The 141297-nt window shown below is 42.1% G+C and overlaps 11 protein-coding genes and 1 long non-coding RNA gene across 14 annotated transcripts in view; 4 read left to right on the top strand and 8 right to left on the bottom strand.

The window, feature by feature from the left end:
* The window catches only part of polr2k (RNA polymerase II, I and III subunit K), a 1611-nt gene extending 1403 nt beyond the window's left edge, over window positions 1–208 (bottom strand). The window contains exon 1 of the mRNA XM_086193234.1: window positions 70–208. The gene's annotated coding sequence lies outside the window, so the exon portion shown is untranslated. The remainder of the gene's footprint in view (window positions 1–69) is intronic.
* Window positions 209–284: 76 nt separating this feature from the next.
* Window positions 285–7366, top strand: stk3 (serine/threonine kinase 3 (STE20 homolog, yeast)). The gene is made up of 11 exons (XM_086193233.1): window positions 285–539; window positions 1214–1294; window positions 1505–1633; window positions 1754–1868; window positions 2143–2307; window positions 2498–2665; window positions 2752–2889; window positions 3483–3608; window positions 3688–3889; window positions 4004–4197; window positions 4359–7366. Exons 1-11 carry the CDS (start codon window positions 517–519, stop codon window positions 4515–4517), a joined length of 1500 nt encoding a protein of 499 aa, XP_086049359.1. The 5' UTR covers window positions 285–516; the 3' UTR covers window positions 4518–7366.
* Window positions 7367–8443: 1077 nt separating this feature from the next.
* Window positions 8444–16268, top strand: rida (reactive intermediate imine deaminase A). 2 transcript variants are annotated; one of them, XM_086193592.1, is made up of 6 exons: window positions 8444–8569; window positions 9296–9401; window positions 9643–9697; window positions 9800–9868; window positions 11898–11953; window positions 12263–16268. In XM_086193592.1, exons 1-6 carry the CDS (start codon window positions 8505–8507, stop codon window positions 12317–12319), a joined length of 408 nt encoding a protein of 135 aa, XP_086049718.1. In that variant the 5' UTR covers window positions 8444–8504; the 3' UTR covers window positions 12320–16268. The 2 variants fall into 2 exon arrangements, with proteins under 2 accessions (XP_086049718.1, XP_086049717.1); XM_086193591.1 differs by lacking the exon at window positions 8444–8569 and adding an exon at window positions 8621–8825 and having other exon boundaries at window positions 12263–16263.
* Window positions 12890–18003, bottom strand: LOC147240573 (uncharacterized). The gene is made up of 4 exons (XM_086193590.1): window positions 17848–18003; window positions 15640–16113; window positions 13406–13459; window positions 12890–13317 (listed from the first exon to the last, which is right to left on the bottom strand). The coding sequence occupies exons 1-4, from the start codon at window positions 17936–17938 to the stop codon at window positions 13304–13306; spliced, it is 633 nt and encodes a 210-aa protein (XP_086049716.1). The 5' UTR covers window positions 17939–18003; the 3' UTR covers window positions 12890–13303.
* A 784-nt stretch (window positions 18004–18787) lies between these two features.
* Window positions 18788–21162, top strand: rpl30 (ribosomal protein L30). The gene is made up of 5 exons (XM_086193593.1): window positions 18788–18902; window positions 19018–19068; window positions 19546–19691; window positions 20326–20456; window positions 21062–21162. The coding sequence occupies exons 2-5, from the start codon at window positions 19048–19050 to the stop codon at window positions 21112–21114; spliced, it is 351 nt and encodes a 116-aa protein (XP_086049719.1). The 5' UTR covers window positions 18788–18902; window positions 19018–19047; the 3' UTR covers window positions 21115–21162.
* A 5002-nt stretch (window positions 21163–26164) lies between these two features.
* Window positions 26165–39218, bottom strand: laptm4b (lysosomal protein transmembrane 4 beta). Its single transcript, XM_086193281.1, has 7 exons — window positions 38923–39218; window positions 37081–37198; window positions 34845–34918; window positions 34640–34762; window positions 33533–33631; window positions 30595–30690; window positions 26165–28119 (listed from the first exon to the last, which is right to left on the bottom strand). Exons 1-7 carry the CDS (start codon window positions 39013–39015, stop codon window positions 28045–28047), a joined length of 678 nt encoding a protein of 225 aa, XP_086049407.1. The 5' UTR covers window positions 39016–39218; the 3' UTR covers window positions 26165–28044.
* Window positions 39219–41373: 2155 nt separating this feature from the next.
* Window positions 41374–49020, bottom strand: mtdha (metadherin a). The gene is made up of 11 exons (XM_086192553.1): window positions 48520–49020; window positions 47798–47887; window positions 47546–47657; window positions 47144–47311; window positions 46474–46647; window positions 45505–45582; window positions 45314–45385; window positions 44986–45113; window positions 44392–44502; window positions 44208–44283; window positions 41374–44018 (listed from the first exon to the last, which is right to left on the bottom strand). The coding sequence occupies exons 1-11, from the start codon at window positions 48865–48867 to the stop codon at window positions 43939–43941; spliced, it is 1437 nt and encodes a 478-aa protein (XP_086048679.1). The 5' UTR covers window positions 48868–49020; the 3' UTR covers window positions 41374–43938.
* A 220-nt stretch (window positions 49021–49240) lies between these two features.
* Window positions 49241–54293, bottom strand: rrm2b (ribonucleotide reductase M2 b). The gene is made up of 9 exons (XM_086192554.1): window positions 54117–54293; window positions 53411–53563; window positions 52790–52906; window positions 52357–52490; window positions 51250–51344; window positions 51017–51150; window positions 50204–50308; window positions 49995–50108; window positions 49241–49775 (listed from the first exon to the last, which is right to left on the bottom strand). Exons 1-9 carry the CDS (start codon window positions 54162–54164, stop codon window positions 49623–49625), a joined length of 1053 nt encoding a protein of 350 aa, XP_086048680.1. The 5' UTR covers window positions 54165–54293; the 3' UTR covers window positions 49241–49622.
* A 136-nt stretch (window positions 54294–54429) lies between these two features.
* Window positions 54430–57039, bottom strand: LOC147240568 (nuclear transport factor 2-like). Of its 2 annotated transcripts, none has more exons than XM_086192555.1 (5): window positions 56901–57039; window positions 55716–55834; window positions 55437–55508; window positions 55251–55349; window positions 54430–54732 (listed from the first exon to the last, which is right to left on the bottom strand). In XM_086192555.1, exons 2-5 carry the CDS (start codon window positions 55818–55820, stop codon window positions 54616–54618), a joined length of 393 nt encoding a protein of 130 aa, XP_086048681.1. In that variant the 5' UTR covers window positions 55821–55834; window positions 56901–57039; the 3' UTR covers window positions 54430–54615. The 2 variants fall into 2 exon arrangements, with proteins under 2 accessions (XP_086048681.1, XP_086048682.1); XM_086192556.1 differs by having other exon boundaries at window positions 56923–57029.
* Window positions 57040–57815: 776 nt separating this feature from the next.
* On the bottom strand, window positions 57816–62200 carry bloc1s4 (biogenesis of lysosomal organelles complex-1, subunit 4, cappuccino). The gene is made up of 5 exons (XM_086193147.1): window positions 61838–62200; window positions 60651–60722; window positions 60463–60564; window positions 59731–59865; window positions 57816–58806 (listed from the first exon to the last, which is right to left on the bottom strand). The coding sequence occupies exons 1-5, from the start codon at window positions 62153–62155 to the stop codon at window positions 58708–58710; spliced, it is 726 nt and encodes a 241-aa protein (XP_086049273.1). The 5' UTR covers window positions 62156–62200; the 3' UTR covers window positions 57816–58707.
* Window positions 62201–64889: 2689 nt separating this feature from the next.
* pard6gb (par-6 family cell polarity regulator gamma b) lies at window positions 64890–98900 on the bottom strand. The gene is made up of 3 exons (XM_086193146.1): window positions 98519–98900; window positions 93492–93714; window positions 64890–66490 (listed from the first exon to the last, which is right to left on the bottom strand). Exons 1-3 carry the CDS (start codon window positions 98588–98590, stop codon window positions 65406–65408), a joined length of 1380 nt encoding a protein of 459 aa, XP_086049272.1. The 5' UTR covers window positions 98591–98900; the 3' UTR covers window positions 64890–65405.
* Window positions 98901–111516: 12616 nt separating this feature from the next.
* On the top strand, window positions 111517–134572 carry LOC147240565 (uncharacterized). Its single transcript, XR_015111292.1, has 4 exons — window positions 111517–111719; window positions 112171–112255; window positions 128910–128976; window positions 134164–134572. It is a non-coding gene; the product is annotated as an uncharacterized LOC147240565 (long non-coding RNA).
* The last annotated feature ends 6725 nt before the right edge of the window (window positions 134573–141297 follow it).

Here is a 141297-nt window from a genome sequence, read left to right as displayed (position 1 = left end):
TACGTTATGAATGACGTGCATAAGGAAAAAAAAAACAGAAATGCTGAGGGAATAAAGCAGTGAACTCACAGGATTTTGGAGTTAACGTTGATGTTCAGTCGTCGTTTCATCGAACACAACTTCCTGCGCACATGCGCGAAGTCTTCCTCCACCTCATAGCAACATGTCTTGTGATTGGTCAGAAGATTCTCCTTTATATTCATCGGTGAAAACATAGAATGTGAATATATAATATGCTTAGATAAAGTTCAGATCAGTTTTCATTACGGGAGTTATTTGAGGTGATGTGTTTTATTTTGGGACACCGTGTTTTGTTTTTGTTTTCCTTTTTTTTTCCTTCCAACCGACAGGGGACGCTGTGGTGAAACTGCGCCCATTGACAGGCAGACGAAGTCTCAGCTGGTTTGCCATTAGTTTCGACAACAACGAGTCTCTCGACAATGTTCACATCGTGACTCTTTGACCAAACCCACCACTGCTATTAATCTGCCTTTTTATTCATTGACGTTGTAAACAATGGAACCATCTGCGCCCAAAAGGTTTGTGCTCATCTAAATGGTGTTAAGCGTGATTGTAGGCTCTTAACTAGCTAGCCTAGCTAACGTAGGCGGTAGCCGTCGTACGACTAGCTGATTGCGGCTAACAGATAGTTCTGCTTGTCTTCTCTTTTGCCGTTATGTTGGTAACTTTGGACTTTGCGTAGATGTCTTGTCAGTGGCGTCTTGGTCGAAATAACAGTTGTGAAAAGCTCGACTACCTTCCTGTTCTGGTTCGTTTTGAGTCTTGCTTGTTGTCTAAATTAATACCTCAGAACGTCAGGGGACATTTAGGTCTGCGGTATCATGACAGCATGAGCTACAAATGAATTAACGAATCAGTGACGCCCCCGTTGGACAAAATAGTTTCCTTTTTATAAGCGTTTTGTCCATTGTTTTGATCACATCGCCAACAATAAGAATATTGTCCAAATTAATAATCTAAGGATTTTATTTATTTATTTATTTATTTATTTGGTCAAAGAACATATTGAAGTAAAGCTGACCGGTATGTTATCCATGTTGTGTTTTCCTGGTCTGGAGGCTTGAATATTCAGTAGAAATGAAGTAATATCATTCCCAACGCTTAGAACAGTTGCTTCATCAGTAGAATGTCAGCCAAAGTTTAAAATTCTTTATTTATTTATTTATTATTGATTTCCACTTTTTTCCCCCAGCAAGCTGAAAAAGCTTAGTGAAGACAGTTTGACCAAGCAACCAGAAGAAGTGTTTGATGTTCTGGAGAAACTCGGTGAAGGGTAAGAAGTTCTTGTTTTTCCTATGGTGACTAACTTTTATTTCCAGGACTGACGGTGACTAGGTTGCCTGTGAGGACTCTTTTCCCTCCATCAGTGGATGCAAACACAACAATAAGATACTTTTTATATTGCACAGTTTTATGTTAACAAAGTAAAGCTTTTTGATATAAAACTGACTTGGATTCTTTTTTCTTTTAATGTGGTTTTTAGTTCTTATGGCAGCGTGTTCAAGGCCATCCATAAGGAGTCAGGACAGGTTGTTGCCATCAAGCAGGTTCCTGTGGAGTCGGATCTGCAGGAGATCATCAAGGAGATTTCCATCATGCAGCAGTGTGACAGGTTAGCGGAGACCGCACCTTTCCCCTCGCTTTTATTTACTACAGACGTTTTTTTGTTTTTCCGTTTGCCGCTACGACTCTGTCTGTCTTATACGTTGCCTGTCTTTGGTTTTCTTTCAAGTCCTTATGTAGTGAAGTACTACGGCAGCTACTTCAAGAACACGGACCTGTGGATCGTCATGGAGTACTGTGGAGCCGGCTCTGTCTCAGACATCATCAGACTGCGTAACAAAACGGTAGGAGCTTACTTAGATTTCCAGCTGTCTGCTGAATCAAATGGGGATTAGAAAAATTGCATTTGGCTTTTGATTTTTCCAAAAGTTTAATTGGCTCGTGCTCCTCCAAATTTACAAAAAAACAAAACAAAAAACAGCCAGGTAATTTTTGTGTTATTCTGCTAAAAGCAATTCAACAAACAGCAATGCCAATGTTTACCCTTTGGCTATGATGATTATATTTTCATGTTCTTACTTCTTGGTTCTTTGCCCACACACAAACACACCCTCTCAGCTGACTGAGGATGAGATTGCCACCATCCTAAAGTCGACGCTGAAAGGTCTTGAATACCTTCACTTCATGAGAAAGATTCACCGGGACATCAAGGCTGGTAACATCCTCCTGAACACCGAGGGACACGCCAAACTGGCCGACTTCGGAGTTGCGGGACAACTAACGGTAACATCCTAATAAAGGAGATGGGGACAACAGCAGGACAGCTAGTAGAAGTAGTTGCTGACAGTAGTTTATTATTTGTGTACTACAACTACAAAATGTAATTTTTTATTATTATTATTTTTTGTGAGTCTATACATTTATTTGGAAGCGTGGTTAGGAGTGATTATGATGAGCTATATTTCCTCTGAAGGACACCATGGCGAAGAGAAACACTGTGATAGGCACTCCTTTCTGGATGGCCCCGGAGGTGATCCAGGAGATCGGCTACAACTGTGTGGCTGACATCTGGTCGCTGGGTATCACGTCCATAGAGATGGCCGAGGGCAAGCCTCCCTACGCAGACATCCACCCAATGAGAGTGAGTGTAAATGTATTTTAAGAAGAGTCAGTCGACTTGCTTTAAACAGACTTGTGGTACTAAGAAAACCTTCTGTGACCCTCCAGGCTATCTTCATGATCCCCACCAACCCTCCTCCAACGTTCAGAAAGCCGGAGCTTTGGTCAGATGATTTCACAGACTTTGTCAAGAAGTGTTTGGTCAAGAATCCAGAGCAGAGGGCGACAGCCACACAGCTCCTACAGGTAATAGGACAGAATGAGACATACACCTGTCATAATAGAACTTCAAGGAGGAAGCAAAACTCTACCAATACTTTAGTTTATGTGTAAAACACCTTGTGTAGACTGCCAGCCCAAATCAGATTTCTGGCATACGATATTCAGATGACTAAAAAGAAAAAAACCATAACACGTTTTCTTCGAATCTCATACAGACCGCACTGATGTTTTAAAGTGGAGGTACGACTGACTCGTCTTGGTCTGGATGCTCTGAGTGCACCAGTAGGATTTCAAAGTGTCTTTTGCATCACTCACTAGAAGCTCAGCATCAAAACTTGGATGGGAGAAGTTACTCAAAGCCCTAAATGTGATTTAATGTAGCCAAGCTTACTAAGCCAAGCATGAACATGGTGGTCAGCTGAGATAGTGTCTGTATGCACGTTGGCTGGAGGTTTCCATGCAGCCAAAGTCTCACAGCATGCAATGAGGTTTCAGTGCAAAAGAGAAAGAAAGGAAACCTATCAGATATTTTCCCTGACGCACACGTCTGCAATCCATGTAGACATGCTGGCATTACCTGGAAATTGGTGAATACTTTTTTCCCTGTCAATGTCCAGCATCCGTTCATCAGCCAGGCCAAGCCGGTCACCATCCTGAGAGACTTGATTACTGAGGCCATGGAGATGAAAGCCAAGAGGCAGCAGGAGCAGCAGCGAGAGCTGGAGGAGGAAGACGACAACTCTGTATGCACTGGACTCCAACACACACACAGTAGCTTCATTTGGCGACTGCAAGACTAATTAAGTGTCCCGTGTCTGTCAGGAGGAGGAGACAGAGGTGGACTCTCACACCATGGTGAAGTCAGGCTCGGAGGGTGCAGGCACCATGCGGGCCACCAGCACCATGAGTGACGGGGCACAGACGATGATCGAACACGGCAGCACCATGCTGGAGTCCGACCTGGGCACCATGGTTATAAACAGTGACGAGGAAGAGGAGGAAGAAGATCGGGGATCGATGAGGAGTGAGTGCACACACTAATTTTATTCTAAAGATGGAATGATGTTTCTGTGTGCAAAAAGGATAACAACCTGAGAAGTTAAACTGTTAAACCCGGGTCCTCCCTCCTGGCCTGCAGGGCACGCCACCCCCCAGCAGCCCATTAGACCGTCCTTCATGGACTATTTTGACAAGCAGGACTCCAACAAGGCAGCGCAGCAGCAGGAGAACTATAACCACAACCAGCCTCAGGAACAGCCCAGCTACCACCTGCAGTCCAAGAACATCTTCCCCGACAACTGGAAGGTGCCTCAGGATGGAGACTTTGACTTTGTGAGTAATGTTCTCCATGAGTTTGCTGTGCTGGAGTAAATGGAAATTATTATACTTAGAATAAATGGACGCCAGTTCTGTCAAAGTTAGCAACGAGACAACACTAAATATGACTCATCCATTTTCCACTCCTGTCTCTCTGTGTTTTTTTCGCTGCCTAGTTGAAAAACCTGGATTTTGAGGAACTGCAGATGCGTCTGAGTGCCCTGGATCCCATGATGGAGCGGGAGATCGAAGAGCTCAGACAGCGCTACACTGCTAAGAGGCAGCCCATCCTGGATGCCATGGACGCCAAGAAGCGACGGCAACAGAACTTCTAAATCCAGACTCTAGTCTGGATTTTCCCAAAAGACAGCATTAAGACAAAACAGGTTTAAGTGACTCAGAAGAGCTGAGACATCACTCTTGTTGGAGGCCTGCTGCTGGTCTGCTATTTGGTCTGCAGACAAGGATGGACCAGTTGGATTCAGTGGTTTTCTGTGAAATTGGATGGTTCTACCTGAGTGACTTCAGCTCCTGGATTCCACACTCACCTGTGTTGTTTCCATGCTTTTATCTGGATGCTGTTCCTCAATGTTCTCATGTTTGCTCCTGCAGTTCTTGTTTCCATGAATGGCGCTGCGAGAACCAAGCCTTGGCAACCAGAAAGTTAAAAAAATGAATCTCCCCTTTATCACGTCACACAGATAATCCCCTGGAGAGCCTCCAGAGGTCAAGAAGGATCTGTTCTACGTCATCCTCCGGCAGCAGAGAGGTTACAAGCAGTGCGGTCACTGACTTTTTACTTTGACTGTAAATATGAGATAGAAACTAGTTTGGAAATAGCTGCGACAAAAGCTGTGGAGGTTCGTCCATGACCAAAGACAATCAAAATTTAAGTTGCAAATGCCTTAAAATAGTTGGCTTTCATAAACAACAACAAACAGCAATATAAAAAGTCATCACTTGGTTTCCTTTTCACGAGGAAATATCTGTCAGGACGGCTGAACTCATTCAGAAAGTTTAGAAATGATTGTGCATGGTTTTTATTTGTGGAGCAGAAGGTTAGTTCATTTGTCTTTATGATCATTAGTCATTTTTCTCTTCCGTTCTGATATGGAAGGACTTCCTGTATTTTAGTGCCTCATGACAGTTGTTCGTCCCTCTCAGGCTTCTCCCACTGACATGGAACTGGTTCAGTGCCTGTTAATGATCCTCATTTTGAACGGTCCCGAGCGTTCTCACCTAGAAGAACCCCTAGATCAGGTTTGTGTCAGGAACCGAAAAACGCTTTGTTTTTCTGGTGAACTGTAACATGTCCAGTACCCCCCCCCCCACACACACACACACACACACACACACACCCTGCAGTCCAGCAGATGTGAGGTGTGGTCAGAGGTCCGCCAATCAGGGTTGCATCACTGGATGTGAGCCAAAGAAATGAATGAATCCTGGTTTTGATTGAGTCTCGGTTGTTTAGCTCATCTCGCCTGTCGTCACTGGTTGAGATGCAGGTGCAGACGCGGCTCCGCCAGGCATGTGACTGCCGTCATGCACAACCTCCACTGATGATGCAATAGTTCCACTCAAACGGATGAGAACACACCAGACTGAAAAACGGAACCAAGGCTCACAAACCCTTGAATGGCACCGCTTCAAGGACCAATATCAGTTTGTTGGGAAATCGGCAACTGATCACTGCTCCCAATTGAAGCCTTTCACTTGCCTGGTGACCTGAATGGAAACTTAAATTAAATTCATTCCAAAGTATAAATCTGTATAATTTCCATAGAAGCGAAACCATTCCATAAATTATCTCGCTCTCTAGTCTTAAAATATTCCACTCATATACTTCCTGCCATTTTCTCTGATTGTTCCACACCGATCGAGATTGATCTCTAAAATGTTTCACGCAGATGTGAAGAACCATGAAAGTGAGGATGAAAACGGCACTTAGGATGTCAGAGACGAAAGTTGTCCACCTCAGCAGAACTTCAGAGTCACGATGGTACTCGGACAGATGTGACTTTCAGCAGCGTTCAGAATTCATTTTCAGGCTTCTCTCCTGCCTCAGCAAATATAAGTGAGAATGTTACAGTGACGTCTGATCGGTGAAGGATTTGTGCTTTTGTTGCTCGTTCACAACCGTCGACTCGTCTCAGGTCGGCGTCGTGGGCGAGGTTTGAGGTGCAGAGTTGTGCTGGCGGTAAACCGCGGCGATGGTTGAATAACCTGGTATTACGTGAAGGAAGCAAATTCCTCTGCTGGGACTTTTTTTTTTTTTTTCCCCCCACACGTGCTTCTAACGACCCTTTGAATGCATTCTGTCCTACTACACGCATGTACATCTGCAGGTTGCTGTTACATATGAATGTTGATATGCAGTCTTGTTGGCGTGGATCAGACCGTACATACACTCTGCATATTAAGTGTTTTTTTTTTAATTTTAATTATTGGATTAACACACGTAATCTTCTACACACTTGTTTAACTATCTTACATCCCATCTGATGAGCAGTGTAGCCAGAAGGAGCTCACTTTTAACATCCCGAGTCCAAATTTTAAATCGGTGTTTTCTCTCCCTTTGACTGGTCATGCCTATAAGTTGTTGTTGTTTTTTTTTTTCTTCTTCAGGACACTCGTTTGTAACTACGCAAAATTCATTCACGGTCTCTCGCTAATCTTCACGCTGAGCTGCGTTGGCAACGTACAAGCATTCAGATTTTATTTATTAAATGTGTTTGAAGCTCCTTTATAAGACTGGATTATATATCAAAGCTAATGCGGCTGTTTATGTTTTTGCCCCTTGTCAACTACATGTAACTTAATTTTCTGTGCATTTTTCAATGGAGCATGTTTATTATTTTGCTGTAGTGAAACACCATTGTTTTACCTGCACAATTAAAAGTACTGTTAATATGATAGTTTTTTTTTTTGTTTTTTTGAAAGAGAAACTATTTACTCTGTAAAGGTTCTGCTTGGAATCTGCTATATAGTTATCTGATATCACTTTTTGATATATATATATATATATATAAATATATATCGTTTATATGATTTTGTTTTCATTTATTTGATGGAATAATGACAAGGGCGTAGAGTCGACTTTGAGCATTTTATGTTTGAACCAGTTTAATTTATTTCCTGTTTTGTTTGTAATACCTTTATAAAGTTTTAAACTGCAAGAAACAATAAAAGTTACTTTTAGTCAACCGTCAACTCTGTGCCATTGTGTTTTATCTTATCTTTGACCTCATAAATGGAGACTTGAACCTGCGGTTGAGCAAATGACCAAATGACCACATGGCAGGACGCCTGTTTTACCGTAACGGTTTCACTACGGGTGCAGTTGTTTTTCATTGGGAGGCGGTTTCGGAAAAGCCTCCACTAAAAATTCAGCCATAAATTTTACGGCAGCAAATTCCTATGTCTTTTATTTGGGAGAATTTTGCTCCCGATGATTTCTGTCAGGCGGTCTTCCACGTGGTTAAAGCTTTACATTGGTTCGACTGTAATCTTCTTCTTTTGCTAAACCTTTGTAATGGATTGCGTTGTCTAAATGTAAACAGACTGAGATAAAACCTAAAAATTAGCAGTAAATAAATCTGAAAATCACCATAAATTTGATAGAGGTGTCAAATTTTGGTGGAAGTTTTATGTCCGCCTTGGTTAATGACCATGACCTGGACTTAGTCTCTGTTTGTCCGTCATCACCTGACCTCCAAAACACCTCAGTGACCTGCAGTGTGAGGGAGAAGTTTGACCTTAAAATTTTCTGACAGAAAACAACAAAAAAGGCCTACATTTCACAACTTGATTCAACATTTTTAATTCAATTTCTCACCAAATCTTAACTAAATCAATGTGATATCTAAAATTAACCAATGACTTGTCTTCTAACAAGGTAAGTGTCTGTCTAAAAATCTGAAAACAAGACAAGAAGAAGACTTCCAATGGACTTTGCTTTATAGACTGTACTTCTTCATGTGATTTCCTCCGTTCTCTTTGGCAAAGATTTGTTCTCTGTGAGAAGGATAAGCTCTGCTGAAAGAAAAAAAAAAAAGCACAACTTGGTGGTTTCCCTTGGAGGCCAGTATTCTATCAGCAAACCTTTAGAAAGGTTCTATTCTGACCTGAACCAAACCACAACCACAACCTCCTCCGATTTGTCATCGGAGGCCAGAAAACGATCAGGGCCAACTTGTCCCTGATGAGAAAAATCCCGTCTGAAAGAACGTCTTCAGGGCAAACTTGTCCCATTGTTTTCCATCTGCATTCAGGGCCAGTCCGCGGCTTACAGAGGTCGGAGTGAACTTTCTTGAGGAACCATGTCTACTCTCAGCAGAAAGATCGTCCACACCGCAGCAGCCCCCGCTGCTATCGGCCCCTACAGGTGAGAAATCTCCGATCTGGCAACACGGGACCAGGTGCTGTGACGTTTCAACGGTACACACGAGGACCGTTGAACATCTGTTCGGGGGCGGGTCGTAGGTGGACGGTGAGCTCAAAGCTGCTTGACTCGACCTCACAATGACTTGAACCTTCAGCACAGCAGCCGCAAAGAGGAAATCTCCTTAAAACAAAATGGCAACAATTCGTCGGCAGATCACTTACACGCCAAAAGCTCCCGTCAGGCAGGGAATATACAGGTAAAGTCCTGCAAGTCCTGCTCTTTAGCATTTATTTATTTATTCAAAAAAAGATAACACTTAATCAGTTGCAACTGCAGTGGCAACACACAAATGGTGGGTGTTCCTGTACCGGCCAATTGGGTGTCTGTGGGCGGAGTTAACTCAGGAACGTCCAGGAAGTCAAAGGGCAGTTATTCCTGAATTTAACTACGTATGTTCTCTTTAATGATGCATGCAAATGTGTGCAATCACGACGTTTTTCTATGCAAACTTCAGTTGAAATAAATAATGACACAATTGTTAATGTTTTTTTAAGAATTGTGTAAGGATTGACTCAGAGTTCACAATCGTATGTAGAGAAATGCACCTTTAATGAAGCGTGTGTGTGTGTGTGTGTGTGTGTGTGTGTGTGTGTGTGTGTGTGTGTGTGTGTGTGTGTGTGTGCGCGTGTGTGTGTGCGTGTGTGTGCGCACGCGCTTTGGCCTCAGTCAGGCGGTGGTTGTGGACAGAACCATGTACATCTCGGGTCAGCTGGGATTGGATGTGGCGTCCGGACAGCTGGTTGATGGAGGCGTTCAGGCTCAGGCCAAGCAGGTGATGACCACCGACCACGTTTGAACACTTCCTCAAAGCACTTTTGCCTTTATTCTCTTTGAAGAGCCTCTCAGAAATACCACACAACACAGAATCTACCAAAATTCAAATTCACCTCAATAAATGTTGCATTCACAGGGGAAAGAAACCTGTGACAGTTCTCATCTTCATGTTATTAAGTCACAATAAATTAAATATATTGACATGAAAGGTCAGGTTAAAAATGGTCATCATTTTCCAGGCTCTCATCAACATGGGGGAGATCCTCAAAGCTGCTGGCTGTAACTATGGCAACGGTGAGCGATCACAACTCTTCGTATGGTGTTTTTTTTTTTTTTTTTTTTGATGTTCCATGAAGTGGAACAAACAGTCCGCCTGACGCGTCGTTTCCATTTCAGTGGTGAAGACGACTGTGCTTCTCGCAGACATTAAAGACTTCAACAGCGTCAATGAAGTTTACAAGACATGTAAGTCAACACTTCCCCGCCCAGAGGTGTACATGCATGCAGTGATATTGCTTTTATTATTAATATGAATATTATTCTCAACAAAATCAAGATCACTTGTTCCATCTGTGGTCCACCCCAACGAGTTACCCTCTCTATTTAAAGTCAGAAACATCACATTTCAAGTGGAGGCGCTGCAGCAACTAGCGCAACGTTAGCTTTGCATCTCTAACCATTTCATTAACATTTTAAATGTCATAAAAGTGGTGTTCATTTGTGTAGATTATCATGCAAAACAAAACTTCAAATTTTCATAAACTTTTGTTCACTACGGATCTTATTTTTTGGGGGGGGGGGGGCTGCAGTAAACCAAAATAAAGTAAAAGAAAAAAAATCCCATTAGCTTTCATCTGAGGGAACCCGCGGTGATGCTAAGAGTTAGCTGTTAACCTGCAGTTAACCTCACACAGTTCAGCCGTGAAAGATCCTCACAATGTGTCTTTAAAGAATGAAAAGTAAGTAAACATTTGAGTCACTGTGGGTGAAGGAAGCGAGCAAATGGTCTTGCAGCACAAGAACATGTTGGTTTTGGACTTTCGTGGTAATTAAAAAAAAAAAAAAGAAATCTCCAATGACTGCTGTATGGCCTCTGTCCCTGTGTCCTGATGGGATTGATCAAATGTGCTTGTCATAATAAGAGCAGCCACATGGGGGCAGTGTTTAACCTGCTGGTTAAAGTCAGTGTTGGAGCCATCAAATCACCTGTATACCAACAATTGTATTTAATAGGTCACTACAGCACAGTGAGCCTCCTTGCCGGTTGTGTTTGAATGGAGGACTGATCTGTGGTCAGTTCCTCTTTCTTATTAAGCGCTATTAGTGGATTGAAACAGTTGTAACAGCATTTCTGCAGCATGTTAAGGAGCGATCAAGCAAGATTGAGCACCCTCCTGATGGGAGGAAGCAGAAATGTCTCTTTCTACGTTCAGTCACTTTAACCCAGGTCCTAAATATCGCCCTGCGTGATGGCGACGGTTCCTCTACAAACCTGCGGAGGTCATGCAGGACAAAGCGCCTCAGGTTTCACCGACATGCTCTTCACTTGCTCAGCTCTTCTGCTCGAGCGTCCTCTCACAGGCTGCTCAGCCGGGGCATTTCCTCTCCTAGCGCAGCAGGCAGGTGTAATGGAAGCTGCAGTGACTTGTAACTGGAAACCGCCGCCATGCAGGTGTAACACAACCCCACCTCCTCGACTCAGGTACAAGCCTGAACTCCAAAGTCGGCTTGAGACTAAACCGCAGACAGGGAAAAATTTCTGTCCCTGATGAGACGAAGGAGAGGACACGCAGAATGGTCATCCAATTAACTTCCAGCTCATTAGATTAGTTGCCGGGTAAATTACACAATGAATCACTCCTCAACGAACCAGGGGGACAACTTGAGACTGGAAATTCACTTTCGTAAAATCTACATCTGTGGATCAGTAGCTTGATTAAAAAAACAACTCCTTAATAATTATGCATAATTATAACTTCTGTCTTGATTATTATAAAATTCATTCATAAGTTTTGAATAAGATTTTCACTTGTAATAAGTAAAATAATATACCAATAGAAGTGTTTTTTTTAAAGATATATGAAAACAATTCAGTATTTCCCTGAGATGCTGCTTGTTAAGCGATTGTGTCGTATATTATTGATTAAAGAATACTTTTGGAAAGTAGAAAAATATTCTTTTAGTCGATTTTAGTTTTAGTCTTAGCAGCAAAAATTCAAAATTAAAAGAAAGCCAAGAGGTAAACTCAGAATTATTCTATCAGAATTGTTTGTCACTGACATTTGTTTCGACTGCAGAAGATTCCCATATTTCAGACTGGCCCAGGGGCTTTCTACCATTTAGGAATAGCTGCATGAGAGTCTGATGTGTACTTATTATGGCCTTTTACTGCTTAAGGCTTTAATGTAATCATTCATGCACAGAAGATTTCACCTCATAACCTCTGAGCTTTGCTTTCCTTAAAATCTGAGCATGTCTGTTTATCTCCCTCCAGTTTTCAGCTGCAACTTCCCGGCCAGAGCTGCCTACCAGGTTGCTGCCCTGCCCAGAGTGAGTACAAATACGACGTGATTCATATAAATACTGCATGTGGGGAAGGTTTAGAGTTCATGGTAGTGTGGTACAAGTTCACTCATGTGTGCAGCTGACTTTGCTGTGACTGGCATCTGAAATGGTGCTAATCCATATTGTTGCAATGCTGACAGGAAACAGGCTTGAGGCAATGTTAGTAGTAAAGCTCCTGGGTGTGTGTGTGTGTGTGTGTGTGTGTGTGTGTGTGTGTGTGTGTGTGTGTGTGTGTTTGTGTGGTCCTTTGTTGGACTATTGTGTTCGCCCTAAATATGGTCTTTCTCTCCTCAGGGCGGCCTGGTGGAAATCGAGGCGGTCGCAGTCGTCGGTCCTCTCTCAGACTCCTGACTAACCGACCATGTTGCAAACAAGTTGTAGTCCAACCATCACGGGACCTGATCCAACTGGAAGCCATATCTCTTACAACACACACCAGACCAAACTCGGGTCGTGATGAGGCTCTGACCTCTGCAGGGGACCGACTGCACTGCTGAACCATTTCCAGTAAATCCCAACCCTAAATATCAGTCCAGCACTTCATCTAACCAGCTTGCTCGTTACAGTGACCAGCTTCATGTCACTGGAACTTCCTCTTTTTTCTGTTTTCATAACATAGATATTTCACATACATTCGGAAAAGGTAGGTCTCACTAACACATGAATAAATGAGTGAAAACCCAAGAACTTTGAACGCTTATTCAGTTAAAAAATGTCAAATATATTCTCTCGTTACCCTCAGTCAAAGAAGTAAAGAAAGTACCTGGGTTGAACATGAATTTTAAAGTGGCCTTTTGAATTTTGCTAGCATTTCACAGCATGTTGCAGCTGCCAGAGCGCAATCCTAACACACAGACTCGGACAATCTTCATAAGTGTGGGTCCTACTGTGGAGCAGCGCGTCCTATTTATTACAGACACGGTGATAAAGTCAAAGCCAGCCGCCGAAACACAACTTCATTCCATAAATCAAATATTTTGGCTTTGGTTTACATAGTAATGTGGATTTGTAGAAAAGAAAGTTTGTGGATTCATGCAGAATATGTTCCAAAATAATCTATTATAAAATTTTATACAGACAATAAATAGATAATTTGATGAGATTCTCTGAAAACACACCCCTAAGTGTTGTAAAATACAGTTTGCTAGTAGAAATTTAAGCCTTGATGAAGGGAAGAAGGCACAGTGATGACGAGAAACCCTGACTGACGGGAGATATGACGGGTTCTGCATCTTGGCAACAAGGCAACATATTACTTACACCCGCCTACACACACACACGCGCACTCTCACTCATGCATGCAGACGGTCACTTCCAAAGCTCTTGTACGAGGATTCATTCCCTCGGAGCTAAAAACAGAAACAGGAGAAAGTGTGTCAGAATGGAGCGAATATTGTTGTGTGCTTAACGTGACGTTCAGTTGAAACGGACACTCACCTGTTGCCTCCTCTGGTTGACACTCTGAGTCCGTCGCTGTGGCTTCTGCATTTTCTGCTAGAACAGATGCAAACAGCTGTAATCGGATTTCCCAAATTATGTAAAAAAACAAAATGCACTTTCTGGTCAAGGCAAGTGGTATTAAGCTTTCTTGAGGGATCGCTTTCATTAGATTCGCCCACATTTTGACAAATTGTGAACAGATTGTTGTCTCTTCCAATCTTTTTTCAGAGAATTTTACAAAAATGACTTTTTCTGAACTCCTGCAACAGTGATGGTGTTTCTCATAGATAATTGTGAACCGTTCTCACGTGGATTTGTTGTTTTGTACCTCTTATAAAACTGTTTACAGCCACATTATTGATCATCCCTGCAACCAAATACTTCATTTTCTTAAAGTCAATTCTATGTTGTTGACTTCTACTCCACCATGAATCTCTGCATCGCTCAGTACCACAAGTTAAGAATATGTTCTGTTTAAAACCTTTTAAATGGCTAAAAACACTTGACTGCTTCAGAACTGGATGAGCTGCCATGCCCTCTCTTTCTCTCTCCGTCCCTCTCTTTCTCTCTCTCTCTCTCCCCCCCCCCTCTCTTTCTCTCTCTCCCTCCCTCTCTCCCAGCAGGCCTGAAGACATCTTTCACCACCAGTGGAAGTCCTATCTGTGTTGACGTGCTCTAGTTTCTCTCTGGAATCAGATTGCACCTTAATAAGACAGTATTGATGGTGACAGTGTTAGTGACACACACACACACACACACACACACACACACACACACATTGGTACTTAAGGTGTCCAAAGAGGTCTGTGGTCAACCTGAATGCGGGTCAGGTTCAACACCAAAGGGGGTTCAGATCAGGAGTAGCCACTGTGACATCACACTGTACAGTGGTGTTGCAACATTCACCCACACATCAGGTGCATTGACAAGGATGTTAGGAAAGGTTGCACTTTTTCTAAAAATGTAATACTTAAAAAGGAAAATGTACACTTTTCTTTAATGGTGATCACAGGAACCATCTTTCTGCAGCCCTGCAGCCACTCTGAAGTGTCGGGGAAAGTCATGACGGGATCGTATGTTCCACCCACTAATGCTACAGGGGTCCTGTTTAGTTTTTCCTTCCAAGAATGACAGAAGCCATGTGCTTCAAAGTTCAGATGTGTCCTGGGTGTTTGAGAAGGCCGGCGTGGCGTTTTCAGTGTTTGTTCCCTAACAACAGAGCTAAAACAAACGAGCACTAACAATAATCAGCTTTGCAAAGTTTGCTCATGACCCTGAAGCGTCCTGGTTGACAATGCTGAATCCCACTTAGTTACTGTGATTTGTAGTTTTTCAGTCATTTGCAGGTAATAACTGATCAGCTGTTGAGCTGGACTCGGTTCTACAACAAGACATGTAACGTACCCTTCATGTGTACACAAGCCTCACACAGTGGAAGAGCATCCACATCGATCCCTGCTGTGGATCCGTCTCAGCAGAGATGCACCTCTGTCAGTGGGGGAGATGGTAACCTGAGATTCAGTCCACACCAAAAGCCACTTCCATAAATGCTAATAACTAACTAGATGTGACTTATGAGTACATTCCTGCGGCCTCCACTGGTGTGTTCATTAGAAGCTGATGTAATGTGTTGTTGGATACCACCTGGTTACTATTGCAGAGGGACTGTGGAGGGTCTAGGGAGGACAGAGGGGACAGTTTGTACCTGCGCAGCTGCTGGTTGGAGGAGGCGATTGACTGCTTAGATTCTTGCTACAGAAACGACTGCACTCTGAAACGTGTTTGGACTAACAGAGCGATGCAAGAGAAAAAAACACCTAAACTTCATGTGGTAAACTTTGGGGGAAAGACACAATTAGCCATCATTGCAAACAGCAAGTTTGATGAGAGGTGAGCACTTGTAAGCACACAAAGGTTAGCATCTTTATGAGCTTCATAACTTGAAAGTGTTCGGTCTAAAATGCGTTCACCTCAAGGTGTCATTTACATGAAAAAATGTCACACTGGTTCTGGTGATAACTTGAATCATTCATAGAAATAAAGTTGGACTAATCATCAAAAGATGTTCATAAAAATCAGAGGAAAATCATGTTTTTTCTGGGGCTCGGATTTTATAAACATTTTGAGGTTCCAAAAATTGGATTAAAACTGCAACTTAATTTCTATTTATGTAAATGCAAACTAGCATAGTGGGTAAAAATCTTGTGTCCACTCTTTTAGCTTCAACTGACCTTGCTGTGGAGCTGCAGGCTCAGAGGAGCTGGATGTTGTCTCAGTGGTGCTGCTTGTTGCTGCCAGAGCTTCTACAAGTGCTTCTGGGGGTGCTTCTGTTCCTGCAGGCGCTCCTGGGGGTGCTTCTGTTCCTGCAGGTGCTCCTGGGGGTGCTTCTGTTCCTGCAGGTGCTTCTGGGGGTGCTTCTGTTCCTGCAGGTGCTTCTGGGGGTGCTTCTGTTCCTGTAGGTGCTCCTGGGGGTGCTTCTGTTCCTGCAGGTGCTCCTGGGGGTGTTTGTGTTTCTGTAGGTGAAGCAGCATCTGTAGGTGCATTGACCTCAGCAGGCTGGAGCTCCTCCCCTGCTGGTGGCGCCACTTCAGTCTTGTCTACAGATGTTGCAGCAGATTCCACTGCAGGTTTTGCATCATCAGCAGACGACTGGTCTGGGATAGTCTCGCTATCCTCAGCTACGTTGCCATTCTCATTGGCTGCCCCTTAAAGGAACAGAAGGTGTTTTATTGTATTACAATTGAAGATCAAAACCACTAATTGAGGGCAATAATGCTGCTGCTGATGAGACAGTGAATAACGTAGGGAAAAAACATGTTCCAGATTATTTCTAACTTAAGGCAGTGAACCACCAGTCAATGAATCTGTGACAGCAATCACTTCACTTATTTTTGTAGACAAAATGACTGATTTACTGTATCTGCATCTGAATCTGAAAAAAATAAATTATTAGAGAATAGAAGAAGATGATGAAGATCAAAACTGAAAAGTGAAAATCATTGGCACCACACGAAGTTAATAATTGCTTGTGCATTTCCTTGTAGAACTTTCTGTTTCTGAAGATTTGCATTTGAAGTATTTGCGTGGATCACAGAAGTCTTAACTTTTGATGTTAGTTGCTCCTGATGTGTTTTGGTTTGCAGCCAATGAGCGTTGACACACACTCAAGATGTCACTGAGCTCATTTGAAATCAACACTAAGTGAAAGATTTCACTGGATTCCATTCGGAACAGCTTCATGATGTTCTTCTACCTTCATTTACCTTTGAGACTGTCAAAAACATGTAAAAGGTTATTTTGCAGTTAAATAATTGGTGAGACAGAAGATGCCGACTAAAGTCTGACTCTCTCCGGAGCGTTTAATGCATTCATCTCAGGTCAATAAGGTCATTTCTCTTTCTTGGCGGTGACAAACAGCATCTGTTAGAGCAAGCAGGTGTGATATGCAAAGATAAGAAAATATCCAGATTTCCATCTGACCTCTAAGTTGAAGATAATAGGAACCCGGCTGTCTCCAGCTCACTGTGATGTGATGCTATTTAAAGAAGAGTGCAGGAAACTAGTTTTCTGCTTGCCAGAGGTCAGGGTGAGTCCACCTTGAGCTCACCCCTTCAGCACAACCCTGAGTGTCAGCTGATGTGTGTTTATGCGTTGCTATGTGAGTTCTTGTGCGTTTCCGTGTTTTCACTTTGTTACTCAGCACTTATATCTCTTCAATGATTGCAAAGATTGAGCAGACACTTGCCAGGAGGTGGTGCCTCCTAGTCAATCCTTTACCAGTCTGATTTTTTGAGATGTGTGAAATAAGGCCTAATGCTCCGGGAAGGAAGTCAAATGTTGCTTATTCGCTCATAAAGAGAAAATGCCACTCTCAGACAGGACAGTTGGTTAAGTTCCCATGTTCATCCTGGACTGACAGTTATTTCACACCATAGCCTGAGCTTCAACAGAGGAGCATCCAAAGTAGCTTCTCTATTTCCTCCTGAAACCGTAGACCCTCATCAAATCTGCTTTCATGCCTGCGTCTCTCTCACGGGACAGCCAGGAAACAAAAGCTAAATAATGTCAATTGACACGGTGCTCAGGGAAGCTCTGGCTTTAAATGTAAAAACACAAAATACCCAGACAAGCACACTGACGGTAATAAGTAAGTAAGTCTATATAGAGAGGGACAACCACTATGATAACACCATATTTAACACGTAGATATTCTAGGCCTACCTGACAGACATTTCTCAGAGAAAATCCCAGGATGATTCACTCACTGAAACATTACTTTAAGAGAAGAAACTATTTTCATTCCATACAGAAATATGAGTTTAGCATATTGCACTTGCCGTGAACGCCACCTTACTCACCATACCAAGCCATTTGTCTGTATTTCCCACATATTTTTTACAGATGTTCATCAATGAGAGGTCAAGTTTCCTCTGCTTCACCTGTGGTGCTGGCTCCATTGCTCTCCCCGGGTTTATCACTGGGTCTGGTCGTATCCACCGCTGAAGTTTGGGAACTAGTCGAGCATCCCATCCTGACCTCTGCGCGCAGGAGACTGAACGGACTTCAGAGTTGACAAGTGATAAGTGAGTTGAGCTGCAATGAAGAAGTCGGACATAAATATCTTTGGAAATGTCGAGAAGTCAAAATTATGACCAGCAGAACTTCCAAAGAAGAAGAAAATAAGACGTGGCCGGTTAAATTCCTCTATATCGTGCGTAATTGCGCATCATTCTCGTCCAAAAGTGAGTGCAGGTCCCGGTGTTTTGTGTCTTGTAGTTTCTACGGAGTTTGACACGCAGGTGAAATGTAGTCTTTTGTTGTTTACTGTAACTCAGGCTGTTTCCAAGTGTCTGACGCGGGAACATAAATATATCACTCAGTCGGGGTGCAGAGGCCACCTACCGGGGTGGAGAAAGTGAGCAAGTGCAGGTAGGTGAAGTGTGCACAAATAAAAACCGCTCACGCGATAACAGCCTGTTGTCTATTATAATATTCATCTCATTTAAAAGTGTTGCATCTTTTATTTTATTCCAATACCACTGATGCTATTACCTACTGATATCTTAATATGCAATGTCATGTTTTAATCAACAGTTGGCCTGTATGAACCCTACATTTCAGAAACTACAAAAGACACAATCACGTCTGAATCTTCAACCCATTTAAGAGAGAAAGATCATGTTTATGGTCCTGGTTTTAAGCTCTGATCTCTTCTTTTATCGTACTCCATTTGTTCAGGCTGTTTAATGTTTTTTAAGCCTTACATTATTTTATACTTTTCCCTAATGTTTTTGGACGTGTGTGTGTACTTCGTGGATTAGTTCTATCAATTTATATCTTAACAAAGAGCTGACGTCTAAATGAGATGTACTCTGTGAATTTAAGCTTAAACCGTCCTGCGCAGTAGACCTTTGCGCAGCTCCAGCGTGACATAGCAGCGCAGTGCACGCCGGGACTTCCTTTCACTCCGAGGCCATATTGGTGTTAACCCACAGTAAGATGAGCTCCGAGTTTTCTGATTAAAAAACTACCATGATTACTTCATTTACCATCACGTTTGTACCCAGAGCTTAACGACCGTGTTCTCTTCTCCCTCGTCTCGTCCGCAGGTTGGCCTGGTCCGGACTTAAACCGCAAACATGGTGGCCGCAAAGAAAACGGTGAGTGGCGTCGCTTCGGCCCCGGCGTGCACGCGCTGCCGCGGTTGCTCCTGCTGCTGCTGCTTCACGTGGGGACGTGTTCCTCCCGGGGCCTACTCGCTAAATCGGCAGCTAAAATATACACAATAACTCCTAATCCGTCATACAAGTATATTTTTAAGCAGTGGCAGGCCCTGCTTTTTTAGCAAACTTGTTTATACTATTCTAATTCGCGGTCCTCTTGCCGAGGTTGGCTAATATTTGTTGCCGGCCCTGTCGTTACATTTTCAGGCGCTTATGCTAAAGTTACGTGAGAAGCAGTTTGTCAGTAATATGACAACACCTTCCTCGATACTCAGACGACTTGGTATGCCAGTGCTAACTAAGCATCCCGAAGTCCCAGCATTCCATGATTTTATTTTTTTTTGACGGTATGTGTAACGCTAGCAGCTTAGCAACGTAGCTCGCCTGTTGACTTTTCTCGTTCTTGCTTTTCAGAAAAAGTCCATGGAGTCCATCAACTCCCGTCTCCAGCTGGTGATGAAGAGTGGCAAATACGTCCTGGGTTACAAGCAGTCTCAGAAGATGATCCGCCAGGGGAAAGCCAAGCTGGTCATTTTGGCTAACAACTGCCCTGCTCTCAGGTACGTGAAGATGATGAACACCACAATTTTTTATTTGTGGTCAGAAGGAGCACTAATAGAGTTATGATGCCATGTAACTGATCTGCAACATTGAGGCTGTATCAGAAAAGTTCGATCAGATTTAAATGACTAGCAGGTCCTGATATCAGTATGTTTATATCGACACTCCTATAAAAGATTTTGCATTATTACCATAACTAAGATTAACTCTTTGAGGGAATTGTTGGTGTCATCAGAAGGGTTTGTGGATACACACTGGTAATGATGGCATGAAGTTAGTCATTACAAAGACATTCAGCCATGCTGGTCAGAAAGAATAACTTAGTAGTTTGATGGAGATGAAATGCAAAATCAATGATGATGCCCTTTTTTGGAGTGTGTTGATACCACTGAAGGTTTATTATTCTATTTCATTGTGTGTTCATCTGTTGCAACGTCAGCACTCAGAAGTGGTGTTCTGCTTCCACACTAATTGGGACTGTAGTTCTGTTAGCAAACAGCAGTCACACTATTGTTCTTGACATTTCTGCTGCACCTTGAGTCATGACCTATGTCATTCTAGTCTTCGTCTAAATGTGTAGCACAGAGAACCTGCTCCTTTGACTCACATTATGCTCTGTCTTTTGTTGTCCAGGAAATCTGAGATTGAGTACTATGCCATGCTGGCTAAGACTGGTGTCCACCACTACAGTGGGAACAACATTGAGCTTGGGACTGCTTGTGGCAAATACTACAGGGTGTGCACGCTGGCTATCATTGACCCTGGTGAGTCCACCGTGGAATTACCACACTTTGTAATGCAGTTGATCTCCAAGTTTTTGCTGTTAAGCCACAAGCATCGAGTCGGTTCTGGCGCCTCAGAGTTAAATCACACGTCACCGTGGATCAGGGCCACACTAGAACACTTGAGGTCATGGCTGCACTGGCCATGCCTCAGCTCATTTACCCAGTCAGAACGAGGCAGCGTGCTACCGTTCGCACTGTGGACAGTGGCCTGATAGGGTTAACCCAAACGTGCAAGTGAGCACACTCTCACAAATGATGCGGGAAAGTTTGTCCAGACATGAGCAACATTGAGGATATTTCATTGAGTTAAAAAAAAATATTAAAGTGCTTAATTCAACTGTAATTTCTATGAGAGCAATTGAATTATAACACCATTTAAAATAGTCACTATTGTGTGTGTGCATCATTTACATTCTCAAACCAGGGGGGGGCGAGGGGCTGCAGGTAACCACGTGCTTTAGCGTGGTACAGGGGAATTAGACCGATCGAACTTGTCCTTTGAATGTCGGACCTGCTCACCTGGATCTTTCTCTCTCATCAGTTCTTGAATAATTTCAGTTTTAATTGTGATCCCCTCTCCTCAGGCGATTCTGACATCATCAGGAGCATGCCGGACCAGCAGCAGCCCCCTCAGTAGAGCTGTACCCCCACCCCCTTGTTATAAATAAAGTTGGTGTTGACAGTATGGTCTGCCTCTTTGTTTGAATCAGCCAGGTGTTGCTACAGCGAGTGTCCAGGAGGGAGCAGCACCGTCCTGGTGGGTTTTCGTGAGGTTACCGCTCCTCTTTAGCGGGCTCGGGTCTGTGAGGGATTTCCTCTGCTCTCTTTGTATTATCACCCAACAGAATCAAGTCTAGAGATAAAATCCTAAACAATTTGTTCTTCGGAGTCTTGTGAAACAAAGCATGACAACAGGATTATCAGTTTGACTCCAAACCGCCAGGATCCACCTCAACTCACCGCCAAATGTCCAAATTATGCAACGACAGATCTTTGAGAACGTGTTTTTTCTCACTTACGTAAAGCTCCGATGAGCGTCTGCTGTATTAGCTGTTGGCTGTGACGGCGTGAGGACGGGCTGATCGCAGAGATATTAGAGGCTTTACGGGTGATGTTACACCACTCTTGTATATGACCTTGTATGCTGATGAATTTCTAAGACGACACGGATGAAGTGGGCGGCCTGTTGATTGATTTCCATCCGTGAAACCAAGAAAAAAAATATTGAATTCACTTCAGAAACCAGAACTGAGCCGTTGCTTCACTCCTTCCCAGTTGAACTGGATGTCATCCCTGTTATTAATATAGGAAAAGTAGATCAAAATGTCCCCCTGCTGCCTACTCTTGTCAACATTGACTTCTGATAGGAGATAAACATTTTCACTGCTGCATTTCATCTTGGATCAATATATTTGTAGCAGGGGAAGAAATATCAGTGCTTGTGGGTGTGTCGAACACGTCCCGCCGTTTTTGTCGAGTCAAGTAACTGTTATACATTCAGTTATGTAACTGAAGAAGCGGATAAACAGTTGCATTCACCCCCGCAAGGCAGAATGTTGTTTTCACTCGGCTCTGCATCATGTCTGCCGAGGTCACAGGGTTGCCACGATTCTGCTGTCCTGTCACTGGTGGGGGCTGGGGTGCAGCGTGGTTGTGTGTTGGGGGGGGGGGGGGGGTAAAGAAGATCCAAGGCTCTTGTCTGCTACTGCTGCCAGATGTGTGATGATAGTAGGACACCCCCCCCCCCCCCCAGTCCAACATTTCCCTGGTACAGACGTGATCCCTGCAATTACATGAATATGTGAAAAAGCAACCATGTTTATTTGAACTCTGTGGGTCTGTGCAACAAGAATTTCCCCACTAATTATGTGTTATGTTAGCGGGTGGTGCAGTGGTCAGCACTGTTGCCTCACAGCAAGAAGGTTCTGGGTTCGTGTCCCACCTCCATCACGGGATCTTTCTGTGTGGAGTCTCCATGTTCTCCCTGTTCCTGTGTGGGTTCTCTCTGGTACTCCAGCTTCCTCCCACAGTCCAAAGACATCAAGAGGGGACGAGGCTGATTGATACTCTAAATTGACCGTAGGTGTGACTGTGAGTGTGAATGGTTGTCTGTCTGTCTCTATGTGTTTGCCCTGCGATGGACTGGTGACCTGTCCAGGCCCTAACCCAGTTGCTGAGAAACAATATTCAATCTCATTCTTTATGATGAAACAATATGTTAAAACAGCAACGCAAGTCAAAGTAGAAGTGAAGCTGACAGACATCCGAGATATCAACTGAAATGCTTAGAAGTCAGATGTTGCCATGGTAACAGCTCCGGCTCTGGTGAATGGGACAAAGATGCAGCTGTGAGGTGCTTCTTGAACTCCGGCTTGTTAGTCAAATTAGACAAAAACTCAATATTTCTTTTTGAACGTTCCCTCTTGGTTCCCCCAATGACCTCACTTCTATCATCTGTACATGGAGCAAGCGTTCAAACCTCTTCTGAGCAAGACTCGCAGATCTCAGGCTGCGCACAGCCGGCCAACAGTAATTCTTATGTCCGACATGAGAAGCTTTACAAGTAACCAATAAAATCAGAGCGCTGATGTGCAGCCAGTCTAAGGTCGTTCTGCTCCCCCAAATTCAGCTGTCGATTGAGGTCAAGTGATTTGTTTAGCAGGTTCTTCAAGGGTCACACGTGAAGCTTCTAAAATAATGAACCCGCATATACTGTAAGTACATCATTTCCCCTGACAGCACACTCCTTATACTAGAAATTCAGAGTCATTTATAAATCATATATATATATATACACATACATACATACATATATATATAGTTGTTGCAAAACTCATGTATTAACTCCCTTCCAGCTGACTGCGTCTATAGAATATATGCAGTAGAATACATTGCTCCTCTATCCCAGGATGGATCCTGAGCATCCACAGCTACCAGGGGTCATCCAGTCAAATGTAGGAATCATGAAGCGGCATGATGTGATGTTAAACTTTAATCCTACGTGTCATTCTTTTTGGCTCTGTGTGTGTGTGTGTGTGCGTGTGCGCGTGTGTGTGTGTGTGTGTTGTTCTACAGAGACATAAACCACCCACCATCCATCACATGATTTGGCCCAGTTTTTCCAGTCACTGCATCCCTAAGCCGTTGTCTTGATTCCCAATCAGATCGAGGGAAATCATCCCAGATGAGCCGATCGTGTGCAGCAGATGCCCCCCCCCCCAACACACACACACACACACACACACACACACGCATGCACGCATGCTAATACAGGACAATATTTCATATGAATAGACTTGTATTATCACGTGAGCACAACCTGCAGCCTGTTGAGAGCCTCCGTTCCTGTCTGGTTTTTACTTCTGTTCGCAGTGATGATGAAACTCTTAACCACACGACTTAAAGCCAGCTGGTCTATGAAGTACATTTGATGTGGAATGTTTCTAACGTGAACAAACAAACCAAATAATGAGTTCACGCTGATTAACCCTCGGTGGATGAACTCTCACACATGACATGATTGATCCTGCACATCTCTCAGGGACGCCATACTAGAAAGAAAGAAATTTATCATTTACTGTTTTGTACCTTAACAGATTTGGTACATGGGTTTGTTGCATGCTCTGCTAGCTATAAAACATTTTGAACTCTGGAAAATGATGTTGAAAAAGGTAAAAATCCTCTTTTACGGAATAATTTCATCGCTTTTAACGAGTTTCAGCTTCTGATCTGTTGAATGTCTAATGCTATTTAGCTTTTTTTAAGCTGTCCTTGAAAAATATGGACGTGTTTATTATTTAAGATGTTAGCCGTCCTTGTATTCATTTTTCATACGGAGTTCTTTTAGGATTATTTGTTTTTTGTTCAGCTGCCATCTTGACCTGACTCCTGGCTGAAGAAATACTGTATCTCATTTGGACTTTCCTGGATGCATGAATAGATAAATAGCATGTGGTTGGCTATTGTACCCAGTATGTTGTTTCTGATAAAACTGTGGGGCCAAATGTCCGAGGAGACTAACAGTTCTATCTAGGTCAAATAATGTCTGCTTATTTAGCAAAACTACCCTTTGGCTCTCGTGTCCTCTTTTATAAATATCTCTTTTTCCCCCACATCTGATGTCATTGTACTGCCCTCACGCTGCATCCAACAAACATTTTGGTAAGAAAAGAGGAAAAGAGACAGATTGTGACCCACTTGTCCCTCCCCGTCCCGTCCCAGCAGCAGAAAGTAGGTGAACGTTTGTGTCTGCTCGCCAGTCAGACCCAAGGTAATGCCAGCCTCCATTTTGAGGCAGACGGGTAAATCCTGGCTGATCTGCCAGTTTGTTTGTCCCAAGTGGGTGACAGAGGGATGCTAAAGCTCAAAGGGCTGCAGGATGCATGCACATCAATCCTGACTCACTTTTTTTTCCGAACTGTCATACTTTTAAAAGTTTCTGGAAATTGTCCAACGTCAACTCAGGATGTTCTATTTGCAGGAAGTTGGCACCATATTTCTCAGACTGTTCTAGTTTATTCTTAGTGTTTTCAACACTAGAGACAATAATATATCTGAATTTAAATGAAGGGAATTCACACCAACTTGGCTTTGAGTCAATCCAGCCTTCAAAAGGCCACTGGGCTGAATTTCAGCTGATGATGCTTTTAATCTGTGCCGCTTCCCAAGATGCCTACTCACAAAACTCAGGCTGGCTGTAATTTGAAAAGCATGAACACGATGTGAGTTTCAGCTCCAAAAATCAGATTATCTACATGAGGAAGGCTGTGAAGCCTCCAAAGAGGCCTTCATCATGGAAGAGGAGTCAAAGTAGGAAAAAAACAAACAAAACAAAACCCACCCGATACAAATCAGTCAATTACTTGATCGTTTGACTACTTTCAGTATCCTCATAGGGATGAATCATTTATGGCTGGTATCTGACGTGCTGACACCATGAGTGTACTTCAGCGTGTTTATACCTGTGCATGTCCATATCTCTTCTTCAATCTGTAAAAAGTTAAAGATGTCTATAATGTACAGATCTTTTATGCCTAGTTTTGGGCTTATTTTATATTCTACATTTTTGGTCCTTTATATCGTAATCCATTCTCACAGTTTCCATGTATCACTCACTCTTTTTTCCTATCTGTATTGTTAAGCTGCTGCGAGTGAGTGTGAGTTTTTCCCAGTTGTGGGATCAGTCAATTTTTTTTCTTATTTTATAACTAATTTGGCTGATAGGTGATAGTTATCAATGTCTAATAAGGTTTATATGATATTCACATTCTCTACAGATAAAAAAAAAACACGTCAAAATAGTGAATTTGAAACAGTAACTTTTTAAATTTTATTAACATTTAGAAAAGCTCATAAATCATTGAAGGAAATAGTTGAGTAAAACAAGTACCACCACCACCACCACCACAGGAAATGACCTACTGACATCAACGTCGTGGTGGTACTGCGGCGCATCTCTGGGTTACAGTGCTGTGCAGCTGGCGGGCTACTACATGGTCACGTGAGCAAAAGCCTCAACATTTGTGCTGTTTGCAAGGACTGCGCTGAAGAAATTTTGGAAATGATACAGTAATTATCAATAAAGAGGTTATGTTAGAGCTTGCTCGCTTATATTGTCAAGCATAATTTATTTGTGCTAAATTTCAAGAATGCAACACACAAAAACAGTCTAAACAAAAAAAGGACAAGCGGCGGACACGATTTGATTTTGTTTTTTTATTATTCAGAATTGAAGACATGAGCTCATGAAGATCCAACAAGAGGATGTGATGATGTCAAGTAGCAAAGAACAGTCTTGAGTGATTTGAAGAAACTGAGGCGATGGACATCCGTGCTTCAGATACAAACCTCCCCTCTGACCCCAACTGAAAACCCCTCCACGAGTTTCATGGCCTCACAGACATTTAGACGTTTGTTTCTTAGCTCAGAAGCTTGAGTCATCCAGACGAGAGCTGGCTGCAGCTCGCCGCCGTAAAAATGAATAAAACAATCGGTTTGCAGTGAGCTCACGCTGACTTTAAAGTGCAATTTCATTTTGCGGCTTTGTTGGATTTGCAAAAGCATCTGGTCATAATTCACACGAGGACAACAATGACGGGGGCCCACGAATGGCTACATGAGGAACTACAGTTAGTATCAAGTGGGTAACTAGCTTCATAAATCTAATGGGTCGTCGAAGCACATGTTGCATAGTCTGAACGATAAAATGGAACACTAAGGAATCACTGGATAGAATGGAATTATTAGCATTATTATTTCTAAAAATGTTCAACCGGTGACCTAAACAGTTCCAGGCAGGAGAAGCTTCTGCTCAACTAGCTCCATATAGTGATTTTATGCTATTATGCTAAGCTAAAATGATGCTTTGATTCCCATTCATAGCCGATTTGAAAAAGGACACCAGCACAGGAAACATCTAAACATGATATCACTGCATGTGCAAAAAGAAATATGGATAAAAAGGATCTAGGAGTTACATCATCATGTCACAAAAGATGCTCAGGCAAGCAAACACACACACACACACACACACACTGTTTGCATGTACAGCAGCATGTCACGCAGTCTTTACAGGAAAATGCCCTCAGTCCAGCTAAGTCAGCTCAACTAAACCGCCATGATCCACATGAAAGAAACAAAAAAGACACAGTCGATGCTACTGCAGCTTCACAGGGAACGCGAGACCAACAGAACTCACTCCTTTCCTCGCGTTGTGTGTAATGGATGTGCACGGTGAACCTGCTAATGTCTAAGTGCTTCACTGGAAGATCACATGAATGTCTTGTCTTTTCTTAACTTTTGAGGCAGGAAGGCAAGCCAGAATAGACCGATTCAATTCAGTGGTGAACACTGGCAGTCGATGGGTTAAAAAGGTGTACAGACATGTCGTTACACAGAGGAAGACTTTATCGGTCAGGTACACAAATCAGAACAACAGATGATATTTTATCATAACAGGTCACGCTTTCCCTTGTCAATTCTTTTTTTTTTTTCTCTCTCTCCGTTTTCACTATTATACAAAAAAAGTCATACAAAAATACCCCGACGTTACATTCAAAGAGGGAATTTTCTGAAAAGTGCTCTTGCATAACTGACCACGTATGTCACTTTTCCTGCTCTCTCTCTCCCTCTCTCTCTATTTATCTTCAGGTAGTTTGTTTCTACACACAGACCACGAGGGAGATTCACAGTATTGGGGGTTAACAGTTGGTGGCCAACTCAAAGAAAAGTGCACATTGAGAGGGGACAGAGTGTTCAGGGCGTGCAAGAGTTTCGATGCTGCCAGGGGGACAGCAGCTGCCAAGAGGGAGGATTGGGGGGCCGATTGAGTCCTTTGAGGAGAAGGGAGGGAAGGAAGATACATCACAATAACAGAGGGAGGTGTGAAGGAGTTGATACTGGTTCAAGGTCGCTCTAATCTAACGTCGGCAGAGTCACGAATCCAAGCTGAAACCAGCGTCTAGGACATTGTTTCATCTTGCTTTCCAACAAGCTCCAGCTAACATTGGTAGGAAGGATGGGTGGGTGGAGTGTGTGGGGGTAGAGGATCCAGCACAGAGGACTTCTCTCATGCTTCCATATACTGGGGAGGGGGCTCCTTGGGTGGGATGGCAACCACTTCCTCATAGGGTGGCAGCAGAACCTGAAACCCAGCAGAAAAGCAAAGTGAGACTAGTATTTCTACTGCATTTCAAGAACATTCAAAGTACTTCAATCAAACCTTTCCAGACTCCCCAAGCCACCTAGATTCTTGCTCTTCATGCATTCATGAAGTCCTTCATACCCTCAGCAATCAATGTAAATAGAGAGCTCACACTCCTGCTCTAATTCTTCCATTCAGCTTCACAATGTTTTGCAGCTTTTTAAAATAGGTTTGATACTTCAGTTACGTAAGACAACTTTAATATTTATTTCTACATAGACGAGAACTCTCAGAATAGTGGACCACACACTGTAGTAAATGGCGTGATTGGCGACGCTCTGGATTGTGTCCCTGAAGAGGACATGCCTGGCTGCAAGGAAAACATCCACCAACATGCCTGCTCTTAAGCCAGATTGCCTTCTCTCTATCAGAGGTCTACTGTTGTAAATGGTGTTATAAAACCAGTGCTGCTGCTGCTAATTCGGGGAGATTGAGAGAGAGAGAAAGAGAGAGAGAGAGAGAGGGAATATGCTCCAAGGGGATGGAATTGTGAAACAGCCAGGGAGGCCCGGCGAACACATCACAGCGAGGATTTGAAATGAAGCGGACAAGCAGACAATTATGTAACGTGTCCAGAAGAAGAGAGGGGGACGGACGGATGGAGGGGGGGCTTTTAATGGCATTCGTATAAACGCACGCGGATAAGCAGCTGGGTACTCGATGTTTGAAGCTGTAAAAAGCCATTTAGATACACTGAAGGCTTTTCAATAGTAAAAATAGATGTAGGACTATTCATTCACTGTGTGTGGAGCCAGAGAATGCACTGCTAAAACCATGTGGGCTCTATTCAGGCCAACAGTTTAGCCTGTTATAACCACGAGCTATAAATATTTGTTGGAATTAAATAATAACCTCTCTACCCTTGAGGTCTGCACGTTACTTTGACCTACTTGTCTTTTTATTAAGTTTCTTTTATGACTCTGGTCTCATATTTGATTGCTTAGTTTGATTTCTTTAGTTTGTATATATATAAATATATATATATATATATATATATATATATATATATATATATATATATTTATATATACACACACACACACACACACATATATATATATATATATACAAACACACACACACACACACATATATATTATTTGCTCATGAAAAAGGCATGTTATCTATTATTATATGAAATACTGTCTTATGTCTTTGTTTTATATGTATAAACAACAAACAAACAAAACATCTACATCACCTACATGTACTTTACTGCCGATCCATCAATTTCTTATTTACTTTAATGTATTCTTTTTACCTTTCATACTTCTATCTATACTTCTATCAAGTTTTATTTTTCTTCAACTTGTTTGAAAACTTCAATGGAAAATTAAACCTGAAGCTAAAATAAGTTTGAAAAGTTCTTTATTAATTACGTTTTCATGCTAAATATGTTAGTTTATCTCAAAACTTGTATCTTGTGAAAAAAACATGATTTTTTTTTTTCCCTGGCAGAAAATTCACGTATCTTTAGCAGATATTGGCTATTTTGTGACCAGTTACACAGTATGAGACGGACTGGATTTCTTCTCCCAGCCTGGAGAATCTATTTCGCGAGGTGAAAAACCTGAGCTGTAAGTCACAGCCTTGACAACAAAATGGCAGACGAAGGTCTACGTACTGTGACGACAGTGGCTGGAAGACAGATTAATGTCTTATGTATCAGTGTTGAGGATTACAGCGATCAGACAGATGGAAACTGTGACTACACTAAAGCCTCTCAGAATTCCCATGAGTCAACACTGAGTGGACGAGCACGATGGACAAACGTTACTGCCAATCACACCTCAGGACGACTTGTAGTACCTGTACTTCTACCAGCAGCATCAACGCATTTGTAGGCCCTTCATCTCTACATATGTGATAACAATGTCAGAGCCAGCTGTTATTCGTGAGTTTCAAATGTTGGCTGGATGTCTTTAAATGGTGTGTGTGTGTGTGTGTGTGTTTGTGTGTGTGTGTGTGTGTGTGTGTGTGTGTGCTTCCCCTCAACAGGCTTCTGGAAGTTACCCAGTCAGAAGAGAGTGAATTTTAAAGTAAGGGGGCAGGAACAAGGTACCAGTCTATTCAGATGGAGGGTGATCTGCAGAGCCGTATCAAGGACCAGTGAAAGATAATAATAGAGTGATTTCTTTAAAACTATGACTCATATAAAGCTACTACAGTGGAGTCCCTGAAAATCATGAATAAAGAGCTGGAAATGAGCACAAGAAGTCCCCTTTCAGAAAAACCTGTATTTTCTGTTCCAGGTTTTAACTAGACCTTTAAATTCAACCTAATGTTAAACCTGGCAAACTGTCACTCACGTTTAACAGCACAGACATGGGAGCTGATGTGGTACGTTCCTAGTGTTACTGTATATAATCTAGGATGTCCTTGAGGTGAGGAGCAGCAGGGTGGGGGGGGACTCACCGTAGTGTCGTTGGTGGTGACATAAACCAGGACCTCTGTGGTGCCTCTGCCGCTCACATATCTGTAGCAGTTCCACACACAGCCAATCAGGTAGGCCTGAAACGGGGGGAAGAACACACTTTATTACTATTACTGAAGGTGATCTCCTCCATCCATCAAGGTGAGGACAGCTACACATCATAATGTGATTAATTCTCTGGCGGACATTTTCCAGGACAAGGTTACCCCTCTGGTTCTTAAACCGGCACGGTAGCCATGGCAACTCATCAGCCTCAAGTCTCTTGCCTCAGAATGCGTGTACTGAGGTTTACATTTGTCTGACTTGGCCAGGGAACAGGAGGTTCATTGAGAATGTGTGAGAGTGGCATGCTGAGTCCATTTCCCTGCCAGCACTAAGAGCAGCGGACCAACCAGCAAACCAGTCAACCTGCAAGCCAATCACTGCACCATCTGCCGAGGTGACCTACACACCCCACACTCAGGTTGGCCTAACCAGTACCAACCAGTCACAACTGGGCACTGACATCACTGTGTTACTGTGGTTACTAATTCAAATCATTTGTTCTCAAACCCAACTGAATGACTTGCTTTTAGAATGCAAACAAGTTGAGTTGAGGCTAAGAAGACGACTGCAGGGTCATCTGACCAACCATGCCAATAAAGCCCCGCCCAGCTGTGTACAAGTACAAAATGTTTGACACTTTTCCACTGGTTTGACCAGAAGGATGGATGAAGTATTTCTGCCGGCCAACTCAGAGGTCAGCATACATTCATTTGCTGTGTGACAAACAAAAGTTTATGTTCAGCCAAATGATGCATGAGCCTCTCACCACTACCTTTTCACTTTGCTTATCCATGATGAGATTTATTGCCTGCAAAAACTGTTGTAGTATTGTTTAGCCCCACGTTAGCAACTGCTATTTTAAAGACACATCAACCTTCAAAATTCACAAGTCTTAATATTTACCAATGTATTTTATGCCATGAAACAAATGATAAAAATTTCTTAAGCTAGAGAGAATGGGAGGCACTTATTTCAGGCATTTAACTGAAAACCAATTCAAAAATCCCACTGACTTTGGGATCAACAATGCTAAGTTATTCCTTGGTTTAGACATGCATTCATGTGCCAGTCAAGTCAATTTTATTTGTCTAGCCCCAAATCACAACATGTTACCTCATGACTAGGGTTGAACAATTTTGCCAGTGCTATGATTGGCTGCATAGTCTAAGTGAACCAATCGTATCATTGGCTGGACACCTGTCACTCACAGAGTCTTTGAGCTGCATAGATTTTCTTGTGCGCTGACAATGTCCAAGCTTACTCAAGTTTTCTGTTTAATAAAGTTCTTAAAAAGAGAGAATGTGCAAGCTGTGCGCGATTGCGAGTATGGCGGTTTGCAAACTGTGTCACACGAACGTTCAGTAATCTGGAAATACCACCAACCTGCGAGCCCACCTAAAACGTCATCACCCGGACAAGGGAATGCTAACTGAGACCGAGCCCAAGCAGCTGCTGCCCGACCCGGAACAAACCACGCTGGACAGTGACGGTGGTGGTTGCCACAAGTTCCATCTTCTTCACAGAGGTCGCAGAAAATTACAGTCCATTGCCTACTTTGTTAGGATTTGAGATCTTATTCGGTGGTGGAAAACACAGGCTTTAGGCGCATGGTGAACGTGATGGAGCCCCGCTATGCAATAGTCACCCGCGAATTGAATTATTGGCTACCATGGTTTATTTTTAGTTAACCTGGTGGCTAGACTGGCTAGCAGCTACCTCATATGTTCAGTATCAAGCTAAAAAAGCTGCCAAAGAACACTTGCTGCACTTAAACTCTCCATTGTTCACTTTGCTTTTCAAAAGCTTGCAAGCTACAATTTGCACTCAGTTTTAATAAATTAAACTAATTTTCTAACCAGATATTTGATTTGTTTTGTCCAGCATTTGCAAGCTGCCAGTCAGAGCCATATACTGTGTAATTGATGCTTTCAGTTCAATTCAATCCAAGTCAATGGAACACTCACAAGATGTCACCAAAATGACTTTGTCCCTTTAAAATCTTTCAGAGAAGGATGGAAGTGTATCGAATTATACCGTGAGCTGAATATCGTGATATGTATCGTATCATGAGCCGAATATCGTGTATTGTATCGTATCGCGAGATTAGTGTAGATAATGGAGGAAGACAGATGCAGAAGGAAAGAGAGAGGCAGAGATGAAGAGAGAAAGGGGAAGAGAATGATGGACAGACAGGGATGTGAACAGGTGATGCTAAGGGAGGCAGCTTGAGCCAAGAGTGTCTTTTTACACCAATTAGCAGTTAGACAACTGTGCGTAACAAAGCTGCGTGTTAGGACTCCTCTGCTCATGTCCTCCAGTGGCTGCCTTACATCATAAAACCGGATCTACCCAGAAGTTTCCAATTTGAGCTTGGAGGAGAAACAACTTGATCTGATTGTACAGATGACTGCAGCTTCATGTCCCATGACATCTCCCAGCCCCAGAGTATCGCTGCGTCTGGAGAATCAGCCATGCATTAAGGTGGAATTAGCTTGACAGGAGTTGGTTTCCTGTTGTTACGCTGCTCTCTGACTGTGTCATAATCTCACCAAGAACAGTGAAAAGTTCATTACACGTGCCACATGGATTATAATGAGATGTGCTCAGCGTGACATTTAATTAGCTTCATCACATTGCTACATGATGAACAAATGTATAAAAAGGCTGAATGTACAGTTCGGCGTGAGCAATGTTCACTGAGTGTGTGTTACCTGACACAACGTGCGATAGTATAATGGTAATATATAATGGTACAGAACGGCTAAAACGCCTATGCTTAGACACCATTTAGCACATTTTGCTGTTTACGTATCATTGCTAATCATTTACAACAGATTAGGAGACTTTGGAGTGTTCAGAAAACTCTAATCTCACCTTGAAGGAGAGGATGCAGCCAATGAAGAGGAGGACTGCAAAGACTAGGCACAAGTTGTTGGTGGACATTATGTCCTCTTTGTACGGGAATGTCCCCGGCTGCAAGGGAGGGGGAAAAAAAAGCAAAAGAGACACACATGGAGTAAAAGACATTTCAGGTGTGAAACAAGTATCAGTGAGGGCCAATGTAAGACTGAAAATAAGAAAGTGGCTTTTTTCAAATCAGAAAACGTGGCCTTTGTGTGCTTTAACACGCATGAGGTCTGAAACGGAAAGCTAATCTACATAACTAAGACTGGTCTTCATGCCTGGGTGGCCTGTTCTCACTGAAAGCCTCTTGTTCAGCAGTGTTACTCAACAGATGCTCTGGTGAAGCCCTCACACCCAACGGTTTAGCACCAATAACAACCTTAGCTTGAAAAGTCTTTTCCTGAATTAAATGATTTGTGCTTTAAATGCTGTGATTTCATTTAAGGCTCTGTAAAAAGAACGTCAGACAGCTATCAAGGTGTCTGCATGTCCAAGTTTCTGGTAGAAACAAGAGGCGATGGGGAGTTTTTTCAGAGACAGCACTGGTCTTTACATTAGCTGATAGAGGTGACTGTGATCACTTGCACTAGCTGAACTGGCTGCCTTCGTTTGCACTCCGCTAACTTGAATGTGAATAAATAATTTAATCACACGGCACTTCCAGACCTTCCAAAAGATAACAGACCAAATGGGTCGAGTTCTGACAGTCATTCAATTTCCCCAGGGTTGTGTGAGAGTCTGAACAATTCATCAACCGTCTACAGGAAGTAGTAATCTGGGGCTGCAGTTTATCCAGCACTGATGGATGGGGGAGGGACACAGAAGTCCAAGAAAGCATTTTCAATCGACACAAAAACATTTTTTTTTTTCAAGAAGAGAAAAGACAGTGATTTTGGTGCTACAATACGAAATAGAAAAACAAACAAACATGTTGAGTAAATAAAGAATAACTGCAACATTAACACAAGATTAAAACTGGTAACATTCATTTTTCCTTTCATGGGGCCTTCAAGAACAAAAAAAAGGAAGTGTAATAAAAAGAAGTATGTGTTGGAGATGAAGGGCAACAGTCCTCACCAGCTGCTGGAGGTAGTCCTGCACCGTGTTGGGGTAAACCACCACACTTATGGCTACCAGTGTGTTAAGGGCAAAGTCAAAGATTTGGTAGCAGAAGAATGGAATGATCCATGCAGCATGTTGCTATTTGGGAGAGATCAAAAATCCTTGAGAAATCATGGTTTCATGTAGATAGCTTTGTCATTGCTATTGCTTGTTCCTTTACCTTGTAAGCACCGTATGTTGCCATGCCACATATAAGAATCATGAGTAGGGATATGGCAGTGGCTATGCAGATATCTGCAGGGAGAAAACAGAGCAATATGAAGAAGAGATATTGCAGCAGCAAATATATAATTTCACTGGAATCTACTGATGTAATCCCAACATGTTTATGGGGACATGGATTTTGCAAAACACCTTAAGTAATCTTACTATTTTTAGCGCTTAATCTGCCTTGGACAAAACATGATCAGCACGTGGGCAATTGTTATGCAAGAGGTGCCAACTGTGATAGAACCCAACACCCCTCTTCTATCAAAACATAGGGGTCAGAAGTGACGGATGAGACAGTGTGCTGTTAGGAAAAAGTTACCTGGTGTTCCACATGAGACCGACTGGCAAACCGGAATCACCTGATTGTGGACATTTGGTCTCATTCATGAGATGTTCTTTTACACTGATTTTTTTTCCTTACACTCTTATAGAACTTTTTTTTAGCCCCTGATTTAGTCTGACCCACAGGGAGCAAATCCATCAACTCCTGGAACTGGTAATTGCTCAGGTTTGTCAAAAATTTACTGGTATGAGAGGTGCACAAAATATGCCAGATGTTTGATATATTTGATTGAAAAAAAATCACTCAGTTCGTTCATTCATCATCAATTGGAGCAGCTCCTCTCAAAACAAACTGAATGAAACCTCAATATGACCGTTGGTGTTTCCTTCCACTCAGCAGCAGTATTATGTCAGCACTGATACTGTGTTAAGATCCAGGGAGTGATGATACCCCGCCATCTTAATCTCTCACCACACACACAAAGGCATGCATGATAACACACTATAAATAAACAATTCATGCACTCACCTTGACCCCCCAGCACACATCATCCATAGATGTGAATTTTAAATGTTATATCTATAGATATGAATGTTGCCGCTATTGACACCTGACGATAGAATAAATAAATAAATAAACAAACCACCAGTGAGGCCCCACCCCCTTTCCAAATGCTTTGACTGGCATGTTGCATACGTGCAACAACTGTCTGAGCTGATGGAAACCTGGGAGCCAGTCAAGACAGCGTTTTAATCTGATGGAGAAGAAGAGCATTCGTTTTCCATCCGAGCAGCCAGTGGGCTGTGTTGTTCTAGAGGCGACTGTGATGATGATGATGATGATGATGATGATGATGATGATGATGACGACGATAGCTGCTAGAGGGGATGCACTGACTCTGACTTGTTCTCTATGTAGCTGAGCCTACTCAGCTATGTCTGTGCTGAGAGCAGCATTCTGGGGGGAAAAAAAGTGAAGGGCAGAAGGGAGAGGCGCTGGGGCTATATGGACATGCCGATCATTTTAATGAGCTCTCTCTGCCACAGCTCAGAGTCACATCTTTATAATACTGGTACTAGCCGAAACTGAGTTTAGTTCTTTGACATAAAGCTCAAGCTCTGTCTGTTCAAAGTCTAATAGGGTGCTCTGAAGTTATGCACTACACATTACCTTACAAGCAAAGCGACCACCACATTAAATATGTCCTTTTTATTGTCATACATCAACTGCTAACATCAAGATACAAGACAAAAATGTAGTGTTTTGAGTGGGACTCAGACAAATATTTACAACACTGTCGTATGTACCAGAACAAGAAATATTGTAAACAATTATGAGTCAAACATTATAAGAGAAATCAAATTGCTGATCTGATTATTTAAAGAATTTGGCACTATCAGTGGCCCCTTAATGTCAGTTTAATGCTCATTATCCCTGAGGAGATTCAATATAATCCAGTATAATTATTAAAAAGATAAACCTGAGGCACTCAATATGGTAAGACATTTAAAAAGCCTTTATGCCACATACATAGGCCAAGATTACTTCCTCGCAAGGCGATAAAAGCCTCTGCTGACTAGCCCGGGGTGAGATGCTAATTTTGTCTGTTTTTCAACACCTAAACATGTGGGATGTTTGTGTCCTATGCTTCAGAGACAGCTGGAGAGAAAGAAGAAGCCTGTTTTCAAGTTATTCTATGTACTTGATGCAAAATACTTAACGGAGAAAAGAGAGTGACGAGGAGCTTGGCAAACATATGAGACCATGAAGGTTTCCATGGAGGATTAATGGACTTTAAGACCATAAAGGCTTCCATCAGGGCTGTACTAGTAATGTATCATAATATTCATGCAGTTTATGGAAAGACTAACACGACAAGAATGAGTGAAGAAGCTGCACTCACTTGCATCGTCCATGACGTCGATGTCAGTTCCCAGCTCGGAGCTGGTAAGGTGGTAGCGGTACTGAACAGGGTCATTGAGAGCTGACAACAAAATGAGTAAGACCACCGCATTGATGAGCTGTGGAGGAAACAAAATCAATACGACACGTCAGCCTGAAGTCACTCCTCAGTCTATTCTCTGGTCAATAAAAATACGATACAAATTTTCAGGATAATTGACTATTCTTCAGTGTAACGTTAGAGAGACAGGTTTCATTTTACTCGCATTATAACTAACAAATTGTTTTTGGAGGACAAAATGACCTTGATCTTCCATCCATTTTCTATACAGCTTATCGTGTTAAGGGTTGCGGGGGGGGGGGGGTGGAGCCTATCCCAGCTGACATTGGGTGAGAGGTGGGATCCACCCTGGACAGGTCACCAGTCCATCGCAGGACCATCAAGTGCTATTAGGGGCTCAGTATCTTGCTCAAGGATACTTTAACATGGTCACTTGGGGAAGTGAGGATCGACCCTTCGGCTGCTAGACAGCCAATCTACCTCTGAGCCACGCCGCCCCTGACCTTGAGCTCTGACAACTAAATTTTAATCAGTTCTTTCTTGAGTTCAAAGCTTCATTCACATCCAAGTCTAAAATGCTATTTGGTAAACTGCAACAGTGGGTGAGAGGTTCTATTTTGTCTGAAAGCTTAATACAAGTACTGCAAATAAGTCACAGTAAATTATACGGTATGCCAGAAGTGGACAATACACCTGCATAAATATCCCCAAGTGCAATGCAGTAATAACAACAACCTAGCAGACAATGATGGACACAAGGGTGACTAATGCAGTCCTGACACGTTACCAGTGGCCCTACATTGGTGTAAACCGTTTCTTGTTTTAAATAGAATCATGTGCATTGCATTTTAAAAAATAACGTGTTTGCTGCAGCCTGATGAAGCCAACACCAACAACAATCATCAGTGTAGTTGAGAAAATAGGCTCAATATTGGAATAAATATCAGATGAGTATTGGATTGGAAATGGTAAAAAAAATGTGGGTTGGTGCATCTCTATTATATAGAATGACATTTAAAAAAAAAACATCTGATAATACAGAGCAAGTACAGATTTGTCATATTTTTATTGTTAAACTAATTATAAATGTCAACCAGCAGGATGAGGGAAACATACTTGAGTTCTACAAATACATAAATAACTGTTAAAAAGGTGTCTTATATAAATTACAGCCATTTCGATTTGACTGGATCTGAATACATAACGTAGACCCGCGTCGTAGTGGGGTCAAAAGGAGAATGGGGGTTTACGTTACTAAAGGTCGGGGATTTTCCAGGCTTAAGTACCGCACTATGTTTAAAACTTCAGGTTATCCCATAGGTACAAACCGAGACTAACTATATTTAACCTCACCAGTGCAAATCTAGGATGATTCAAATAGCAAAGGGCAGGATGGGGGATTACCAATCCAGCTCAATTAAAATGAAGCAGCGACGAAGGAATGTCAATATTCCGCCATTGAAAATGCTTCAAATTACATCTTTGATTTGAACGAGTAAATCAAAACAGCCCAACACAGAACACCTCCTTCTAAATATCGATTATTAATTCTCAAACTAATAATCCCCCTAATAATCAAATCATTAAAATGGCCAATCAAAAAAAAAAAAAAAGAGTGACGAAAACAAATGAAAGGCAGCAAATGTAGCTAGCTGGCTAACTTCACCATACTTGATGTTTATTCAATATTTCATGACATATTTCACATTTATAAACACATTCCTCGTCATTTGGACTTGACATTAGGCTGAATCAAATAAATAAATAAATAAACTGATTTACCATATACCATATTCCCAGAATGATGGTGCCCGTCCGTACATGGCAGCAGAGGCAGCAACTCGTCGAGTACCACCGGTCCCACGGTGAAATCATCGTTTATCCTTCTCCGAGGGTCCAGCTATAACATGAATGCTGCCAGGAATTCTTGACTCAAGACTCCGATGTTGAAACCAACAAGGTTCGGTGGGTGTCCTCAGTGTCAGAGCCGCCGCGTTCAGCTCGTGCTGTGGTGAGGGTGTTCGTCCGTTTCTGCGAGTGGACTCCTCGCCAGCACAGAGCCGTTAATCTGGCTCATCCCAGAGTCACGTGACCCGCGGAGGATTTTTTTTTCTGAGTGGGATCCGCGGAGGAGGAGGAGGAGGAAGAGGACGGCTGGTAATGACGGGGATAGACGCGAGGTGCTCGGAAATCAGTCCAAATGTTGAAGTCTGACGCGACGCCTCTTCTCTGATTTAAGTTTTAATTTGTGTCACGAACGAATGCAGAACGTAAACTGGCGCTTTCGCTTTGTTTTCCAGTGTTCTCAAGTTAAATAATCCCACACTAAATATGATTCGTGCAGGTGTAATTATAAAGGTTTCAAAATAAAGCAGATGCAAATGCCACAATCCGGGTCACAGCAGAATACCTGTTACCAGCTGGTGTACCTCGGCAGGTGGTTTGTTGCAATGTGATTCACTTTTATGGAGGGTCAAAACTGCCACAATTCCCTTCAGATAGAGGAATATTCTATCAAATGCATCAAAGATGTATTGAAAATCTGGCAGTGCTGTCAGTCGGTTAAATATTCAATCTGATTACATGTTTTCTTATGAATTCGATTTTGGTCATGACAGGCATTTAAAATATTTCAGTTCAAACAGAATTAGGTAAAAGTGTGAATAAATGAATCAGTTACTTTGCCATCCTGATTTTTTTTTGTTTTAATCTTTTTTGTTAAATTTCCTATTTGCAGATAAATTCCCCCATTTCACCACTTTTACTTTTTATGTATTTTTTTAATTCGTTATTTCCCTTTTGCATCCTTGCTCTATTTATTTCTTCAGACATACTGTACATATCTTTACATTTTCCTTCCACATTTATTGAGCGGCTGCCATTCGAACATGTTATGGAGTCAACCTACAATCATTTTTGGCTTCATTTTATCTTGGGGCTTTGTTTTTCCCATCCAACATGTAAACACACAGGACAGAGAGATGAGGGAGACCCGGGGGCCAGCAGGGGCCAAGCAATTAAAACCATTTCACGCCGCAAAATTCAGCCTCCTAAAATGCAGCGGGGTGCTCAGTTAGAATCAAGATTAAGCCTCAAAACCAAGACAGACGACTCGCAGTGTCATCATCTCATTTACGTGTGGCTCTCTCTCTCTTTCTCTGGGTGAACATCCTGACCCTAACCCTGACAGATGGGGGATTTTCTTCTCCAGCCACGACTTAATACTGACCAGACTGCATCCTCCTTAAATACTGGAACGCAATCTTCAGAGAAAAATCTCAACATGAACATCCACGTCTTTTCAACAAGCGTTGCTCGTCCTCAAAACTTTCCATTTCTCCTTCACAGTGACAACCTTATTACACAGGGTGGGCACTGACATACTGTAATGACCAGAAATACAAATCTTAAAATCCCTTTTCCCCCCCCTGATCTCTGGAGAAAAATAAATCCCGAGATGCGTGCCTGGGTGAGCGCGTCTGTTAGTTTGGAGACTTTGATTCTTCATCTCTGCAATGTGAAGCCTGTGGGTGTCACACAAAGGGAGTTAAACTTTTTTTGTTACTGTTTTGAACAGCCAGGACTTCAGGCACTTGCAGTCCCATTCTTTAGAAAGTGACCTTCACTGTGAATACATCTGCCTTCATACGCACAAACAAGAGAACTGTAGAACAACGAAACATGCGCTCTCTCTCTCTCTCTCTCTCTGGAGGGAAGGTGAATGGACAGTGAGCCAGAGATTGCGAGAGATTAAACATTGGTAAATCCTAAATGAACTGAGAGATAAGGGATGGAGGGAGATGAGGCGAAGGAGGTCAGGCTCTGTAAGCGTGCCACGCGACTGCCTCGCCACATTGACTGGGGCGGCGGTTTGGCCTCAGGAGGGTCACTGTAACCAGGGCTGGTCACGGGCTCGACGGCTGCTGACACAGTTTTCCATCGTCCAACATACTGAATCCGCAATGAATTAAAACCAGTTAGGGGATTAGTTTTACTGCAGCTTTTTGTTGCCTGTGTGGAATTCTGCTGGATAAATACTCCTCGATTAGATTATCTGGACTTCAAATAATAATTATAATCAGTTTGTCCACAATTAAATAAAGAGGCTTAAAGTCATCTTTAATTTACATTTAAAAACATTTTTTCTTAGCCAGCGTGGCAACAAGTACAAGTGACCTGTAACAACCAAACCTAAAAACAAGTTCAATTAGAGGTTAAAAACAGACTTCCAAGTGTAATATCAAGCAACTCATTTATTAATTTTCAACATAGAAATATCATTTTTATCTCCTCAATAAAGAAAATCATTTCACAAAACCGTTTTTTTTTTCTTCTAGAGACAAGTATATAAATACATTGATTGGATCATCTTAAATCATCAGTAGAAACTAAAACAAGAAAGGCATCTGCTGCCTGTCACAGCAACACTTGTTCTGTTCTGATCTATCAGGTCTACTAACAACTATGTACCACCACCATCTGATCATCAAGATGCACTCAGGCTCTTTGAATGCACTTGCCAGAAAGCTTGCCAAAAGTCTCAGTAACTCTCACTGAATTGGAGATTTCCACAGAAAAAAAAAGAAGAAAAAAAAAGAACAGCATTAAAAAAAGCTCTTAACAGTATATGTACACACCAAGTGCTGCTCCAGGACCGAGCACTAACAGTTAAAGCAAGAGTTCATTCATTTAAGTTCATGTACACAAGTACTATTATTATCAAAGTCATGCAAGATGAAATTAATTCAGACATCAAAATTTACAATTGGATGGAAACTATAAAAAAGGCTGCCAATGCACTTTATATACAACTACAGGTTAAGGCAAAGGAATTAAATTCCTGTAATATAGACTGTGTATATGTGTAGTTTCAAACCAACTTTGCTGTGGCATTAAAGCAACGCCACGTCATAGCTCTACCTACACCGCCTTCATTCTCGTTTTTATCCCGGACGTTTGTTATACAGCTCACATTCAGCAACACAAGGTAGTTAAAACAATTTGTTGACATCAAAAGGAACTGGATACAGCCTTTTGCACAGTGCAATCACAGAAATGGAAAAAGCCCTTACAATCTATACATATGGCATGGCTTTTTCTAGCACAGAAACTGAGGAAGCGCTAAAACGAACAAAAAAAATTAATATCAAACAAATCAGAGTGCAGAAAAGACCGTAAATGTCTGGAGAAAACAATGCACGGTTCAATCAGATAAAGATTAAGATATTAATAGAGGGAGAATAGTGCTACTGCATCATGGGATAATCCCACTGCTCCATTTTTTTCCCTTACATTACAGTGCCACCTGGTGGTTTAAATCAATCACTGCGCTCTCTGCACACGATTCATCCAGTGTCGATCCAAAGTCAGATTATCTCAAAAACAACCACACAAAAAACCCCCAATATAATATAAATCAAGTGCGCAGCAATATTTTGGCAAAATCATGAATGTTTGAAACCATAAAAATGTGAAACTCTGTCAACTATGTAACTGGATTTCTTGGAATATTACTGAAAAAAAAATCATGATCACCCCCCCTTGTTTATCTAATAGAGCATCCATTTCATACTCTCTCACTGTGACGATTCCTCTTATCCCCACAAACTATGGCCTGACCTGGTGAAGAGGCCAAAACATATCCTTGTGCTGTGCAAAACTGGAATTTTAATTTCAGAACACACTAATTTGATGCAATCAGATTAAGTGGATTATTGCTGGTGTTTTGTCCTGGAAAATAATCAACAACCTACGATGATTTTTGATGGAATGAAAATTGCAACAGCGCAGGAAATGTAAAACTCAGTTATTTTAAATCTTAACTGACAGACTCTTACTCTTACTTCTTCACTATGTAGAAAGCTTTCAAGAGGACAACAATCTTTTTTTTCTTCTTTTTTTTTAAATGTAGAGATTACTTGTTTGTCTGTGAAGTTCATTTGAAATGTTGTCAAATGTTGATGCAACATAGCGTTGGCTAAAACTGCAGATTCAGACACCGTACAAGGACAGTTGGGGGGTGGGGGGGGTAAGAGGAAATTCCAAAATTAGGAGAAAAAGAACATTACATAAAATAAATCTGACCTCTATTCAGAAATCGGAATGCAGTAATTGTCGAGGCGATTTCTGGCTCTCCCGACTACAATCGTAAATTAATGCAGTGAATTCATTTCGAACTCAAATTTAGCCTAACCTGCCTGATGAGGGCAAGACTTTGTGGCCAGTGCAGAGGTAACGATTACAGCGATCCTTTCAGTGTACAAGATGTGAACATTCTATTAAGATAAACTGCAAAAACCCTTCAAACCAATCCAAGACCAGTACACGGAGCTCACTCCCACACCTTCATGTAATCTATTAAAGGGAGGCAAGCATTGCAAACAAAGCCAAGTGCAACCTTTGGGGAGCAAAAATTTCTTCAAAATTAAATCTACTAACAACAAAAGGAAACCCGTTTTGTATTTTTGGGTCAATGATAAACATAAACTCTTGGAGGAAAAAAAACAAAACAAAACACTGATGCCATAAAGGACGAGAACATAAACCTGTACCTCCACTACAAGTTCCACAACTGCTGGAACGTTACTTTGTTTGCAGTGTAGTAAAATAGTGCAAATTAGGTAAGATTTGAAAGTCCATAGGACCACATTTCATCACTTTATTTAGCCAAGCAAGTGACAACCACTGCTTGTTTTCTTCTGGTTTAAGGAGTAAATGTATCTCTGTACCTGGTAATTATTGCATGAGACATATTTAACAATCATTTGCATAAGGTTTGTATGGACCTGCGATGTGACTTCATGTCTCCCTTCGGAGCTTTTTCTTCTGGGAGGCCTTGGGGGGCTCGGCGATCTGCTCAGACTTGTCTTCTCTTCTCTCTGCGAAGAGAGGGACAGAACGAGTAAGGAAGAAGACGGAGCTGATATCTGTTTTATCCTCTAATGCATAAAGATGGAAATAACACTGTATGACGACAAGAAATGCAAATGAGATTAACGGATAAACAGATATTAAGCTTTTAAATTTTTTTTTTACGTGAGTGAGGCATCAGGACAGTTGAAACCTACTCTGAGAGGAGGATATGCTGAGATTCTGTTTTCTGGAGGCTGGTACAGGAACCTGGTCAGGTACGGTGTAGACCATCTAAAACCAAGCAAATGGAACGACTGATTAATATGAAAATGAACAAACACAAATATTTTTCACTGTTGCAAAAGGCATTGATGGTTTTTTTTCTTTTTTTTCTTCAACCTGAGCCTCAGGTGTAGCCTCCTCTTCAGATTTCTTCTTCTTTTTTCTCTTCTTCTTAGATTTGGCTGCTCCACCAGTTGGATCCTCTGTGTCCTTCTCATCCGCTAATACCTGCGCTAACAAAACGGCAGTCAAATCACTGGAACATTGGGAAGACTAAGGCTGTGCTGGGAAACACCTACTGAAGCATCAATCGTCCCTGATACCTGAATCAGCAGGTCATACATTCCAGCTGTATTGTGTGGGAATTTTGTCCCAGCCAAACACAGCTGGATATGGACCAGATTAGCTAGAGTGTTTATATGAGATGGAGCTGATGGCATGAAGTCAGCAGACAGTCTTCAGACTACAACATGACAGACTTTCAGACAGACCTTAGAACTGTTCATTAGATTTGTAGAGTTTGTAAAGCATTCCAGCCACCGGGCAGACCACCATTCTGTGGCCACATTACCCGAATAAGGGAGAATATTTACCCATGGGAGAATGGACACTAGAAGATATGAGTACCAAAGCATTTAGCTGCTCTTCTCTAATATTTTGGCTACATTTGTTCTTTCACTGCTTAATAAATAATCAGAGTGGCAGTCAGACCTTGTTGGGAAAGGGCTGTTGCTTCAGCAGAGGTGCCGGTGCCATCGTCACAGGCGGCTCCTCATAGTTTCCCCAGTGTTCTACCGGGGCATTCCAGTCAGAGCTGGGGTCTGTTGCTGCTACGCCATCTTAAAAAGTAACATGGATGCATGTTAGATGACAAAGTTACACAGAGGAGGACAAATTCCATGGTGCATCTCCCATGGTGGAATTTATGCTTCCTCACCGCTATGCTCAAACCATAAAGGGTGTGTTTTGTTTTATAAAATGATGGATTACACAGAGAAAATCCTGCCCTAGTTATTAAAGGAGTTTGTGAAATACTCACTAATTCCAGACCATTCATCGTCAACATTAGGGTGACTCGCCCACTGCAGCTCAATTGACTTTGATATTGTTCCTGGGGGGGGGGGGGGGGGGGGGGGTTACACAATAAGAGGAGTAAGGCTGTTTGTTTACAGAGTCAGAATGTTATGCTGTGACTGGATAATAAAGCTGCTAGTTAATCACAGCTCCAACCTGTGGTGTTGAGTCCGAGCATGGAGAATGAGACCTGGTTGAGGTCGGCCTTCATCCGGCTGTCGATGGCGTTCCAGGCTGGTGAAAACACACAGAGAGACACAGATAAACTCAGACTCCATAACAACAAAAGGGTTTTCGAGATTTCCCAGAGTTTACACAGCGCTGACAAGAGACAACAAACATGAATTATAACACCTTCAATGAGCATAAACCAAATCGGTGCATTCGAAACCTTAATTTTCTTTTCAGAGAAATTACACTCTTATTTTCCATTGTGCTTTATTTCAGTGCCTTCATGTGAGAGCTCGACTGTGTTCTGCTTTCTGTTGATCATCCAAATAGATAACAACCAGCAATAAAAGGTATTTGCAATGCACTTTTGCAGTGACTGTTTGTCTGGTTGCTGAGGTGCAGGACGAGCTGTGTGTTGATGTTTGTTAGATAAGGAGACATTAGCAGGAAAGCTAACAACAATTTAGGTGGTTGTTGGTGTGTTGCGGCTGCTTTATTGCTCGTCTGATCTGCCAACGACGGAACGTTATTGCTTTGCTCAAGTAATCTGCTGCACCGAAATAAGGTCTCCGGCTGTGTGGATGGATCCAGTAAAAAGAAAGAAAGATGGATTCATCAAAACCAGATTATCTGAAACATAAATATCTCCCTTTCAGTTTGGGTTGCTTTTCTGCAAGTGGAACACCAGCCGAGCGATGACACACGCGTGCCAAAATGGACAGCAAATGCAATTTAATTTCAGTTGGACTCCCCAACGGAATTCTTTTTTCATTGTACTTGCAATACAATTTCTGCTCAACAGATGTCTCCGTTGAACACAGATATATTTTCATATTCTTAATTTTTTTAGCCAAACAGCATTATTTTATTGTTATTACAACTTTCTTTGATGACGGAATAAAAAAAAATTAAATTAAAAAAACAAACAAACCTAAACCTGAGTCTTGGTGTTACCTTGACTCTCTTGTGTCCAGGACTGGGGTTCAGGTTGGGTCCTGTAATGTGGAGCAGAGGGGACAGCACCCCACTTAGTCCCCTCCATCGAACCCATCTGACCTGGAATCTTCAAGGAAAAGTCAGTCCAGCCTCCACCGTTGACGGAAGGCTCATCTCTCCGGCTGGATGAGGCTGGGATGTGGACAGTGACACGTTGAGAGGAGAGAGTCAGGTGACCAACTGTGGTAATCTTAGTTGGAAGAGCAGGTAACTAACAGACATGCAAATGTTGCCTAGTAATATTTCCTGACACTACACTGGCCTAACTTAAACTGCTTTTGACACTAGATGGAATAAGAAAATGAGGAAGCATCTGAGGGGAAAAAGAACGTTTCAAGAGATTCTACAATCTCACAACATCGAGAAGTACAGGTTTAGCTCTGTCTGTGCCTGCTTCCCCTTTACCAGTTGTTCTTTACTGTAGAGACTCAAAAAGAGAGTAAAAAAAACACTGATATCACATTTATGTCAGCCCTGTGCTACACACCAACTTTTGGGGGAATTTGTTTATTTTCCACCCTCCTCAGAGCCAGGTAAATAGATAGATACCCTTCTTTAACTGATGGGCTGAAACAAGACTTCCTAGACCTTTAGCTGGTGTGACAGTCTATCATTGCTAGTTCAGTACCATGACTCCCTCTGTTCTTCTTCATGTTGGTGGGTGCTGTGGCCATGGTAGAGTCCACATGGGTCTTGCTGGGCTCCTCTCCTCCTGGGCTACCAGACGTCTCAGAACCCTTGTCCTTCCTACGCTGCTGCCTCTTTTCTCGATTACTGACTTTGGTCTCCCAAGCACCTGATGACCCCCAAAAACAATTTAAAATGATCAGGTGACTTGACCTTACATGGCTGATTAAGAATGAAATGTGTTTACTTTTTAGACACAGACAATAACAGGTCAGTCGTGTATGGTTAACAAAAAACTGGATTGGCTTAAATAAATTTAACAGTTGGAAACTGAGTGGGATGTGTGTCTGTACGTCAGTTTGAAAATTTACTTATTATGAAAGTGAAAGCAGTTGCTTCTTACCGTCATCAGGTTCCTTCCTGTCAATTGTGGTCACATACTGGACTGGTTTCATGTTTGTCTTGGCTTTCTTTTTGTCCTTTTTCACCTGAACAGGAGCCTGCACATCTGGCACCTGTGTTTATAGAGGTTATAAGAAAAGGTACAACAGAAGATTGTTTTTTTTTTTTTTTAAGAAATAGAATAATAATGGACTCCTGAAAATTTAAAAAAAAAAAAAAAAAAAGCATTTTAGGTTGACAAGTGCATTTATACCGTCTCAGGTTTAGTGTGAAGGGACAGCTTGGGAACCACGTCAACTTCATCCTGAGCCACAGCCACTGGCTGTCCGTTAGACTGAGTCTTCTGTGAGAGCACCAGAAAATAAAAGAACTCAGGAACACATGGTGAAGTCTTGTCAACTTATCTTTTACAATTAATCGTGTTGCTGACGCACAACCCCTGAGGCATCATGAACCCCATTCATGAACACAGTGCGTTTAATAGTCATATAAACCTATTTGGTGATAGACTACAAACTGAATGGTCCTAAATTTGTGTCTTAGATACAATATAGGATAGCAGCAGTTAGCATCCCCTGCTAAAGTGTGTACTTCAAACGATATCAACGGTAAATCCCAGCTATTCACATTTATCTATCCGTATTTGACTGGATTTACTGAAGATTGAACTGCTAGCGTTAGCCTCGTTAGCAGCCTTTCACTGGCTATAACGGTACTGCAGGCATCATTTTCTAAACACAGCCTCATGACGCGTTTGCTAGCTTGGGATAAATTATTTACCTTTGTCTTTTTGAAAGTGGGTCACAGGTTTGTCCATTTTATTGTTTAAAACAGAGTAGAGTATCATGCTAATGGTTGTTTAATAATTTTCCATAATGATAACTCAGTGGGCTAACTGGCGTCAAATATTCACGCTCATTGGTAAAACAATGGAGAGAACTTAGCTAAACTAACTGAGTGAAGAAGACCCTCCACCTTTTCAGGAGTTTTCTTTTTGTTCCTCTTCTTCTGCTCTTCTGGTTTGGCAGTTTTGGTAAGGTGGGCCTTGCCGAGCTCACTACTGCCTTGGTTGACGACGGATCCCCGCTTTTTCCCGACGTTCAGTCCGCCATAGACGGCGGCCCAGGACAGAGAGAGCAGGAGAAGCAAACCGGCGGCGGCCGTCGTCAGCATTACCCACGTTGGATATAGTTCGGGCTTCAGACCTAAATCCATACCGAACTGGGCCCTTACATATGCTTGTCCGGAAGACAGGAGATCCTTCAAACGGCTGGAAAGCAGTTCGGCTTTCTCCAGCGCAAAGCCTTGCCAGTCCCCAGCCATCTTTACAAACCTCGATAAACTAGCCTGCTGTAGCTATCATCATCCCAGTCGCCGTATGCTGGCGGAGGAGTGGCAATCTAATAATCTACAATCCGTCATGTACGCGACATCTTGATTTGGCTGGGTTTGAAGTCACTGGCATAAATCAGAAGTGAAAATCTGGCAGTGGCTAAATGATGTGTCGCTTTGGTGACCTCATCTTTGACGCCGCTTTTGGAATTACCGTTGTCAGCTTTGCTAAAACTGCAAAACTACTGCAAATGACTTAATCACTCAGTTTTCTCTTTCCAAAAGAAAAACATATAAATTTTTTTAATTTTGCATTACACATGAACACAAGTAAAAACATTTTTAATAGAACTATGTAACTTTCATCCATCAACCAAAATGTGTATTTTTTACTTGGATATTTTTAATCATAGTAATAAATATATAAAAGAGTTTTGGTGTTTTTTTGTAAACTTGACAGGAGATAGTGGCAAACATGTTGCCAAGATGCAAGAACGGTTGATTAAGTTACCACTAAGAAGGTACCCTGAAGACTGCCACGTCTTAATGTGAGTAACTTAATAGACCATGCCTCCACTGAGGCTACTTTTATTCAACCTTTTACGTCCATCTTGGTCAGCATCTCTCCATTACTGATGCGCTTCCCTCCTCCTCTCTCCCTTCCTGTTTGTTAATGTAAGCAACTCGGGGAACTAATTAAATACATATGACAGGTGTAACAAAGATGTAACAGTAGCATCCTTATATCAGAAATCTGCATCGAGAGTGAATTCACAGTCCATCACGTTCGACATGACGCCAAATCTCTGGTACTCCGCGACGCGTTTCTCGAAGAAATTGGTTTTCCCCTCAAGTGAAATGGACTCCATGAAGTCAAATGGATTCTCAGATTGGTAAACCTTCAGTTATGGAGGAAAAGAAGATAATGTACATCAAAATGTAACATCTATTTAAAATTTATTAAAACATTTTTTTAAATTAAATTTATGAAAATTTTACGTAACAATGCAGTCTTTATAGTCATGTTTGCAAGCTCTGAGGCTCTTTTATTAAAATATGACAGCTATTAAAGACTATTTGGCTTCTGTTATTTTTCTCATGAATTTAAATCGCGTTACCTTTGCCAGTCCGAGATCAGCCAGAAGCCGGTCGGCCACAAACTCGATGTACTGCTTCATCAGACAGCAGTTGATCCCGATGAGATCCACGGGCAAGGCCTCTGTCAAAAACTCCTGCATCAGCAAACAGGATGTTTACTTACAGGTTCATTCCAAGATTATAGTCTTAAAAGCAGACAGTTAATAGACAGAGAGAAACACTGCGTCACCTGCTCAATGCTAACAGCCTTGGTGATGATGTCCTTCGCCCGGTCATGTGATGGCTTGTTCACCAGGTAGCTGTACAGCAGGCAGGCGAAGTTACAGTGCAGACCCTTGGAGACACATTAACTCGAATGTGAAAAAAAATCAAAAGAACAGTATTCCCCAATCCGCCGACACTCCATTATTTTGCAGATAGCCATATTTTATTTTAAATATTTACTTATTTCATCATTTCACCACATGACACGATACATTTGCAAATCCTATTTACTACTAATAAATAAACCAAAGATGAATTAATAATAAGGTTTTTTTTGTATTATGATACTATTTTGAGCCAAACAGGTTGTTCGATTCATGACAGCGTGAATAATACAGTCATTACCAGCACTGGTGGCTAAGACTTTGTTATGTGACCTTAGAGGACAGGAAAAACTGGCATGGCCACACCACGGTGCAGGCGTGGTAAACAAAATCATCCGAGATTAAAAAAAAAGAAAGAAAACAAAACACAACAGAAAAATTTCCCTCAGTGTCCTGTACATGAGAAAGGAGCAACATCTCTATATCGCTTCAGAACCCCTGGATATTACCTGGATGGTTTTCATTAAGATTAAAGGAGGGGTGGGTCAAAGAAGTCAAACTGTGGTGTGAATCCTGATCCAGGAATTCTTTTTTTCACTGTTGATCACATGGTCAGATAAGGCCTTTTATGTAATCAAACTGCTTCTGTAACGCCTGCTGTGTTTACCACTCGACTGAGTGTACGGATCGTCTCTGACACCAGAAGTCCCCCATCTGAAAGAAAAACTCCTCACCTCATCCCGGCTGATTAGTTCGTTAGAATAGGTGAGGCCAGGCATGAGGCCTCTTTTCTTCAGCCAATAAATTGCAGCGAACGAGCCAGAGAAGAAGATGCCCTCCACTGCAGCAAAAGCCACAAGTCGCTCCCCTGTGGACAAAAAAAAACATTCCTCACTCTTGACTCCAGATGACCAAAAAGCTCCTCTAGGTCATGATAGGTGATTTAATAAATGATGTTTTGTCTCACCAAATGTGGATTGGCTGTCATTTATCCACTGGAGGGCCCAGTCTGCTTTTCGTCTCACACAAGGCATCGTCTGAATGGCGTTAAATAAATAGTCCCTGAAATACATAAAGAATTGATTACTTAGCCTTTAAGATGTCTGAGTTTATGAGGATTAGAAGCTATACACGTGTAGCATAACAATGAATGAAGACGCTGGACGGAGAAAATAGATAAATCTAAATTAAGAGCAATTTTAAAGCACGAACTTGAAGGGGTAGAGGATAAAATGAGTGCAGCACTTGCTTCATGTAATGGCCTTTCACACTCATAATTGGTTTGCTGTGGTCTGAATTATTTTGTGTTCACACTGAGAAAAATCCAAGTGCCACTACGTACCGTGAAAACGCCGACTTAAACGAGAGTGTAAATACAGGAAGAAGGTCCTGTGCTCTGGGCTACATTACATTCCGTTATTTTTCGGCATCACTCTTCTATTGTTTCTACTTAATCAACCAACGGTGCAAAGCACACCTGGTTACAGGAACCGCTTAGCCCAAACTTGCGGTTCACATACCAGCTACGTTGGATTTTAGATAGCATTCGTACCAAAACTGAATAGTACAGTTGTTTGTAACCAGGCCAACACCACCTCATCGACAAGATCTGGGTCTGGTTTATTTGGTTCAAATCCAAGTGTGATGTGGCAGTAACGTCATATATGGATGCAAACGTCTTTAAAAAAAAAAAAGGAACCAAAGTGTGATAGCTGGTTTCACACCTGCCAAAAAAAAAACCCTGCGCAAAGGGGAAAAAACACCAGATTTCCATTCAACAGATGTGAAAGGTAGCAGGAAATCCCATTCAAAGAATTGGTGAGACCCCGCAGGAGACAAAACCATCACATTTTTTTCTTTGACTGTCAGTGCAGCTGGCAATGTAACTGAAATTGCCACTGTGGTAAACACCTATCCTGTTGCCAACAGGTGCATGACTGACAGTTCAACTGTTGTTGTTTTTGTTTTTTGTTTTTTCCAGGCAATAGCCAAAATATTCAACCACACTACAGTATCACAGGGATTCATGCTCCTTTCCTACACACTGGGTTGAGCCAGCCTCTCAGTGACTGACCTTTCCTTCAGGTCGCGGATGTAAGTGTTGATGAGCATGCTGTACATCTCTGAGTGAACGGTTTCGATGAGGATCTGGAAGCTGTAGAAGGAGCGGGCCTCAGGGAGCTGCACCTCCTGGCAGAACCTCTGGACCTGTTGGTGGAGACAGTCGCACATGAACCCTGGCACATCCTTTTGTTTAATGAAGTCGAAGCTGACATGACAATTAGTTTTGCAGGAAAAGCCTGGAACCTGTTTCTACGTAGCTAGCATGTTGTTTGAAATACAAAGTCCAGAAATGTTTAGGAAGTTTTACAAGTGACTGCTGCAGTGATTTTTTCTGAAATTCAGTATTCAAAACATCACGATAACTTTAAAAAAAAAAAAATTAAAACCTGGGATATATTCATTCAACAAGACACAAGTCGTGTGCTCTACAGATGCACTCTCACCAGGTTCTCATTCACGATACCATCACTGGCAGCAAAGAAGGCTAAGACATGTGAGATGAAATGTTTTTCCTCAGGTTTCAAACGGTCCCAGTGCACCAAGTCTTTGGATAGATCGACCTGAAAGACACATCGATAAGACACCTGCTGCCTCACAGATCGCTTGACTTTTAGTGAATGCAAATAGTATGTCGATGAAATATGTAAATGTAATTCATAGAAGTACAATATATTTCTTCTTCACTGTGTTTCCTATCAAACTCTGTATTGTTTTAATTGCTCTTCCTTTCTGCTTCTGTATGTGTGTGTGTGTGCGTGTGTGTGTGTGAGAAAACAATTTTGTCCACATTTGCAAATGATGACAACCCTTATTAGGTTGATGTAACATATTACACAACTTTTACCCCAGGGAAAATTTTTTGGCACTTCCCTTGCATGTTCTGTTTCACTTAACCTTAGAATGTAGCAATCATTTTATTTGCCTTTCAATATGTGTATGATTAAGGAGTTGATTATGAAATCTACATAATCTCAGCTCATTGGCTTTAGAGCTACACCACACTTTTTCAGATGAGGGTGGGAATCCTAGATGGGTCAGTAAAACATTAACATTAAAACACATACCTCCTCCACTGTCCAGAAAGAGGCCTGCGCCTGCTTGTACATCTTCCAGATGTCAGGATACTGAATGGGGAAGACGACGAATCGCCTGGGGTTCTCTCGGAGCAAAGGTTCCTCATCCTCCTCTGTGTCGTTCTTGCAATCTGGATCTTTGTCCTAAAAAAAACCAAAACAAAACATGCCAGTGAATATTTTACCCAATTTATCTAATTTTTTTTTTATTTCAATAGACACACTGGATTTTCACCTATTTAAGCGATGCAACTGTAGTTTTGCCTTAGTACTTCACAGCTGTCACACGGATTGTACCTTTAAGTAGAAAAGAATCTATTGCGCCTGCGCATTCAAAAAACGACACTGTAGCAACAAAACAAAGGACTTTTGGCATATTAGTACACAGTGGGGGGTTATATAACTCACCACGATTAGTAAAAATGAGCTTCACACGTGCAAACACCATGTAGGGTATGACACTTTTAAAAAAAAATCCAGTTAGATAAAAATTATAAAACCGTCGTAACAGTCAAGCTAGCAACATTGTGGAAGGCTGCGGCTACTGTCCGGTAAAGTGCGCAGTCACCTACACTTACACAAGCGCAGACAGAACTCTGCTAAACCCGCTAACAGGTCCCTCGGTCAAAACGTAGAATGTACCGTGTCCGCTACGTATGTCCTCGTTTACATCACCATGATTGTTACGACTCCTTACCGAATCTTTGGGTCTGTCAGACTGACGGTTTACGTTTAATAGCTCCATTTCCCGAGAGGATGTTGTCTCTCCACCGTCGGACTCACGGAGTATTATATAAAACCGCACACGGCGTGCCTCTATCAAGGTGAGGGTTGTGCCATTTAAACTGACGCCAGAAACAAACGCTAGTGCGCCCCCAGTGCGTTACCGGGGCTATTGCATCGTTGCAAACCACAAAGTCTACATAGTAACATTTAAAAATTAAAAAAGGTCTCATTTAACTAGCAGGATTAGTCATACGCTCATTAAAAAAAAAAATCACAAATAGAAACAGTCTGAAAATGATTTTATTTGACAGGAATGTGACATTGTTAGCAGCCAATAAATTTATTTCAAACTTGAAGGGAAATTTGAAAACAATTCCTTGTGTCGTCCATATTGTCGGAATCACCACTGTGTATATACACACACAGAGCTGAGGGTCAGAGTGTGTGTGCGAGCCATCATATCCAGATCGCTACACTGGAATGTTGTGTATCCCCAACCGGAACACGTCATTTGTGCAAACCCATGCAGCGTTTTGGGACCTCAGCATGAACACTTGATGGAAGGCCATGGGTGGATCACTATCAGCCTGTTGCAGAGAAAGCAAAAACATTAAGGAGAACAAAGGCAAAAATGTGCTGCACACGGAACCCTGCTCAAGCGTTGGTGAGTTCCACCCAGTCAGGATCGCATGGACCTCACAGGACTGTGCACAACTTAAGTGGAAGCCATGTTTAAATACACTGAGTTCAAAGTTCTGATGTTCCACGTGCCTAGGAAGTGCATGCAGTTCTAAGCAGGTAGGCGGACCTACACGTTCCACCAGAATGACATGTAAATCTGCTCAAATCTGCTGCACTGGTCACCAATGTAGGTCACATTGCACGCCACATCTCGCCATCACTCAGCTAGTCAGAGACACAGTTACAGCACCACAAATTAAAAACAACGACTATCATTTTGCCGAGTTGACCGAGAACCGTACAGCAGAGCAAAAGATTAAAAAAAAAACAAAAATCAAACTAGTTTTTCACAATTAATACAAATTAATCTCAGGGTGTGTATCTACAAACCATGCACACAAAAACCAACAAAAACCCAGCTTACCTGTAACTGCCCAAACACCATGATGAGGATGCAACTATCTATTGTGGGCTGGAAGTCTTGCTCTGTGATAATGTGCTTAATTTGCTTGAAAGGCAAGCTCTGTGGATTGAAGACAATAGCAACAATTGACATCTAACAATGCTCTTGAACCAGGATTAATATCCATGAATGCCAACCACCACTTACCACAAGTTTGCCAGCTATGGCTGCTCTCCCTTGATAAGGTGTTCCTTCCCATGTCAAACAGGCTTGATCAGACTGAGAAGGAACGGTTGTTCATTTATTTATTTCTATACATCATACACATTTACACATTGTATTTCATAATGCACTATTTACAATGGTAACTTCAGTTGTCAATGTCATTACATTGTCTGTAGGAAACTATGCTGTCATTACAGGATGCATTCATATTTAAACTGCATCACAACAGGCAGTAGCTGCATGGACCCTAAGCAAACTTACATATAAGTTACCCAGTTCCATCCTGTTGGTATTGTCAAACTGGGCGTAATACGTCTGTACGAAGCTCTCGCCAATCTTTTGCCATATTTCTTTCTCACAAGCCATGTGTGAACCTTGATCTGTTTGAATGACAAAAAAACAAAACAAAAAATTGGGTCAAACAACTTTGAGGTGACTCGCAGATTTAAATTAAAATCAAAATAACAGAAAAACTTATTGAATGTGTCCTGAGTAGCACACCTATTACTTTTCATTGGCATTCATGTAAGGTGACCCAGTGGCTCCGAATTAATTACAAATACTGTACTGAACGGGACATGTATGACATGCATTCTGGAACATCAACTTAGTTTTTCTGCTTATTTATAATGTACCTTTAATTTCCTTCATAAGATTCCGATTTATAAGTAAATCAATAACAATTTCAAAATATCTAGCCCCCACTGATTATGGATACCATCGAGAGAATATAATAATTGAATAGAGTTCTGTGAATCGGTGCTCGATTGTTCTTCCACAGTCCTGTGCCCCCTGGGATGATCAAAGGAGCTTAGTTTCGATTTCAATCGTAAATTCATAATTGAATAAGTATGCGGCTTCATTTTTGCCAGTATCATTAGCTAGACATAAAATTATGTGATTATAATTACATTTTCAATATGGAAATTGTTACTTGTGATTGTGTGTCTGCCAGTGGCCAGCCGCTGGGTCCTGGGTGAATGTACAACATCTAAGCTAACCTCACTGCAGTCATTTCACAAATGTTAAAACGTTATAAAGACTAGAACGGGGGCAGAAATAAAAACACGTACATTTCAATTTGTGCTGCTAAGCTAGTCTATTAACTTAATCTAAATTTAGTTTAAACGGGGCAGGGTAACGCTATAGATTCAGCCTTCTGTAGGGCTATCAGTGTATTCCTGCAGGCCTATCTTAGAGTTCAGGGGTTGCGACTATAACTAGTGTTAAAAAGCCGCAATTGAAAACAAAACAAAACACTATTTCCATTGATCAAAACTAAGAGCCATCATACCAGAGAACGGCTAACTTGCTCTTTGCTACCGTTAGCTAACAGGCTGGCTCTCCTCATAGCCGCACAACTAATTTAACTTCGCAGCACTAATTTCCATACATTGGGGAAGTTACCATCCTCGAGAAGTACATAGCTCAAAACGAGTACTTTACCCTCTCGACAGTTTTATGTTACTTTATTCAATCGCCGGGGAAGCCAAAGTAGCTGTAACACAGATTCAAATCCTCGAGGGCCGAAGATGATGGTGGGGTTCCCGCTTCCTGCGTGTGACGACAAACGCGTGACGTCGCTTGCAAACGAGCCAATGAGCAGCCATTTAGTTTAGGAGTACACCCTGAATGAAGACTGTCAGGAATCTTTCATTTCCTGGCCACTTTGTGACCAGCTTAAGGATCATAAAGGGGGTGGGGGGGCTGGAGCCTATTCCAGCAGAGAGGCAGGGTTCACCCTGAAAAGATCACTTGTCCATCACAGGGCCAACACATATAGACAGACAACCATTCACACTCACACCTACGGTCAATTTAGAGTATCAATCAGCCTCAACCCCTCTTGATGTCTTTGGACTGTGGGAGGAAGCTGGAGTACCTGGAGAGAGCAACGCAAACACAAGGAGAACATGCAGACTCCACACAGAAAGATCCCGTGCTGGAGCCAGGACTCGACCCCGGAACCGTCTTGCTGTGAGACGACAGTGCTGACCACTGCACCACCGTGCCAGTGTCATGAGGATGTCTTTCTTATTTTTTTTTAATCTTATTCTTTTGTTTTTAGTTTGCTTGCTCAGTTGTGTTTTTGTTATCAGTAATCATTACTGTTTTGAATATGACAATGGCTTTGATTTGAATGTAAAAATAAAATAAAAAACAACAACAACAAAAAAGCAGGGGCACAATGTACTGTAGACCTGTTAATAAAATAAAGGCTTTGTTGGAATGAGAGCTACTAGAAAATCAGTGTGAAAGCTCTCAACTGTTAAAAGAGAGAGAGAGAAAAACAATTTAACTATTATGGGCAATATTAAGTAAAAACTAATAATGGGACATTCAACAAAAAATTATCTCAAATAAATCTTTAATAACTTTAAAAACATGACCAAAATCAACATGTAACTTAAACATCTTTATTTGTATTTTTGGCTAACGATGAATCAAATAATGAATTGTAGCTGTCAGCATTATTGATTAAACTCAAAGTGGGAGGGGCGATGGCTACATCACATCCCCTAGGTCCAGTTGTCTCTCACCGACAACGTTACAGCTCCACCATCGAGCCACACCATGAATCATCCCAGTCTCACTTGTGCAACTAACACAATTCATCTTTTGTGTGCTATTTTGTTGAAAAGTGGTGCCTTCAAATATGCAGAGAGTAGAATCAACACAGAAATACATTGAATATTTTTTAAATGGAAGACAGACTGGATGAGCTGGATATTGCTTGCGGTGACTGATTAGATATAAGAAATACACATTAATTCATAACAGCGTGCAGGTCTTTACAAACACCAGTAACAGGAATGTCATTTATATAAAAAAGCTGGGCTGATTTTTGTGTGTGTGTGTGTGTGTGTGATACGTCTGAAAGAGCTTCACCTCTTGTTGTACTGTTTCAGTGTCCTATTGGCAGGTGGGATGGTTTTTGTCCTTCTAGCTTGTTACAAATCTAACAGCTTACATTGTTTTTTTTCAATTACTGAAAAACGAGACAGAAATAACCTTTTAGGCACTTTTAAAGATGTGATATCATTTTGCTACAGCTCAGTGCTTGTTGTTGCCATGAGATCAACACAGAACGTCTTCGCGGACTTCCAGCGACTTGTTCAGAAAGGCGACTATTGCTCTGTTGAGGCCGCTGTACGAACAGGTCCTCTTGAAATGGATGGCAGTAAGAGAAGTCTCTACAGCTTCACCCGGGAGGCCTCTGAGGTTAGAATCACATCATCCGCTAATTGTTTGATCACTGTTCAGGCTGAGATGTGAAATAATCATCTGTCCGGAACACTCTGGGGGTCTCTTGGCGCTGATGTGGAGCTTGTCTCCTTGGGCTGGCTTGTTTCTAGGAGTGGGGGCAAAAACACAAACAAATTTAGTCTCAACAGCACTAAACTATATTTATGACGTCCAGGTGGAGGTGGAGGCATTTCAGTTACTTGTGTCAATTTTGGACTTTCATCTTGATTCCTGAATTTTAGCATTAGATTTTATTTACAGACTAAGAGACACGGATTACTGTGATACTCTGATTACGATCATACTGTGAATAAGACACTGCCATGTAAACAACACTTTAGGATGACCACAACTCAAATAAGGTTACAGTGGGAGTAAGCAGTACCTGGTTGAAGTATCCTGATGACATGTACACACTTTAATTGTACTCTGAAAACCTACCAGAGTTTCTGCAGCATTTTGCTACATATACAGAGTGTTCCAAACTCCGCTCAGCTCTCAGTTTTTGCATAATTATCAAGAGAACACTCAAAATGTACAGATCGAAATAAGACAGAAACGGTTTCAAGTCAAATTCCTAAAGAAAGCTCTGATGTCAGATGTAAGGGATTTTGCAGGTTAACTATGAATATGAATGACATATTCTATAAGAAACTCATGTTAACACCTTGATCGAAATATGGCCTTTTTTAGATTGCATTTAATAATCGGTTTATAGCGATCAATCACTCGCTCAGTCATGACCAACTCTGTGGATAAAAACTAGGTCCCAAGTAAATCTGCTGGCTGTGGTTGTAAATATGAAATCTTAATTAATAGAGAAAACAAGATTTCCATGAAGAAAAATGAAACTGAAAGTTTCAATGAGAGTTGAACATTTAATATAGACGTGACCAAATTTCACAAGATGGTTTAGTGCAGGATGTGTGACATTTGCTAAAGAACAAATGTGTGTCATAATACTATTATAAATGAAGTACTACCTTAATTTATACACCAGAAAATGATGAGCACTCGAGTGAACACTCACATTTAAGAAGCCAGGGACGCTCATTGTGCGGAGGATCTTCTTGAAAGCACCCGGTAGTGTTCCTAGTTCTCCTTCTGCCAGCGTCACCTGCTCCTCCATGGCACTGACATTGTCTCCCACCATCTTTACAAAGCTCTGCAGGCACAAGTCAAGTCAATTCTGGAGATATTTTAGCAATAAACGCTGAAAATGAAAATAGTCACACGTTCGCCTAAATCGGCAGATATGGCGAAAAACGGATCAAATCAATACACTTCGGCATCTGGAATGAAGCAAAGGCAGTGTATCACAAGTGTAAAAATATAGAATGAAGTGATTCGCTGAGAGCCTCAGGGGAGGCCATGCGAGGCTCCGTACTGCCCGTTTACTGTTGCTCCAAACTTAGAGATTTACTGATGCCTTATTTAATAGCAATGAACAGATCGAATTACTGACAAAGTAACTTAAATCATGATTTTTATTCGTACAAATATGCATTTATCCCGTCTTCCCATAAGATAACAGGCAAACACCTTTTAAATTGCTAGTTTTCTGAATGGGGTTTGGTTTTGGTCTTCTACAGTGAGTGGGACGCGTGGTCCCTCTTTGGTTTATTTTAACAGGCATAATATGCAAATGTGACGTTGATGAAAAATAAAATAAAAAAAATACAACTTCAATTCTATATTTCAACTAATATTGAACGCATATTGTTAAGTGTGAAATACTTAACCCCCTTCAACCATCACATACCTCTAACTTGTCAATTCGTCTGTATATTTGTCTCATTTCCTCGGACTTCTGCTGGATTTGAGGTAGATTTTCATTCACTATCTGTGACGTGTCATTGCGAATCTGGAGACGGAAGGATGTGAAGCACAAACACACGTGTCAATCAATAAAAAACAAGAGAAAACTTTTCATAGCCTGAGCAAACTCACCATATCCAGCATTCCGACAAACTCATCCACTCGTGTCAGCATTTCTTCCAAGCTCTTCTCCAAGCACAGAATCTGCCAGAGAAATTGTGTTTACAACAGATAAGTTTGCAAAACGTTACACGAGAACTGACCTGAGACTTCAGCGACAGACAAGGATTTTAAATTTCGACCCACCCACTTGGAATTCGATAAAATTAGTTTGAATTTTGTCAACAAGAACCACAGGACCCCAAACACAGAGGTCTTTGTCTTCCTGCGGAGCCTGCTCTTTGAACGCCGTCATGCATGGCCAATTAAAGTCACCATAGGAGTGACAGTAAATTGGTTGTTGGGCACGCAAGTAAGAGTCAGAACCTATGAACACAGATACGTGTCTTTCAGCATGAGGGGGAACGTCTCTGGGCTCAGATTTGTGAGATTATTACTAATCTGAATTAATCTAATAACAGAACTTTCAGTTATGGAACAAATACATGAGTGGACCCGTGTGACTCCATGGATCCATGGACACTAGCTTGGCTTGATTTAAAAAAAAACAAAAAAACAACAACCCCCCCCCCCCAAAAAAAAACCTTTAATGACAAATAACATGACTCGGATTTAAATTTTTTCCTATTCCCAAAACTATGGACAACATTAAATTATGTACAATTACATCACAGATTAAAATCCCACCCATTGCTGAAAGGATTCATTATTTTAGGGCTGTACAGCTCTATACGCACTGCTATACGTCACAATTTTTTGTTGTTGTCATGATACTTCAGTGATACTCGAGTACCTTGTATCGATTTCGTATCGCAGTACATCACGGTAAAATCCTATTGTGACCCATGTATGTTATGGCAGCTACACTCAGTGCCGTCAGTTATTGTACAACTCTGCAAATACTCTTCGTGTCATCTGGAATTAAATTGTTGAATTAAATGGGAGTAAAATCATTTTTCTGCTTAAAGTCACTTGTCCCTCTCTATTAGAAGACATCTGCACGTCACATAGCGGTGCTGCTTAGCAACTACGTGACTGTCCATCGGTCAAGACCCCCCTCGCCTTGATGAAACTGTCAGTAAACGCATTCCAGTAGTGCACGAGTTTGTTGCAGCTGTTACAGGCAGAGGTGCTAACGTTAAGCTAGCTGGTCATCAGCTATGCGTGATTTCTGAAGTCGCTCCCGGGTGAAAACCAACCTCTTCTCCAGCTGTCGCCCTGATGTAGGACGAGTAACTGAGAGCAGTGTGTCTCAGGACCTCGGTGTCCTGCTCCGGATCTTCCTGATCGGCTGTCCCGGGCTCTGCTGCTTCATTTAGGCTCGGGCTTTGTGACAGAACGTTGGCTGCTGCGCCGAAGCTGGGGCTCTGCGACACGGTCCCGCTGCTGAGGATCTCGCTGACCATGGACAAGCTGCTGGCGCTCTGGGACACGATGCCGCTGTCCCTACTGATCTCAGCGCTGGACTCTTCCAGGGGAGACAGGAGGCCCACCCTGTCCATCCGGTGAAGGTCCATATCGCCTGTCTTTCTGAGCTACTGCTGTGTGTTGTGTCCCGTCAACTGACTCAGTCACATGTGTTGTGAAGAGGATGGTGGCCCGCGAGGATCAAAATACCGCGTCACACAACATAGCGCTGAAAAACTCGAAAAAGAATAAAATATCTATGGCTCAAATGTCAGGCTTTGTTACAAATATTTAAAGAATATAATCATCAATATACAAATACTCCTCAAAGAAACAAAAGCGTGCCACGTAAAGGCAGGAAAAACACAAACTTAAGGAAAGGCAATCAGTTTTGGAGGAAGTACACAGTTCCTGAAATCAAAGTAGAAATACCAAAATATCACAGTACCCTGTTAATCGTATAAGTCTCCATTCAACTGAAGAGAACGTAAGGAAGTGTTTGATATTGTGTTTAATTAAGTATCTAAAGTACACATTGTACGTGATGTTTGCATGATTTTGGTTGTGTTTTTATTTGTATAACTAGTGGGTTCAGAGAAGTCATGACAGTAACTCTAAGTAAAAAGCAAATTCTCAAGTACAGATAACTCAACACTGTCCTAGAGAACAACAATGTAGCTAGTATCTACACCTGAAGGTTATTATTTGAGAATATGAATAGGCCTTCATAAATTATGATCCTAATAACTAAACAAAGCGAATGCTCGCGTTTGTTAAGCGTTTCACATTATGACCATGTAATTACAATCTCGGCCAGCAGATGGCAGCCGGAGTTCCTCCATAACGAATCCATCTGCACATTCCTGATGTGATGCAGAAGCATAACTGGTGTTGATCCCGTCTTTCCACGGACAAACACACCTAATCAACACTTTCACATACATTCTGACATACTGCATTACAATTTCATAGGTGTGATTAAATACTCAATTTATTTGAAATGAACACGTGCAGGAAGGTTTTCTTAAATATAAAACATTTGATCATAATTTGGATTTAAAATCCTGGGTACAATTTCATTGAAGCCCTTTGAGTATTCCATATCAATAAGTCGACATTTTCTTGTTCACGTATTTATTTTTAGCGCCGACCAGGCAAACTAATCAGTAGTCTCCCTTGCATTCCACACTGGAATGACAACATTTTCAGTTTCACGTGAGGAACATGCTTATTTCACACGTTAGAGCTAAAACAAGATCTAACAAGAGGTACTCAGCTTCACGTGCAGGCAGCCGCATGATTGAAAGTCAGTGTTACAGCTTTGATGGCAAATATTGATCATGTGACTTTCATGGTAGAAGGTCTAGACCTAAAATCTGCTGATTGATGATACAGCAGACTAAAGCCAAAGCAAACCACTTTGGTGTCAATGATTTATTAGCTGTTTGGCCAGAGTGGCATTCTGTGTAAACACAGGAGATAAACATTCATTAGCGGAGAGGTGAGAGTGGGTTCTTGATGTTGAAGAGCCCGAGGGAGCTGCCGTCTGGTTCCATCTCTCAGGCTGGACACAACTGGTTCCTGGCACCGCTGAGAGTCAGTGAACGATCACGACTGGTCGTGTCTGCAAAAGAAAAATAACCTCGAAATATTGTCGATTACATCACGACCACTACAGCTATTGATGAAACACCGTCAGAGGACTTAAGACTCCACCTCAGTGTAAAAAGACCTGTCAGCTCTTCCATTTGTCCGTATTTACACAAACCTGGGGTCAAAATGACAGCATAACAGGGAATTCAAAACTCTTTGAAGCACAGTGGCCGTCAACTTTAATCGTTTCATCAGAAGTCAGTCCGTGTGTTTTTTTTTAAAACATGTTTAGTGTAAACATAGAGGTGGAAAACGGGAAACCACAGTAAATATTCTGTAAACTATCTTTACCGTAGCTGCGGAATAGTACGAACTTGAACTGTTCTTTCCACAAAACTGGTCACACCCTCATAACTGCCATAACATTTAGCGGTTAAGCAGTCTGGTCTACAGATGCTGCTGGGATTTCAGTCTTGTTTTTTTGCCGTGTTGATAACAGTGGAATGTTTAGAGAGAAGGGGTTGAAGGGGAACACCAGCTCCTCCTCGTCAATGTTCTGAAGTCCATCAAAGCTGAGCCAGAAATATGGTGACGGGACGTCATACAGTGTTTGTTGGTCAGGTTTCTCTTTGCCACTTCCAGCAGTAAAACACGTGGACACCGAGCAAAGTCATGGACCCACACGTGCCATCTAATCAACACAAAACACAATCAATCGGTGAAAATTTTGGTTGTTTTTCAACTCATTTTGGGCAATTCTGGCCAAAAATAGTTTTACACATAAGTTTTGTCTATAAAGGGTGACAAGGAGGTAATTATTAAATGTGTAAAGCGCAAGTTGAATCCTAATACCTATGGATTCTTTGAATGATACAATATTTCTGATGTCACAAAATCTGCCAGTTTAAGATGCCTGCAAAACTATTCACATTTATTTGTGCTGGTCCACTTTTGCTTTGCATCTTTTATTGTTTGATGCAGTGAATATAAAGTTGATGACTTATTCCAAATGACTCCGAAATAGAGAAATTAAGTTTTCAAATTTACAATTCAGCGTTACAGAAAGCACATGTATAAAACTTGTTTTCGTACAAATAATATTGATATCCTATCCATCAGTTATTAGCCAAATCAGTCGTAGAAATACAGGCAGACCAGAGCTCAGCTCCAAGTCATCTGCATCCCTCGATACTACGATCCTATCCACAACTATTCAGATGATAGTTAGCAATGAAACAACACTTTGAGACTTAGAATAATTTATTGGAACAGATACAAGTATTTGATCATAATCATCAACGCATAAAAGAACTATTAAAAAAAATCATACTCTACACAGCATTTATCAGAATATAAGAAATATAGATTTACTCTTTAAAAACATCAATAAGCAACACCGATTTGGTCCCAGTAATAAGAGTGAGAAGAATCTTAATCGAAGTGGTCACTAAAAACAGATGTGGGGTTGTTACCACATTCAGAGTTACAGGATAGAATTCCTAAAAACAAGTATTTGTTCTGATGCTTATTACAGACATAAAAATCTTTCACGTAAGACAACAAAAAAAAAAGTTTAAAAATACAAGTATATACACAATAGATTTTCATTGTTTCTTGGTTTGCAACTTTCTGTTATCAATCATCTTGGAAAAGTTACAAAATTAGTATGTGGCAAACACAGTGGTGCTCGTGTGTGTGTGTCCTGGTGTTCCAGTTCAAGTCTCTGGTTAGTTGGTGTGTTTGTGTCCGTGTGTGATGGTTTTTATATTATAGGGTGATGACGGTGCCGTCCTCCTCCACCCCTCCCCTGGGCAGAGCGAGACTGTGTCGTGGGTCCGTTTTCAGGGAGCTAAGGATTTTGTGGAGGCTGCCGTTGCTGTGGCGGAGGGCCGGGTTGCTGCTGTGATGGGGAGGCTGTAAGTGGTGGTGGCTGTGTTGGGACTGTTGGTGCTGCAGGTTCAGGTCTCTGTGGAGCTGGTAGCTGAGACTGCTGTGTTGGTGGTGGTGATGGTGGTGGTGATGGTGGTGGGAGCCTCCATTGAGGCTTGGCTGGGAATGGAAGGAAGCGGTGGAGACGATCGAAGGGGGGCGAGACGGAGGGCTGGGAGGTGGCGCCGGGCCGGAGGCTGTTGTTGGTGTCTGCTGGTGTGTGCGAGACACACTCGATGCTAGCGAAGCGTTGGACCTCTGAGACGGCCGCTTGAGGCTGCTCTCGATGACAATATCTGCCTCCTCGTCACTCTCTAGGTCGTCTTGATACCCGTGGGCTCCAGGTGACATCACCCCTGCTGACGCCACGGACAGACTGGGGTAACCAGTGGAGCCGCTGCTGTCAGACGACTGGCCTGAGCTGCCAGAGATCCTGCTACTGCGGACAACATTATTGCGCTGGTTCACAGGCTTCACCGTCACAATCAGGTTATGGCTGTTGGCGATCATCATATCTGTTACTTGATCTAAAGATTTTCCTGTGACCTCAATGCCGTTCACTTCCAGCACCTCATCATTAACCGCCAGCAGCCCAGTGCTCTCCGCCAACCCTCCTGGCACCAGCCGAGATATGAAGATTCCTGGAACTTTCTCGAGCCCGTGTGGCGTCACCCGCACGCTGGTTCCATCTCGGATGTAGAAGCCCAGAGGTTTGTCTGAGCCATGACGATACAGTCGGACACGGCGGTGAGATTCAGGAAGGATGTCCACATCAATGATGGAGGAGACGGGCCGGAAGTCCTGAGGCATGCCGATGCGGATGTGTGGCCTCTTACGGTTGATGTCATTGTTGCGCAGCGCCACCACCGCCTTCTTCTTTCGCGTTATTGTGTTGGTTCCAAAGTTGGAATAGTCGACCTCTTCTGCAACGAAACAGGAAGAAAAAGAAGACTTGAGATGTCACAATTTAAATTGACAAGTGAAAAGGTTTCCATCCTGGAACAACAGAAACTGTAAAGCCTACACCTTTAAATCAAACCAGCTGCTTAACAAACTCTTGTTTAAACGACGCACAGATGTACTTGAAAAGAATTTTCCTTCGAGAGACCTGCGAATAATTTACACAGACTTCAACACAGTTCTTATTACTAAACAAAGCTGAGAGCCTCCTGCTTTAACTTACATTTTTAAAAATGAAAATCGGTCCAACCTTAACGTGAAAAATGACATGCGAGAATGTCAATTGGATTCACAAACTGATACTAATGACATGCAGTGTGTGTGTGTGTGTGTGTGTGTGTGTGTGTGTGTGTGTGTGTGTTTGGGTTGCAATGCTGAGTGTGCAGAACATTCCTGCCTGTGCTGACAGGGGTGACCCACCCTTCTGCTACCAGGCAGGAGCTGCAGGGTTTCCCAGGATTCATTTCTGCACCCGGACATGCACATGCACATGTACCATCCACATTACCAACCACAGTTACACAAATAGTCCACTATTTGGGAAGAGGCCGGAAATGAATAGGAAACAATAATGTGGAGGGAATTGGATTTTCAGCTAAAGCAGAAATGCTGAGCAACCAATTAAACAACGGCGACCTTCATGGAGTACTAGATAACTCTCACAAAGTCTTCAGGGACAAAACAATGGCTGCCAAACATGCTCATGAACTTAGACTAAATAAAGCAGGAGAGACTGAGGCGCTCCGTACACGGGGAGTCTGTCTAACAAGCACTGACTTGTGCATTTGAGAAACAGATGGTATGTGATAAGAGAGAAGGGTAATATCTTCCATCATGAAAAAAAAAAAGTGCTAGCTCTCTAATCTCCCTCTCTCAGGCAGACAGGAAATCTGGACACTGCAAAGCATGATGTGACAGGAAGTGCTGGTCCCTTAGTGGGAGCATCATCTTCCACACAAAACACAGTGAGTCATCTTTGCCCTGCTGTTTGGGACACCTGCTTCACAAAATGGCTGCGTGGAGGTGTGCATCTTCAGTTGAGCCAACCGTAACGTTTGGCCGCCTTTTCAGAATTACACAATCGAAGGAGAGCGAGCGCTCAAACAAACAGGGTGTGTGTGTGTGTGTGTGTGTGTGTGTGTGTGTGTGTGTGTGTGTGTGTGAGCAGAGCCAGCTGGTTGGTGGACCCTCCAGCCTCAGAGGACTATGGACCTCTGCCATACAGCTCCCTAGGCAGTGCTGAGTCATCATTAATATGCAACTTCCCCCTGAGCAGAATGATGACAAAGCAATGATGATACACTGCAGATTTGAATATTAAATGAGCTCGAGATGGTCTGAGGAAAATAAACGGCACCTTTATATGCTAAATATTTTGTTACTTCACCCCATAAGCAGTCAACTCTGCCAAACTGGCCGAATCTTGCTGTGTCACTGCACCTCCCACTCCACCATGAACATGGAAACAGTCGGTTTTAAGTTTGTAATTTTTTCTTTACCGAGTTGAGAAAACAGCAATAAAGGCAACATTACACAAGGCCACCACAGCTGATGAAGAGGTTGCCTACAGCCATCGACCAGTGAAAAACTGAGAACGTTCTAGAAGAATAAATGAGTTGAAAATGCACTTTCATTCCAGTTAGTATTTAAAATTTACCGTTTCACAAAAGAACCAAAAGCAAAAAAATATATACACTGTATACACACACACACACACACATATATACACACATACGTACATAAACATATACACACACACACACATATACACACACATATATACATATATACACACACACACATATATACATATACATACACATATATACATACACATATATATACATATACATACACACATATATACATATACATATACACATATATTCATATACATATACACACACACATACACACACACGCATATACATATACACACACACACATATATACACACACACATATATACACACACATACACATATACACACACAAATATTATAACATAAATATTATATAAATATTCTTTTCAATTTTTTGCATCAACTTTGTGGAATGCAATATGTTGATGGAAACACGAGCACTGAACTGACCTCAGTACACATGGGGAATGTGCAATAACCACGTTGGGCAGCATGAGGAACGAGATAAGACAAGAACGATAAATGGTGAAATCACACACTGACGTTTCTTGGCACAGCTTCTTCTTCTTTTTTTTCAAGTCTTCACAGACTCAAAAAAATCCCCCAGAACATGTCTCCCATCAACTGTGCTGCTTAAAATGCTATTTCTGCTAGAACTTCTGAGGGTCATCAAACCAAGGGAAGCGGTATTCTTAACATAATTTACTCAGTTTTCTGTGCATGTTGCGGCAGAAGCTGTTTGATTGAATCCAGACGAGGGATTTGCTGCAGGGCTGGAAATTCTGTCATAAGCGCAGGTCTCCCTGATGGGAACCAACTGCTGCAGAATCTCATTCATTACAGGTCTTCAGGTCTTCGGTGTTGCAGCCGTCCTCCTCCCCCTCACCTCACGCCACACGTCACTGATTACCTTTCAGAAATCTTATAATTAGAACTTCCTCCACGCCAAATCTCTCAGCTTTTCTGCAAATCCCTTAAGTGGCACATGTTGGTGGAATTTGTTGGACAACAAATCTACAAACACTTGAGACAAAGAGCGAGTTCGACGCATCATCGGGTTACAGATGAAGAGGAGAGGTTTGAAGACGAGAACCTCAGTCACAGGTGCCGACTTTTACCGGCACTTCACCAAAACGCATTAATTACATTCTCGAACTTAATGTACTTATGTAATTAATAACCACATATAGTTTGTGTCAAGAACAAAAGGGAGAAGGTACTGAACGAAGAAAAGAAGTCGTCCATAGACAGCAAGTTGTCAGCCACATCAATCACAGCACAGGACAGGACTCTAAGTAGACCAGAGCAGGAAGACGGACAAATATGTCTTGAATAGACAAAAAACAAAAAAACAAAACTAATAAAACAAAACAAGTCATCTGAAGAAGTCACCTTTGGGCTCAGAGAATTGGAATAATAATAGGAATCATATAATTAAACAAAACGCTCAGTAGTCGACTGTATGAAGTTAATTACAACAATCATGAAATTGAATTTCCCTGGTAAGTGAAAACCCTGAAGGCATCAGGAGGCAGCAGCCTCAGCAAAGTGACAAAAACTTGACTTGATGCCAACACAATAAATTGAACATTTAAATCTATATTTACTAGTTGGGATTAGTTTTAGTTCCATTTTTTTTAAGAATATTGAGAATATATTCCCTTTCTGATCATTCACCTATACACGCATCCATTTCCTGGTTGTTTTCCCATATCTTCTTCTTTTTTTTTTAGATAAATGTTTTATTTTTGTTTGCTTTTCTAACACCTTTCAAATGTTTTTTTTTCTCTCTTCTCAAATCTGCTGGGAATAGAGAATTAATGAAAACAATTTAAAAACAAAAAAAACCTTAAAAAGAATCATATTAATTTGTTTATTACCATGTCTTAACTCTATGATAGTAATTTGAAATACTTGCAAAAGGCAAAAATACGTCAACCAGAATTTCAGTAAGGTGCTGAAGTGGGGGTCATCTCGGGTCTTGGGGGAAGAGGAGTTTTCCAACCCCTGCATTAGCAGCGTGTGTTTCTCTGCATCTATAAAAAGCAGAGCTTTCGGGGAAGGAAACTACAATGATTTTAAATCTGCAGATTATAGAAAAAAAAAAAAAGAAGAAAATCTCATAAAAGATGAGCGCTCAAAAGAAAGGGAGTAAGGATGAACTATCAGGAACCCCAGTTTACACGTTCCAGTCGAGCACACAAAGGTTATCTTAACAACTCCTGACAAAGTTAATCCTCCACTGAGGCATGATGGGTAAGCCAGAGTGAACCCGTTGATCAAAGACTGTGGGGTCATTGCCAGGCATCTGCAGCCTCTACAGCACCTCACAGCTAAAGCCCATTAGAGAAGCTTGCTGTTTCACTTAGCTGCTACTCCGCGTTTCCATCATCAAATGTAATTTTCTGATCAAGTTACAGAGTATAAAAGGGGGGATTTAGCAGATACACAATCTATGAATGCTAATTGTGCACAGAAGTACGCACACAGCAGCTTTTTTTTTCCTCTTCTCTTTTTTTTTTTGGGTGCATTTATCCTAATCTTCAGTTTGTTCTAAACTTAAGGTCAGGGGATTCCACTAGAAATCCACTTAATAGCTATGCTGAACGCTGACACAGAGGGAAAAAAATCCATCCACTTAAACAACATTAAACATCTGTGGTAAAGAAGAGTATCAGTGAGTGTAACGTGAGAGCTGTGACAGTTTGGTGGAGAGAGAGAGAGACAGAGAGAGAGAGACAGAGAGAGAGAGACAGAGAGAGAGAGACAGAGAGCACAAAAAATAACTGTGAGAAATTCTACTTTCCACCATTTGTTGCATTTCAATTCAGTCTGCAGTAATAATGAGACAAAACTACAAATGCACATGCTGAACTCCAGGAACCACCCCCATGATGTCAGAATGCAAGGTCAGGGGAGAGAGGTCGGAGGTGAGTAGATTGCTTCTGCGTGTGTGTGTGTGTGTGTGTGTGTGTGTGTGTGTGTGTGTGTCAAGCTGGAGGAATGTGGAGGTAAATGTAGTTGCATCTCTCAGCAGGTCCTGCGTAACTTCTCAGAACAGGCAGGACCTTTGGCCCAAAGCAGCTGGCTAAATACACTGGTCAGGACACCACGAGGGTGACATCATCCATCACTGGCACATTATGGAGCTTTAACTGTTACCCCATCAATTGATAGTCATTGATAGCCAGTAATTTTGGACAGCTGGATTGAATTTTCTTGACATTTCATTTTGCAAAACTATTCACCAGTTAAATGGTGAAAATAATCGACGATGAAAATAATATTTTTCATCTTTTCTTGCAGCCTGAAGAGTGAAAACAACCAGTCATTTTTAAAATAAATCCTCAAAAAGAAGAAAGGAAACAAACGCAGCAAGAAGTCCGCTCACTCGCTTGTGTCTGGTGGATGGCCCCGTGCTGTTCTTGTACATCCAAAGCAAAAGGAAAAAAGAAAGAAAGAAGAAAAACAGTCTTTGTTCCACTCTGAAGCCCACCTCTAGTTAAGCAAAACTGTTAGGAGAAGGTCCTTAAAGTTGAACAGATTTTCCACTATTTCCCATAAAAAAAACAGGAATCTACAAGGTTTTATGATCAACCATTAAGGGCCCCTGTGTACACTTGTTCCTGGCAGCTCTTCACACACTCACTTACTTACTGACTCAACACACACGATGGAGATGAACCAAAACAAGAAAACACTTTTATTTAGAGACAAAATTTCAAACTGTGCTCTGGCAGTTTCATAATAACAGTTCATGGCGCGTGTGTGTGTGTGTGTGTGTCTACACCAGTATGAGCACTCGCCGGCTGTTACAAACACACACACAGGCTCCTGGCTAAGTGGCTGCAACACAGCGGCGACAACATGGCAGGAGTCCCTCTGGTTCCTCCAGCAAAACCGTGATCACTACACGGAAGTTCAGACTAATGATGTTTGAGGTGTGTGCGTGTGTATGGGGGGGGGGGGGGGGGCTCAGGTGTGAAATGTCACACTTGGCTTTGGGAAAGTTTGCATGCTTAGTGAATTTGTGATATGTTTGGTGGCAAAAGGAACATTGACAGCATGAAACTCAACTTTAGAAGCAGAATGGATTGTCCCGGTGGGCGTGACAGTGGGCACAGCGGCTGCATGTCACTGCACATGAACACATTAGTTTATGAGAATAGAAACAGTTCTGCTTACTGGCCTGTAAATGGGACAAAATGCTGCATTCATTTATGAAAGGCACAATGAATTTGCTAAGCGAAATGAAAAAAAAAAAAAACCCTGATAAATTCTAATTCTAGTGGTAACGGCTCTCACTCTGCACTATGAGGCAACCAGAACCTCTTCAATAACCTGCTGAAGGCCCTCTGGTGACCCCTCAGGGGTGTGAACTCCTGCTACTGGTATTTTCACTAAGATAGGACCCAGACATAGCAGCCTTGGTGAGGAATTCACAGCCACACTATCCTCTTTCATTCAGGCAGTACGGCCGACTACTGAGATACTACCACACCCTGCAAGAGCACGACAGCACAGTTGAGGTGATTCCAAAGCTTCATGCTAGTCCGGAAAGAAACACTGATGACGTAATTGAATTATGACACATTATTTTAGTTTAAAAATGTCGTCCGTTACGCAAGTTCAGAATCGCCAGGAAGGAGGAAATGTTATCCAACGTTTCTACTCAACGACGAATACCTGAAGTGCTACATTCACAGCTATTATGCTGCTAACTTCATTCTCACGGGGACTGGCGACCCGTCCAGGGTGAACCCCGCCTCTCACCCAATGTCAGCTGGGACAGGCAGCAGCCCCCCCGCCCCCACAACCTTTAACAGATAAGCAATATAGAAAGTGGATGGATGGATGGACTTCCTTCTGACAGTCGACAGCACTGCATTCCACAGAGACGTGGACAGTCACCAGTCAGCATTCTTGCATTCGTGAATGTGATGCGGCAGAAAGAAAAACAACAGGAAGGCAACTCCTCACCTAGTCACGATAGGAACTTCATCAATCAGATTTTAAACCGAGGTATGAAAACCTGTGTGTGAGTGTGCCGTGGGAAAAGGGAATAGTGAGCTTCAGGGATGCTGCTTGGTGGATTGTGTCGCCTTGAGAGCCAGCCAGGGTAGCTGCTTCCCCCGTTCCCCGTGAGCCAAACTAGCTGGCTGCAGCGTCACTTCTACTGTGCAGACATTCCGTGCAGACGGTAAGCTCCAACTACGTGACCTCTCTCTGTCTACAGCGTAACCAGCCACAGTCAGACCATGCAAGTCACATCCCTGCACCCCAACAACTCCTCCACCCCCCATCATGGTTTTCAGCTGAGCGTGACAAAGTGCTTAGTGACAGCAGAGACCATAATCACTGCTGGTGGGGGGGGAATAGATGAGGCACAGAGTAGTGAATAGTGCAAGCATTAGGTCACTGGATGCTGTGGCAGCGGGCTCCATTCCTGGGCCCCACAGAGCAGACATGCACGCACACAGCTGGAGGACCCTCACTTTTAGAACCACCGGGAATATTGACTGAAGCAGATTGTGACGAAACAGAAGGTGACAGGGCAGAGCGAAATAAAGCAGCCCGGGACAACGCCGTACAGTAAACTGCCATCAAATTCCCTCTTCACCCACATTTGCATTTTTTTTTTTTGCACAGTTTGCATTAGAAAAGACAGGATTTAATGAAATGCAGAGCGCTTTGTGTTGCTTTCTCCTCGCAGCGCAGGATCTGAAATAACTGGTTTTCCTGACTCTTCAGTGGTTTCAGACACATCCAACTACAATAAAACAAGCTGAATAGCAATTTTCTCTCCCATGCGAATGAACGGAAGCAAACTTTCCTCTTCTAAAAAGGCACATGCAGTCCCATTTAGCTCACCTTTCTCATGTGGAGCCCCCCACCTCCCCAGTGGAAGCTCCATATATAAATACCAGGAATGACCCTAAAACAATCAGTATTCTTGGACGTCTCTTCCCCATTGGAGACGGCCAGGAAGTCTATCTGTGTGTTTTGGGGCTTACTGCTGCCAGGACGTTCAGCTAACACTAACATGGAAAAAGAATCCAGACAGAATAAAAGAAGAACAAAAATTCTTTTTTTTTTTTTAAACATGCAAACATATTTCACATTCTTGCAGGGGTGGTTGAGGCAGGGCCTGGATGGAAATTTGGAGGAGCTTGATAAACGTACGCGGTTATAATCAACAGCTGCACTGGAGGTTTGAGTAGGAATTTACTGGAGGTTTTTGTGATTTTGTGAATAGAAAAGAGTGAAAGTACATGAATTCGTAGATAAATAAGTACAATCAAATGTGGGCAATTTGTATACTACTTTTTGTGCAGTAAGTGACTTCAGAAATTAAGACTTAACATATGAGCAGATTATAAAATAGGTTGCAAGAGGTCAAATGAATCCATGTTATAAAAAGATAGCTTCCTAGTCCAGCTACAACGTTAAAATGCTGCTTACATTCGCATGCATCAGGGGCAGTATGGGGTGCATCGAAACCTCCACTAACACCAGAGTAGGAAAAGGCTGCTTTTGCATTATTAAACAAATCTGTCAAAAAAAAAACAAAAAAACAAACAAAAATTAAGCGACTTTTCTTTGGCTAATTAAAAGAAAAATCCAAACCAACAGATGCGGGTGAAAACAGAACCTCCCAGGCAAAAGTTCATATTAATGAAATTAAAATCATATAAACACTCGAATGAGCAGAAATATGGTCTGAATCAGCTGTAATACGTTTGCTTTTCTTGTGATGCTCATATACTCGTGCTAAAGTTTGAAGGCAGAACTCTTTTGGTTGACTTGTAATGGAATACTTCTCATTGTGGTTAAGCTACTTTGTCCTTTTTGGAGGCCCAAACAAACCTACATTTACTTCTTTTTTTTTATATGAATTTCCTTCTCCCACAAGGAGATGGTTAAAAAAAAAGGAGCTCGGAGCCTTGAATGCAAATTTATTAACAGGCTTCAAAGACTCGGCATGCATTTGTGTCTTTGAAGCCCCCTATAGATGAAGGACAAATGACACTGAGGAGACAAGGAAACAGATAATGAGGAGAATGGGGTGAAACAGTTTTCTTCCTGTTAAAAGCTCTAAAAAGTTTGTGTGCATGTAGTTTCTTGGTAGAACTTTACATGCTGCTCACTCCCTCTGCACCCCCTCCATTCCTTTACTCCCTGCACTCATTTCACTCACTGCTGCCGCCGCATACAGAGGCTGCGCCGCACATCTGGGACAACTTAAATGGAGCTGCCTTGTCTGCTCCATTCTGGCTCGGACGGAATGGGGAGGGAGTGACAGGTTTGAGATTTCGCTGCAGGTATCACCCACCTCCATCACACACTCACACACACACACACACACGCGCACACGCACACACACACACCTGAGCCCACCACCAACCGCTAGCTTAGCTCACATGTAAGGAGACGTGCATGATCACAAAGGTTACAGAGGTTAAGATCAAGAGAAGAACGTTGTATGTGCATTTGTTTGAGTGTGTGTGTGAAAGAGACAGAGAGAGAGAGAGAGAGAGAGAGAGAGAGAGAAGAGAAGACATCAAAGGGGGAGAAAGCACAGTTCTAGCATTCCTCCAACCTTTTGGAAGGAGCAAGTTCCACTCTATCAAGTGCACCCCCCCCTCGTTAGAAGAAAGTGCTGCTGGGGGTTCACCAACCTTCCTTTCTCTTTCTTTCCCTAAAATATAACCAACGTCTGCTTCTGGTTTTAATCCAGCTGCCCCTCGGCTGATCACATACACGTTTTCAACCTCAGAAAAACACATGCTGTTGATTTAAGCTCCACAAAGGCCTCACTGCCATCTGGCCTCCAAGAACTCGGTCTGCCATCACTGCCTACTGCCGACGTGAAGTTATATATAAAAGTCACAGTGGAATATTACGTTAATGGAAATCTTGGACTTGGGGAAAGATATTACTGAGCAATAAGATGAGAAGTTTGCATTCCAAAAGAGGAAAAAAAAAAGAAAGAAGAAGATTCAAGTGTAAACATTAAGTCATAGGATATTGTATTCTCTGAGCTTTTTGGCCGAGAAGAACTCGGGGGGTACTGTACATCCTGAAGTCACCAGTCACAGCAGCCTTCTTGGGCACGGGCCCTTACCACCTGTCTGGCCTTCTGTTTGTGAGTCCATGAGTGATTAAGTGGGTGTGTGTGCGAGAGACGGCGGATCAAAATGAAACAGATCCCAGAATGATAGAATAAAACTATGAAGACATAAGCTGTGCTCCTGCTGTGTAACCTCGCCTCTCACGCTACGGCGCCGCTTCCAGTGAATGCGGGATACACAGTAGTGACTGCGTGAGTTAACATCTAGTGGAAAATGCTGTAATGTGGAGTAAACTAAAAGAGAGCAGTCAAGTTAGTGAATTATTGCAATAATATTTGTTGCAAAGTAATATGTTAACATTAGCCATCATGAGCTATCCTGCTCGTACCAGACCAAATAAGGCCGAAGGAGGAAAACAGCTGAGTGCTGAGGAGCCTGGCTGAGAGGCTACTGAGGAACCAATGTTGAACTACTGAAACTATTATGTTGACCTATTCACTGATCTGAAGACCCTCTTGATCAGATATTATGTTGGGCAACAAACATTGTTGGGTATTCGTCTGGGCACCAAAAGAATCACATCAGTGCTGCCACATACCGATTCATGTTAAATTAACTGGAATCCAAATAGTTGCACTTTTAGAACTCTAGACGATGCAATCTACAATTTTCCAATGCAAAAGGCAGAGATGTCCATTTAAAAAGTTGTCAATTTAATCAAATTCCATGACCGGTGCAGCGAATGTTAGCAGCACGCCGGGAAACTGAGAAGTTGGGATTTATTTTCCTTATGAAGATCCAGTGGTTATTAGACAATAATATAAGGTTAATGATGTAGATTTCCTTTTACTACAATTTCTGAAATTAAATTGAAATAAAATGAACTTTTATCCAAACAGGTCAAACATTCCATCCTGAAAAACCCAATTCATTAACGGATTAGAGTTGCAGCTCTACAACCTTCTCCCTCTCTCTCCTGCTAACAGACAAAAACTCAAATTTAGCAGCTTAAAGCCTTTTTCCCCCCCCTTCCAACCATCAAATAATGTTTAATGAGCCCTGGGTTGAAAAGATTTGCTCTCAATTGGATTTGTTTCACTTTGCATTAATGAAGAGAATGATGTTTACAAGCCCTTTGTGAGCTGAGGGGATTCATTCATTTGTAATAGCTTGTTGAAAATAGTTTACACTTAGGAAAATGAATCAACTCATTTAGGCTTGCGAGTGTGATGGCAATTTTCATTTAAGCTTTTGTGAACTGGCATAAAGAGAGCCAAGCATATTCAACACACGTGAAGAGGAAGCGGTGGTTGTGCAGTTGTAACCTCTCATGTATTTCAGCTCAAATACAAGCGCTGATGCAGATTGATACAGGACTTCTAGACTGATGTTTTGGCACTTCTGGTTGTTGCTGCTGCTACTTTTGTTCATAACCTCCGCCTTCAACCTTGATGCTGAGTCATTTCTAATCTTTTACGTGCTGCAGGTGACAGACAACAAGCAGACGGGAGGGATTATGGTCTCTTCATCTCTCTCGCCGTCACACACAAACATACAGGCTGAGAAACGCCGGGGGGAGATTGTAGCAGACAGATAAGGAAATGAGACGAGCACGGAAGCAGACAGATGCAGATTGAAAAAAAAAAAAGGGGGGGGGGGGGAGAAAGTTTCCTTCTATAAACAGGTGAAAAGAGTGACAACGTGCCATAAGGCCCGGCAGGCGATTGGTTAAAGTTAAGGAGGAACGCAAACAGAGAGGGAAAGAGGAGATGGTCTCACATCAGACGTCACGCTGAGAAGCTCTTGCATCAACACACAGGAAAAGTGATCCATTGTTATAAAAGTTGCCTCTGGAGACATTCATTCACACCACGGGCAAGAAAAATAACCAACCGCATTACGAATCGATTTATGAGCGGCCAGAGAAAATGTTGTCTTCAAAGCTGAATGAGATCATTTATCTTCATCTCAGCGGACAAATGTAAGAGAGGAAGTTAATACGCAGTTTTAAGCCACTTTGACACAGAGATTCTACATAACCAGCGTAAACACAGTCACGATGCTGCTTCCGGAATTAAGTTCCTGAAATCAATCAGTGTCAAATTGTGATACCTCATCTGGGTGAGAGAGTAAAATGATTCATTGGGGATACAAATGAAACGATGAGTACGGTGTGATGTCATCACTGCAACGTGTTCGCCCTAAACACGGTTGGGATGATTTAGAGCTGAAAGTCAATTCAAATGTGGTTACGCTTTTAAAGTCTTGATGCAGACGATGCTTTTGCTTCAACACGCGACTGTGAACAAAATATAGAAAAATAAAAAGGAAGAATAGTGCGGCACGTTTGATATGCTAATGCTAGCAGTGAGTCTACAAGCTTATGTTTGGACATTGAAGTACCAAAAAAAAGTATTTGGAAACTGGTACTGCTGTGAATATTAGTTCAAACAGCACTCAACCCAATGGGTCAGTAGCTGACACACAAGCTAAGGTATCAGAATAATTACCAGGAAGGGAAAGAAAACCCCAGTAACTGTCCATCTCTACTTCAGGTGCTCTGCAGCAGCCATTGACAGAGACGCTGATGTTTCAGCCTAATGTTCCATCCCCTCATTCCATCTGTGTGCAATTTTAGAACAGCACAGCAGAACAATATTCTAACATGAACAACGTAAAAGGGGCTTTAACACACCTCAGCAGTCGGTTTAAAGCAGGTTTAAATCTGTATAGATTTGATGTGACGATCTCACGTTGACCCAGAATCCAACAAAAATATCCTGACTCAGGTTGCATTTCTTTTTTGTAAGAGGGAAATACAGTGGAATATTTGTAGATAACCAGTGAAACAATGTGCTAGATGTCTTAGAGTGGGAAAAAGACTGAAGCTGAAGCTGAGATCTGTACTGGTGCATTCTGACCCTCCAGTTTTTGAACCAGCACCCTAATTGACCCCTATTCAGACATGAACAAGGGTCGATGAAAAGCCCCTTCCTGGCCTCCAGGTGTGGGCCCCCTTATTTGCTGACTGCGATTGGGTAAATCCCTCTGCAAGCTCAAACAGGCCTCACCATCATCCTCTCCAACATTTGAAACAGACCTTCTTGCACAACCACCCAGCATAACTTCACACATCCTGTGTGTGGTGACACACTTCCCAGGTTCCCTCTGCTTCGCTCTACTGACTCCATTGGTGGTTGTCTTCATCTACCTTCTAGTCCAACAACAGCGCTCGCTCTCTTTCCCTCTCAAACACACACACACACACACACACACACACACACACACCATGTCAAAACTATCTGTGGGAGTATTTCCACATGAGCTGTCAAGTGTCTATTGTTTCAGAGAGTCTCTGGGATACAATTCCTATCAGGACAAGAGTCAGGGCCCGTTCCTCCCCTCCTCCATTCCTTTTCCTTCCGCTCCCATCCTGAACTGCTGAGTTGGCCTGATTCAACCACCAACTTGTGGCTCACATGCCTTGGGGAAGGGGGGTTGTGGGTGGGATAAGGGGGTAGTGTCTTGTCACGGTGTGTCTGTCTATTCCTGCCAGACATTTGTGAGTCAGCTCAGGAGCTCATAAGATAGTGTATGTTCCCAAAGATCACGGCCTCAGGTAACGTCGTAATATGTGAGACTTTATTAAAGTTTGTGACTCACAGATAAACAACAGGGGATGTTTTTAGTACCACTATCAACTTCCTGACATGCCTCCTTTCATGTGCAGTGAAAACCAGCTTTTTAGTTACTTGCTCAGCTCAGATTTATCTCCTTTTATCTGACACAAATGAGTCTGTCTGACCCCAGAACATATTGTTTTAAAGCTAGCAGGTCTGGTTGAGTCATTCAGCTGAACTCTAATGTTATTTCTACAGCGAAGCCGAGCGGCTTTATGACCGAGAGATAATTGCAGAAACTCTTTCAGGACTAATCAATAACACAGTAGGCTAACTGGATAGAAGACATGGGCTTTAGCTCCTCTCTGACTGATGCTGAGAGCTTTGCAGTGGCTACTGGCGGGTTCAATGCCAGCTCTGGTGATTTGTGACAGCCAATCACAAACACTTCTATCTCTCTTGTAGCCAATCACAACGCTCTAGCGCACGTAATGGCTGAACAATCGCCAGACTGGTGAGGGGCACGACCGCTTGTCTCATTGTTTTAGCCTCATGACCTACATATGGCTGCACTTTATCTTTTAGCTGGCTAGTTGCTACTTTGATTCACTGAGTACACACACACACACACACACACACACACACACACACACACACGACAACAGTACACTAGTCAGCAAATTGTGCAAAGACAATATTATGAAAAAGATTAAGTTTTAATCAAAAGATGAGATTGATTTGTCAGCAGAGTGATGAGTAACTACAAGATGCAGCCCTCCATCCTTCCTTTACAAAAAAAGGAAGAGCAACATCAACAACAAACATGGCGTCTGATTCGGTCAGAGTGGCTCGGTCACTGGGGACTAAGAGTAGAGTAAACAACCCCAGTCAAGCCCCTCTCAGCGTGACCAGCAACCTCGACTAAATAAACTGCGCTGCACAGACATGCCTCTTTTCATGCTCGTCTACTGTCGGGCAATGAAGAAGCAGCTTCTCATGTTCTGCGCACGTGTGGCCTGCGACGGGGTCAAAGTCTCATTGATCAAATGAAAAACATGGATCACGTCCATGCAGGCTAAAGGACACAGTCAGAAGTTCATACAGTACACTTGCTGCATTGTGGCTTTCATGCAGAGTGGATTTAGTCCTGCTTGGTTTTTTTTCGCCTCGGGGGCTGTGAACTTCTGACCAAGGTTGTGAAACGGAGAAAATAAATGACTTCACGTGCTTGCGCTTGAGCACATCTGATTGGTTTCAGGGGATGGAGAAGGTGTTGGTTTGCAGACTTTCTAACACGTGTGCATCAGCAGTAGTATACACATCACAATCAAACCAATGTGGTCAGTTTTTTTTGATTTGACATTATTATCTAATATCCAAGATAGCGATCGGCACTTTGAATGAGGTTGTTTTCTAGCACAGGCACAGCAAACGTACAGCGTCAGGGTTTAGGGATGGTGAGTGTGTCAGTGTCTTTTGCTGTGGGTGAGCTGTCGAGGAGCAAAGTCAGTCCCTTCTTTGTAATTATGGACTCCTAAAATAACCCTTTGCATAAAAAGTTGCCTGATGTCTTGGAGGCTAGAACATGGAGGACACGTAGTCCTACATTGTTTGGGATTATCAAGATTCAAGCGGTCCTTAAAAAGTCATTTCTACTAAATTTAAAAGGAAAAAGAGACAAGAGATGTGCCCTGACTGAGTCAAACAAACAAACAAACAGAAGAGACATGATCAAATTAGTCTGATGAGCGATTCCATCTTTGATTTGACATGTTTCTTCTTTTTTTTTTTAACCACACTTTCGACAAGCGAGGTAAACAAGGATTTCCTCAAAGGACACAAATCCTCCTTATTTGTATGCATGAATAAGTGTGTGTTCCGGAGCCACACACACACACACACACACACACAAACACACACAGGCAGAGCATGCCTGGCCTTGTCTTCCAGGCAGAGCTGTAATTAAGGAAGAAGTGCAGAGAACACTCTCATGGCGAGCAGTCTCTGCACAAACCAGCAACTCCTCCCTCAAAAACCCACCGACACCCACCCCGTGTCCATATTCACCGCTCGCTTTAACCCCAAAAACTTCACCCTCTTCGTTCACTTTACTCGTGGTTTGGTTCTAAACGTGGCCTGGGAATTTTCCACTGCGTTCTCTTAGACATTGTCCAGATTGTTTCGGTCCCATTTAAACGTAATTACATGGAGAAATGGTATGAAATTTTGGGAAGATGCGCTTTGTAAATTGGAAATCTTCTCACACACACACACACACACACACACACACACAAAATTGATACCACTCAGATTACAGCCTGTAAATTTTAGCTTAGCCACACCTATGACCCTGAGTAATTAACACGTTTTGTCGCTTCACCTGTATGATAATTAAGTCAAGCTAGCTGCCTTCACTCCTCAACAAGACAGCTAACAAGCACATCCCCCCAAAATAGCAACTTATCCTCTAGAGTCTGTTTTGTTTCTACAATATATTTTACAAAAGAGTTGGAAGATTGAGCGTTTGATTTGAGTTGCCGTCAAAGTTTGACAACAAAAGTGAATCTGAAATCCAACTCTTTTAAGACCGCGTCTTGTTTTTAAAAAAAATGAAAACAACACAAACAAACAAACCCATAAAGAGCGAACTAAACCTGCACAAGGAGTGAAATTGAAAGTTGAACATGTCACAGGATCCCATTCTGCTTTCAAGTCGTAAAGCCAGGAAAAGAAACGAGGGACTCAAACATTTCAGGCTTCTTTTCCCTCTTTGAAGGCTCACGCTGCCAAGGAGTGGTCGTGGCGGTGATGGCGGCTAAGGAAGTTGTTTGTTTGTCCCAGAAGGACCGGCTATATGCATCACATCTAGCATACAATTTCCCGAGCCTGTATCGGAGGCCTTATTTAGATGCTGAATTGGGTCAATTTCAGCGAAGCCACAAGATTTTGGAGAATGGCAGTGGAAAAACAAACTCTGCAAAGGTGTGAGATGAAAGACAAACACATTTGTTAGCTTCCAGTCACACCAGGGATTTCTTTTTTATTTCCAAGTTCTGATCAAAAAAGTAGAAACTGTCAACTCGTTTTAAACTAAAAATGAATTTAAAGCTAATCAGGAGTGACAAACAGATAAGAACGGGAGGTTCAAGCACCCTGACACAGACGCTCCTGTCCCACAATGTCTGGAAATTTCATTGTGGGGGAGCGAGAGGGACACGGTTCAAAGCCTGGTCGTAAACTAAAATGAAAGCAGGGCCTAAGGAAACACAAACAGCAATATGGGTTTGCCAAATACAACAGACCCGTACAAGTTTAATTAAAAGACGGGGCCCAGCCTCCCCTCCCCCGGCTTCAAGAACAGAGAGCAGGGTTGAACACGAGTGTCGCCTGTGATTTGTGATGCGTATGAACATGTGGAAGTTAGAGAGCAAACAAGTGGATCCTGAGGAATTTTTGGTGTTAAAAGGGTAACTATAATCACAGAATCCTGCAGTGCAGACTTGCATCTTAAAAAAAAAAAAAAAAAAAAGGAAAAATTTCAATATTTTTGTGTTCCGCAACTTTTTAGATAGCCTTCTTTTCTATAAATATACTACACATCTAAATGCTAGTCTGTATTTGACTTGCCTTTCAATTGCTTAAAGTTAAATATAAATATAATAATATAATATTTGATAAGGATTCCTCCCAGTATTGTCCAGGACATTCGAATCCTCACAACCGTGTTGACTGGCACCAGAATGGTTTCCTCGTGCACACGTTTGTCCCATCTGGTGCCAAGTGACATGATTTACAGCATCATCCACGCTGGGCTGCAGCAGCGTTGCAGTCAGACACACAAAGAGAGGCAGCAGCGCATTGGACATGGCTGCTGCTGCTCCGTCCTGCTCCTGGCAGGCACCAGGCAGCTCCATCACACTTTAACTAAGGCTGGCATTGTCTGAAGACACGCTGAGTAACGGCCACACACAGATTTTATGACGAAGCCCACACACACTACCTTAAAAAAGGTTTTTTATGGCGTAGAAACTTTCCCCAGTAGTGATGTGGGGTTTATTTGGTATGGCATGGAGATGCGCAGGGGCCACATGCACACACAGCAAGTGGGGAAAATTTCCTTAAACACCTCCCTTGCCTGACATGAGGCATTTTCAAAGGCGGAGAATGTTCCCATGCTCCTGCCCTCTGAATGCGACCCAGATGTGTCATCAAAGTATCTCTCTAGAGCTCACACACAAAAAACCCTCTAATAAAAAGCCTTTTTGTCCAACACAGAACATGACATTTGCTTGCACTACCTCTGTGTGCACCCTCCTTCAGAGAGCTTCTCTGATTTCTGTTCAGTTAGATTGCAACAAAGGATACCAGCCAGACCACAGGACGGAGGTGGACTCAACCTGCCCAGCTCTCCCTCCTTCCTTCCTTCTCACCGCCTGTCTGTCTTTTTCTCTGTCAGCATGACTCCCCACTGTCTGCAGCGGTTTTCTCTCCCTTTGCCCTTGACGACCGAGTCTTGGCTGAGCTCTGCTATGAGAAGAATGAGGATCGGCCTATGTAGCAACCTACAGCCTGGCCGGTTTGGTTGCAGTGTTTAGTTGGCACCACTGTGCTCAAGATAACTGGAAGCACGGGAGACGTAGAAAAGAAAAACAAGATGGACGCAGAGTGTCTGGTACCAAGCACAGAGGCCTGAGGAGGAAGAGCTTCTGCATAAAAGAAAACACTCAAAGTCTGTTTTAGAAAACGATTTTCTGAAAAGGCAGCCAGAGCAGAAGGACACTACGGAAGGACCTTAATATATCCTATGCTATGAGAAAGAATGCCTACAGCCCACATGACAGTTAATAACCTAGAAAAAAGCTCCCACAATGCAAATGAGCAAAGCAAACAACAAAACAGAAAAACCTGCACATTGGCATGGACAAACTGAATATTCGACACTAATCAAGAGATTTGTTTTAATCCAGTGTCCGAGCACTAAATCAGCTTTGTGTGGTCTGGCTGGGATAAAAAGCCAGCGCTAATTACTGAGGTGGCTCAACCTCTCGTCCACATGGATCGAATGGTACGGGTCAAAGATTTAACCCACAGCTACCATGACTAAGCACTGGCATGTTGACACAATCCCAGCTAGTGAGGAAAGCACATGGGACAGAAGTACAAACACACACGTTGAGGAGGATGTACGATGTTGGCAGACGCAAGAGTGACAGGACAGACGAGGCAGAAGCGCTGCTGTACTACATTCTTCCACTCAAACAGTGCGTGTGCAAATGGCATGTGTTACTGGTGGGAAACATTCTCAGGATCAACCCATTCATGGTTAATTAGTCCAAAATATAGGACAAAGAGAATGGTGAAAATATTAAATGACCCCGATGTTCCAACAGAAGTAATAAACAGAAATTCCAGCATCAAGAGTACTGAATAGCAAAAGCCCTGAGGATATTACTGTCAATTGGACTTGTTTCTTATTTCTTTTATGAGAGGAAATAAAGTATTATGCCAATTTCAGCAAATGTACTTAAGCAAAACTGAAAACCAGACAAAAACAACAAGCCCACCAATCTTCTCAATTTCATTATTTGGACTGTTTCAGGCTCTAGACTGCAGCCATGGCAGCAGCAGAGTCGACTTACAGACTTTCATGTTCTCCGGGTCAAACTTACTTGATTATTTCATGTTTTAATGACGAAACAAGAGATTTAATCATTTAGAACCCAATTACAGTAAGTAATGTTAACTGGAAGAGCGTGTGTGCGGGGAAGGGTGAGGCGGGGGGCCAGACTGGAGAATTGTTAGAATTTTAGTAACTAAACAGGAAGAAAAATCCACTTTGTAAATGCAATAACGTGAAAAGGCAGAACTCAGCAGCGAGGGCAGTTTAGTGAGCACACAGGCTCAAGTTATCCTGTAATTGGTCCTCAAAAGCCAGCCAGTGGTTACAAGCATGTTTTGATGATGTGACTCCATGTCAGTGCTGAGACGAAAATCAGACACGAATGTAAGCGATGCAGGAGACTTGATCAGAAATCCTGCTGACCAACACACTTCAGCGTTAACCAACTCTGAGAAGAGGAAAACAACACGGCTACAGTCCATTTCACCTCAAACACACTGGAGACGTTCAGGGTCGTGAGCAGCGCTGGCTTTACTCCACTCTCAGGAAAAATTAGTTGCAGTATAAAAAGACGGCAGGCGATCTCATATCTGCCTGTTTTAGTGAAATTATTAGCAGAGTCAATGTGACCTTTGGGAAGTTATTCATCGATCAAAACCCGAAATGCAATGTTTATTGTTTTTGGAAAATCAGATTTGAGATATAATCTAAGGAGGGTAAAGATTCACTTTTTTATTTTTTTTTTAAAATGATCTAGTGTTAAATTTTGCATTACAATACTCGTAGACACACAGCAGCAATCAAAATACACTGAAAGGAGAATCGGTGGCGCTACTTCGTGTTTGAAAAGGTCGGGTAAAGGTCAAACAAGTCTTTTCATACTCATGACATCTCAGGATATTGTTGTGACGTTCTAAAAAACAAACAAACAAACCAAAAAAACCCCAAATAAAAACTACAGTTTAAACTTCAGTCTTGAAAGACGATGTCACACGTTTCTTTCATTGGCACTGAAACATGAAGCTGATGTTTCCAGCGAACAGAGGCAGCTTCCGGAGGCGATGACTGAAACAATTAATCAACTTTTCACTCAACATCAGCATCAGTTTTCCTTCTGGTGTAACTTTGCACTGAAAGAGCGTGAATCACACTTGTATTCGGAGCATGCCGACCTTTGTTCCGTTGAAAAAAAAGAAAAAGAAAGAAAAAAGGAACGATTATTAAACTGATAAGAAAACAAGTCAGACAGCCAAGTGAGGAAAGGAACCACAGAAGTAGAAGAGGCGAGCCCTTGATCTCCAGTCGTCTGTGCTGTCCAAGTTGTTGAGCAACGGCGCTGGTTTGGATGTCTGCACATTCGCTTCAGCTTCAGCTGGCAGAGCCGCCGTTGCATTCTGCTCTCCTTGTGTTTGTGCTGCCATGCCACATCTTCTGTTTTTAGTTTCGCTGATGTTGACATCTGCTTGTCTAGTTTTCACAGGTGTGGCGAGCAGCTGGGAGCCGGCGTGTTAGATATGAAGCCACAGAGACACAACTTCCCCGGTCTGTTCCATTTATTTAAACTTTCTGCCCCTCTTGCCAAACGGGTCCTCTTCTCCTTGCAGAAAGTTTAGTCTGTGTGCACACCACCGGCACCGTCCACAAAATCTTTATTCTCACCCTCAAATGGAGTTTTCAAAACAAGTCTCGTGTTTTGCTTGCACAAACACTGAAGTGTGAACCACTGGTGCAACTACGGGTAGAATTTCAGTTCACATGGCCCCATTTGAACTCTACCACTGTGGAAATACTTCTGTAAATGACCATGAAGATTAGTCATTACTGTAGTGAAGGAGAAAAAAGAAAAAAAAGGTTACACAACACCTGGTAGTGTGTTTGTCAGCCTCCGTGGCATATTAACGGCACATTTGACACTAAAAATAGATTTCAAGTGATATTCAAGAATTATTCTCGTTAGGTCCACTGGCAAATCTTAGTTTTCCACACAGGGATCATTTACATTTTCTCTATCTTCCTGTAGAGGGACAAACGCTGGCAAAAAGTGTAAATCCATCAGCTCAGAGGCCTGCTTCCTGTTTGCTGGGACGAATATTATCAGCAGACGCCATGTGATGTCAAAAATCGCTGCAAAAAATGCCCACAAGCAAGGTCTGTCTTTTCCTTGATGGACACTATAATCCAGATATGCACAACAGTGGCATTTTATTGCTGGTTTCTGACGTGTGATTCTAAAGACTGGAGGACTCAGCGGCAGGCCCCTCCCCCTACAAAAGCCACAAGCACAGGTGGGTTATATACATTATGCCACATTTGGTGCCACATTTTTTTGCATTAAAATATAAAAAAGTATATTCTAAGGAAAAAGAAAAAAAGCAAATTATCCCATGACACCAAATATGAGGCTGAACTGCTTAACGAGTCACATCTCAGGAGGATAAAGGGGTTTGTTTCAAAGACGGTTTATTTTTCGACAAATATGGTGAATACTGCACATGCTACTGACAGAATTCTAATTTCGCCAGCAAAAACACCAGCCAGAAAAAAACACCTTGTTAAATGAATTTTGCTCGCAGTAAGTCACATAATCTGTCTGGAAAATAAGACATTGTCTCATAATCCAGCTTCATTTTACAGTTTGTGAAGTGAGCAAGTTAACGACAACGAGATAATTTGACTAGAAATTAAGACAAAGTGGACAGTTTGCTTTAACTGGTTGTCATAAAAGATAAATCTTTCTGTCTTGTCCCTTGATGACCGTAAACCTCCGACAGTTAAATCAAATTAAAGACGAGCGCAGGATGTTACACACCTCTAAAGACCCACGAGTCAAAGTTACATTTGAGTCAAATGCAATAAACAGGAAACATCAAAACGACTGGAGAAGTTTCCTTTCTGCTGTGTTAACTCATAAAGCCGTTTCAGGGCTGAAATGTTCAAATGACCCCGATACCATCAGTTCACCACACATGACTGATCTACTACAATCACACACACACACACACCAATCAGTTCACTGCTTCCAACAGAGCCGGTTCACACACTCTTCTCTTTCACCGCAAATGTTTGAAACATCCCCTTTCCTCCCATCACTTGTTTACCCATCCCCCCACACCCATATGTGTGTGTGCATGAGAAATGCTGAAGTGTCCCAGTACAAAATTTGCCTCTGAAGTGCCCTCCCCTCTGCAAACGACTTCATGTTGACATGGCTGGCTACCTGGACCATCTTCCATACAGATGAAAGTGATTCTGCTTCCTAACTAAAACCAAAACAAGACCTGTTGCTTCATGTTGGCGATGGTGTGTGAAAGGCAAAACTAACATCCCGTTGCATAAAAGTTACCACTTCCTCTCCTACCTGGAGCGCCAACCTAAACTCGAGGGAACTCATACAGACTGAGGGGGTTGAAGGGCAGGAAGTGACATCACACTTTAGTCACCGTTCCACCATAAATCTCTCCTCCAACTTAAGCAGCAAGGACAGGTATTGACACGCATGGTTCAGACATTAATGGACGCTGCACGTGCCACTGCTCGTCATTGCGTAATTGATCTTACATAATTAAATAGACTTCACATGTTTAAAGCTCCCCTCCCAGCATGAATAAAGGCTTGCATAAATAATGTGTGTCTGTCATGATTTTTGCAGAAATGTTAAAATTGCACTTAATTTTCCTTTATTAAAATAGCATAATAAAGAAATATGCATATGCAGAGGGCCTACGTCACTGTAATGCTCAATCTCAGAGGACAGTTTTTTTAGTTTCCCGCCTGATACTGAATATTGGAGAAGTACTTTATTTTCAAACAATTGTTATTTCACAAAATGCACATAAAACATTTCATGCACACGCTGTTTCTAATAACACCAACAAACAGAGTGTTGAAGTGTTGTGCGAGACGGCGCACAGCAAAACGGCGCCACAGGCCATCTTTTCTTTGAAATTATATTCCAGTGGAGGTCACTGAACTCAAATGAAACGCGGTCAACAGACGCGTTTAATACGTGAAACTAAAACCTAAAATCTTTGCGTGGCACGACTCATACTCGCTACGTAGCAGTGGGAATATTTTCCATGGAATCATCAGCTTTGAATGTTAGAAAAAACACACACACACACACACACACACACACACACACACACACACACCAAAACAAACCCCCCCCAAAAAACCTGCTTTGTTTTTGGGGGTCAAGTTAAACCGAGGCTGGATATTTACTTTAATGGGCTCCTCTTCTCGGGCCCCTCACCAGCCAGGTAGTGCTTGTACGAGGCTGCTGACAGACGGGCCCTGCGGGGCAAAGTTGTCTGCACCGGTAATAAAAGGGCAGGTTTCTTTTATTACGTTTAAAGAATCTAACCCAATTTTAATGGGTTTTTTTATTGGCCTTCCATCAAATTTCATGTAGATTTTGCATTATTTTGCTGCCAGATAAACTCTAGAGGTGGAGGTGAAAAAAAAGAGGAAGATCTTCTTCTACAAGCCTAAAGATCTACAGTATGTGGAAGCTGTTATTGAAATGTGGAAGTTTATAATGTTCTAACTGTGATGGAAGCAAACGGCTTCTTGTTAAGACATAAAACAAGCTCTGATCCCTCGAAACCCCAAGTGATTTACTTGAATTTCAAATACACAGGTACTGTCCTGTAAATTACTGACTCTAGCCTGTGTAATTATCCAATTTGGGAGTTTAACATGTAGTCTAAACATCAACTCTTTAGGTCCCAGTCACACACGCTGCCATGAGTCCCCACGGGGATGAACAGGAACCTCCACAGGGTTGTTGCTGAGTGGCCAGACAAGTGCTGCACACGCTCCACTGATCTGACAACAGCCATCTAAGCCTGGAAGGTGAGTGTCAGGTAGATAAAAGACACAAACACCTATTGTTGCCCGGTGCTGAGGTGCACGCGGATGATTGTCTGATCCCAGGGTGGAGGGGAGGGTCTCTCGCCGCCTGAGTCATCCAATACAAAGCAAAACACTTGTGTCTGCACTTTGATGCATTATGTGATTTTTTTTTTTTTAATGGATTCCCCCCCCCCCCGGACTTTCCCACTTTCAAACATCCAGAGCAACATAGCGGCCCACTCCTTCCTCTCCTCTTTCTTTGAATTCATATTCATCCGAGATGGAAGACTTGCAAGGCTCAAGTGGTCATTTTAGAGGCCATTGTTTAATTCAGTCTTAGTACTTTGTCAAAGGAAACCGCTGTTGTAGTTTTCGTCAGGGAACATTGACCTGGGTTACTTTGTGGTTGTAGAAATAAATGTGTCTCCTGTTTTGTGTTTTTTTTTTCTTTTTCGGTGCAGCTGATTTAGATTCAGTTCATTTCATCGTCGTTCATATTAGTCAAAGAAATACGAAAAAGAAGAAGCTGTCCGACATTTGCCAGTATTGACTTTAGTTTTCATCGACAAAACTGACACGTGCAGAACGTTTCTGCGAACATGATTTTTTTTTTCTTAAATAGGAAGAGGCAAGAAATTCATCAATGTTTCACACAACTACCTCGACAGCAGGTGTGTTACTTCCCTTTTACGTGAGACCGAAGATGGGTCACAAACCTTCAGGGGAAAGGTCCAATCAAATCTGTTCAAACCAGACCAGTGTATCTGAGCCAGAAAGTCCCAACTGGAACCGATGGGTGAGTCAGACTGAAGTCTTCTGGTTCTACTGGGTGGTCTGCTGACTGAGGCAGAGGAGTGACGCTCACTGATGACCTGCGCTGGTACTGACTGATACAGACGTGATCACACATTTTCTTGTGCATGGAGCAGGCCGCTCTTCCGAGACATGAGGTACTCACTGGTATTTACACACACACACCCACCCACACACACACCTCTTTGTCTAGTGACTAACAATAGACTGTAGTGAGGCTTAAGATGCTGCAGCATCATCAGTCACAACTTTGCACTCTCTCCTGAACCACATCACCGAGTCAGTGTTGTGTTTACTGTAAATACAACATTAAATAAGGCTTCTTGGCAGCGACCACATCCGTCCTTCAACAAGAGCCACTCAGCCAGTCTACTTTTTGGATCGTCACAATGAGAAAAGTGAAGCTGGGATAAGAAGATTGATAACACATTGTTAGTGACACATAGTAGGAAGAGACAGAGAGCCAAGTGGGTACAGACAACTGGGACAATGGCTTCAAGTCTAAGGATGGGATTATGCTAAGTCAAAAATTAGACTGTAATATACTGTAATACTTCCTCTTGTGATTCGCTGGTGGCAAATATTGATATTTCTATTAAAAAAAACTCAAAACTCTGCAATCAGTATTGGCAGCTATTGGCTTTGATGACAACCACCAACAAATGAGATGTCATTATTTCACAAGCGACGGAAGCAAATCGCTGGATGTGAAAGGTGACGTTTCCTAAATGTGTGGGATGGAATTTGACATCAAGATAGTATGAGGGACTTAGGAAGTTGAAAATCCTTTTTTCGACGATATTTTTATTCTACTTTTTTGTTTCTCTGGCACAAAAAAGTAGAATAAAGATCAACAAAATCCTCAAGAACAAATCACCAGTTTTGGCAAACTTGAACACAAACGCCATGAGCTAACAGCCAAATGACTGTTTTAAACATCAGAATTGATTTTGGCCCATTTTCTCAACTGGAATGAAAAATTCCTTTCAAAAATATGTCACCAAAACACCAGTGATCAGTGATTTCTGGCACTGGAGTTTTTTTGAGCTAACAAGTTCTTGACCAAAGGCAGCAAGCAACCAGCTCAAGAAAAACTACCGCACCCAGAATGCTGGGAAAATATTTTTTGTTCTGAGCACTTCTAGACAAAAATACTGCGGTCATCACTGTTTGTAATGTGGTATTGTGAATGTTCCTGTGTTCTTGTCTGGTTCATCTCTAAAACATAAAAACCTGCCAGCTCTCTCATCATCACAAAAGGTACAAGGAATTCATCAGAACTGAAGGAATATGGGCTCTCAAGACGCAACCGAAACGTCCGCGTCTGAGTCCCTCGATCATCACAGCTGTCTTTTCCTACTGGAAATTTGCAAAGTGTAATTCAGCACGCAGCGACCGGCTTTCATAGCTGCGCCCCTGGACCACAATTAAAACAATACCCTGGAGTGTACACGTTCATTACACAAGAGAGGCGAGCGCATTCCACGAAGGATTGAAGGTATGAATAGACGGGAACGCGGATGGATTCATTTGTATTCTAGCTGGCTCGCAGTCAAGACCTGCTCCAAAGTTGGGATCAATGTGGGAAATGTGGAGAGGGAGACGACGACTGGTTCCCATTCAGTTGTCTTTAAACAAATACACACTCGCATGCAAGCACGCACACACACAAACGGAGGGAGCTCAGTGAGGAGTCTCTTTTCATGCAGATCTTTTGTCTCTCAGTAATGTCTGGTATGCCGGGATACAGGCTTTGCTCAATGACCTGATTTCTATGGGGCTGCCAAGACACCGGCCAGTGTGTATGACTGTGTGTGTGTGTGTGTGTGTGTGTGTGTGTGTGTGTGTGTGTGTGTGAGTTCATCTGCCTGCGAGCCCTTCCTTTGGATAAGACACAGGACTTAGCAAGGCAGACAGACACAGACGGAGACAGACCCAGCCAATGAGAAGGCAGTAAACACAAGTACACACATATAAGAGAAACACACACACACACACACACACACACACACACACACACACACACACAGAGCTTTGCATGAAGTAAACAAAAAGGCCTCGAGTTCCCATTGCAGGAAGAAAGATATAATTGCATAAGGAAATTTTCTACAGGGAAACAGGATTCCAATCTGCAGTAATTGCAACCTATGATGCAGTTAATGCAATAAATTACTTTTTAAAAAGGGTTCACAAGTGGTAGCGTGTTTGAAAATCAATATCCATCCAATGCTCATTTAATCTGGAGATTATCTTTTGGATTTTAATGTCTGAGGCAGAACACGTTTAGAATTGATCGGCTTTGTAATAAATATAAGAGGTGAGTCCAAAGGCTAATCGCCTACCTTGTCTCTGGATGAAGATCCTGAGAAGCGGGTGAGCCGTCGACACCGCCTTGCAGAAGTTGTCGTCGTTGTTGATTGGAAGCAGGTCGCCGTGCACGTCAGCGTAGCCGATCATCACCTCCATGTTGGCGATACGGTGAATATGCAGGATGAGCTTGTAAAACTCCTCGAACTTGCCAGGCTTGACCCGGTCCACTGAGAAACGGCGAAACTCGGCTCCATACTGAAGAGAGACCACGTCAAAAGAGAGAGAGAGGTCACTACAAAAAAGGTACAAACACCCAAGACAACAAAACAGGAAGAGGAAACTGGCACTGTTGGTCTCAGCTGAGTCACTCATGGCTTCTCAGCTGTGCTGTGCAGAGGGTTGAGGTTTTTAAGGATGTAATTGGTGCAAATGTTTTGTTTTTGGCAAAATTTTGAATGAGCCATAAGTGTTTTGATAAAATCTCACATCTTTATAGCTTTGATTATTTTTCTTGGTAATGAACAGAACACACGATTCCTTCGATGTCCACCAGAAATTTTAACATCTGACAACACTTTATATTCTTACATTTCAATCAATTGTTAATGGTGTAATTTTGCTATTTTAAAAAGGAACACAACAACCTTTGGGTTAAAGCACTTGTTCACTGTGCTCCTGAGAGCCGAGACTGATTAAAAATCCTCACTTTGTGTGGAACAGGGAGCTGGGACCTAAAGAGACCAGCTGAACCCTGGTTAGCTTAGCACAGTCTATGCTACTGAACGGGCAGGTTAGCATACCTCACCCACTCTGACTAGTCCAGCCTCTGTGTGTTCTGATTCAAAAAGATCAGGTTAAGAATCTTGTTTTTCCAGATCGTATCTTCTCCTTTTGAGGCGGCCGTGATTACTATTAGCAGTTGCTCTTCTGGTTGTAAACAAACATTTTGTTTATTTGGTCACAGTTTCCAACTGAGAAATGTTACACAGTAAACACCAAAGTTCTACAAATGCAGGCAAAGACTGATTTGGAAAAAAAAAAAAAAAAAGTATTCGATAACCTTTGACGAAGCTATGCTAACACTTCCCATGCACTACCAGTCATTGTGCTAAGCTAACCAGCGGTCAGCAGGTCTTTCTGGGTCTCAACAGCACAGAGAGGAGAGCAGGTATGAATCTTGCCTGGCTCAGGAGAGCCAATGAGTGTATTTCCCCCCCAAAACTGGCTTGGTGCTTTAAATAAACATGTTTTTTTAAACCTCCGGGTGGGTTTTGGGGTTCAAGGAGTTAAATGAAACAATTCATTGAGGGGAAAAAAAAAAAAAAGGATAACCATGATATTTTTCATCCAGTCTAACAAACAGCGGGAAATGAAGAGGAACGTCTGTTTAACAGAACAATACAGGTGGATGAGAAACCGACCGTACGTGCATCAGATGCCCCCCCCCCCCCCCCAACACCACCTCCCACCCACAGTTTATACACAAGAGCATAGGCTTTAACAATTGTGGCACAGCTTTCTTTCCCAGCTAGGTCATCAAACCACCAATGGGACCACAGCTGAAGGTCACAGGGAGGTCATCATGTGACTCATATGGAGAGGAGGGGGGTGGGGGGGTGGGGGTGTGTGAAGAGGAAAGATAGTGCTGAGACACAAAAGCATGCCTCCATAAACCCCAACAGCAGAAGACAATTGAAGCGGTACTGAATCTAATTTAAAGACTTTGGTGCTGTTGGTTACTGTAATCATCAGCTAACAGCAGAGGACGTGAGGGGGGAGATGATCAGAGAGAGGGATGATGGGGGGGGGGGTGATGGGAGGAGGAGGAGGAGGCCGGAGAAGTGTACTGTACGAGAGCAGTGGGTAGATTAACCAGAGCTGCTCTGTAATTAGATGATGACAAATTTAAAGGAGGAGTTGTGTGTGTGTGGGGACGGTGTGTGTGTGTGTGTGTGTGTGTGTGTGTGTGTGTGGGGATGGTGTGTGTGTGTGAGAGAGAGAGAGAGAGAGTAGTTTCCTGAGATACTGTAAGAACAAACGACCTGGATTCCTAATAGAACTCAACCTGCGTAGGACGATGACACAACAGGTTGACAAACAGGTTTGTCACCTGGAGCTCAATATGTGTTGTTAACCTTTAGGAAAGTGAAACTTCGCCACAAACACTAATTAACACTTTGTGATGATTAACCTGCCAAACAGCAATTACACTTGGGTTCATCAGTAAAGCTCTGTTGTCTAGGCAACGTTCATCCTGACCAGTCGGAACAGTCACAAACTGAACTTGGCCTGAGGGCACGAGCTTGTCTGAACAGGACGTGTTTAATACTGAAGCCAAACCTAAGAATACATCACTACAAATGTGACATCACTCGCCCTCCCGCCCTATCAGGGCCGGGTGATGTCAACAGGCTGAGGCATGTTGGGAGACTCCTGACTCTGACACAGCAGAGAACATGGAGGTGGCCTAACGTGTACGAGGGACCAGCAATAATGACATTTATAACCTGAACGCCTGGCGTCCGTCACAGTGGAGTGACTGGTATCTCTGCGGTCTCTGTGTCTGATAAGAGCTTTAAGTGAGAGAAGCCAGCTTCTGGCCGAGGCAGCCAGACACCTCCACTGCTCTCCCTGATAAGCTTATCATCTGAACAGTTTCCCCTGACAAAACCAAGCAAGGACCCATGAGAAAGTGGCAGGTAGCGAACATCAACCACCAGACACACCAGCATCTTTAACATTTGAGCTATGATTGTGCTCAGCCCGCACCTCACTGTCTACATGCTACCAAGCTGGGTTGGAAATTCAATTAAACCCATCTACAAGCACCAGATTAGACAGCAGAACGACAAACAACCAGGATTAAAGTCGTGCTTCACTTATGGCTCACCATTAGGTATCTTGAACTCTACCGTTTTCGGCTTCTGCGCGATTTCCTGTTGACTCCACAATTCACAGCCACGTCCTTTTGCTTGAAGCTAACGGAGACCGATGACGAACAACAGCAAAACATCCATTTACAAACGCTCAAATGCGTCATCCAGTACAATCGAACTCTTCTTAGTCCGGCCATAGCCTCCATAATCAAGAAAAAAAAAAATTTGATTTGAGCTAAAGGACAACCCCCTCAGTTCAGCAAAATTGTTCTGAAGAGTTTGTAAAGAGACGCTCTGGACGTTAACCTCTGTTAGCATTGAGCTAAAAATTGGTGGCTGGTGTTTTCTGAATTCTGGACTCTTCTCTACTAGTCTTCTTCTGGCAGAGGGAAGCATAAACTAGCCTGCTTAAAAAAAAAAAAAAAAAATCTTACAAAGAAAATATTCCATCTTTACATTTCAATTGTTTCTGAGGTTAAGAACTGATCCCTATTACTTTCTGGCAACTGACTTTTGAACAAAATTGTGTTCAAATCCATTTTAACAAAAAGAAAATTACATTACACAAGTCTCTGGTTTTAGTCTTCATCTCCTTGGCACTTTCACGCACTCGAAACAGCTTCACAACATGAAAATATGAGCCAGTTTACCAAAGCGTGGTTCAAATTAATTCGACTGTTTCAACTCTTTAGCTTAAAGTTTCAGCACGTTGGCATTTTTACACTCAAAGCAGTTTTATGTCGTTAAAAACAAAAACGGCGACTCCAGAGATTTACACATCGGGTAATGGGTTTGATATTGAAGGCATCCTTTAATAATCAACAGTACTGCAATAATTGAATTAGTACCATAAAAAGCAGCAAAGTTCAAAAGTCAGACAGGAAAATGAGAAGCAAAACCAGCACATAAACTATTAAAGCTCCTCCACTTCCATTCAGATTTAGTTAAGGGACTTGTCTTCAAACTATCTGCTTGTTTTTAGATGTTACACCCTCTAAAAGGTCGTGGTCAGGAGGGTGTGAGAGGTGGCGTGAGACGGCTCAAGAACCCTGGAGTCCGAACGAACACCGAACACTGAAGGATGTTGAGTGTGCTGCACAGTTAAAAAAGGAAATGTGACGTCGTACAGAAGTGAGTCAGCTGGACAGTAGCAGTGATGTGATGACGTTGGTAAACCTGCCTCTTCTGACCGCGCACACACACGCACACACACACACACACACGACCACTCCCGTCTCTGTGGACCAAACACATTATACTTAAATGACTTGTCTGCCTATTGATAATTGCTTGCATGAGCGCATCCCAGGTCTGCTGAACAAGCTGCCAAACTCACATCCTCGCCACTGAAACTGGCCTGAAACTCCAAGCAGCTCGGGACTGGTTGACACCTCAGTTTGACATCAGCTGTGACTCAGGACATTCTGATGTGCATTAATATACACACACACACACACACACACACACACACACACACACACACACACTCCCCTCAAGAATGTCATCACCTTGACAGAGATGATAGAAATGAAGATAACAATAGGTGCTAGTGAGACTAAATGGGTTCTTGGTATTTTGTGGTGAGGTCAGAGTGTTTTGACTGACACATCCATTATGGATTTTCATTTTTAGAACAAAAACAAACGAAAAAACAACGTCTGACGAGGTTGTTGGTGTTTTAAAATCAGGTTTAAACGAACTTCATGTGCCACTAAATGTTGCATTCATCGGTACACTCCATTACATAACCCTTAAAGCGATAGAGATGTACCTTAATTCATGCAGCTACTTGTCAGTAACTGTCCACAACAGCGAGGAAGATCAAACTTTGTTGCACAGAAACAACACGACAGAAGAGTTTGCGCCACACACAAAAAACTTTTTTTTTTTTTTTAATTTTTCCACCAGCAGAGAAAATGCCAAATCAGCAACTATTCGCAGGGTGGGAAGTCAGAGGAAGATGATCATAAAATACAGTTGTTGGTTGTTTTTTTTAAATACACAAATTAGAGAGTTTAAGTGCAGTCTGATGACCCAACATGTGCTTTCACAGCTACAAGAAGAACATATGCGGTTATTTTTCAGCGTCAGTCGGAGCTCCGTTACCGGACGACCGTGTGAACTCTTCATTTTCTCCCTAATTCTCCATCTACATCCAGTAAACCGGGACCCCCGGGACTCACCTTGCTTTTCACTTCCACCGCGTTACAATCCACGCTCCGCAGAGGCTGAGACTTATTAAAGCTCCGGTTCATCTTGACGGCTACCAAACTGGAAAAAAATGAAAAGAAAAATAAAAAGTTGAGTGGTTTTAGCCCGCAGAAAGAGGGGCTCCGGGTCCGCGGTTTCTGCTAGAAAGTCCGTCTGCTGCTTCGCCTCCTGCCGTCGGTGTTTTTCTTTCGTTTATTTCTCCTCCGAGTGGTTTAATCTAAAGTTCTCCTCCACGCATGAGGGACGAGGTTCCCGGGGAAGAAGAGGAAGAAGAAGAAGAAGAAGGAGGAGGAGGAGGAGAAGAGGCAAGCAGCTCTCCTCGCCGCGATGAGTTGGGAGTTAAGTTTTGAAATGACATCAGCCCTCCTAAAATATGGGATCCTGTGATGCCTTCGGGACTAACTCGTTTTTTGGGGCTTTCTTGAGGAATACGACAAAAATTTTCTTTATTTTTTTTTAACGACTTTAGACAGCAAACATTAAAGCAACACACAAAACACTTTTTTATTATTAATTATTGTAACCCTCTAATTAAAATACGAGAGCAAATAGCTTCATAAAACCACCAGGCCTCACTGATTTGACACATTCTTTTGAAGGATACAACAGAAAACAAATTATTCCAAAGAATATATGAGATATGTATATTGTATATGGTTTAACATAAGTGCTGAAAAGGTCAGGGATGAATAAGATTATATAAGAGTCAGTAAGAGTAGCTCGTTCAAACGTGTAGCTGGCAGAATGTGTTCCACTATTCTTGGTGGTACTCTATCATTATTATATTCTTATTATTATTATCATTATTAGTAGTAGAAGTAGTCGTTGTAATAGTATTATTAGTATTAGTGTTATTGTTATGTTGGGAATAATTAGCAATTCTTCACAAATTTGAACCTCCTCTCATTCACTCATTCACTTTGATCTTGTTTTTTTTTTGTAACTAACAAGCATTGAACTGTAACTGTCAAACACGTCTAACAGTTATTTCAGGCAGAAAGAAAGAAGCTGATATCAAATAAACACGCAAGCGATGCAACTTTTCAATGTTTGGCCCTTTACCACGTTCACTTGAGCGATTGTAATAATTCCAACAGCACCTGAAGGAGACATTACGCACACGGGTCCTCCAGTGCGCCAGAGGACGCGTTTGTTCAAAACAAAACGTTCTCAGAGCTTCGCCTCCAGATCGTGGAGGAGTGGAGAGCCGCAGCTCTGATTAGCACATTCATCTTATTTTTACGGAGTAATAATGATGCTCCTCGGAACAAGAACAAAGGACGCATTTACATTTGATTCAATCTGCGAGTTACTTTGAGTTGTCATAGTTACTGAAGTTACAGGGGGACAGAGGCACAAGCCAACACACTCACTTACTCTCACAAATTCTCCCATTAATAGGCAAGAAATTCAAACGAGACAAAAACAAACAAATGGATGCGGAAAATGGAACATGATGGAATTTGATGACCTTTGCCCTCCTCCCAAAGCAGTTCTACTAAAACGGAGTGATCAGTCACTGAAGCTCTCTCAAGTACCAAACGTGGTACCCAACATTTACCGGCATGACGTGAAGGTAAAAGCTCATTGTCAGTTTTCACGATGGACTTCCCCTGCACCCAAACCCTCGCCCCTAAATGTCACCGGAACTCCTGGCCTACAAGGTTTTTGGGAGACACGGGTTGATGAGAGCTTCTGTCCTGCTTGACCACATTCCTCGGACCCTGAAGTGGTCGGGGTGGAACAGCTGCAGATGGCAGTGGCCCCCCCCCAGTAGCTGAAACCACTGCTTGTTTACTCACTGCAGGAATGTGTTGACCAACAGAAACCCACTGGTGCTTCCACTGTGGTCCGGGAGGATATTTGAGCATCTTAATATAGTTTTATTCAAAATTCTATTTCTTTCAAAAGAAACAGTCTTTTCGATGACGCTGCTGTATGTTGGAATTTGGCTTATTTTATTGTTGTTGTTTTTTTAACAGTTAAGTATTTACAGCAATAAAACTGTGTGAGATTCCGTCAGATAATTCAGACAAATTGTAAAGCTTCCTACATCGTTAGTCTCTTTATAATACTATTGATTAAAATGACCTCACGAAATATTATGTGGCAGGTCACTAGAGTTGTTTTCTACTTTTTAAAGTCAGACGGCTCAGTCGTCATTTATTGAGATCCTGCTCTGTAATGTAATATACTTTCTTCCATTCATTTGAGGTACTAATATACATAAGAAAGAAGACAATAACCTAGAATGTGAGTGAAAATCTATTTCGCTAACATACTGAATGTATGGTGCAAGTTCCAGTTAGTCAGAGAAATATTGTGCTTAAGCTACAGCGCCCACTCAAGGCCAATATTAAGTACTGCACATTGCAGGAGTGTCCGTCCGATTTATTTAAAATGAGAATTCTGACTGATTAAAGTTATACTTATTATCATATAATTACATGGAAGAGTTCAACCGGACATAATTAATTGTTTGACCATGAAAAAACAGGGTTAGTGCTGCCTTTGATTTTCAAAAGTTACATTTGCAAACCTGCTTCAATCATCATTTTGGGGATTTCATGGGTGGGAAAACCCCAACCAGGAGGAAACATTTTATACATTATTTACCCGATGCATCATTTTGTAAATAAATGTTGATGACCCAAATCAAAACTTCCAAATTTCATACACCAAAAGTCAGGGTGACAATGTCTTCAATCCGTGGACTACAGTGCAGTCATTTTGCAATTGTGGCACCATAGTTACTGCTCGATTAAAGTTCATTTAAATGTGTTTCTCCTTTTTTGTTGTTGTTGTTGAAAAGGTTTGTTCAGTAGAAATGCAAGAATGCAACAAGAGACCGTAAGTTTATTTACATGCACAGTTTGAAACATAAACAGATGGGGGTTTTTTTTAGTTCATAATCCTTGAAACTTTTAATCTGACATTTTTTAATGCAAGAGATAAAGTCAAAAAGTAATGAAAGCTAAACGGAGCAATGCTCCAGGCATAACATCAAGTAGAAGAAGACATCTATTGTCTTTCTAAAAAGAAAGTACAATTATCTTTTTTAGTTATCTATTTATGAAAGGGTCTAAAGTTTGTGGTAAGCAGAACTGATAATGTGAAATTTGCCAGTTTCACGGTTCAAGAAAGTTGATTCTATTATTTAAAGTAATTGTCACTTTTCATCTATTCTCAAAAATAGAAGTAATCCCGTATGTGACCAGCAGAGGTCGACACATACAAACACAAGAGATGAAGCGATGACGAGGGCTTTGGCAGGGACGGAGTGCTGACGCAACAATTTCTAAGCAGGTTTCTTCCCTCCATGTGTACCTTGTTATGTATGAATTTCTATGAAAAGCATTTTGAGTTGGAATTTTTAAGATTTATACACATGTACATGTTTTTTTTTTGTTTTTTAAATTTACACTCACATGGATTCAAACAAATAACCTGAACTGTGCACAGTGAGGCTGCACGGTGGTGCAGTGGTCAGCACTGTGGCCTCACAGCAAGAAGGTTCCGGGTTTGAGTCCCGGCTCGGGCACGGGATCTTTCTGTGTGGAGTTTGCATGGTCTCCCCGTGTCTGTGTGGGTTCTCTCCGGGTACTCCGGCTTCCTCCCACCATTCAAACACATGCAATTGGGGATGAGACTGATTGGATTCTCTAAATTGACCGTAGGTATGAATGTGAGTGTGAATGGTTGTTCGTCTCTCTATGTTGGCCCTGCGATGGACTGGCGACCTGTCCAGGGTGAACCCCGCCTCTCGCCCGTTGATGCTGAGATAGGCTCCAGCCCCCCCCCCCGACCCTTAATGTGTAGGAATAAGCGGAAGATGATGATGGATGGATGTGCACAGTGAAACCCGAGGGCCAAAGGTTCAGTGTGACCTTCCAGATGTCACAAATAAAATAAAACATAAAAATTTGAATACAGTAAATAACTGTTCACAGTTTTTTTCTGATGTAAAAATATCAGTTTCAGGCAGTGGAAACAGCGGTGCGCCGATAAAAATCCTTTGAACAACACAATCTGTGTGTGCTTCAGGCCTGAAGCCCACTGTTTATTTTGAGTTTTTCCCTCTAAGGGAGAAGGTTTGGACACCCTTGATAGAGAGGAATCGCCAGCAGAAATTATTAAATGTGTTGTTCAACTATTTTTGAAAAAAATAGCAAGTGAACTGAATGGTGACAGAGTCGTTTATCCTGACATTATTTTCAGTATGAACATTGTTCCGCTCCACATTTGTTCTACATAAGCCACAATTCAGTATCATTAGGTGACATCATTGACGCTACGTTAAAAGGCAAAGATGAGACAGAGAGACGCTGAAGAAAGAGTGACTGAATAAACGAAGAAGACACTCAGGGAAAAAAAAATAAAGGTAAAAGGAAAAAATTGTTGAGTGATTCATTGCATTCAGATGGCAACCCTTCCTCTCCCCTGCTCATATGTTGTGTTTTAATAAGGAGTTTGGCAGTCACATTACGCTCCGTAGTCATGTGTGGTTTTGATCCAGCTTCATTTGTCTGATTTCAGGTGGTCCTCTGGTGGTAATGTGAGAGGAGAAGATTACCGTGAGATACTTGCCGTAATCCATCGTCTGTGTAGAGACAGGGAAACATCCGGAGCTGGTTATTTAGACGGCACTGATGCCAGCCTAAAGTCAGCCAGACGGGCAGAAAGCACTCTTATTCAACCCTCTGCTCTGTTCTGCTTCGCTCGCTCTCTGATTAAAGAGAAGGGAGGGCACACACATAAATACTGCCTTCATGTGCATCTCCGGCTGATCTCAACATTCAGGTTTTTTATTGAACAGACTTTGTGGTTGTGTGGTAACGTAAGCAGAGCCGTTTCAGCAGATCACACTGAGTCATGACACACCATCAAACTCTCCAGCCGTGCCCTCTGACTTGTGTGCTCGGTTGACAAAATGAAAGGCAGGCGTAGTTGCAAAATGGAAAAGTAATATTTCTCTGCTTCCATGACCCTATCTTTTTCCTCTTCTGTGTAGCATTGGAGACAGAAAGAGAGAGGAAGAGGGGAAAATAGGTCAAAAAAGGGAGACGGGGAAGTGTTCGACATTTATATTTGCTATTAGTGGATAAACAAAATAGACATGCATGATGCAAAGCCATTCAAGTTCTGGTAAGGCTCACATCCAGATTGTTGCTCTGTTTGAAATTCCAATCAGGCCAATTAGCATCCTGAGATTCAAAGGCGCAGTTAACTCATGGCAAGAGAGTCAAAGTAACAACAGTTATAGCAGCTGCTGTCATTTAGGCAGGCTAATGTTAGTGAGGAGCAATGGCTAAATTAGGTTTTGGTTCTTCTAAAACAAATAACGTCCTGTTTCATGTTTAAGCACTGCAAGAAACATCCAAGCTGGCAGCAAATTTTGGGATGATTTATGGAGGCGGGGCAGCACTGACCGTGGCTAGAATGCGCTGCCTCTTCTCTTGTTAGCTTGGCCTTGCCACTTGCCTGCAACTAGGTGGTTGTCACTTAACGATCTGCAGCCCAAAATAGCTTAATGTGAGCAAATCATAACGAGGTTTGCCACTGGCTTGATGCCAGTAGTGGTGTCACATGAGATGCGAGGTCCTACAGAGGGGATATTCATCTTTCTACCACTCAGTTTTCACTGGCTGACCACTTGTTAAAACCCATTTATTCAAGTGGTGTACCTCAAGGCTCTGCTTCGGGCTCACTAGTTTTTTTTATACACATATATTTATACTTACTTTATGCAATAACTGTATTGATTTTTTTCTGAATAGGTAGGTTAGTAGGTGCATTTCACAGATAAAATTTTAAGTTCCCTTCTATGAATGTTGTTATTTCTGTCCTTTGTTGGTTTTTCTTTGCTTTCAAGTGGGTCATGCTGGCAGGTCAAAGGTCTTTGATGTGCTGCTTCTTAAATGAACGGACTGCTGTTGTTTTAGTAAAGAACCTTTGCCATGAAGTGTTGACAGCTATTGGGATTTGGATTTTGCTCCTTGTATGCATATGAAAGAGCTTTATTGCAGCTCAGAAATATAACGGGTCTTCGGAATTCATTGGATTATAGAAACTGAACATTTCCAACATTCTATCGCATTCACAACATTTTAATCCTCCACGAAGGGCCGTCATGAAAATAAGTGATGGATGTCCAACAGCTTCCTACGACGACAAAGCAGTAATTCTGAGGTGATTTCTCAGTTAGAACGACCAGCACCAACCATCTGTATTAACATTATCAGTGTCAATCAAAGTAAAGACTGTAGGTTGGAACCCGTGGGTGCCATTTGATGCTCAGTTCATTTTGATGCTGTAACACCACCTGAGGGTGCCATTGTAGCTTCACAAGAACAAACGCTCAGGCACGTACACAGGCCTTTGAAACACACACACACACACACACACACACACACACAAACACATACACACACATACACACACACATTTTCATAGACCTTTTCCTTTTTACAGGAGTCTAGCCTCAATAGTTCAATGCAGTTGGAATCTTTTTGTGATTGAGGATATAATAGTTACCCCTCACTGGTTTACGGTTGTGACAGGACAGTCAAAGACCTCTCTTTCTGGGGGGGAAGGCAGGAGGTGTCATCAAGATAACCCTAATCTCCTGAACCACTGAACCAAAAGTCAGCATTTTACCAACTGGGGACATGGCTTTTGTTCCCAATTGCACATGTCGTGCCTCATTATGAGTCTTAAATCTGGTTTGTGTCCCTGAAAGTGTCTGTAGTCATAGCCACACACACACACACACACACACACACACACACACACACACACACACACACACACACACACACACACACACACACACACACAGCCCTGCACATGCTCACACACTTGCCATCCCTAACACATCACTGCCTGCTTAGTTTCAATCTCGTAGGCCTGTCACCTCGCCTGCACGCTGCCTGATTTGTGGGATCTTTTGATGTGTAAAGTGGCAAAGACCTATAGTTGGATCTGGACTTTGTCACAGGTCCTGGAGTCTGTAACGTCTTTTGGCTGGTGGAAGAACTGATTGTATTTAAGCACTTTTACACGGGCAGTTTGGAGCAAACCCAGGAACAATTCACTTATGATTAAACTCATAGAAAATTCAATCTGAAGATATTCTAATGCTTTTTACACATGAAAAAAGAAGGATAATGAACTTTTGAAGAGAGAACGTTACAGCGTTATCAGAGGAGGTAAGGTTGCAATCTTTAAAGATTACTCACTGGACTGCAGTTCGGATTCTAATGGGTTTATCCTAGATTTTCCCCGCTAAAACTTCATGGAGAATCTTCTCCTTCTCTAATATGCTAAACTGCATATTGTCACGTTGGACAAATAGACAGCAGCTCTGCCTGATTCAGCAGCAGCCGCTCTATCTGGTCCCACTGTTGGTGAGGGAAAACACTTGCCTTTCTTGTGACGCTTTGAGATGTGGAGCTACTCTTGGTTCATTTCTTCTCCCTCCAGAATGAAAACATCAGCCATCTGGTCTCGAGGTGAAAGGTCAAATCTCAGGCTGATAATGAGGATGGCGTTGCCAGGGGGATGTGGGAGGGGTTTGTGAGTGTGAGTGTGAGTGTGTGTGCATGTGCGTGCGTGCGTGTGTGTTTGTGTGTGTGTGTGTGTGTGAGAGAGAGAGAGAGAGCCTTGCTGAGTTACTCTGCTTCCTGAGTGAGCATTAAACATTAACGAGTCAGCTCTGTGAGTCTGGAGAGAGACGAGTGGAGGCGAGAAGAGATGTGAGTTGAGGGGAAGAGACATGGACAAAGTCACTTCAGTTCAGAGAGAGAATAAAGGGATATTCCGGGATATTTACTTTAGATGTTACTTGCCTTGTCTTCACTTAACCTTTCATGAGGTTGGATTCTGCCCACCGAATGCTGACTAAATAAAAAACAGTATTAACAGGCCTTTATGCTGTTTAAAATTTTTTTTTAAGGTAAAATAAGCTTAAAATAAACTGGATTATCTTTTTTTTTTCATAGTTAAAGCAGGGTGACAGCATGAGTACCTCATCTTCAGGAGCCCTGCACTGGATTTTTAAAACATAACCAGGAGGTTCCTTGGGATTGACCTCTCTTTTCAGAGGAAAATGGCTGAAATTAAAACTTCAGGCTCTGATTGTTTCAAAGAGCATCACCTAAATTTAAAAATGGATGTAAGATAATGGAAGCACCTTCCAAAATTCAAATCGACGCAGAAACATGTAATGCTATCAGTTCTATATGTAAAAACCTGGGTTCCTAGTAGTGTTTTGCATTTTTACAACACAATAATGTTTGTTTATGATCCACAACTTTTTGCCCTGTAAAGAAAAAAGTTTAGACTCTCCTGATCGCAACACCCTTAGTGGGTGTCGATATACACACTTCTTCTCTTCTAGTTTGTTGACTCCAACATTTAGTACATCAATAACTCCGGTCAATGAGAAAGAAGAAGGCACAGAGGCCAGTGCTGTGATTGAGGTGTGTGTGTGTGTGTGTGTGTGTGTGTGTGTGTGTGTGTGTGTGTGTGTGTGTGTGTGTCTCTCTCTCTCTCTCTGTGGACGTTCCACCCAAACCATTTCATCCAACACATTCCATCATTTGTTCCAGTTATTTTCCACCACGACTGTAATGATTTGGACTGGCTGTAACTACAACACTGTTAGGGAGCTGTTAGATAACAGTAACAGGTCTGATTTGGCCTCTGTACCATCGTTGCCTAATTGGTTGGAAATCACAGTGGTGAGACTCAGTCGAGTAGTCAAGTTCTTACAAATAAACTGAGTTATATTCACTTCCCTTTAAGCTCTTTAGAGACCGCGTGTATGTGTGTGTGTGTGTGTGTGTGTGTGTGTATGTGTGTGTGTGTGTGTTGGAGGAGTTGCCATGGTAACACAAAAAAATTGATGGGAATAATGGAATACTCACATCCTCTGCTGCACCTCTCATACTATACCAGTAACCTTTGGGTGAAATTGTTCTTTTCTCTGTTGCCAACCAGAACATTTAACATAATAAAAATATATGTATAGAAATGTGCGAGTACTGACCATGTGATCTGAGGACAGCAGCTCTCAGGGGGCGGGCGTGGGTGGCTAAAGGGCAAAACTTACACCTGGATCAGCCTTTTGTTTCATGCAAAGCTACTGGAGTTGTTAAAGCAATTAAAAACATGTACAGTTGAGCTGATGTGCAGAATCAGTCTCCAGGAGGCAGCAGCATGGAGCCACTGCAGGGCTGTGTGTGTGTGTGTGTGTGTGTGTGTGTGTGTGTGTGTGTGTGTGTGTGTGTGTGTGTTTGTGTGTGTGTGCGTGTGTGTGTGTGTGCGTGTGTGTGTGTGTGTAAACAGAGGGGAAATACGGAGTAAAACCAAACTGAATGAGTATGATTTATGGAGAGAAAATAAATAGACACGAGTTTGCTGATGTTATCGAGCTGACCCTTATTTATCCAAAATTCAGCTTGGGTCATGTGTCCTCTATTATTGTTGGCTGGTTAATGATGCTAGGAAGGGGACATGAACCCTTTTCCAGCTTCAGTATGGGGAGATGTGAGAGAAAATTCAGAATCACTGATATGCATTGTATTGAGTATTTTATATGAGCGCAAAATATTAAACGAGGGTATGAAGAACGTGCTGATAGGGACACAAGAATATACTGTATTTTGTCTCTGTAACCTCACAGCTGACTAAAGCGTTTTTGTTTTGTTTTTTTGGAGGAAAGTTTGGATTCTTGCTTGAGTTTTAGAAAGATTTAGCAAGGGCAGTTTTGATGGAAAGTGGTAGGATGATATAATTTAGGCGGAAGAGCAATCAATTAGGTTTTGGATTTGATCCAGAACTGCATCTGATGACATCATATCCAGATTATTGGGGAAAATGGAGAGCGAAGACAAGATGCCTTGGTTGAGGGATGTGCTCCCTGATTGTCCTTTAAATTTCATGCAAAGTCGTCAGTTACTGGAATCTGAACTGCTAAATGTGGGTTAATTGGCTCCATCGTGTTGACGTGACGTCTCAGCGTGATGTTGATACACAGAAGCAGCTGTCAATCAATCTCGTCTCATCATCCTGACTGAACTTTCAAAACTGAAACTAAAGCAGATGGAGTTACATTAATCCATTAAGATACAGAAGGCCGTCTATTCTGAAATTCTTCCTTTCACTTTATTACATTCAGATAATGACCACAAGGGGATGGTCTTAATTTACTTTCAGACATTGTGATTACCACTCAATAAAAACTCACCTCTGGATTTAATAACCTGAAAGTCAGTAAAACAAATGAATAACAGGCTTCCAAACATGACACCCGTTTAGTTACTGAAGCGTTTGTTTTTTTCAGTATCTTTTATTTATGCGGATTATGATCTTTGTTTTTTATCTTTTAAAGGTGCAAGCATTTATCTCTCGCTCATGGGAAAACACAGAGGGGTGTTTTGTGCTCCTTGCCTGCCTGGAAGGCTCAGGATATACAATTTTTCTTTCTTCTAGATTCTGAACACTAGGAAATTAAAGATATAAGTCACAATGTATTCACAGAGCGCTTGTGTTGAGAGGGATTTAAAATATCTTTTTCTGACAGATATCAAGCCATTTCATAACCTGTTGTTATCACTACTTGTGATAAACAAGTGTAAACCTTGGGGGTCTGATATTTGATGATGTGTAAACCTAAGTTCTTACACTGTTTTGAATTAATACAACCTAAATAGAACCATGTGAGAATGATTTCTTCATGTCCCAAAATGCTCTTTGTGATAAAATAACAAAAACATCCTCATAAAGTCACATTGGGAACTTTGAACTGCAGGACTTTAAAGAACATCCTCTCATGTTCTGCAAAAGTCAGGGATGTTTTTCCATCTTTAGAGAACCGAAGGAAGTTCCCTGAACGTTCCCAGAGACTGACACGGTCACATGACAAGGGGAGATGCAGACTCAGTGTCTCAGCCTGTCGTCCTCCCTACACCAGCATTAAAGAGTGTTTACCCAAGCAGTCTACAGTGAAAGCTCGTCCCATGCGGCTCCTTGATTGAAAGAAAACAGCATCAATCTAGCACAGGCCCCAAGGCCTTTAAATAACCGGCAGGCTGTTTAGAGCAGAGAACCCCCTGCCCACTTTACTCACTGCTGCTGCTGACTTTGGACATAGACAGCAACACACACACACACACACACACTCACACACACACACACGCACACACACAAAACTGTCAACTGTCACAACTGTGCGCAAAAACACACTTACTATATTTGCCTTCATGTATATAGAAATATATAGATAAACTGAAAATCTCTCTTTCGTTGCTCTGTCAGCACCCCCCACCCCCTGCCACCCCCAGTGTATTGTGGTCATTTTCATTCATCACCCCTGTGATGCCGAAATGTCAAGGTTAGAGTGTGCCAGTTCTCACACACACACCGCACACACATGGCTAGAGGATGGAGGGGAAGGGACCACTAACTCTGAATACAAGAATTAGTCAAGCGTGCATTTTCCTTCTTCTTTCTTTGCCCCTCTGGCTCCTCAGTTGCTCCCTTTCTTTGTTGGAAAGGGCCTGTATATGTGTGTGTGTGTGTGTGTGTGTGTGTGTGTGTGTGTGTGTGTGTGTGTGTGTGCGCTGAGGTCTCTAATATGGTTTGGGGGTTTGGTTATGTGCTGGTATGTATGAATGTTTTTGTTGAGTGTACACTCAAATAAAAAAAAAATCCATTCTTACACCAACACACTTATTTAGGAGTTAATCAGTGATGCAGGCCATTTAAAATACATTTAAATAACTATTTTAAAGTCATGCTTACTTTTCCTCCAAAGTGCTATTTTGTTAAAATTATTCAAATTTAAAATGTATCTGGTTCTATTGATTCAGTTGCCTGATAACCCCCCCCCCCCCCCAAAAAAAATACAAATCTCACTAATAGAGGGCAGTGGTGGACTACGCAGCTCCACAAATCTCAAATGTTTAACCCCCACTACCCCCCTCCTGTGGTCCCCCAAACTCCCCCATCCTTCCCCACCCCCTGCAAATCCCCCCAACCCTAGAGCAGTGCCCCAAGAGGACCGAGGTAAACAAGCCCCCCTTCTCAAACCTCACCTCCCTTATCTTTCTCTACTCTTTCTTTACTGGATTGCCAACTCAGTGCTTTCTGGGCTTTTTTTTGTTTTGTTTTGTGGACCGTCTCACACTCTCTCCGGGTCATCTAATTTTCAAGCTAACATAAAAGTTATAGGACTCCGTATGAAGTAAAGTGATATTTGCATCCGGAAAAACGAACCAAAAGTTATCAGAAAATAATAAAAAAAAACTACTGAAGTGTGAAGGAGTAAAAGGTAAGCATGGGAGAGAGGAGTTAGGAGGAAGGAGAGATGCTGTGGGAGTTGTGTTTGTGTGTTGATTTTAATTCCTGCAGAGCAAGGAAAAGATTCAAAAAAGTGATTAAAACAGTATGAGGAAAATTAGGCTGTAGGCCATAGTTTGTTGTTACTGTTTTGTCTGTAAAAAAGTGTGTGTGTGTGTGTGTGTGTGTGTGTGTGGGGGGGGGGGGGGGTAATTGTTTCTTCTTGTCACTGCTGCAATTCCATCCATTTAGAACATTAGGAAAGTTATTAGAGCAGCATGATTAAATTATTTATCTACATTCAGGTTAGGAGAGGGCTAACTGGAAGTCGTCCCACTGCCCAGAGTTACTGTTTTGGCTCTAAATGCAACCCTGCAAAATGACTTGTTTCACTCTTGGAATTTAATCCATTTGGTTCAATTATATTTTAGAACTACACAATTCATATTTCGAGGCAGATGGATTCGCAAAAGAATCCTCATTAGTCCGTGTTATCAAGGCTAGTTGTGCGCTTATGCGGCCACCAAATTTAATTGAGCCAATCAGCATCCTTCGAAGTGATGGGGGCGTGGTTTCGCCGTGACGACTGCATGACTGACACGTCAAAACAACGATGGCGGCACCTGTAGGAAGTTGACGTACTTGCTGCTATCAATTATATCAGAATTAGAGCTTTTCCTCTTCAAGGGATTAAAAAAAAAACAAACTGAAATTTTATCTCTTAAGAAAAGATGTTCTTGCTCCTCCGCCGACTGGCTTCGGCTTCTACGTCATCTGAAATTAGCGTGTGATGGACAAACGGTTCATCCAATCCCCTGCCAAGCATTTCTTGTAAGTGTCTGCCGTTTTCCAAAGAGTTTCTACGGCGGAAGCTTCTGTGTGACGAACTTTCTGGCGTGTCAAGTTAGTCACCGAGCCACATAATTAAATTATTTAACATATTAGTTTCTTTAACACTCAACTTAGCAGGTGGGGCTAAGCGGATATAACGAGCAATGATGATTGAGCATGCGCAACAGGCCTCCTCCCAACAGCCATATGTACAAACATGTCTGCTTTAATGAGCGTTGTGTGAACTCATTTTGGCCAGAGGGACCTATGTTTGTATTAAAATATGAGGTACTTTTGCTTTAAAGTAAATCTCAACCTGCTTCTGTTTGTATCTGTCACATGTTGACTCCTGAGTTCTGCCCTTAGCTGATTGTTCTCCAGACAGAACCAATTTTTTTTGGGGGGGGGAGTCTCCCACTAATTTGCAAAACTTTGCTTGTCTTCACTGCAGATGTAGGGATGGATGAGGCTTCGTCGTGCATCTCTGTCACCCAGTAATGCAGTCCTCTGGGTCACCTGGTAAAACAGCCCATATGGTGAGAGGCTTTGACCACCCACACACACACACACACACACACACACACACACACACACACTCACACACTCACACACAGGTGCACATGCATACACACGCTGTGCTATTGAAAGAGAGAGGCTGCAGACTCTGCAAAAAAATGTCTCCTCCTTTTTTCTTTTTTTTTTGACTTGCAACATGATGCAGACCAGGCCCCACCTCCTCCTACACATACACACACACACACACACATTAAAACACACAGTGTTATGAGGTGTCGCTGGTTGAAGACAGACGAGGCAGGTCTGTTTAGGATTAGTTCACCACAACCCTGAAGCCTTATCCTAACAGTCTGGCATGGCTTCCTTGTCTTTGTATCTTTCTTCCACACCTGTTCCAGCACTGATTTGTACAGTAGCGCTCTCATTGCTCAGCTATTACGTTTCCTTTGAAATCAGTTTTTATTTCATGTGTGGATATTTTGTGGCAGCAGATACACAGCAGGGATTCAGAGCATTAGAATTTAACACTTATCTGCTGCTGCGAAGTTACAGGAGCTTGGTGAGAACGCAGTGTGCCCTTCAAAGGTCCCTGCAGGCTGTCTGATTTTGCTTCATAGCCTTCAGGAAGCAATCTCTATTGTTCTAAAGGTTTCCCCTTGAAAGCGTCTGGGTATGGTACCTCATAAAAGATACCGTTAATGTACTCTGACCTGGGTTTGGATTATTATTCGACAGTCTCTTGGCACACAGGCAGGAGGCGGCTCAGTGCTCAGCCTGGCTGGATGGATCAAACCGAGAGGGTTGTTCAGGGTGCCACTGAAACACAGATGTAGGATCAGCTATCAAAGAAAGCCAACTAGGTGTTTTGGCTCAGTTTGTTGCACAACACATGAGCGATGGTGATGAAATGAAGGCGATAGGCTTTTCTGGAAAATAAATGCTGAAGTTTCCTCGTGCAGACAGTTTCATCAACTCAGGAAATCATGTTGTGGCTGCACTTTGGTCATAAATGTGTTTGTGGAGGAAGTCTGTCAGACACGTAGATCAACAGCAACTCATGTAGTTACAAGTACACCTTTTTTTTAATGAAGCTGATGCCAAAGCACAAAGGTTTAATTTAGCGTGTGTAGTGAACAATAAGCAATTGTTTTTGGCTAATTTCCATCTTTATAAAACATCAAGCAGGCTGCAATGTGAATTATTAGTTTCTGTTACGCCACGTCATGTAATTGCATATTGTTCAAATTGAGTCCATGTGAAGTTTTGGCTTCTGGAAATTACTTTGATTGTCTCTCCAGGATCGCCAGGAAACCTAGGCATTCTTTGATGAATGAAATGATGAAAATTTGTTGAGGCCATTATTATAATTACAGATATAAGTATTAAGCCTCCCAGGTACGTGTTCTGAATCTCTTTGGTGATTGGGATACTATGATCGTATTCTGTTTCCGTGTCTTTCTTGGCAGTGCTCGTCACTCTCTGAGTGTTTTCTAGTTAGCTTTGCAGCGACAGCTGCTGTAAAGTGTTCAGTTTAAATTGTTCTGATTTAGTTGATTTATAGAGACCAAACATTCACAAGTGGTTCTTTTTACTGAGACTTTAAAACAATGCAAGACCAATTACTTTAAAACAATGCAAGACCAATAATGTTAGATCCTTCATTATAAGGTTTTCTTGTGCAGCATGCAGTCTCTGATTATTCTCTTCTGTCTAATTTATTTTTTGGTTGTTTTTTTTTTACGTGACATCCCCACCTTCACATGCATACATGTATAGGTTGTACTGCACCTGTGGGTTTCACATATACATGCACACAGTTGTCTGCATGAGCTGCCCTCAGAGGAAGTGGTTGCTTTTTAGGCTTTTTGGTTTTACGTATGTTTTTCCGAGTGTGTGTGTGTGTGTGTGTGTGTGTGTGTGTGTGTGTGTGTATGTGTTGCAAGTGAGCATGATGGGAATGAAGAGAGGCCCAGTTCAAGGTAAAAAAAGGCTGACATGGTCACTCTTTCCTTTGTTTACATCTTCTGTTCTTTCTCTCCCCACTTCGCAGTCTTTTCTTCCATCCTCTCTCGCTCTCTCTCCCCAGTGGCACAGTGATGGATGGCAGACTGCAGGGGTGAAGGTGGAGGAGTGTGTGATCAACAGCCAGGCGTGTGTGTGTGTGTGTGTGTGTGTGTTTGTGTGTGAAGTTTGCACAGGAATGTGTGTGTTAGCAGGTAAGCAGTGTGTGGCATGAAACCTGTAATGATGGAATGAGTCACTAATCACAGTGATTAGCGGGTTGAAGGGGGGGTAGGAGGGGGGATCCTGTCGCTGCCTCAGACCAAAAACAGACTTGCTAACATTCACAAAGAGACATGAGTCCAACACAGTGCAATGTACACAAACATTGGTTAGGAAATCACAAACAAATGTCCTCCAAAGATTTAGCAATAGAAACTAATATACAGATGCATGTGCGCGTGCACACACACACACACACACACACACACGTGCTTGCATAAATTTAATTCATGGAGCTCATTTAATGGTCTGTGGGTTTATGCTCTCACGTGTCACCATCACTTACAATGGAAATAAAACCTTAGCACATTACACTTCAATTAGCCATTTAATACGTGCCATTAAGTGACTCCTATTTGAACTGGTGTATGATAACAGTTTGAAAAGTGATATAGGATTTTACGAGCTGTCCTCAGTAAAACTATATGATAAGGAGGTTAAGGCGTCTGGGCTCAATGTGGTGAAATTGAGCAACGATGATGTAGCTTTAAGGGCAAGACCATAGTGATGAACAATCATAGCTTATCCAGGACAGTGTGTTGAGCGATTCATCATCACCACATAAATTCTGGAGCAGCTCAACAAAGTAAAAAACTCTTTAGGTGGATGAAGTTGTTTTTAAACTGCCAGTGCCCTATAGACATGTTCAAATAAAACTAAAGCTGGAATAGGAATAAACGTGGGAATAAAAAGATCTGTCACTGCAAATATTTTAGGAAATGTGGCACTTGCAATACATTTATATGGAAAAATCGGAAGAATCAGCTGCTACTGTAAAAGCAACAATTCCTATGTTTATTTCACCTAAACTTGTGTTTGCACAATCATGTGCACTCTTAATAATACAGTAAAAAAAATTGTATTTTGAAGTGAATATACTTCAAAATACAATTTTTGATTGTATTTACTGTATTCCTGTTCTTCCTAGTATATCATGGTATATATCTTCCAGCTATATACTATACATTGTATGCGGCATTATGACGTCCTCTCAAGTAAAAAAGAAAAGCCATGAAAATGTTTGAAAATTGCAGCGTTATCGATTTACAAAAGTGCTTCACATTATTTTATGGAAACCTTTTTGTCACCTTCTCTATCTTTTTGACAGGTTTCTCAGACAAGCTTGAGAGAGACTTAAACGTCTCTCTCAAGCAGCACCCTACATCCTGTGTGTGTGTGTGTGTGTGTGTGTGTGTGATCAAACAAGAAAATATATGCCAAACCACCACAGCATCTCACCTTCACCTTAAACATGTTTTCTGCAAATGCACACACATGCACACAAACACAAACACTTGTACACAAGATTGTGCTGCCTTGTAAGCAGCATCCAAAACAAGCCCCACCAGCAGCGCCGTGATGAGGCCTCTGTGTTCAACACTCCTTTCAAATGCCAAGCACCAAATAAGCAAGCTGCTCATCTTCTTGCCAAAATACTAGATGTGCATGTCGCACTGGTGTCTAGATCTTTGGAGCCGAAACAAATCATGTCCTAAAAATGTGTGCAATGCTAAATGATGATCAGTGTAATCCTTCATGCCTATCTGTATGAAAACCAGCATCCACTGCAATTCATCTTCTCACTGTGTGTGTGTGTGTGTGTGTGTGTTGAAGTGAATATCTGCAAGACTCTGTTGGTGATTTGTCATGAAAATAAGTCTTTATATCTCTTTTTACCTATAAATTGACTGCATTTATGTAGTGTTTTTTTCTAGTCTACCAACCGGTCAAAGCACTTTATCACTCATTCACATGCGCCTATTCACACGCTGTTGGTAGAGACTTGCTAACACACACTCTTACACTGAAGGGAAAAGCTTCAGGGGCTGCTCGGGTTCAGTGTCTTGCTCAAGGACATTCATGAAGCTTTCCCACTGCACCAACACAGATGGTTTTTCTAAACATGCTAATGCAGAAGCTGAGTGGCCCCTTTTCTCGGACCAATTGCCTTTAGTTATTTTATTTCCGGTATGTCACGTTCAACATCACAAAATGAGCCAGTGCACCAGAAAACAGAGAAAACAAGCAGTATGGTAGAAAACAGCATGGAGCGCAGGGACGTTGTTATAGTTGTTGCAATATTTTTGTTACAGTATTCTTGCTTCATCCTGTAATTCAAATTTGAATGCCAAAAGAACAATATTATATTGCTGCTTGAATGTGACTGCATTAGTTACTGGTGAGGGGCAATACAGCAGCTCTTCAAATGAGGGTGGTGGCAGTTCTCCTCCTTCCCCTTGGTTTTATTTTCACATAAATAATATAAACATTAATGCTAGAAAAGTATTCTCAAGTAGTGTTCGAGTTGTAAATGTACTCGCCGTTCCTATTTCCGTTTCGTTTGTTTGTGCCAGGTAAAAGTCTTCACTAATGTTCATTACCATCAGTTGGCTGCAGGCAGCCATGTTTTCCTGAGCAGATGCACTGGGACGCATTTCGATTGGAAGTCGGAAACATTTACAACAATTACGCTGTTATCAGAGCTTACTGTACATGGCTATAGATGCCAGCATGTGATGAGAGTAAACAAGGGGGGAGGGGCAGACTTGGGACACATTATCTATTACCAGATCTTATCTTTATTTAACATATCATGTTTAAATAAACTGGTTTAATCTTCCTTTTGAAACTACAATTTAAATTCAGTGGAAAAGGCAGACAGTTGGACAGCTTGTAAATGCTTAAAAAAAACTATTTAGATAGCTGTTGTGAGTAATGATTTGGGCAGATTCTCCTAATCTGAAAAGCAGCAACCACACACACACACACACACACACACACACACATATAGGCACATAAGACATTCACCACCAGAGGCAACGCTGCCGTGCTGTCCCATGCTTGACTGCAATCAGATGGCTTATGATCGTACCTCACACATACCTGCAGGTAGCAAAGGAATTTATTTTGGGACAGACTGCCAAGTGTTGAGTTTTATTTTGCTCATCATTGAAAAAAAAAATGCTGCTAATGCATCCATCTTGTCTCCTGTGCAGTGCAGTGCAGTGCAGTGCTGTAAGCAAGTATAGCTGCAGAGATGATAGCTATCTGTAGCAGCTGAGCTAAACAACTGGTACTTTGCGCTGTGGAACGCAAGATAGGAGTGAGTGTAGCTAACAGGGCAGAAATGGCACACAGCTTTTTGAAAGCAAAAAAAAAAAAAGAAGTGTTTTTAAGATGATGCAAAAATAGAAGCTGATTGATTTTCTCAAACTGAAGGGATATATGAGTCTGTGGATCCTCCTGCAAAGGCCTTGAGAAGATCTTCACCACCACAGGGGCAAATCACAATTTCCTTGTACGTGATACTCAAATCTCCCTGACCCTCCTGATTGGCAATCATAACAATTCTTTCCCACGCTGCTTGCTGTATAATTACTTTCATAACTCAGAAAAACCTGCTGGAACATTCTTTGATGAGGAAACGCAGTAGTTCGTCCTTTAGTCTGTTCTCACTCCAAACGTGTGAAACACGGACGCTCGGTCACACTGTGAAGCTGATGGAATGCTTCAGTGTCAATTCAGTCTAGATTACCAGAAGAAAGTTACAGGTATAAACTTGCCATAAGGGCATTACTTCCGTTTGCTGCCATTGTCAGAGTACAACCTTCATGCTGAAAATCTGCAAAGAGTTATAGAGAATTACAACAAAGATGAATATATAAAATCTTTCCTGGATCGACGGTGAGGGAGTTTGCATCGTCTCTGCATTTTGGGATTAGCAGCACCCTCTACGTTTATGACAGGGTTTACAGAACCACGGAGGATTTCTCTCCACCACAGCAGAGGGAAAAACGGGTTGAGCCAGATGTCTCCTCTGTGGTGGCACAGCAGTGGAGCCACATCTGGCCATTTTTGGACATGGGGTTGTTTAAAAGAGATGTCCTCTAGCGGCCTTAGTAAGCATAACTAGAGTGAAAGGCAGGTATTTGTGAGAAAGTCTGTGTTTGGCGGAATGGTTTTGGTGAAAAAGGGTAGAAGAAACAGGGTACTTGGTTTGTTTGTGACTGCGAGTTTCACATTTGCAACAGAGTCAATATTGTTTTGGAGGTTGATTTGAACAAAACTCCAGGCTTTGCAACATGACACTGTTTGAATGTTTCCAGATTCCAACTGTGAGTTGTTATTGGAACCGCAAGGACAAAAGTCACGCAACCTTAAGTAACATCAGCTCAAACCCAAATGTTAATGTTTTCTTAACCAAGGGTTGTTGTGCCGAAACCTAACCACACCTCAACCATACATTCACACATCGTAGAACATGTTTTGGAGGTTGTCATACCTAATTTAAATGACTTGTATTGAAAACATAAATGCGGCCTCCAACTGTTACTGCTTGTCCTTCAGTGTCCCTCAAACATCTTCCGGCTCAATGACACCCTTCTAACACTTGCGATTCTCCTCTGGATGTTTGCCTCGTCATTGTCAGACATAAAAAGTTTAAAATGATGGATGTAGCCGTATATTACCTTTGCTGCACTTGTCAAATGTGATCTTGTCGCCCAGTATTTGTCGATGAAAGCCGGTCACTGGCAGAGGGAAATAAATCTAATTCCTGCTGAAATTGAGGAGACTGTCAGAGCAAAGCGGAGCTGACACAGTCACGGAAAAAAACTCTCATCAGATCCACTCAGAGAGGCAGAGAGAGAGAGAGAGCAGGCCAGATGTGTCTGTCTGTTTGACAAAGCTGACGGATTCACATACGGAAAACAAGCATGTAAACAAAGATACATGAAACTGCATTAGCCTCTATGTTGCACATGTACAGATGCAAAGACGCACATGCACACACACACACACACACACGAACACGTGCGTGCTGTCAATTACAAGAAAATATTAGCTTCCCTGATGGTGAGTGTTCAATGCAAGTATTCAATTTGCTTGATCTTCGGATCACCGCTGTGCAGAGAGTCCTGCTGAATCTGCTCCTCCTACGTTCCTCAGAAAGAGAAGGAAAAAGAGGAAGAAAGAGAAAGGATGGTAGATTAGTGAAGGAGGGAGGAAGAGCCAACAGACATAACTGAAAAGTGTGTATAGGTTAAACCATCTCAGCAACACAAAGGTTGTATATTTTTCAGCTGTAATCACACCGTATGACAACTGTCACCCTCGCCCAGTTTCATAAGTCAACAAATTCTCCAATTACATTTACACATCTGCTAAACCAACTTGTAATATCTGGCCCTTTACCTCAGTTAAGGAGGGGAAGGTTGTGCACAAAAAGTCAGTGCCTATATTTTGTCCGTTTCCATCTGCAGGATTATGTGAAACTTGGCGGTGGGGACCAGGAATCAGTGGGCAGACACTGAAATTATCTTTTGCTTTTCGTCACAATGCAGAATCTGACTTTTAATTTACCTCATGTTCAGTGGCTGGAGTCAAAGAAAGTGTAAATTGCTTTGTTACACTCAAAGAAAGAACACATGATCCAGTGAAGTAAGTGTCTTCGCATGTGTTGCAACATGTGAAGCACACGTGGAAAACATGTAAGACAAACTGAACAAGGTTGATCCCATTTAGTTACAGTTACGGCCGGTGTAACTAAATGGAATAAACATGGATTATGATAATATTACAATCAAGTCCTTGGGGACAGTGTCTCACTAGTTAAGTGGACTGTTGTTTTTGATTGGTTGATTATTTCTTAGCATAATCCATGAAACAAATGCAAGGTCACTGGGGTCACATTGCTGCAGGCTCAAGCTGACTGATGCTCGCTTAAATTTACTTTGTGCATATAATTCAGATAGTGGCTTATAAGTGTGAAAACATGTAACTTGTGACATGTAACTTCAGATGTTTGGCCTTTGGGTTTGTCCAACTTCCATCCAAAATGAAAGAATGAAACTGTCTGCTCTGGTGTTTAGTTCAGTCTAGTAGAAACATACCCTCATCCTGCAGGCTGAGTCTTTCCCCTGCCAACTTCCCATATCTTATGTTTTGCTATCTGATCTGTCACTTTGGAGTCATTTTCTGTGGATGATTTATCACAGTATTATGAGAGTTAACAGCCCATGTAGACGGTTCTGACACCCGAAAGTTTGCCAAAGCTCCATTTTCTGGAGAGTCGCCTTCATACTCTGCAGATCCTGAGGAGAGAGAATTACTCATCAACAGTCGACTGTGCTGTAAACAGCAGGCATGAATCTAACGCGCCACTGCTGAAGCTAAGTCTTCCTCATTTATACATTTTTATTGCCTTCTTCTTAGGTCACCTGTGAGTACTTTGGAAATGAACACGTGCCACCTGTGCACTGTTCCAAAGTCATTCCTCCAACACAATGTCACCTTTGTCACCCAAGCTGCTATCTGCATCGTCCCAATGTCACCCAATGGGTTCACCTTTGTATCACCTGTTAGTCTGACACGTTTGTGGCACAGCTTGGTGTCTCGTGTTACCGTGGAAGGAGGGAGACCAGATAGAAAACTCCTTCCACCCTCCTTTTGTTTCTCTGCGCCTCGCTAGACTCTGTCCTCCCCCTCCCCACTGTGTCCATCTGTTCATCTCTCTGCGGAGCAGTGTGAGGACGAGGTGAGACATGCAGCCGCACACTTACATGGACTGTAAACACGTACTCTCTCCTGGAACATGCACGCGTGCACGTGTACACACCACACATTCACACTCATGCGCTTGTGGGGACCCATCAGTGACATTCATTCGTTCACAAAAACCCTTAGACCTCCACCTTAATCTTAACCTTCACAACAAAACGCCTGACTGTGACCCAAAGCCACCCAGAACCTAAAACCATATCATGGCTCTCTTAAAATACTTGTGGCATGTTAGACCCCACAACTGTATTTAGCTCCTGGTTTTCAGGCCTAAGTGGAAGATGATAAGAATGTCCAGACGCATTTGTTTAGCTTGAAGCTTCTAGCGATTCTGGCCACCAACAAATAACAACAGAAGTGTTCAGAAACGTCTGTCAGGCGCGTCGTCTGGTACTAACCACAACGTCTTTATCCAGCCGCACACTCACTACAACACAAACGCCTTGAGCTAAAAGAATGTCAATTAATGTGCATCTTACATGATGAAAATGATGGGAATCCCTTGAAATATGGAATATAAACTGAATGTACGACTTCTTTACAAAAGATTTAGCCATTAGTTTGTGAGTTAGGAACTTATAACCATAACATTCCTAGATATTTCAGTCTGATGCAGGTGATCTGGTGCCTCGTTGCCAACAGATCATCATCAATCATCAGTTGGTGGAGGATACAGATATTCTTCACATCAGCAAGCGGCAGCACGCAGTGTTCGAAACTTAACTTTCCAACTGCTAACATATCAGTATTTAGATTTGGGAACCCCACGCTGGTGGGAATGTTCCCCTCCAGAATGATGTTACCACGGTAATAAGGGCATAGCCTTTGTCCTCTGACCCCTGCCCTTTGCTACCCTTGAGGGGGGCATGTGCCGTCAGCACTGCAGAAAAGACCCCTCCATCACCAAGAAAGACCCCCCCCCCTCATGAAAATGGATGGTCCGTAGAGTGCGTGCTTCTGTGTGTTTCTGCGCGCGCGCGTGCGCGTGTGTGTGCGCACTTTCCTGCCTTCATTTTAGAGGAGAGATATATGTAGACGTGTGTTTCGCTCCCTGTACTCATTCTTTTATATGTGCACACACATAGCAAAAGAACACGATAAAAAAAGGAAAGAAAATGCAAATATTTGATCAATTGACAGCTGCTTTAATCTGTGAGCCTGCAGCCAGGCTGCAGAGGGAAAGTTCCTTTGTAGAATGAGATTCTCATTTCCTTTGCACACCGTTGTTTTTCCTGCTTTCTGCCTGTCTCTCTGTCAGCAGGGACAGGTGTCACATAGACTCTAACTGCCACACATGCCGCACGTTATTTGAGCATAAATAACAGGAGAGACACGTCTGCATTGAATATGGAGACTCTGATATTGTACAGCGAGAGGCTTTGTTATATCAATCACAAGCACATGAATGCAATGAGAGGATACTGTCATCCAGGAAAAGTCTCCTCATACCTGAAAGAAATACTGTATAGATCACGGGATGATAACCATTTTAAGAGATCATTATAAGTTTAGCCTTCTTCTTACCCTTCTAGATCTCTCAGATATTACAAGCTATATATCTGGAATAAATAAGATGTATTCAGGGTAGTTAGGGTCTTGTGTGGATTCGTAGAGATTTTGTTCAATGCTGATAATACTCTTTCTTCTTCATTTCACCCTCATAAAATGACATGGTGACTGATTTGTGTCTTTTGGCGAAATAACATTTTTTCTCAAGTCAAATAGAAACTCAATTCTCAAGAATTCCTCTCAGCTTGTCGATGTCCTCAGGCCTGGACTCTCATCAAACCTGTGCAGTTTGGGAAGGATCTGCCCATGTGGAGTCCAGCTACAACAGTGTGATATTCTACGGTGAAAAATCAAAATTGGCTGCCTCACCACGGTAACGCCACTTCACAAACACTCACAGTTTTCTCAGTGACAAAGTATCATCTGGTTCCAAAGGCACATACTGAGCAAATTTTAGATGAATCTGGTCGACCCACTGTGACGAGTACATCAAAGTCACCAGGGGGCGCTGTGTCGAATCTGACTCGCAATTGAATGGATTCGTCCTTGGTCCATTCTGAAACCCCGGCACCATGTTTGGAGAGGTCGGGCTCAACGTTTTTTTTTTGTTTTGGTAATGCTGCTTAAAACAAACAAAGGTACAGACCAACTAACAACAAAACAGGGCCTGCTTGATGGAGGTAATAAGATAAAAACTGCTTAAACAGACTGGATTTCAAGGATAGATGAAAAGAAAAGGTTCCAGAGAATTAAAAAAAAAAAAAAATTACACAAACATATTTGATCACGTAAAGGTTGTAATTCTGATTAAAACGGTTAACTGTATTTGTTCTGTTTTTATTGGCGAAATACACATTAGATACTTCTTCCTTTCGACTTTTTGCTTTTGATGGATGGTTTGATGATATATTAGCTATGATGGCTACTGGCACAATGCTTCTGGGAAAAAAGGAGACACGAGACTGGACGCAGCATTTAATATATATAAATTTATAATTTAGCCTTTGTTTACATCTGTGATATAGTTTGTATGTGTGAGTTTGCGTAGCACAAAGAAAGACACACACACACACACACACACTTATGGGATCGGTGCCTACGTGTGCACACAATAAGCACACACACCTCTCAGCCACTCCTGCTATGGCACTGACTGTGAGTGTGTGTATAATAAGTGTGAAAAATCTCATTAATGCAGTGTGGCTGCTGAGCTGCGGCTGCTGCTAAGTCCCTTGTATTGTCACTTTCCTCTAGGGCCCCTGAGCGCTAGCTAGCTAACTAGCATCATTGCCATGGAGACCCCAGCAGCTATGCCTCCCCACTCATCTTTAGCACTCCCACCCTTAGACTGTGTACACACACACACACACACACACACACACACACACACACACACACACACACACACACACTCTCTTCCTCCCTCCCTACCTCGCTCTGCGTTTTTGTCCTCTGACAAAGCTTGACAAACCGCATGTGACTTGGACGGCTTAGCACCGGGGAATTGTCAGAGTTCCCCCTCTCCAATTCACACACAGTTCAAACTCTAAATAAGCAGCCATATTGATTTTTAATGATGCCAGCCAGTGGAAGACCCTCTGTGCTGAGGAGATGGAGAGAGAGAGAGAGAAGAAATTCAATAGGAATAGCCGAGCGAGGTCAACTTAGTGCTTTGTACAAGTTGAAACAAGGATTATTCATAGCTGTGTGTCATTGAGTTTGATCAAGTTTTAAAACACATTTCCTTTTTAATATAGCGTGATGAAATCTATTTTGATGTATTTAAGAAGGAATGATATATTTTTGATGGTCAACACAGGAATTAATACCACTTTTTGGCTCCCTTGATCAAAAGCTGCTGGGATTTTACATTGGATTTTTGATTCAATGCAGAAAAATAAACTCTTTGGAAGTTGATGATGTCTATAAGACATGAGAAAGCTTCAAAATTCATGAATGCAATACATACTTACTGTATACTGAAGTACAAACGTGAAATATTGTAAGCTCATATTAGCTACGTATTATTTCAATCATTTAACTGACCAAAAATGAAAAAAGCAAAACCTCTGCTGACTTATAGACAGTCACCAGTGCTAACGTGTCAGGTTTTAAGTTAAGTAAGTTATTATCCTATCACGCCACTGTGCACGCAACATCTCTCCTCAGTGACCATCATACTTTATAGCGGAAGCTTCTCAAGTTTTTTTCTGAGTCATGATGAATAAACAGTCATTGATTGTGTCTCACCACTCAATGTGCATGTGTTTGCTGCTATTTTTAATGTAAAATCACACAGTTAAATTCAATTACATGCACATGAATGAGCTTAAACAACATGAAAAATACATTTTGACCCTCGGCATCTCTTATAGACGCACTCTTTAGTGTCTGACTCAAAAACTATTGGCAGGCTCTTACTGAAACACGTAGCAAAATGAAGACGTATATTTCCAAACTAGTTTGGTGCTAACACGTAGCTGGCTCAACATATGGAGGTGATTTCATAGATCAAAGTGTCGCTACAGCTAATTAATCCACATCAGTGTTAATTAATCAACTTAACCTCAGGCTTTACAGACCACCCTCTAATCAGTGTGTGTGTGTGTGTGTGTGTGTGTGTGTGTGTGTGTGTGTGTGTGTGTGTGTGTGTGTGTTCGTGTCAGAGAAAGTGAATCAGAGTTGAGTTTTATATGCAAATAAATGTTTAAGAGAAAACATGAGCAATTGAGATTGAATACAAGATAAATCAGAAGTGGGAAAGCAGTGGGATCAGCACATGTATGAGAGTATTAAATGTAGCTCAGAGAGAGAAAAAAACAGGAGTGGGGGCGGGGGGGGATGATTAACCTCAGAGACATTTACCTAATTAATTCTTGTCCGTGGTTTAAATGAAGTGAGCAGTAGCCGGGCAGGTGAACTCATGTAAAATGTATGTCACTCTATATTACCGCGTGCAGAACAAGAGCGGCTGCTACTTAATATAACGACACATGTAATCTTTATTCAACTTCTACCCTCAAGGCATGCAGCTTTGTTGCTGACATGGAAACAGCTAGCCGTTTAGCCAAACGCTAAGGCAGAAAAAACCGACAGTCTATTTACACAGGTGGGAACCTTTAAAACCATGTTAGCATGTAATTATGAGCGTTTATGTTGGTTTTGATGAATTGGATTTTCTGTGTTGCAGATGTTTGTGTAGATTAATGGAAACACTTGTAGAAAATCCTTTGATGCAACTGATAGATTTTGGATGTGATAAAATATGAGTTATATATGGTGGTGGATACTTTGAGTGGAGTGAGTTGATCCTAAAAACCTAAATGAGATTCAACACAGATGCCGATTCTAAGGCAGAAAACAAGCACAGCATTGTCTTTAGCTGTGAAAAGCATACACTCCTTTTAACTGAGCTGTGACTGAAACAGTTACAGGATCTTATAATGTTCAATCATCCAACACTATAAAAAAACCCTGCCTGAATCACACGACCGGGCTACCTACAGCTCAGATGGAGGCTAATTGTGCCAACTGTCAAGCACTGTGATTTGGTGAGAAGCAGAACAGGGATCTCCGGTACAACATGGACGATATCCCATAGTCTGAGGTCAAAACTCCAGTAAAGAGCAACTTGTTTCACAAGGCTAACATGTTTCAGGTTGTGGCCAAATTCAAGTCTTTTCTTCGTTTCGTCTGAACTCATGACAAATGTTGAAAAATCAAAAGCACCAGAGACAATGAGGAAAAAGACAAACCACTCACGAAATCCAGAATAGAAGACACGGTCATGCTGAGGGTTGGGGTTAGCCAATCATCTGCTGAACTGGAAAACTTATTCAACCAATCACCAATGAAGCACTGACGCTAGCGTGAAGCTGAAGATCAGGCAGGAAGGAGCAGGTGGAGACAGACTTTGAATGAGCAAAATACTTGAAGAGAAAGCAGCTGGTGTTGTGAGACCTTGTGCAGGCATGATGGAGGTGTAGCGTTTTATGTATGTATGTGCAAGTGTTGTATTTAATCGGATTTGACTGGGTAATCTCGGTTTTTACGTCTTGTTGAACGTTGAAGTCTTTTTATGTCTCACTCACTATTCATTCAAATCAGAGCCTGGTCTTAGTAGCCCGAATTATCTGCCTCGAGGTGAATGGTGAATCCGGAATGGCTGCGGAGTGGCAAGACTTGCCTGGACGGACTCAGATATCACATGCTGCCCCACCAGTATTTTACAATGTGGCAATGGCTTTTGATCAGTTTATCAGAGAATGATTCATCCATGTGCCTTCCTCTGTGAGTTGCCTTCACTCACAAAACAGCTAGTGGATATGATTAAATACAAAACCTTTGCAACATCACAACAAGCCAATACATGTAGTTACACAATTCTCTTGTAAATATTGATGGTGCGTTTGCTCATGCCAGCGGAGGAGGTGAAGTTCAGCCCATCCGTGAGTGTGTGTGTTGCGGTTTGTACGGGGGATAAAGAGGTGTGGTGGAATTCAGACGAGAGCTTCTTTCAAAGGGCCGAGCGGCTGATGGCAGCTGCCAAGTGCGGCAAAGAATCTGCCGGAGCATTCCTGTGGTTTAGCACCATGTTTCTAAAAGCAAGAACTGACCAACCACCCCTTCACACACACTCCACCCCTGCATATCATAAAAGTACCAGAGAGATCCAGACCTCTGGCCATGCTGCTATACACACATTAATGTATGCAGGGGTTAAAGGTCATGTGCAGCAACATATAGAAGTACACACAAAAATATTCCCTCTTTTGCTGTAATGGCAGATCCCAGCCTTTTAAATTTACCCACAATAATTTGGATGAAAGTGAATTGGACACTCTTTATTTGAATGACCTCACTATAAATTTTATGTGGGTAACACGATAAAATTTCAATACAATTAACGTATGCATGACCATAACAGGTGCAGGGATAGTAAAACTTTCAAGTCACTGCAGAGGTTTTAGGAACAGCAGGCAGGCTGATTTAATGTCTTACTGGTAATATAATCCTTTCATGAGGGTCCTTGTCCTTTATTGTAGAACTGATTCTAATTGACAAAGTAATTACAACAGAAGTATTGACAGTATCTGAAATGTCAGGAAGTATCAAAATCAAATCTCCTGAAGAACATCTTTAACTCCCCGCTGTTGACGCGGCAGTTGAACTGGAGACACCTCTCGCAGAGCTAGTCTGAGATGAGGTATAGAAATAGTAATAAAAGTAAGTAGTGGGAATAATTAATGTTAATAATAAGAAGAATTAGTGGTGGAATGACTTATTTCACTGATTAAACTAAAATTGATGAAAGTATAGAAGAAGTACCCCCAAGTCACATGATTGCACCTGTCTTCCTCCCATTGTTCTTTCCTTCTGGCCTAAGTCATGTGTAAGTTAATTTTCTTAGTGAGAATTTGAATATTTAATTTACCCCAAGGCTATCATACACTATTTCTGTTAAGATTTGATTCATTTAGTTCCGTCTTTGCAGAACTGAAGCCTCACTTAGGTGCACACTTGCCAACCAACATATATAGAATTCCTGCTTCATCTCTGGGTCTCAGATCACACAAGTCGTTCGATTTTGAATAACATGTCCCAGAACTACTTGTGTTGATAGACAACATGAATGATTTGCAATAGAGAGAGGATGAGCCTGAACCGGCCTCAAGAAGAGGGCAGAGGGATGTAGAAGAACCTGACTGATGCATAGATGGCACGCTGCTCTTGTACCAAGAATGCTGTGAATTCTCTGTGTAAATCCTTTTGTTTGCGAAGTGTCAAACACACACAACACACACACACACACACACACACACACACACAAACAAACAAATGCTTAATATTGAACTGATTCGAGTCAACAGCACCACTCAGAACCAGAAAACCTCCGTCAGAGACCTACAATGTATGTGCCCTTGCTGCTGAGAAGACACACTACTGCCTGCCGCGGGGTTTGGCGTGGAGGTTGAAATGCCATGTACAAAACACACTCTGCCAAAACAAATGACAAAAATATGTTTGGTTTGACAAAAGCGCTGTGATATATTCTATATTCTGCTGCCAAGACTGTGGGAGAACCTGAAAAATTCCCTTAAGAATGGAAATGTTTACTGCTCTCCTCTCAGTGCAGTTGTTTGATCCTCCAATGGGAAGTTGGTTCCTGTACTGGTCAAACAGCAGAAATCTGATGTAATATAATCGTATTTAGGAGTCACTCCGTGCCTGCTTGAATAAATAATACACGATGGCGTCTTACCCTGATTCTTCGATCTTGTTTTATATTTGATTCATTCATGATTTTCTCTTCTCTCATTCTAGGTCCACTTCCTGCCATTGAGAAGTCTGCAGGAAGATTCGTCTCTCAGCCTCATTTCCACATGTGAAGGTGAGTCTTCCTCTGGTTGTCCCATTCATCATCTCACCCAATCCCTGCATATCACCCCTTCCCAGACTCTCCTTCACTCAGTGTTAGTGGCCTCTTGGGTAGTTGAGTATTTTATTGCCTGGAGATGAGCCAAGAAGTTCGGTCTTGAACGTGTTCCCCTGCTCAAGTCCATGGAAGCCAGTGCTGTGGTTGGGCGTTTGCTTTGTCAGGTTACTCTGTCTGTTCAACTCATCTTCGCTAATCACACTGAGATGAAGTTTCCATCTGTTTAACTCCTCCACCAGACTCTAATCTTGAGTGTGCCTTGACTCAAAACAAAAAAAACAAAAAAAACCCTAATGGAATACACCAGTAAGAACATAATGACTCAGGGTGAGAAGTGTTCCTCTTCCTGATACGTCCAATGAGGCCAGCACTCCAGCCTCACCCCAACAACTCTACCATTGACTTACTGCCTGGTACTTCCTCTCCCAGAGGCTGCTTTTGCTCCTCATCTGCCTTGAGAGAGAGGGGGGGGGGGGGGAGTACATAAAGTAGCTGGTGGTATCTTTCTTAAATCTTCCTCTCCTGCTGGGGCCACAGTTCAAATCCCAGTTCTGGAAAGTTTCCTGCTTGCTTCTCATCACCACTCTTCCCTCCCTCCCTCGTTCCAACGAGCTGATTGACCAGCTCAACCAAGCACTGGAGAATGGTCTTTGCTGCCTTTGTCTGCAAGGATCAGGCCACCTGGAGCAAACATCTAATCTGGTTTGAGTGTGCACACAACACCATTTCTTTGCTGGTCTGTTTGGGGTTTGTCTGTTTGTTGGATGGTCCTTAGGATTTTGACCTGGTCCAAGAGGTCAGTGGGTCACTGGGAACATCCTGCACCCATGTATCAATGAAGCTGGAGGGTTTGATTGTTGACTCCCAGTTTTTTTGGGCCCATCCCAGTGTCAAAGGTGCTGACTCGGTGTAATTTAGATAGCCTGGCTGTGCAGGTCAGTGCCTCATGATGATTCATCATCATGGCTGCAGATGCTGGGAGAGTCATGGTCCTGAGGAACAGTCTCGGATGTCTTCTAGTGTCATAATAGCTTCCCATGCTTCCATAGAGACCAGCGAGGCGTCAGGTGCATCCACAGTGCTCGCTGGCTTAATAGGTGAGTTGGCAATCTGTCCCAAATAGTCATCATTTTTATTGTGGTCATGATGCATAAACACATAAAAAAGATAAGGTGTGTAATTGTTTACATTTAGTCAGAACACTTTATTTCTACCTGCATGCTGAAAAACAAATACAGACATAAATTAGATCCATTTCCATTTTCGATTATCTCCAGAATCCCTCCCTCTTGGTGCGGGCCTGTTTTGTGTCGTGCCATCAAGTCCTTAGTCTGCAGTCGTCTCAGACCCTCTTATTCTCTTATTCAACTGTCAATCGCAGTGATAAAAGTCATGCAGAATGTATGTGCGCTGCAATCCTTAAATCAATTGGTTGATTTCCATTTTTGTATTGCGACAATATTTATTCAGGTCAGGCTTTTGTGTGTTCCCACATGCTATGAATCTATTTGGAGTGGAAATGCGCTGATGTATTTCAAGTGTGTGGTGTTTTTCTCTCCTGCAACACAAACACTCACACAGACACACCATAATGACATTTTATAGCAGTTCTGTGCTGGCTAATTGTTGTGTTTGGCCCACTTCTCAGAGTATGAGCAGGCAGGTGGCAGGTTATGTTTTATTTTTCCACAAATCTAAACAACATAAAATGTTGGAGACAGGCAACTTCCCAATTGGCTAGCCGGCAGGAGTCAGTGAAGCACAAAAGCTTTATTGCTTGTTAGGGAAGGGGAAGCAGGAAGGGAGTGGAGAGAGAGAGAGAGACGGGAGGGCGGGGGAGAACAAGTAAGAGAGTGAGAGATGAAAATAGACAGCATTTGTGTTTGCGTGTGTGAGTTTGTGTGTGTGTGTGTGGATGTGGGGATTGTATATATGGTTGGTCCCCAAGTCTAATCCTCGTTCCAATCTCTCACCATAATGGAAGCGTTTGGTCTCCCAAAGCCAGAGGCAACGTCCACTTCGGTCAGCGGTTGTTGGGTGCTGAGCTGAGGTCAAAGGTCATCATCTGGATAGTTTTAGCTATTCAGGAACGTCGCCTTTAGCACAGATTGAGGTCACGCAGTGTCGCCTCAAAACCTGTGACCCCTAATCCCTTCGGCAGTCTTCTGGCAGAGATTGTCTATGCTCAGGTGAAAAAATTTCAACGCAATGCAAATAACCACAAAACTCACAATGGAACCCTGCAAGAGTTCAGCTTTTTTCTGCCGTGATGAAAGATGCACGGTGGCGTTTATTTGGGCTGTCTCCAACAAGAAGCTGCCGTGGATACGTGACGCATCGCTTTGGACTCTCAGCAATCCAAGTACGCAGATAGATTTAACTAATATCATACAGGTCAGGGTTTCAGGATATATACAAGTCGCAGTGACATGATTGACACAATGTAACTCTGAAGTTGCACTAATTGATCAGAATCTCGTGTAAAAGAACTGACCAGGATTGGCCCAGGTTTCCTGTTTGCACCAGCCAGTGGCTGTCTGAGCTTTAGTGTCGCTTTATCCAATATACTTTTATGTGCTCCGACTGTGTTAATAACATGAAGTTTATGGAGTGTGCTCTGTAATTAAATAATGCAGGACGACTTTGAGGGGAACACTGTGGATTTTTTTTTTTTTCATGCACCACGGCCCTCTTGTGGCTCTAATGGGATACAGATGCTGGGCCGGGGGTTTCGGCCGACAGGCGGTCGGCACCGCAAACTGAGACCAGTGGGGAGTGTCCTGAAACTTGTTCACCACATTACTGTGCCCCACATGTCACGCCTGAGGCCACTGAGTGTGTATGTGTGTGTGTGTGTGTGTGTGTGTGTGTGTGTGTGTGTGTGTGTGTGTGTGTGTGTGTGTGTTTGGGACAGAGTGAGACTGATGAAAGTGATTTTTACTTGGCGAAACAATGTGACTCTCTTGAATTGAAGTGTTGCTCTTAATCTTTTAGCAGCATAAAACTGAATGATATGCCTTATTTTCTTTTTTATGTAATGGATTATGACCAAAACTCACTTTTTATCCGCAAACTTTGACATTTTGTCCTCACTAAATGCAGTTTCACCAAACTCCCTGACACGGAACAAGGAAGACCATTAAATATATTGCCACAGAAGCATCTGTCGGGTGCAGGGCATTAAATAGAAACAACTTGACGGTGAAAGAGCCAATTTATCTTGAGTCTCACCACTGGGAAACAAACCAGTTGCAGAACCCTCCCTGTAACCTCCACAGGTTAGTTTGACACTATCCAGACATCCAGCTCTTTGGTTATGCAGCATATACTGCATGTCATCAGCTTTTTGAAAGAGCGTCTGTCTTTTAAGCTACCTTTTTGTCAGCTTGTCAGGTTTTTATTTGTATGCTTTTTTTTTTTTTTGATACTTGTAATTATTTACTTTAACAGGATTGAACTCTTCAGTAATTCTGTTTCAATATTTGCGTTTGGGCCTTTTGTTTACTGATCATAGTTTACAGTGGATCCTCCCCAGACGACGAGGAAAAATGAAATCACAAGAAGGATATTTGTTAAAATACCGCAGTTCAGACCCACAAAACACCAGAAGATGCAGCTTGTGTTATTGGCAACCCAGGCAATGGATTGTAATGTCTTTTCGTTTGGTATATTTATGATACTTAAAATATTCAATGTTATGAACTTCTGGCATTCATTTTTTCTCTGTGGAAAATGCAATATGTTACAATAAGTGTGACAGCTCTGTTATTAAGTTTTTGTTATTTTTAGGCTTAAAAATCTCTTGGTTTGAGATGGTTTTGGCTAAAATTCAAATCAATAAACAACTTCAGTCGCAAATGTCCTAACATTTTGATTTAAGAAAACAAAAAACCCCAAAAACTTTTGTCCTGAGGAACATCTGCAAATGTCCTGCTCCTGACTCAGAATTACCTGGATCACATACATATGGATTATAGTGTAGAATTATACATCGTATAGTTTTAGTGGGTATAAGTACAACAACTCAGCTAAGAAATCATTCCTCACAAGTTGTGAGAGCATGAAATAAATTTGTTGATTTAACTTCGCATACAGACTCATGGTGGGACGTCATCTAATTTGGGAAAAGTCTTTTTGATTCTTCTCACAAATCCTCCTCAGAATGCTCCGAAGCGCTGATGGGATGTGACATTTCAAAAGATCCTTGGGTCAGAGAGCCTTTGAACCTTTGACCTTTGAACTGCGGCTCTTCACAAAGGACACAAAAGAAAGAGAGAGCAGAAGTTACACCTCCTGAGCTGCGCAGTGCGATCGTCATGGGGGAATCTGATGTCTGTTGAGGAAAAATTGTTGATCTTGACATCTGAATAGAAGAAATCGAATTGTTTTGACTACAAAAATACACCCCTTTAGGTGAGTGGCATGCATGTTAATTGTGAAACTTGAATAAATAAAGAGGAGGAAATGAGAGGACAGCTAGAAATAGCCATCAAGTGTTGGCAGGCCTCCTGGTTGATTAGCCATTAGCCTCTGGTGATGGGAGTCACAGCTAGAACGCCACTCCCTGTGATTACAGCGCAAGAGAACGCTTGAAAAACACACGTCTCCAGCCAACACATATCACTTCAGGGGGCTGATTCGGCTTGCTGCTTCTTCACTCCTTCACTTGCTGTAATCAAATGTGCAGTTATTAAAAAAACGATGAAGCGTTACCATACAAAGCATAAGAAGTGGAGCCGGAACTTTTAGTTGATGGAGTTGAAAGATATTAGAAGCTTAAAACTGCTATGTTGACATTAATGCACACACAGTATGTTTGTTTTTTTTTTCTTGCAGCAGGAGTAGTACTCCTACAGGGAAGGCAAACATCATAAATCAAAAGTCAGGAGTGTGAGAAAGAGGTTAGGCTTAAACAAATGTGTAGATGAGCCCTCAGGGAACGCCCCTGCTCAAAGCAACACGGTAAGCAACATTTTTACGATGCCAAGGACTTTGTGTTGACTTTGACCTATAAGCCTCCTCCAGTTAATAGAAGCATTACGCAGCATTATGCTACATTCAACAACAAAATCCGCTGATTACTTCTTGCGGAAGGTTGCTTTCAAGGAATAATGTGGTTTTTTTTTTTGTTTTTTTTTCAAGGTCCAGATTCAGCAACAAGCGGCTGCTGCTGACATGCTGTGACTGGCTGCAGGATCACTGACTCCCTGGATGGCAGCTAAAAGGAAAAATTGCCCTTCAGGGACCTGAGTATCAGTGTTCATGTCATAGAGGCATTAATGAAAGTCTTATTGTGGGAGAAATAAGCCCATGAGCAGTATTCACACAAGATCCATAAACAACACCTGAAATCAATCTTGTGATCCGGTCCAAGATTTTGGCAGGCTTTACTCCGGGGGCAGCCTCCGTAAGTGCTGCGCTGAACACAACAGCTGGCAGTTCATGCCCCCTGCTATTTTCTCTCCAACACACCCCTAATTTCTTTTCGGCTCCCCCCTCCCCTGCTTTTATGCTTGACTTGCAGCAGCTTTTGTCCAGTGGCAAAGGAGCCCATCAGCAAAGGGGGAGTTGGGTGTGTGTGTGTGTGTTTGTGTGTGTGTGTGTGTGTGTGTGTGTATATGTGTGTGTGTGTGTGTGTGTGTGTGTGTTTGGGGCCCAGTTGCTGGACTGGGCTGGAGGATTGCTGCAGGAGGATTTTGGGTTCTTGCAGTACCTCCCTCAAATGGGAAATCAACAAATCTGAAGAACATGCCCTTTTCAGCTTTTCAGCTTCTAGTTGTAAAATCTATCAATAAACCCAAGCGGCATTTCTTCGTCCATTTACCCCCCCCCTCGCCCCCATGTACCCCCACCAATGCATCACTTATTACTCCTGTGTGGGTATCTCTCTCTCTCTCTCTCTCTCTCTCTCTCTCTCTCTCTCTCTCTCTCTCTCTCTCTCCCTTCGAATAAATCATCTCCTTCCTTAGCAGAAAGTGACCAACCTCCAGCAGACTTTGTTGAATTCATGCTGAAAAAAAAGTCAAATGTCCAATCACTCGCCATCTCCAGACCTCTCAAATTTCCTGGTGTGTCTGGTGAGCTTGTGTGTGTTTGTCTGTGTGTGTGTGTGTGTGTGTGTGTCTGTGTGTGAGTGAGAGAGAGGGTGTGTGTCATGTGATAGCCAGAGGGCTACAAGGCTGACCATCTACTCAGATGATCTCCAGCAGTGTCGTTTCACCAAACACAAGAACTCCCTAAAAATGAATCTAGCATAAAGCATAAAAAAAGCACTTCCTGGACTGAAAATCTTCATTTAAAGCACATTTTGACTAGAAAGCAGTCAGAAGGTGTAGAACTCTGCCAGGGAGAATATGTGAATAGAGAACGTAGAATCTGCTAAATTCTTTCTTAAAACTCCATCCCAACTGGCTCTGACTGATCCAGCGGGCTTCCCAGACCCTCTCTTAGAACCTAATACTCATCTCAAGTTTAAATACCTTCCCTCAATGGATTTCATCAAAATAGGCTCAAGGTTTTTTCAAAGATATCAACCATTACATTGAAAATAACTCTGCCCTACTAGAAGTTTCTGTTCCAAGCAATGTTCGACTAAAACTTTCAGCTGGGTGGTTTTTATTTGATCCAGTAACGTTCTTCCTAAAGCCAAGGTGATGCTTTTTAAACTCGATCAAAAAAAATTGCTTGTTGATTATCTTTGTGAAATGGGTTTGTTTGGGTTACTTTATTTAAGTTTGAAGCCATTTGCTGTTCAGGGCATTTCCACCGGCTCTATCAACTTGAATCAATCGACGGTCATTCTTTATGTGCTTTGAACCATTTTACAAAGGGTGGGCAACATTTTATGAAACATCCCTCATTGTTATTATTATTACTATTATTAGAGCATTATGACAAACATTATTTAAATCTTTGATTCAAAATTTTTGAGTTGAGATGGCCGGAGTTTGGTGAGGCCCTGAAAACATTCCAACGACATTAACTAACATTGCGTGAAAGTTGTTGTAAACTCTTTAAGTATAAAGTCTAAAGACCATTTTAAAAATGTTTGTTACTTGAAATGATGTTCTGAGAGGGTTCAAGACGAGTCAGATAGATTTCAGTTTATAGAGCATCGAATTCCCCAGGTATTCCGTGATGCTGTTAGACAAATTTAGTTTTAAAAGAAACAACGATTCACTCTTGGTGACGAGTGTGTTGAAAAACTGCTTCTGAACAGCTGAAACAGCTGAATTTGGGCGGCCTTGAGCGGTTTGGGTGAAAGAGTTCAAGAAAGCGAGGGAGAGAGAGAGAGAGGGAGAGTTTATCAGTAATAGTTGAAATGTTTTAACTTCAGCATTCTGAGGATATTTTGGTTGACGTTTAGTGTTTTAGGAGCAAACGTTCAAAATTCAGCATGTTGCAGTTAGCGTCTCCTTACAAAAATCCAACCTTATTTGAACATTGATTGAATAACTGGAAGTACTAACATTCTAACATCTTCCTTTAAACTTCAAACATTTTCTTTGAAAGCTCACAAGACGTGTAGGTAATGCTAGCCGGTGTTGTGGGACTGTTCCTGGCTCGCTGGGATAGACATATTTCATGCACTTTGTCAATGACAGTAAAGTATTTTTTTAAAAAAAGGAAAATGTTAACTGCAAAGGGAAGTGGGGATCAGAGGTGCTAGACAGAGGAAATGGCAGGGCGTTTGTTGCCCTGCTTGTATTAGGGAGCGTTACAGCCAAACGAGATTGTAAAAATGCCGGCCTTAACAGGCAGCAGCAGGACGTTGGGCTATTAAAGGAGAGCAGCCAGGTACAGACATGCAAAGCAGCACACACACATACATAAACACACACACACACACACACACACAGATGTGTGATACAAACAGAAAACGCAGACTGCATGCAAATGGGCCCACGCATCACACTTTCTAATCAGACTCCACACACACACACCCTTCCTCCCACAGCAAGCCGGCCATGTGATTCGTCCCCGCAGCATTGTGGCTAATTCTGCCATTGACAGCCAGAGCGGTGTGCTAAGCAGCTACGAGATGGTGGAAATTGATTAGTGTGCAGAAGACTTGCCTCTTGGTAATGAAGTTTGAGCTCACTCAGCTAATTATAAAGTATGTGACCTACGTGTGTGTGTGTGTGTGTGTGTGTGTGTGTGTGTGTGTGTGTTTACACAAATGCACACAGATGCTGATGCTGGCAAACATCACATGTGTAGACATGTTAGCTTACACTCACACACGCACACACCTGCATGTTAACATAAAAGGGTTCAGAGGGAACATGATAGTAGGTTAAAAAATCCCGTCGAGGCAACACAGGAAGTATAAAGTCACATCTGCTTTCACTCTTCGTTGACTAGTTCGCTTTCCCTCCTTCCCAGCAGAGACCTGGCTGTACATCCCCAGCAGTTTTAGCCAGCCAGCCCAGCCCACCACAGCCCCCTCCCAAAAAAAAATCATCCAGCTGCTAGCATCTAATTGTCTAGTGAGCAGCAAATCATTGTGACATGGCAGAGTGAAAAAACTTGAATTTTTAAAATTCAAGTAATTTCACTTATACAACTATGGTGACATATTGAGCTTGGAATTATGAAAATAATCATAGATATTATAAAGCTAATAAACAGTAGATAGTTAGGAGGATCAGGGATATGTGAAAATGTAATTTGCAAAAGTAAAAATATATATATCCATATATACATGAAATCAACTCTATGTTTTGCATCAGTGGAGCTTGTGATAGAATACAATTCAAATAATTCAGTACCTGTTTCCTTAATTCAAGAACACACCTGATATTATATATTTATCAAGTACATTAGTCACTGTGCCTTGTTTCATTAAGGCCCTATTTTTTTTTTTTTTGCCGGATTCATGCTATGACTGTGCTCGTCACCATAGCAACACAGTCATAATTTATCATAGCCAAGTGGCTAATATGCCTATAAGCGCTGTGCGATCTTTGACCCCACACTCACTGGCTGAAACACTTAATATTCCCATTCCATTGTCTGCTAATTCGCCCCCCCCCCACGCACGCACGCACACACACACACACACACACACACACACACACGCACGCACACACACCCCTTGCTCTCCCTTTCTCTCTCTCGCTCTCTTTCTCGCTCACTAGCACTCGTTAAACGCATGTAATTGCCTAATTCAAAATGCATTAGAAATGTAGTGTTTAAGTAATCATCTCAGATAAGATTGGGATAACATTTCAATTACCTTGTCGGTGCGTTATCTTTGCTGCAGTGTACATAACAATTAAATAATCAGCACAGCTTGACAGCAACAGCTGTTATGTATACACAGCGTGGATTCCCATATTCATACATCTCATTTTATAGGATGCATTTTACCTTGTTTTCCTTTCAGCTGACAAAAAAAAAAGAAGTAACAGGTTGAATTGCAGAAGCTGTCAAATCAAACACATCATAAGCAGCATGTGTAGCAGGAGGTTACTTGTTTGTGTGTGTGTGTGTGTGTGTGTGTGTGTGTGTGTGTTTTGTTTTGTTGCAGTTATTAAGAAAATATGGTGGAGGTTGTTTTTTTTTTTTGAAGAAGAAAATCATGTAAAAGAAAGCAAAGACGTAGGGAAAGGGAACCCGAGCGCTCGCCTTGAACTTGAGAGACACACAGATGACTTGCAGAAAGAGTAGCAGATGTTTTCTGTTAAGAGGGGTTGCCCTCAAATAAGCTTGGGTTGCCACTTCCACCCCTTCTCTGCCCAAACTACACATTGTATAGAAAAACCTGAGGAATGTAGGCTAATAGCTTCCTAACACAGCCTTTTGGCTTTCTAGACCAGCGGCCTTGTGTAAGTGCTTGTTGTCCCGGTGTGTCGGCTTCATCGTGGTTTCCTATCTTACAGAAACGCTTGTTCTTTCGCCTCTCATGTATTTGCAAGATGAGACGGAGGAGCTGGTATCAATGGTGGCATTGAAACTGCATCTTGATAAGCCTTTGGATGTTTCCACTGCACATGTCAAAGGGTTTGTAAGAGACTGAGGGAGGAAGACCTTGAGATAAACACCGTGATGGGCTGATATGAACTTCATGTTTTTACCACAATGATAAAACCTGCACTTTTTTTTCTTTTTTTTTTAAACAGGCTTGTTTGTTTGGCATGTGAGCCGGGAACGTTACCCCCAGATACCTCCTTGTTTTCCAGCGCAGCAGACAGACAGACACGGGAAATGTTTCACTGTTACAACTTCAAAGTAGTTAGGATAAGATTGGCGACGTCGAAGTCGAGCCAGGTTGTCGCTCGGTGCAGAAGCTAATCGTTCATCAGCCACTTCAGCACACACACGCAGTCTAGATCCCTCAGTCTGCTGCTATATCCTGCTCTTACGTACAGGTGTAACTGTGTGTGTGTGCTTGTGTGTGAAAGCACGTTGCATCCATACATGTACCGTGTAAAAGTACGCGTGAACAGTTGTAACTTTTCATTTTAATTAAGTACTTTTTTCATGTTTTTCGTCCTGTAATCTCAGGACTATGAGTTAATTATTGCAGAGAGATCACCCAACTCTGGTTAATTACTTCATGACTTTGGGAAAAACTGTTTTTGTTTTCTGAGATAACTTAACCTCTTACCACCACCCCCTCCAAAAAAATAAATTGCTATCACAAAATAAAGCAATACCGTAATAAAAAGTGTGTTTATAAGATGATTTTATAATAAATGACATGAGCAAATTAAAATGATTAAATAAATGAATGTTTAAAAATCTAGTATGTTTTCTACCACCAACGAGGAATGTTTGAGTTGGATAATTTAATCAGCAAAACAAATAAATGATGATTAACAGGGAATCCCGAGTGGGATTTGCTACAGACAAGAATATGGAAATGTTTGTTTTTTGCCTTCATGAAACAAAGCAAAGCTTTTTCTACATTACTTATTCAAATAATCGTAAATGGTATTTGATGTTATTGTTAGAATATTTCTAAGAAGAAAAAAAAAAGAGTCATTGTTTCATGGCTGCCTCTGTCAAGCATTTTCCTGAGTGAGTTTGACGCGAGATTTGAATTACTAAATAATGTCAAACAATATCTGCTGAAAAGAGGCAACCCAGAATAATGAAGATGGGGGGTAAATGAGGTCGTTTGGCTAATTGTGAGTGTCAGGAGCAGGAAATAAATACACATGATAGAGATGCACAGCAGTTAGTGGCTTCAACGTCAGATTTATATTTAGATCGGGGAAACCACAATGTCTTGTTTCTCAACCGTCGCTTGCACGCAACATGGAAAGACGTGTGCAGTTCAATCTGGCTCTTTATCTCTGCCTGTGTTTAGAGTCTCTGAATCTACTGCTTTCTTGCACATTCCATCTCTTTTGTTCTATCACCTTTAAATGCTTCCTCGCTTCACTCTAGGTTCTCGTTCTCACATCTTTGTTATTTTTGAGTCTCGTTTGGTTTTCATTGTCTCTCTCATCTGCGTTACCTTACATCCTCTTCAAGCCCGCTTCCCTCCCCTCAGGTCCTCAAACTTCCTCCATCTCTCTGGGCTTTGCCCCTTGATATTCCTCATCTGCAGCTGTGTCTCAATTGAGCTGAACACATCTGCTTCTGGAGCAGCCTTGGAAAAAAAACAAAACGAAACAAACAAAAAAAAGTACAATACTCAAGAGCCGCAGCCCCTCAGGGTTCATCGCAAACGAGACTGCAAGAGCGAAGGGCCCTCGCCTATTGTTCTCAACCCCGTTTGAGGGTGAAATTTGTGAGGAAAACAGGGCCGCCTTGATATTTACCTGAGGCAGATGCTGTGAGAAGGTTGTGTGAGGCAAATGAGTTGACCGACAAGATTAGTCTCAAAAGAACATCTACAATCAGCAGAGAAACCTTTGGAAACTCATCCATTTAGCCTATTCTCTGTCCTCGGCGTGGAGTTTATATCTGATCATAATCCTGAGATAAATACTGCTCAATACAGTGAGTCTCCAAGAGGGATAAGAACCAGGGGGAGAGAGAGAGAGAGAGAGATATCCAGAGATGGGGGAGGGAGGAATGCAGTGATCCCATGATTTGCTCGCAGACAAGCCTTCTATAGCTCTTTTCAAAGTCAACACAATGACCACTCTATCGAGGAGCTAACCAGCCATGTCAAGCCATTGCCTGTTTGATTAAAGGGCAAGAAAGAGTGGCTTTATCTGTTAAGGACATGGGGGGGGGGACTTATTTAGTTTACCATCAGTATGACTGGCAGGACAACTTTTCCCTCAGATTTTTTTTTCGTGACATGCATCTTCATAT

The sequence above is a fragment of the Aulostomus chinensis genome, chromosome 22 (genome assembly GCF_037954235.1).
Source record: "Aulostomus chinensis isolate RoL2024-O1b breed Wild chromosome 22, RoL_Achi_v1.0, whole genome shotgun sequence".
Taxonomy (NCBI): domain Eukaryota; kingdom Metazoa; phylum Chordata; class Actinopteri; order Syngnathiformes; family Aulostomidae; genus Aulostomus; species Aulostomus chinensis.
Note: the sequence above shows the minus strand (reverse complement) of the source record. Positions and strands in the feature narration are given on the sequence as shown.

Coding starts and splice junctions, on each gene's coding strand:
- pard6gb (XM_086193146.1), bottom strand. CDS start 98,590: ATGAACCGGAGCTTTAATAAGTCTCAGCCTCTGCGGAGCGTGGATTGT. Junction 93,715..98,518: donor CGGTGGAAGTGAAAAGCAAG/GTGAGTCCCGGG, acceptor GTCTCTCTTCAG/TATGGAGCCGAGTTTCGCCG. Junction 66,491..93,491: donor GATCTTCATCCAGAGACAAG/GTAGGCGATTAG, acceptor GTTTCGTTGCAG/AAGAGGTCGACTATTCCAAC.
- bloc1s4 (XM_086193147.1), bottom strand. CDS start 62,155: ATGGACCTTCACCGGATGGACAGGGTGGGCCTCCTGTCTCCCCTGGAA. Junction 60,723..61,837: donor GGGCGACAGCTGGAGAAGAG/GTTGGTTTTCAC, acceptor TTTCTCTGGCAG/ATTCTGTGCTTGGAGAAGAG. Junction 59,866..60,462: donor GACGAATTGACAAGTTAGAG/GTATGTGATGGT, acceptor TTGTGCCTGCAG/AGCTTTGTAAAGATGGTGGG.
- LOC147240568 (XM_086192555.1), bottom strand. CDS start 55,820: ATGGCTTGTGAGAAAGAAATATGGCAAAAGATTGGCGAGAGCTTCGTA. Junction 55,509..55,715: donor TGGAACTGGGTAACTTATAT/GTAAGTTTGCTT, acceptor GTTCCTTCTCAG/TCTGATCAAGCCTGTTTGAC. Junction 55,350..55,436: donor CCATAGCTGGCAAACTTGTG/GTAAGTGGTGGT, acceptor TTCAATCCACAG/AGCTTGCCTTTCAAGCAAAT.
- rida (XM_086193592.1), top strand. CDS start 8,505: ATGTCTACTCTCAGCAGAAAGATCGTCCACACCGCAGCAGCCCCCGCT. Junction 9,402..9,642: donor TTCAGGCTCAGGCCAAGCAG/GTGATGACCACC, acceptor ATCATTTTCCAG/GCTCTCATCAACATGGGGGA. Junction 9,869..11,897: donor CAATGAAGTTTACAAGACAT/GTAAGTCAACAC, acceptor ATCTCCCTCCAG/TTTTCAGCTGCAACTTCCCG.
- mtdha (XM_086192553.1), bottom strand. CDS start 48,867: ATGGCTGGGGACTGGCAAGGCTTTGCGCTGGAGAAAGCCGAACTGCTT. Junction 47,312..47,545: donor CAGGAAGGAACCTGATGACG/GTAAGAAGCAAC, acceptor GGGGGTCATCAG/GTGCTTGGGAGACCAAAGTC. Junction 45,386..45,504: donor GCTCGGACTCAACACCACAG/GTTGGAGCTGTG, acceptor CCCCCCCCCCAG/GAACAATATCAAAGTCAATT.
- LOC147240573 (XM_086193590.1), bottom strand. CDS start 17,938: ATGGGATGCTCGACTAGTTCCCAAACTTCAGCGGTGGATACGACCAGA. Junction 16,114..17,847: donor CAATGGAGCCAGCACCACAG/GTGAAGCAGAGG, acceptor TGTTCCTTTAAG/GGGCAGCCAATGAGAATGGC. Junction 13,460..15,639: donor GCCTGCAGCTCCACAGCAAG/GTCAGTTGAAGC, acceptor CTGTTCTAGCAG/AAAATGCAGAAGCCACAGCG.
- stk3 (XM_086193233.1), top strand. CDS start 517: ATGGAACCATCTGCGCCCAAAAG. Junction 2,308..2,497: donor GAGTTGCGGGACAACTAACG/GTAACATCCTAA, acceptor TTTCCTCTGAAG/GACACCATGGCGAAGAGAAA. Junction 4,198..4,358: donor AGGATGGAGACTTTGACTTT/GTGAGTAATGTT, acceptor TTCGCTGCCTAG/TTGAAAAACCTGGATTTTGA.
- laptm4b (XM_086193281.1), bottom strand. CDS start 39,015: ATGATTTCACCGTGGGACCGGTGGTACTCGACGAGTTGCTGCCTCTGC. Junction 34,919..37,080: donor CGACGTCATGGACGATGCAA/GTGAGTGCAGCT, acceptor TTCTCCCTGCAG/ATATCTGCATAGCCACTGCC. Junction 30,691..33,532: donor GCTGCATCCTCTCCTTCAAG/GTGAGATTAGAG, acceptor CCCCCGTTTCAG/GCCTACCTGATTGGCTGTGT.
- rpl30 (XM_086193593.1), top strand. CDS start 19,048: ATGGTGGCCGCAAAGAAAACG. Junction 19,692..20,325: donor AACAACTGCCCTGCTCTCAG/GTACGTGAAGAT, acceptor TTTGTTGTCCAG/GAAATCTGAGATTGAGTACT. Junction 20,457..21,061: donor GCTGGCTATCATTGACCCTG/GTGAGTCCACCG, acceptor CCCTCTCCTCAG/GCGATTCTGACATCATCAGG.
- rrm2b (XM_086192554.1), bottom strand. CDS start 54,164: ATGGAGCTATTAAACGTAAACCGTCAGTCTGACAGACCCAAAGATTCG. Junction 51,345..52,356: donor ATCCGCGACCTGAAGGAAAG/GTCAGTCACTGA, acceptor TATGTATTTCAG/GGACTATTTATTTAACGCCA. Junction 51,151..51,249: donor TGACAGCCAATCCACATTTG/GTGAGACAAAAC, acceptor TTTTGTCCACAG/GGGAGCGACTTGTGGCTTTT.